Source organism: Semicossyphus pulcher, unplaced genomic scaffold (assembly GCF_022749685.1).
Source record: "Semicossyphus pulcher isolate SPU_LCO1_2020_fin unplaced genomic scaffold, fSemPul1.0.p SCAF_16, whole genome shotgun sequence".
Taxonomy (NCBI): Eukaryota; Metazoa; Chordata; class Actinopteri; order Labriformes; family Labridae; genus Semicossyphus; species Semicossyphus pulcher.
The window spans coordinates 13990536-14134714 of NW_027211670.1; the positions used below are offsets into that span (position 1 = coordinate 13990536).

At 41.3% G+C, this 144179-nt stretch overlaps 2 protein-coding genes across 2 annotated transcripts; both read right to left on the reverse strand.

Annotated features, from left to right (window-relative positions):
• Nucleotides 1–18096: 18096 nt before the first annotated feature.
• On the reverse strand, nucleotides 18097–67113 carry svild (supervillin d). The gene is made up of 29 exons (XM_069664190.1): nucleotides 66767–67113; nucleotides 52418–52887; nucleotides 45693–45727; nucleotides 41459–41502; nucleotides 37422–37519; nucleotides 35510–35597; nucleotides 34170–34699; nucleotides 33608–33740; nucleotides 27776–27923; nucleotides 26870–26953; nucleotides 26645–26731; nucleotides 26239–26422; nucleotides 25965–26137; nucleotides 24243–24404; nucleotides 23988–24124; nucleotides 23759–23906; nucleotides 23464–23609; nucleotides 23027–23202; nucleotides 22713–22848; nucleotides 22334–22634; nucleotides 22050–22204; nucleotides 21753–21855; nucleotides 21453–21660; nucleotides 21234–21367; nucleotides 20986–21141; nucleotides 20607–20750; nucleotides 20128–20240; nucleotides 19499–19654; nucleotides 18097–19387 (listed from the first exon to the last, which is right to left on the reverse strand). The coding sequence occupies exons 2-29, from the start codon at nucleotides 52771–52773 to the stop codon at nucleotides 19301–19303; spliced, it is 4422 nt and encodes a 1473-aa protein (XP_069520291.1). The 5' UTR covers nucleotides 52774–52887; nucleotides 66767–67113; the 3' UTR covers nucleotides 18097–19300.
• A 1607-nt stretch (nucleotides 67114–68720) lies between these two features.
• On the reverse strand, nucleotides 68721–73888 carry LOC138593818 (glycylpeptide N-tetradecanoyltransferase 1-like). The gene is made up of 12 exons (XM_069664901.1): nucleotides 73829–73888; nucleotides 73638–73746; nucleotides 73233–73377; nucleotides 72352–72470; nucleotides 72095–72186; nucleotides 71156–71272; nucleotides 70865–71035; nucleotides 69731–69839; nucleotides 69466–69636; nucleotides 69203–69370; nucleotides 68948–69085; nucleotides 68721–68744 (listed from the first exon to the last, which is right to left on the reverse strand). The coding sequence occupies exons 1-12, from the start codon at nucleotides 73846–73848 to the stop codon at nucleotides 68721–68723; spliced, it is 1383 nt and encodes a 460-aa protein (XP_069521002.1). The 5' UTR covers nucleotides 73849–73888.
• Nucleotides 73889–144179: the final 70291 nt, after the last annotated feature.

Below are 144179 nucleotides of genomic sequence, written 5' to 3' on the forward strand. Positions count from 1 at the left end.
GACTCTACCACATCGACATTTGATGCGTCTTGTAAGGCTTTAAGAATGAACGGTGTGTCCTAACAAGCCTTCACATTTCTTGACAGCAGTAGGAACATTGAGGCTCCTCTTTGAATGCCCTCCTCTAATCAAGGTTTTATAACAAAAAAAAATTGCATTTCAGTTGGACAATTTCAAGGTTCAGCTTGAGAGGCAGACCTTTGTGCGATCTACAGTGCCCGTTTGTGCAGGAACACCAACTGAATGGGAGTTCAAACGCACGTACGTGCACACACAAGTCCTGGTGATGGCGATACATTGCACACACTGTGGTTTTACCACTTTACAAAACTGACAGCTTCATTTTTAAAGCCCAGCATCCCATCCATCAAGCTCGCCTTAACAGATCCCAACAAACACACAGATAAGGCTTCTTTGGATGCAGGAAAACGCTGCTGCTGCATTACAGGATGACCTCAGGGGTCACGCCGAGGCAGAGAGGGGGCACACAACAAACCCGCCCTGCCAGCAGGAGCAGAAACCATCAGGGAGGCTGTAAAACAGCAGAGAAACGGTTTTGCTCATGACCCCTTGTCAGGCGGGTCAAAGCACAGATTATTTTAGAAACATGTCAAAGCGAGCGGGTGCCATTATAGAAAACACGGAGGGATCATGGCGACTTTTCTGCCTGTAATAAACTCCCTTGATAGCTAATGCTTGTAATGGACTGCACCGAGGTGAGACACGGGGAAATGCAGCTACAGTGAGCGCCACAGCGGATCCCTTCTGCTGCGGCTGAAATTGAGTTTCTCACAGAGAATCGCTGATATTGTTTCACACTTATTACATCACCGCAATATATAAAACAACAGAGGATTCTGTCAAAACAAATCTCCCTCAACATTTGTAGATATTAAAGAGAGAACAAATAATGAAGAGTCTAACTCATCTTCTGGACGTTTCACCTTCACATATTGGCATTACACACAACATTAGAGCAGACGTGAAAGGCGAGACATCCGAATATTACACACTCGAGGAAAATTGGAGTTCAGTGAAGATATAAACAGAAGGTTTGGGACTAAGAGGATGAGACGGCTCTTTGATGTCCTGAAATTAAAGTTTGTTGTCTGCGGCAGAGAAAACACTCGACTGTTTCTCTGAAAATGTGAAAGAGTGTATCGACGTCTGCGCACGTCAGGGGAGATTGTGTGAGTGCATACATACACGTTAATCCCTTGTGACACCACATGCTACGTCTGGCGCTGACACATGCTGGGGGAATTGAGTCAACTGCTGTAGTTCATTACTTCCTCAGGGCCCCGGTGAGTGGGTGGGAGGGGGTTAGCCAGTCGGTTAGCGCCGGCCGGGGCCGGCGTCTCCATCAGCGCTGCATACTGACACACAACATTCATCACAATTACACAGCCACCGTCTTTTTTAATGGCCCCCGCACACATCCTCTCATCTGCACAGCAACAGCAGCCTGCAATTGAATTGTGGTATTTTTTCCCGTTTATGGCCTTTGACACTGGAAATGCATTTTACAAAAGGGGAACGCTCGTAAAGGGGAAGCATCTGAGGCAATTAGAGAGCAGTTTTTAACTCTGAATCAGATTAATCAAGCTTGGCAACACTGAACAACACATGCACCGAGCGGGAAATCTCCACTTTCTCAAGGGATTGGGGTAGAGTGTGACAAAGATCCTATATTCTCCAGTTCTTCCCTTTATTACAACAAATAAACCAAATTTCTCTGGTGTAGAAACCAAGCTGCACAAGCTACATTTATTTTATCACGTTGGTGCTTCAAGAAGTACACACATTGTGGTTTACGTTTATAGTCTAAGTAGTATTGTCCATTAGTGTTCTAGTGTGCTTAATCTGTGAGGAAAACAGTCCATGTGGAAGGCAAAAGAGGCGAAACACAATGTGAATGTTGCAAAATAAATTGTAATAGTAACAAAAGGTAAAGCGAAATGAGCAACTGAAGGGGCCTGTGGGTGCCGAACAAACTGATAAATAATAATTACACCAAAAGGAGGACTCTAAACTAGAGTTGAAACACCATCTATGTTGCTAGGCACAGAACGGTCGGGTAGCGATCAATAAGCCGTCTCTCGTGATGAGCTGCGAAGGTCCTTTAAAGGAACGAGTCAGTGGATTCTCTCAATCATCTCCGTTGTTCACCAATCAGTTCTCCAGGCGGCAACACAGGTGGATGAGATCATGGCGACCTAGACAGCACTCCACGCACACACCCACCCACACACACTCTTACCCAGGACACTCAAAAAGGGATAAGACACACATATACAGGGAAGGGCGTGTGGCAGTGGCAGTAATACCATCCTGGCTCCAATTGGACGACGATTCAGCTATAATAGATCACAAATAACAGATATCTAAATGCAAGTGAAGCTAATAATCCCCTCTTTGATGTCATTTCTAAACTTGTTGTTTGTCGCACTGTAAACAATGCAGCGCATGGAAAAGGAAGTCTTGGCCGGAAGTCTTTCATCGCTAACCGCTGGCTACATGGGCAGCCACAAAAAGTTAGCCATCGCTCCCAGAGGCTACATCCTCATCAGGCGATAGTAGATGGGTTACAAAACTGACAAGTGCACCTTTGACCCCAAATTGCGGATGTTGGCTCCATGTGGAAAATAGCCTCTTTAATTCAGCTGACTGTTCAGAGTTCAAAATAGATGGAGAACTGGGTGCAGGATAGATGCAGAGGGAGGGTGTATCGAGTGAGAGAGAGAGAGAATGAATAATGTATACATGGAGGCAAAATCACAGAGAGAAAGAGGAAAACAATTTTGAAACGATACACATACAGAGCTGACAGTGACACCGAGCCCCAGCTGAGAATACACCGATTGATAAATATACTGAATATTCTGAGGTCATATAAGCGTCTTCTTGTGCAGCATGTATGTATGAGTTTGTGCATGTCGGTGTGTACGCGCTCAGTGAGCAATATAGGCAAAGGTAAACACACCTCGGAAAGCAATTTCACAGCTTCTGCGTAGGAGAATGAGTTTGTATGAAACCACAGGAGGCCCGTATATGGCAGAATAAATGATTCTGAAAACTTGCAATAGTGGTAAGAAATAGAACCTCATTGGATTCTCTCGGGGAAATATTTAATGTAGCTTTGGAGGTAAAAAAAACATGCTTCATACATGCACACGTCCAGCTTTATTACTTTCACAACTTGACATCCTCTTGTGTGTCACGAGAGATCTGACCTTACAGTGTCCCTGATGAAATCGTGGTTCAGAATTGCCCCACTTATAAACCCTCAGCTGCTGATTGTTTTTTGTTGAGAGGCTCAGACGAGTGTGTCTGAAAGGTTTCAAACTAAATGAGATGTGCACTATTTTTTTTAAGTGTGTGTGAAAATGTGTGGAAAAAGTGTCAGGTTTGGAGCCACACTGTTACAGAATGTTTTTATATTGTCCGTACAATAAACAGTGTTTATAACTCGGCTTTGTTTGATACTTGATTCTGATTGGTCAAATATGGCATTCTATGGTGTATTATTTCTGTATAACAGTTCCTACTTTTATAAGTGGATATAAACTAAATTTTTAAATAAATAAATTCATTTTCAATTGAGATTTGTGTCAAAATATGGTTTGGGATTTTTTAGTAAGAAGCCGTACAATAAGCAGGATAACGTACAGCAAGCAGGTTGTGTAAGTGGAATATACCCTCCAACAGCTCATTAATAAATATCATAGTCTGATATTAATCACTGATTTATTTTTACATGTTAATCTTTTTGCCTAGAGTTAAACGGGAAGATCATATCTATACGCAAAGTCTGTAATGACAGAAAGCAGCCATTTAGCTTAGCCTAGCATAGCATAACGACTGCACACAGAAGGAAAACAGCTACTCTGGCTCTGACTCTTTACATCGTATTGCATCACTACTCCCTCAAAATCAAATTGTCATAAGGCGGTCTAACTTCCAATTTTTTCCTCATGTTTCATGTCAGGTATATCCTATTTTATTTTGAAATCACTCACCCATCTCTGTTCCAGGTCTATGTCTTGCCCCTCCCCCGTCGTGTGCTCCTGATTGTGCTCTCCCCAGCTGTGTCTCATCAGCCCCATTACCTCGTGTATTTCACCCTCTGTCTTCCCCCGTCTCGTTGCCAGTTCGTTTGTACCTCTGTGTCGCGTTCCAGCATTCTGTTTCCTAGCTCTTGTTTTTGACCACTGATCCGACCGTGTTTTGCCTTCTGCTGCCTCACGTTTTTGGATACCTCTGCCTGATCTGACTGCTCATTTGTGCACCTGCCTGACATTAAACCGTTTCTGAATTTTGATCACCTGTCTGTGTGTTTGTATTTAAGTCCTTCCTCTTGGTCCCCGGTTCATGACAGTCTCATTCATTATTACCTAACATAATCAAAAAACACCACGCGTCTGATTACAACACGTATTTGTCTGTATGTGTGTCAATCAACGTGCCGTTGTCAGGGCCGTCCGTTGCTATGACGCTTGTGGTTGGATTTTTGATGCGTGCACAAACCTTTCACGCGACCTGGCTAGCTAGCAAGTGGGGACAAATTAGGCTAGCGGTTCAGTAGTATCCAAAAAGCGGATTTTTTCACTTCTTTTCTAAACCTCCCTCTGAGCCAGCTAAGCGTCTGAGTGAGAGAGAGAGAAACAGAAACCTCAGCTGACAAGTTGACACCGGCACCTGTACTGCCCAGATCAGTGCCGGCTGGCCGACTGCAACAGGGGCCAGCAGCAGTTATTCCGGCTCGGTAGGCTGATTTAGATGTTTACAGTTTGTTGCCTACATTTGTTTTTCATAAAATATACGCTTTTAATATGCCTTTCACGGGAGTGAAAGTACTTTAGCCAACACTTGAAGAGTGCAATGCTGCATTTGAGTTACAAAAACCGTGTGCACACGACAGCTTATTTTGTCAGATGATTTCATTTGTTTACAAGAGTACAAAGTTCTTCATACATCTAGGCTATTAATTTTGCTCTCAAAGTGCACCAGATTGGTGCATTTTACACAGCACCTCCTCCCAGAACATACTTCAAACGTCCCTGCACTACAGCAACAGTGAAGAAAGAGAAATTGAGAGGAGCTAGACTCGAAAGAGAAGCAGAACAAGGATGAAAATTGCTGCCATTTTGTCATCTTTAGACATTAAGTACTTCCTTTTTACACAGATTCCTTTTATCAGTCATTGAGGAGTTGGTCACACTGACAATGGAGGAGCAATTTTGGAGCAAATCTATCTTTAATAAAAGCAGGGGAGGAGGCATCGTATAAAGACTGGAGGTGAGAAAGAAAGCAGGAGAAAATGACAGCGGGACAGACGCCGTGCCCCTCGCAGGACTAATTCAGTTTCCTCTGCTACAGAGAAGGTCGCTCCATATCAAAAAGTGGAGAACTCCATTTAGCTTCGCCGAAGAACCTGAAGGGCTTAGTACGGATTAGACTGCAAGCACAAAAAGAAGCTCACTGGCTGTAATAAGTACAGACTGAACAAGGTTAGCTGAGTCCAATCATCATAGAGAAATTATGGGTCAATTACAAAGCCTCCTCCTCCTGTGAAAAACCCCCGGTCTCTAATGACGCACAGCAGACCCACAATACTGTGATTCAAGCTCTTTATTCTGATCTCAGTGATTTACTTAAGAAGTCTTAAGATTAAAAGACTGTGAGAAAATATGTGCAAAGAAAGTGAGATACCATGCAGCAAATGTGCTGGACACCGATGACATCACTCTATGGTGTTTTTATTAATGTATTAGTCAAGTAACAAGACTAAGGCGCCGTCTAACTACTGCAGAAAAACAGTACATGGCACATACTGCTTTTCATACAGTTAGAAATAATTTTTACATTGATTAATTTTGCAGTATGCTAAACCAGCATTAGCAGCTTTCCAGTTTTAGAAACAGCAGTACAAAACGGCACGGCTAACGGCCAACCACCACTCCTGTAGCATCAGCCTAGCTATAAAAGAGACTTGAAATAGTTATTAATGAATTATAAACTTACATTTACCTGAGAGATAAGTGACACCTATCTTACGACTACAAGATGCAGCAGTGACTTCACAGCAAATGTAACACGAGTTTAAGCTAACAGTAGCTCTTTGAGCACACATACATGCTAATATTAGCGTCCTAACATGTTAAAATAGCAATGCTACAATGTGGATGATAAGTACTTAGTATTTGCGCATGTTTACCATCTTAGTCAAGCATGCTAACATCTAGTTAGCGCTAAACACAAAGGACAGCTATGGTTTTCGTAATGGTAACAAAATGTTAGTTTTGCAAATATTAGGTTATAAAAGAAAGAATTAGACATGAAAATTTTAACCAATGACAGCACTAGACAGGGTGAATAAAAAACACCCTAGTGGCGCTGACGACAAGTCAGAGAACTACAAGAAACCAGATAATTTTGCATTTACTCACGTGACTTCACGGCAAATGTATCACAAGTTTAAGCTAACGGTCGTTCTTTGAGCACACTTAGCCTAAATGCTCATATTAGCATTCTAACATGTTAAAACACCAATGCTAGTATGTGGATGATAAGTAGTTAGTATTTTTTACAATGTTTGCCATCTTAGTTAAGCATGTTAGCATGCCAACATCTAGTTAGCGCTAAACACAAAGTACAACTATGGTTTTCATAATGGTACCAAAATGTTAGTTTTGTATTAGGTTATAAAGACGTATAAAAAATTAGAACCAAGGACAGAACTAGATGGAAAATCAGGGGATCAAAGATATTTTTACACACAAAAAAAAACATGATGGCGCTGAGAAAATTCCAAAGTCATGAGAATACATCAGAAACAATGACTGTCTTTACAAACTTTAAGCCTGAATCAATCTTGTGGAGTTTGCATGTTCTCCTTGGGTTTCCTCTTGGTACTCCGGCTTCCAAAGACATGCTCATTAGGTTCATGAGGTGAATCTAAAATTGGCAGCTGGGATTGGCTCAAACCCCCCTGCAACCCTGCACAGGATAAGTGGTATAGATAATGGATGAATATCTAAAAGGTTAAAATCTTCATCTCTGTAAAGTTTTCTACCCAGGTGACTTCCTGCCTCATCTGTTCTCTCTATTTAATCTGCTGTAAACAGAAATGTAGCTCCACAGAGACAGAAGGTAATTAAGTGCTGCCCACACAGGAGGGGATAACAATTCATGTCTTTCATTGGCTTGGTATAACAAAAGGTGCCTCCTCTTAACGTTTTTCTTTTCTAGCAAACAACAAAGAACCTAGAGCCAAGTTTTTATAAGTGAAACTCTAGGATGACAAAAGTGTAACAGGCAATAAGATGTGAGTCATCAGCAGTACAATGGGAAAGTGGGATCCTCCAAAGGCATGCTATTTTCTTTGTTACGGTAAATGTTTTCAAACCGGGGATTCAATGCTATAGTTGTAATATCAGAGTATTTACCTTCTGGCCATTCAGTGTAATCATTTCTCTAAAACTGTCCTTTTCCTATCTGCGATTAAATAATCCTTTGACATCTGTTAATCTTGTGTTTTTAGCTGGTTACCAACATTTTCAGTTCACAAATATTGGCTTGTTTGACTCCGTCTCTATAATCAATGGTTAGACAAGTTCTCTCCCTTTAAAATGAGTCATATTTCTTTATTTTCTGTTTTCTTTTTTCCTTCCAAAGCATAAAATATTTAGCTGCAGCCTCATATTTAACCCGTGATACCATTGTTAAAGAATAAATGCTGTATTATGCCACTTTCACCAGTGATGTAGATTTCTTACGAACAAGTGTAACATGAAGGTCAAACAGTCTGTCTACATCTGTTGGCGTCTTTCATCCTGGCATTCCTTTCTAATAGGTCCCTAGATGGGTGACCTAGAAGTTTTATTGTAATGTTGTGTTAAATGTCTCTTTGGAAAAGTGCCATCGACATCTGAAAATGTTCAGCCCACTATGCAGACGTTCAGGGACTCGTGGGCTGTCCTTACTTAAATGCATTAAAACCTGTCACAGTACCTCAAGGATAGAAGCAAGTCAGAGACTACAAAGGTGGCCATGATTGTACTTAACCCACAAAATGTGAATGCGACTGCACTTTTATCTCAGGCTTGTATTCAAAGACATATAAGCAAGATTGATGGATCCAAAATTCAAACTTCCTAAACAGTCTGCTGTTATCAAGAGCTGAAAAATGTAGCCAACATGGAAACGCCAAAAACTGCAGTTCCCGCAGTGGCCACTTGAGGCTGGCTCCAAAAGTGAGTCAATCCCCATTAGGGCCTACATTAAAATGCACAATATAACTAAACTTGTTTACATCCTGGTTGGTTTTTATAACAATTTTTTATATGTTTTTGTAGGTTTGTATTTTTAACTTACCCTTTAAGTTATGTTTGGTCTTAAAGTTATGCATAATTAGGGGCGTGGCCTTACCTCTGTTTGTGTTGTTGGTGCATTCTGTAGGTAAAAGTATGTTGGAGTAATCCCCAGGCTTTTCAGCTCAGTCTGCAGGCTGCTGTGAACGCCAGGTTTCACACTGTTTTTTTCTACAGCAGGCTTCAGGCTTGTAGGGGCGGGGTTTCTTAAAGGGACAGAGCTGACTGAGTCGTTTCAGGCGGAGGCTGTATGAGGGCCTGCACAGAGCACCAGTGTGAGAAAAATAATGAGTTTTTTTAAAGTGTAAATTATGCTAAGCTACTCCACCGTAAGTTACCTGTTGCGTGTTTCATGCGCCATTCACTCAATCAGCAAAGATTAGGGCGAGCAAGTGGTGAATCTGCTACTTTCCACATTCGTTTCTCACTGTTTGAAATACAATGGTTAACTAGTTGACTGACTAATGAATCGCCACTGGCTCAAACTGTTGAGCTTGGATCACTCTGCGTTTGCCAAACCCTCGCTCTCTTCAGCGCCTATCTCTGGTTCCAAATGTGGTCTCTTCTGGCTCCAAAAAACTAACATGGCAGTGACCAATAGTTTGGTTTTAGAAAGGCAGTCGACCAACCAAGGGTTGATGTCATGGTGTCTACTTCAATTATCTATACAGTCTATGGCTGCCATAGCCACAACACATACCTCAAGGTTTTAGATTAAATTAAGGTTTCTCCCAATATCACTTAGGTACAGAACTCATTGCATTAGATGTTGAAGCAGCTCGACTGCCACACAATGACAGAAGAGGAGGAAGAATCCTACCTGGACATTCAGACACGCAAGGTCGAGTAATAAGGGCACTTATGCCAGAGGCCCAGCTGTGTGCTGTCTGAAACCCCTGTGGGTGACTCGATGGTCAGGGCTGGCCTGAATGGTTTTCTCTTTCTCTAGTTCCAGCAGACGGACAGAACAGCAGAAAGATGATAAACAGGCTGAAATGATGGATGAGAGAGGGAGAAAGATCTTTCAATCAATCTGTCATCCGCAGTTCCCCGTCTCATCTGCAGGAAACAGGACTGATGTCGGGGTCGATGCAGGCAGGCTTTTATCACTGGGGGATGTGTGTTTGTGTAGGAGAGTTTATGCATACAAAACATGTACAGTACCTGCTTTTGAGTTTTTTGTAAGGATTGGAAGGTTGAGATTGTTTGTTTTTCTCTCTGTGTAATGGAAGTGTGTGTGGTGTGTGCAAGTGTGTATTCGCATGTGTTGTGCTGAAGTTAAGTAGGCAAACTGTCACCATCTGCTGCCTGGAATTACCCGCTGACAGAACACATCAGACAATATAAATGCTCACTTCAGCAGTTGGCTCAGTGGGAGCAGCTAATCCAAAACATGTGTGCCATATAAGTGTTTCATCTTATTATGTTTTTCATTTACATTCCCGGACAAGAAGATCAGCTCCTGCAAAGACTGTTCAGACTCTATTAAAGTAAAGTTGTTGTTTTTTAATTCCAGATATGTGGACATGACACAGTGTGGAAGCTCAGGTGTCCATCCATCCATCCATTATCTATACCGCTTATCCTGTTCAGGGTCGCGGGGGGCTGGAGCCTATCCCAGCTGTCATTGGGGTACACCCTGGACTGGTCGCCAGTCAATCACAGGGCTGACACATAGAGACAGACAACCTCCCGCGCTCACACCCACACCTATGGGCAATTTAGAGTAAGCTCAGGTGTAAGAATTAAAAGTAATGACGGCTGAATTCCATTTAGCTGCTTCAGTTTCAGAGCCCATGTTGAATATAACAACGTTAAAGTGGTAATCTCGAAGATCTCAGTTTCTTTCTCTTTGGCGGCACCTATGGTGATAAACGGTAAATGTGGGAGCACACTTCCCAGATATCCAGACAGTGTTGCATGTGTGACGTCCACGGTTGGCTCCGGTTGTAACTCTTGATTTTCCTCGCTGACGGTCGCTTTCCTTTTCAGACTGTTTGCCTTCATCTGAGCGTCGAATTTGTTTCTTTTTCTTTGGATTTTCACTTCTTTTTGAAGTTGTATCTGTAGTCATCCATCTTTTCTTTGTTTGTTCAGCCATAGTAGATTACTGTTTACTCGCAACACTTGCAGAGACTAGAAAAGCAGCCGCTTAGCTCCGCCTACCCTCTCTGGCAGACCAACCACTGCTGGGTGAAGGAAAACGCGTCACTAACTGGGGCCGCTTGTAAAGTCGCACCAGGCACCTGGTCCACAATACTGCAAATACAAAGGCTTTCATCAGTGGGCCATAGGCTCAATCACCATAGTGTTACCTCATCCGGTGATAGATAGTGACTTAACAGACATTTATTTAAATGAAAATCTTCGAGATTCGAGATCACTTTAATGTTAATAGCACATTAGCAAAAACCTCCTACTCACATCTTTGTATACGACAGTTTGAATAGATGAGACATGATGGGAAAGTGGAGTTTCTCTTGGCAAATCTAGGACGGAAAAAACGACATAACCTAAAAATAATGAGTGTGTCCGTCCTGTTGGGTCAGTTGTACTGCATTTAGTCAGACAATTTCAAACAGTAAACATTAAAGATTCTCTTTGGTGTGCAGCAATATTTTTTACCTGTTGCATTTGAGAGGCAATGAGATAATTTTACTAAAAAGCAGCGTCCAATAGCCTGCTATTGTAAGAGCAATTAGCACAAGCTAATTAGCCTGAAACTCCTCATTCATTTTCAGTTTCCAAGGGGTTTTATAAACCTGCGCAGACCGAAATCTTGTTAGTGGAATTTACAAACAATGGCAGCTACCAAACGTGTGGGGTAGTAGAAGGCTGCTTGGCTGTTATTAGGATGGTATTAGAGAGAGGGGACAGTGTATAGTGTCGGAAACAGGGGAAGAGAGAGTGGGGATGACACACGGCAAAAGGCCAAGGCTGGGCCCGCATCGAGGACTGTAGCCTCTGTAGATGGGACGCGTGAGCTGAACCGACGCCCCCGAAATTACATTTGCATAAAGTATCAAGACTCAATCAGCAGCTACAGCTCACAGCGCAACGTCTAACAAAAAGTTGAATTGACATTAAACTTGTAAAATAGAAAATCTGCAAATTAAGGATTATTATAAATACTCTGCACTCACCTCAGATTTTCACATTGATGAGTGCAGCCTGAAGGCAGCATTATTTTTTTGGGTAAATTTGCCTTCTCATCTGAACATGAGGTTCTTGTTTTCAGTCCTCTGAAGGATGCACACTGACAGGCTGTTGGATTGGACACAGTGCTAATGGAAAAATGCCCACTTCTTAGACTCAGTCAGGGAATGGATTTGTCAGTTATTATGTGACCACATTTAAAGTACCTTACACTCGGACACCAGAGCCAGCTTCAAACAGCAATGTGCCGTGGATCAGATCCGTACTACATGAGCAGATTTTTAGTTTCCTGTTATCAGACTGGAAAAGGGAAAAAAGATTTTTGAGTGTGCTTCCGATGCACGCTTTTCTCCAGCGATGCAATAAACAAATGGGGAAGAAAGTCAAATGTGGGTGGTAGCGAAACGGCTCCAAAAAGTCTTGGAAAGCAAAAACTTAAGTATTACATCTTGGAGAAAACATTTTGATGTCCTACAAATGTAACTGGCAGTGCCAAACAAAAGTTGCAGTTTGAGTGACATCCAACACACTTTTTGTTCTGTTAAAGTGGGTTGATATTGTGACTTACTGATGAAACAGTATACTACAGCAATTACAGGGTTTGGTTTTCCCTACCATATAAAGGTGTAGGCGCAGCGCCTCAGAGTTTTTGTGGAGCGCCGAAGCCGAATGATCGTTAAAAAGCAAACAATGGTGAGCGTCCTATGGACTGACGATGGGGGGAAAAAAAGCTTATTGTCTCCTACTTTCTGTTGGCACACACACAACCTCACACTGTGTATGCACTGCAGGTGTAGCCATTAAAAGTAAACAGTCTGCGCCACGTCCGCTCCGTTTATGTAGCCACAGCGTTAACATGCACCGGGACGAGGTGCCGCTGATAACGGGATTACACACACTTAGCCTCCTTGCGTAACTGCACGTCTGCCTCGATCATCCCGCAGGCGCATGTTTACAGTTCACAGGCAGGTGACACACAGACTCTGCATGCACAGCGGTTAGTTCAGTCTGTCCACGAATAAAAAGCTGCACTAATGTGATATCAGACAGACATTTCCTGTTGTTCTATGTGTGGGAGACACTGCTGTGGGTGTAACGTGCGTCACCAGTATTGGTGGAAGTAAATCTAGGAAAACGCTCTTGTTTATCCCGGTAATGACGGTATTGCAAAATCCATGTCAGGCGCAGAACGTGACACCGGTGACAGTATTGAAACAGGTATACCACCCACCCTTATCTTTTCCTCTTTTATTCATAGTCCAGAGCACTCTGCTTTTTTAACCAGCCCTTCTTCCTGGCATTTGACCAGGAGTCGGGGGTTTTAAAACATTTTACCAACGTCAATTAGCGTGTTCTAGAGTGACAGAGTGCAGCGACCAGCGTGTAACGTGTTGTTGACAGCAGTAGCCAAAGTGCCTGCAGTGATGCTGACATCAGATAGAGACTTTACCTCCCCCCCGGATCCTAGTTAACACCTGAGCCCTCTGAAAACCCTGCAATTATAACTGCAGTACATACAAACAATACATGAAAACACAGAAATAAAGCAAAACTTTCTGAGAGCAGACCTAGATGATAAAAGTTCTTCCTGATGAGACTCTTACCTAACGTCTGAGTAAATATTGCACAGCTCAGAGTTAATCCAGCTGCAGCTCTTCAGCAGAACTCTGCTCGTTCATTTCAGCAGCAGGAATCCAGAGCGAGAGGAGCGCTGCTGTGAGCGGAGCCGGAGAGAAACATTGATTAGCAGCATTATCACCTTTATTCCTGCCGATTCCCCTCCGTGCACACACGCAGACACAACACGCAGGAACCCGAGGTTATTGCAGGTTTTGTTTTGGTTCAGCATCGCCTGCTGCATTCACAGCGAACGATGAAATTTTTAAGGACTTGGGTTTCCCACATAAAAACAACAGGTTTTTTTTTTTCTTTCCAAGGCAATATTGCTTTTGTGAGTTATGAGAATTTTGAAGGACTCACTCGTCCTCCTCAAGGCGGGGTTCGTTCCTGCTGCTCCGGCTAATAAACATGTTCTCTTACAGTGAGAGAAAGCCTCTGTAAAAGCAGAATTGATTGGCTCTCTGAGGCAATCAATTCTCCTAACGTGTCTTATTTGGATGTTTATTAAATCTCTTCTTTTGTCTTCCTTCTGTTTTCTACTCTGCAATAAAGACCGCATCACATCTCTCCGCATAAACACAACTCTAAATATGTTTGAAATCAGCACAAAGAGCTCTCCTCTCTGTGTTTTCGGACATAATAAAGCAAGATGTTCCCCCTGTTTACAGTCTTTAAGCTGAGCTAAACTAACCAGCTGCTTGTAGGAGCTTCATATTTAGTGTACAGACATTTGTCAAGAAAAGGAATAAATGTATTTCTCAAAATGTCGCTTTGATCTGTTTTTTAACATAGAAAGTTTTAACTTCAGTGAAACTGACAACTGTGTCCAAAGGCTTCAATGTGCCAAGAACACACGACGACATCACACAACCACAACCAGCCTGAACAGTTAGGCAGGATTATTTTGTTTGCCAAATTCTGACCACACCATCTGAAATTGAGAGTCATCAGACCAGGCAAGTTTTTCCAATCTTCTGTTGCCCAACTTTGGTGTCCACTGTGCCGACACTAGTGTCCTCTTCTCATCTGACAAGAGTGGTATCTGTTGTGATCATCCTCGCCCATCTTAAATAGTTGTTCGGCCAGAGCATTGACTGTATAAAAAGATGGACGACATGACAGCTCCCTAAAGGTGATCCAAACCCTCTCTATCGCCCCCTGCTGACTGGCTGCTGTAAAGGTCATAAAGCCCGCCTCCTACATGTTAACAGATGGGACATGAGTCAAACTAAAATCAAAAATCTTAACATGGTTTCTGTCATTATAGTTCTTATCATGCTGATTTACACCCAAATGTTCATTTTTCTGGCAAGTTTAAATAGTTATTTGATGCTGTAAAAAGGATGATTGACAGCTCTGTTGACAAATACGGCTCCTGCAGCCGATTAGCAGAGAAGAGGAGGATCGGCGAGAGGAGACGTAACTAAAACAATCACTACAGTCATTGAAGTTTCCATATGTGTGAACGTTTGCTTCAGACCAACAAGAAGCTGTTCTGCTGTTAAACACGCCGACGTGCGGGATCATTGCTGGTTTTTTCCGGTAACTTAAAGGGCCAGTTACCTGTTTTCAACCTCAGTCCTATCATGCTATTAAGGGGAGCTAATGTCATTATGGGAGAAAAAAAACACAATTTGGCTCTGTGCCTTTGGAGGACGATATCAGCTTCTCCAATGGGCCCTGGAAAACCTCCGCTAGACTAGCTTGCTAAACTACACTTCCTCAATCGAGGACGCCGCCTCCGATGTCATGTCTCGTTCAAAATCATCAGGTTTGAAATGTAGACTGCAGACCTGAAGGTTTTTAGAAAATCCTCCGGTATATTTTCGTCGTATTTCAGACTCTCTACCGCTCTGAGCCATTGCCTGCAGCGAAACGTTAGTATTTCACTCCAGCGTCTCTCGCTGGGCCGTTCCTTTCAGAAAGAGGGGTGCAATGCACGCTGGGTGTTGCAGGAATGTAGAATTGGCGAAACCACGAGCTGTTTGTACAACTTTCACCACAGCTTTGGCGCCAATTTTAAATATTATTGCTTCTATTGATTACAGAGAACGCCAGCTTTGACTGACAGCGGCTTTTTCCAGGGGCGAATTGCTCCTTTAAGTGTGTCTTTTGGTTAGCGGAAGCGGCTACAGCAGCTCTACTGTGTTGCTCTGGCTCCAAATGACGTCACCAGCGCCCGTCACGGGGACTATTTTTGCTTTGATTTAGTACAATGAGAGCAGATGGAGACGGGTCGTCCATCTTTATATTGGTCTCAGTCACTGATCTAGAGAAGGTTTGCTGGGTACCTCGGTTGTGATGGGAGTCTTTTTGAGTCACTGTTGCCTTTCTTTCTTTTAGGTTGCCTCTGACCTCTTCCTTCATCAAGGCGTTTTCGCCCAGAAAAGGCCTCGATATATTCTCTTTGTCGGAGCCTGGATATGCTCGTGTGAAAATCCACATAGATGAACAGTTCCTTGAACCAGCCCATCTGGCCCCAACTTCCATGCCATGTGCAAAATCCCTAAAATCACCTTTTCCCCTTTTATGCTTGGTTTCAACTTCTGAGTTTTACCCACAGGATTGACTGATAAGATACAAATACTGATTCAAATGTAGTTAATCAGGTGCTGTAGCGTGTGCATTAGACACTGTTCCACCAAATGCTGACAGCAGTATAAGGTTGCACCACATGTAACATAAAGTATTAGGCCAGTTATGTAGAAAGGTGATTAAGTAAATGTTCACTTCATTAAATATTGCTTATGCACAGGTTCAGGCTGAGTTAAGGACGTCCTGAGGCTTACGCTCTGACATAAGTTATGGCCTGTTCAAACATTTAGTCTCGTTTCCTCTCCAAAGCTGCCCGTTCAGCTCCATCATCTCATATCCAGCGTGTTATTACTCAAGCTAATCTTGTATTAGCCGCTTCATTGTTTGCCTGCATGTCAGCCGCATTGTGGGATGCTGGAGCACCTGAGCCAGAAGGCAGAGCGATGCAGGTGATTAATGCTCGCAGGACAGAGATGATAATAAATAAACAAACCAGCCGCCCATTTGATGTTGGAGGAAGCAGCGGCTGCCTCCTGCCATCTGTTGTGGAAATAACGTTGCTGCTGCGCGTGTGACAGGAGGATCTATAGAAACGGGACATAGAGCTACGCCATGATTTAATAGGTTTATCCTTATAATTCTTATAAGCAATACACCTACCTCTGTGTGTTTACAGTATCTCAGTGACCCTGGGTGTGTGGTGAACAGATGTGACGCCTCCAAAACAAGCAGGTGTGCTTTAAAAACAGATATTACAATGCATGAGTCAGGCAGAGCATAATGGATATTCATAAATGTTTTTGACACAATGTTCCCAGAAATGTACAAGGCCTGAACACCCACAAACAAAAACAACATTAAGACAAGTTTGTTTTTGTTAGCTCTAAATGTCTTATTTTCCACTCATCACTTTTTGCTTATGTACGGCCCAAAAAGACAGGCTTAAGAGGAAAGCTTAATAGCATGTAAAGGATGGATAGACAGCACCCCCTGGTGGTTCAGTATGAACATGACTGCTCCTATTATTTTGGACCGACTACGTTAGTTTCCAAAGTTGCATTACCATTAGTAGGCTTCAGTAGGGCCTCGGACAAATAAGAAAAATACTTTTTTTTTCTCCATAGAGATAAATAGATGTAAATATTGTGCACGGGACACTGAAGTCATGAGATTTTCCTTTATTAAGCCCCCCAGGGATGTTTTATAAGCTTATTTAAATATGTTTTTATAGATTTAATTACATTCAATGTGACCGAGTTCAGTGCATCAAATTAATATTGGCTGTCCTAGAGGTTTTAAACAGCATTTAGACTCTAATGCTAGTTAATTATCATTTAACTGCTAGCCATGGAAACAAAAGGGAGCTGTAATTATAATTAAGGTAACTATTTGTGGGTGAAATTATTCAGTTTAGCAACAAACACACGGAAAGTATAACTGGACTCATTTAATCTCTACCAAACGTTTTTATTAACTTTAGCTCCACAGCTTCACGGTCTTGTTTACACGGCTAGCACGCTACTTGAACAACACCACAAGGAGGCGGTTAGCAGTTAGAGATATTTCCATCACGAGTTGTTTGAAACCGACAACCAGCTGAGAGGAGAATAAATTTGACTTACATTCAAGAAATGGACACAAAAGCGACTCCGAATGAAAGCTAGAGTTCATGTTCCTTGTGTTTTGTTTTGCTAACACTTAGCCAGTTATCAACGAAGAAGAAGCTAATTTTCTGTCAGTTCGCTTAGTTGTTCAGACGCCCCCTGGAGACCAAATGGATATAGCGGGTCTAATTCTCTATATTTAAAGGGTATTTTGAAATGTATTTATCAATTATTTATATATAAATGTTATCCGGACTGTATTATGCAAAATAACTACCAATGTGAAAGGCCAAACATCATCAGTCTTGTCAGATGTGGCTCCCCAAGCCATTTTAATGAAACATTTTAACATGTTGGTTTCAAAGCATCTAATTAATCCAATTATTCTTCCTCTTTTTTAGACTCTCCATACACAGATGTTACTAATAACACAAATACAGGCTGTATTCATTTAGAGGAACCAGTTCCAGGGCTCTCGTATTGTGCCCCAGGCTCTCTGGCAGAGCTTTCCAATTAACCCCTTAATGCAACAGAGCCATTGTTAGTGTTATTAGATCCACCTGTGTTTTTTCTGCTATAAGTCTAAAATCCTGCCATTAAAAAAAGGCCCATGAAGGTGTAATGATGTAATGTTACAATTTACTTTTCCACTGTAGGGGCTTAAGGACTGTATGTGGTAACATGAGACCAATTACCTTCTCCGAATCTACAACAGATGATATCATATGCAGGGTTTGTGTAACCATTTGGACTTTATAGCAACATATAGGAGGAATGAGAGATGAAAAAAAGAAGACAAGAACCAAACATTTTTAAAAATACTTTATTCAAAAGGGAATCTTGAGCATGAATATCTCATTTCCCTACCACCATTGTTAACTTTATGTATGTGCCATGAAATAAAGATGGTCTCCACATATAATACAGACTTAATGTATCACAAAAAGATGCATATGTCGCAAAAACAATACATGATAGTTGGCACATTTTTTTTGTGAACATCATGCAGAGAATTTCCTAATTCCGACATCGCAGGCAGTCATGTTAACAGTTTGTTTTACACGTAATATACTGTCACAAGTTTACATGTGTGGTGCCAGCTACAGAGGCAGTTTATACAGCACAGTTACTCTCTCGCTGTCTCGCTCACATACACACTTAATACTTTTAAAGATGCGCGGCCACACACACACACACACACACACACACACACACACACACACAAACAAAAAACATTTATAAGAAGACAAAACAATCACATTTGGTCCCAAACAAACAGTCAAGGCTGCCGTCATTCACACACAGCTTTTCATAAGAACCAGGAAGTATTCAGTACCACACTTGAAGCGTTCCAATGACAAATGTCTACACATTTCATGTTTCAATCTTTCTTTGGGTTTTACTTTTTCACACAAATCTGTTACAATACAGAAATAAAAAGATGAAAACTGAACTTATTTTGTTGCACGACGAATGGGATGTCTAGAATACAATCATGTTTTTGGGAACACTTTTGTTTCAATCAAAATACAGAGATTGTCTCTGAACTTTGAGTTGTTTTGCTTCTTTTCCATGTCGACCTCTAAGGGGAGACAATTTTGCCAAACAAATTAATCCTGTTACATAGAGCTTGTTTTATTCATGAAATATAAAAAACAATGAATAACTCCCTTAGTTTCCAAACAAACTTCATTCGGACACATTCTCACACAAAAAATGACACATTTTGGAACATAAACACACATTCATTAATAGTATATTACATATTTATAGTGTGATGCTAACATTTGTTTACGAAAAGATTAACAATTGCACATTATGGTTGGCTAAAATATTTAAGTGACACATTTAAAAAAAGGGCATTGCTTTTAAAAATAGATAAACATTTGAACAAAATTGTACATTTGCTTTCCTTTATCCTTTACAAAATGAGGACATGGTTTTTTTTCACGGGATAAAAAAAAAAGTACGAAAAGCTGCTGAGAAAATAAAAAAGATTTGTGTCCAGATTGTTTAAAACAGGCCTTTGCTTTTCTTCAGATTCTTTTGCTTCCAGTTTGGCAGGGCGTTGAACTCGACTCGACTCATCTCAAGAAGTGTCTGCAGAACAATGAAGTAGGAGGACAACACATGTTACACAAGGCCTTTCGCAAATCAAAGAAGTGTAAAATAAAATAAATAATAATAATAGAAAATTAAAAAGAGGCCTACCTTGAAGTCCTGGTCGGACAGGTAATCCTCCAGGCGCAGAGGGTCCACTCCCTCTGGCAGCAGTTTCCCGGTCAGCTCCTCGATGGAGTACTGCTGCTTACTGAGCTTAGACAGAGCCTCCTTCACTAAGATCACCTTGTTCTTCGTGCTCTCGGCCTACACATTAGAGACATATACATTTAAGTTACAACAGGTGAACAAATGGAAAAACAAAAACACTGTAGTTTCCATTCCTCGGCTTGTTTAAATTTATAGAATAGATATAAATAAGTTGAAATGACACTCGCTTCAATCCACGATGGCGATTTTATCCCTGCTTGCTTTAGGGGCGATATGTTGGGGATCTAAACTTGACATTCAAAATGTTTTATTTTCACTGGAAAACCCTTCATTGAAATTTATTTTCAACTCTTCATTTGCTTTTTACCTTCAGTAAAAGTGATTCAGCACTCCAGCTTTAATCAGAAATATCTGAGTGATGACACTTTTTCTGAACAGGTCTGGTTGACTGACATGATTTGGATTCTTTCTAGTGACAACAACATGAAGGACTGCATTCTCTACTAACCTCAACACACACTTGTATTGTAAAAAAATAAAGCAATAATAATAAAAAACAAGCAACCCACCTTTGAAGCAACACTGGAGTCTTTCTCCCAGTATGGGAAGATGTTGGTGAAGGTGAGGGGTTCACAGCCTGCAAGGACCAGATAGGCCAGAGGGGGGCGCCGAGGGTTCTTCTCTGTAAATGATAACATCAGTGTTAAGACATGAAAAATGCCCTTTGATGCCAGCATCAAAGTAAACACAACAATACAGCAATACAACACAAAAAATTACTTTAATAAAAGGAAAAGTCAATTCAAAACCTCACTTAAATATTTGTATGTTTAGTATCACAATGAAATGTCTGCTCAAAACACTGATGACATATTTATTGGGAGCTGCTTAGCTCAGTGTTTGGTAACTGCCAATGATCAAAGGTGTTGAAAATGACATATGCCTTGTTGATGATTATTTAAGTGTTATTTCATCCCCAGTCCCAATCAATTACTCTGAAACTCACACAGAGATTATTTAGCTACATTGGTTGTCTGTGACCTCTGACCTTTGCAGTACTGCAGCACTGTCTCCATGGCGCACTTCCTCTCGTTGTTCCAGCGGATCTTTGCGGAGCCGGTGCACTGTGTGTCGTCAGGCTGCCAGCCCTGCCACAGGTACACCTCCATACGGTTATCCAGCATGAACAGGGCTGGAGAAGAGAGAGCAAAAGAAGAGTCTCTTCAGGAGAGGTAATAATGTTTGTTTAAAGTAGTATTGTCTTTATATCGCTATTTAACCTTATTCTAGGTTTAAATATCACAAAGAGTTTTCCATTCATCTTTAATACAGGAAGGAGAGGGATGTTTAGGTTCACTGCAAGCGTCAGACAAATAATAAACATATAATCCACTATGATGTATCGTTGCTACAGGTGTGTGTGTTACCTGGCTGTTGTGCGGAGTAGAGGTTCTCCTGCAGGAAGGGCATCGCCATGACTCCCTCTGTCGCCCTGGCTGGACACAGCTTCTCCTCCCCTTCGAACACCCCCGAGCTGGCTCTCAGCCGGAACAGCCGAGGTGTGTAGTTGTACTTCCCTGGATCTGGAGACAAAACACACACACCAAAATCACCGGTGATATTTCTCTCTTACAAACAGAGTGAGAAGGTGCTATGTGTTTTTAAAGGGACTCACCTTGCAGCATACAGTCGTAGGCCTTCTTGTCCTGCGGGCCCAGCGCTTTGGAAAACTCTGCAGGTTCGGATCCTTCCTCCACCTCCTCCACTTTCAAGCTGCTGGAGCTGCTCAGACCTAACTCCGACGGGCACCTTAAAGACAAACACAGAAAGGATGTTGATCCATATATCTGCATCCTATTGGACATCTTTCCATCCGTCTTTCTTAAAGTCTTACCTCTGTGTAGCTTTGTCCGCAGCTCTTTTGGCCACCTGCCGCGCGCTGGTGTGTGCTTTGCAGCCGTGCCATAAGTAGAGTCGGTCTTTCTGGGCATTTAGTAGCACCAGGCTGGCACGAGAGCGCAGGCTGGCACGCTGGCACTCTACCTCCACCAACGAGGCCTCCTTCTCCGCCTCGCCTCGGACGCAGAACAACCTCCAGCCATCTGAAGGGGTTTAAAAGGTAAGAAATATTAAAGCCATGATAATGCAGTTTGCAAAGTATAAACAACTCTACGTCTAAATCTGAGTGTTTTACCTGTGTTGTTGGCACTGTCCTCTCTGCTGCCCTTGTGGATTACCAAACCTCCCTGGAAGAGCTGCAGGAAGCAGGGAGGCTCTTTCCCCTCAGTTACCAACACCTGGACAGACGATTACAGGCAAACAGATGGAGAAAGACACATCTTGATTGACCCTTGAACTCTGCTCTGGTTTCAAAGGGTTAAATCCACACAGATTCATGTATCTGTATAGTTAAATGCTTCATATCTTCATGTATTCATTATTTGTTCTGTTGAAAGAAAGCCTTGTGTGCCTGTGACGAATGCATACTCACTTGCGACCCCCTGTGGCTGCCCAGCTCCACCGTCATCAGAGCAGAGGTTCCTTTCTCGCTGACGCTGGAGTGACGACCCTGCCAGAAGAAACAAGCAGTCCTCTCTCTTCCAGGAGCCCCGGCACTCAGCTCGCCGGGTTTCTGCCGCTTCCCCACTGATAGAGAAACAGAACACAGCAGAAGAAATCAGCACCTAAAATGTTCTTAGTAGTTAAATGCTCTTCACGTTTAAACCTCCCCTTGTTTATTCTCCAGGCTTCCTCTGTGCCAAACGCTCGACTCACCCAGTGTGGTGATGGAGTACTTCCATCGTATGATGTAGGCGTCGCCCTGGTGCAGCTGTCCCAGGCTCTCCTCGGGCAGCTCCTCCTCTCCGTGCTCCTTGATGTGCCAGGCGTCTACAGCTACTGTCGCCAGCTCCGCCTGCCTGCCGTCGTCCGCCCTCACGATGCCGTGTCCCCGCTGGACGTTCACCCCCTCCAGGACCGTCTTTACCGGATCCGGCTCGTTGTCCAGCAGCGCCTTGGCGTCGCACGGCTGCAGGTCCAAGTCGAAGGAGGTGCGCTCGGTGGTGTGGACCGGGCTCTGAAAAAGAGCATGTTTATGAAAGGGACAAACAATAATACATTCAAAACCCAAACCCACTAAATCTGCTCCGTCTACCTTGACTTCCTCGACTTGGGCAGCTTCCTCCTTCCTCCTCTCGGCCCAGTCCAGGAACTTCTCTCTGAATAGGGCCGTCTCATTGTGCTCTGACAGGCGGCCAAACAGGGTCCAGCTTGGACGAGAATCCCCCTGCCTGGAAGTCACACAAAAGAAAGTCATTAAAAATCACCTCTTCTGTGCAGCTGCACTGGCATGATAACACCACTAGGGGCTACAATAACACAACCAATAAGCACACAAACCTGGCAGCCCTTATCAAGTATAAAATGCCTAAAACAGATACGAACTGCTATAAAAGATTAGAAACTCACTGAGGCACATCTTTATCCGTGCAGGAGGCGTCTAAAGGGTTCACCCTGCAGTTGCTGTAGTCGTAGCTGCCGCTGTACAGCTGTTTGCCCAGTTTAACAGCCACTTTTCTGTCACCCAAGGGCACGTCTTTCCCGTGCCAGACGTACACCTCGCTGCCAAAATCAAATACCAAAACCTGGTGTGGAGAATTGGCAGGTAGGAAGAGAAGGCGCAGAAAGTTTAGGGCATTGTTTTGGCTTTCATAAAAAGGAAGCGCAACAGAACCATCTTGAAATGTGAGTCTGCATTATGTACATCTCTAACGTTCACACCAGTCTTTCTGTACTGTTCCCAGACTTTCCCAGCCAGGTGTAAAATGGATCAAATTTGTTTTCCACACTTGTCAAAGCTTCCCAGAAAAACATGAGGTCATCGCTCTGGTGTGCGGCGGCGTTACCTCTTTAGAGTTGAGCAAGGAGACACTCGGGATGGAGGCCCAGGCGTCCTCGTGAGGCACCAGCTTGTCTCCCTGGAGCCTGTACACCCCGTTGGAGTCGCACACTCCGCTCTCGTACAGCTCGTCCTCCTCTGGCTCGCCGGCCCCTATCACACACACACACAGCACAAAGAGAAGGGTCAGACAGGGGGTTTTGCTTTAGTGAAATGAAAGCTGCTTTTGACGACGCTAAGCAGAGACAGAGATTGAAAGCAGGTGATGCTCGGTGTGTGAGGCGTTCAATGTGTGTATGAACCTCTGTATTTGGCTTTTCCTCCCAGCAGGCTCCAGAACTCTTTGGCCCATCTGCTGTCTGAGTTGATGCCCTCCTCCAGCACCGTCACCTGCGGGGCCTTACACCCCAGGTCCCTCTTGGCCTGAACAAACGCTGCCATCTCTGACGCCTGGGGACATATTACACGTTATAATGACTCCAAAACTGGTTCTCAAACTTTGCTGAAGCTTTTGCATGCGAGGTTAATTACCTTTGCTTTCTCTATTACGTTGGCAAACTCTCCGCTCCACATATAGCAATGCTTTGGCGTTATGAGCAGGAAGCAGTCTCCACTGTTTAGCGAGTGGGCTGTGGGCTCCATCAAGCGCACCTGGACGTGCCGCCGACCTACAGACAACGACAAAACAGGTGATACGTCTTTAAAATAAAACATCAGCAGCCTTAATCGGTTTGAAATCTCTCATTACAAACAGTTACGGTTCACAGCACTCTCCGTGTCTCTGACCTTTGATGCGGATCAGCATGAGCTTGTTGAAAGGCAGCGCGCTGTTGTTGGTCACAACATCGGTGGACTTCGTGCTGCGCAGGTTGACCTTGCGGAAGTTCTCCTTGCTGGCGAGGCCGGCCAGCGCCACGTCTGCAAGGTTTGATCTGGCGTGTTTTGCCACTGTGACGCAGAGGAAACAAGAAAAACCAGTTAGAAATGAACACACTGTATTTTCATTCATTATTTATCGTGATCTAATCTGATATCTCGCTTATAATAACCATGATCAGATTTATGAAGTCGATCATATGAGGCCAGACAGGTTTTCTAATATCTTCTTTCACATAGTAGAGCGCCTGTACGCAGCTGTTTTGTTTACTTCCTCTTTTCAAACCTGTGATAAGGCCACTGTGGTCTGACTAGTCCGTGAAAAGTATCTACAGAGAGGAATCAAACACAGGAAACAGGCGGGCAACAGACTGAAGTATACAGTATACAGACCATATATGAATATCAGGTAGGTAACACGCACAGGTGCTTGTACAGAACAGCTTTGGTCCTTTAAAACAGCTTAACATCATCCAACTTTGAGTTTTACTTTCGTGTGATGCTTTGTTGTGTATACAAGACTCACTGTAAACTCTGTACACAGATATCTAATTATGATTGAGTATGTAAGTGATGTTTGCTGCTTTCTGAGTTTGCTTTTCAATTGCATTTTAGCTGCTTTGGTTGTATTAAAGAGCAGCTCCAGTTATTCTGTAAGACATATAAAATGCTCAGCTTGAAATAATAAATTGTGTCTGATAGTCCCCGCCCACTATGCACATTTCCAAACCTCTCCTCCATTGCTAAAACAAAACACGTCTCTGCCATTGTTTAGTAGCAACTTGTTGAAACTTAGCTAGCTTGAAATGTGGTAGTTAGCAGTAGTAACGTTAACGTTTGTAGTCAGTAGTGAGTTTGCAGAAGTTATGATGATGGTTACAGCTGGCTTGCGCATCGCCAATGTGGTTGCCATGGGTTACACATAATGATATGCATAGCGCCGCCACGTCCATTAACGGGATTGGCTCCTTCGGTTTGTGACGTCTCAAACCTGCCAATCTGAAAACGTGTTGTTCAGCCTGTCCTTGGTACACTGCAGTTTAAAAGCAGACAGGCCCAGCCATGGAGATGACTGCTCATGTTGTCCCTGATGTGTCTTGTAGCACATGAGAAACACCACATGGAGATGTTTACAAGGTTAAACACTTGATTCTCACTGGAGGGTGGAAGTCTTTAAGAGTGTGAAGAGCAAAAGAGACAAAAGGATTGGCTAAAATGCTTCCTGCAATCATGGAACCCATCGGCTATCACCTGACATGACTTAGCTTTTGATTTATCTCTACCATTAGAATCTGGTCGTAGATGTTGTCTCTCAACTCCAACTCCGTTCTCCCATCCCAGGTTGCTAGTCACACTGTAAACGATGAGTAGGGCATGGAAAAGGAAGTGTCGGCCTGGGCCTATTAGCTGTCACCCCCTCAGGCTAAATGGTTTTGCTCTGACAGCAGAGCTGCAGGAGGAAAGGATGCATCGTTGCTGTCTTAAAAGGTCCATGCGGTCACTTGTATATGCATGATATAATGAATAAATAACATACGCAGCATTTCGCTCTTTGTGGTCTGAGACAGCTGTGGGGCCGAGCTAAGGAGAGAACTTTAACATGTGACAGAAAGTGAGTCATAGCAGTCTTACTCCTCTCCACTTGGATCCTCTTGGTCTCCACTGTGGCCACGTTTAGCCTCTGCTCGGTGTACACCTGCCGGATGTCGTTGCGTGCAGCCAGAGCCTTTAAAGGATTCCTGGAGCCCTGATTCCTCCTGGCTGGACGCACCGCTCGCTTGTGCTCTGCTACAGCTGTATCAAGCCTGAAGATATAATACACAAAACAGTGGTTATTTTTAAGTCCAGCGAGGCACAGAAGCCCTTTAAATAATCGTTCTAATTGTCCTGATTATTATGAACTAACTTCGGTGTGTTGGCCTGGATCTGGCTGAGGTCCTCCTCCGTCAGAACAACACTGGAGTCCAGGAGCGTCGAGGGTGAGACGGATTTGTAGAAGTTGCCGAATGTCTCATCGTCATCCAGGGTCATGACCTCCTTCTCGACCTGCGCCGTCACCTCGATGGTGGAGGTCTTGCTTTTGCTTACACCTGAATCAAACACCATGACAGGACAGAGGAGGGACAGAACAGGAAGTGTTACAGAGACCTTTCTCTTGCTAATGATGCTGTATTCTCAGGGATTATGCTTTTAGTTAACATGGTAAGAGGATTCAGATACATTATGTAGCTCTTCTGTGGCAGCAAAAGATACAAGCAGTTAAATAAATGTGTAATAAAGTGCAGAAAACAACAACAAAAGGGGGATTGTACCTTTATTGTGGAGCTTGTCGAGGAAAGACTCGAGCTTGTCGAGCCTTTTGTCTCCTTCCACCTTCATATCCGTCCTACTGGAGATTTCTGTTCAGCAAAAACAAACAGACGTCTGATTTAGTACACCCAATCAAACAGAACAATATTAATTTTATGAATGATTTTTGTTTTAAGATCAAATGTAACTGATTAACTTGCTATAACTTGAGGGAGAACGTCTCCTACCTTCGTGCGGTTTCACAGGCGTGGCGTTACACTTCTTGAGGGAGACGAGTGGTGATTCTTCTTTTCCAGTTTCAGACACAAGACCTGGTGGAAATCAAAAAGGGCCCTTAGCAATCACTTATGCACAGTTCTTCTATTTTCCTATAATTATCAGACAGTGAAAAATGCTTATTAAAATTTCCCGAGGGGGCGCTGCTTTAGCTCAGTCGGTGGAGCAGGCGCCCCGTGTACAGAGGCTGCAGTCTTTGACGCGCTAATCACAGGCTTGAATTCCGGTCTGCAGATCATTTGGTGCATGTCATCCCCCACTCTCTACTCCCCACACCTCCTGTCTCTCTTCAGCTGTCTCTTATAATAAAGGCAAAGAGCCAAAAGAAAATAGTGGAAATATATTATCGTATTTTTTCAAGTAAAAGAAAGAAAAGCATCAAATTCTCAACTTGGAGAAACATTTAAAAAAGATATATTTCCCAAGAAAAATAACCTGTGTTTAAATTCTGTTGCTTATAAATGGCACAATGCAGCTCTAAAAGGATCACCTTATAATAGGTCCTGTCCTATTGGCTCCATATACAGTATCAAACATCCCTGATGATCCCATCTAATGTTTTCATGTGTGAAGACCTGAAGGCCGAGTGCCTGAACAAGTGATGCAGAAAGTGTTTGCTGTTATAACGGCTGCGATGGCTGCCATTTTTACTCAACTAAATAGGTTATTTAGTTTTGGACGACTTAATTTCCCCTTAAATAAATGAATAGACGAATGTAAAGCGAGGGTAAAACCTGAACACAGGTCACTTAAAGGACTTAAAAAGTCACACAGTAGCACAGAGGGGTTTTCCATTTACTTTGCAGAACAATAACAACGCTCAGCTTCTGTCGCGCCAGGCTGCATAAACAGTGTACCTCTCTTGGCCATGCGTCCGGCCACAGTGAACTGCACCGAGTCGTTGGCCGCTCCTTTGCCTTTGTTCTTCCACTGCTCCTCTTTGTCTTTCAGGATCTTCATCCTCTCTGCCAGCGACGTCTTCGCCCCGACCTCGACGTTGGACTTCTGTTGGAACGAAAACGCGTCAATTTAACTTCAGATTGTGACTCGTTTAAGGAATGTAGGTCGCGCGACCCACCGTCCAATTACTTCACAAAGGAACAGACAGTAATGAGGACGCAGTGAAGAAACTAGGAGAGAGCCAGAAAGGCCGGAGAGGTTTCAGTTCTGCCAAGTTTTCGCTGCGTGATTCAAACTTTATTTTTACAACGAAAAAAACATGAAGAATGTCGAGGTCTGAAAATGAAACACCAAAATCCCCATTTATACACTGAGGCCATCCATCTGCACGCCTTCTTTACGTGATTTACTCCTGCTGCCACTTTTGCACCTGAACTCCACCATTAAAAATGAATTAGCAGAGGTTTACTGGCCCCTCTGGTGCCCTGGACCCTGGGAGCTGTTACAGTAATTAATGATATTCCACCTCTGAATATTTGAAGCGTTTTACAGCCCTGCCTGGGTCTTTACAGGCTGCCTCCCCTTATTTCTCAGCTAATAATGAGCAATTCACTGCATGTAATGCAGCATGAGCGCTGACTTCCTCTCTGTGTATCACAGCCTTACAAAAGCAGACCTTTCTCCTCGCTGTGACTGAACAGAAAAACAGGATGAGTCATGTTTTCATTTCACAACAAGAGAAAGAAAAATGATGGTTGTTTGTTTGCGTGTATTTTGTGTATATTACCGGGTAAGCTTGGCCTACTTTATTCAGATTAGAGCAACGAGCAAGTTTATTCTACAGAGGATGAAATTAAGGACAAAAACAAAGCTGGGATTCACCAAATCAGCATCTTAACGTCCACGAGGAATTCTCTTTGTGGGCGAAGATGATCTGCTGACTGTCACACTGTAACTCAGAGGATTGTCTCACTCTAAGCGCTGAAGAGTCCACTTAAACATTCGCAGATGTCAGCAGCCTTAAAGTAAAAACACGTGTTGGCTGAAGTGGTGAACTGCAGCCGGACTGACGTCGATGAGGCAGAAGAATGGTTTGATTTATTTGCTACATCAGCAGTTTATTCTCCAGTTTAAATTGATGTTTATACAATTTTGTAGACTTTTTCAAACCAATATTGCCTTAAATGTTAACATAGTATTAAACAAAATAAGCCTGTGACCAGTACTGATGTAGACAACAGGTCTGAGTCATGCCACTTTACAGAATTAGAGTTCATTAGCTCCAGCTGAGCACATTTTTCAGCCACAATTGTGTTTAAAGCTCCTGTGAGGAGTTTTTATCTGGTTATGAAACAGACTGAAATTCATTCTGATGACTCGATATGAGCTACAAGAGCAAACCAGACCATCAGCGACAAGATTGATTATTTCTATATAGTTATTTATTAATGCCTGAAACTGCTGGCGGAGGGTAGGTGAAGACGCTGCCTTTGTTTACATTTTCCAGAGCAAAAATTTAAAGTGAGTGATACATATGACTGTTAAAGAAAGCAGGTTTAAAACCACCACTTACGCATGCACAAGACTAAATTAGCAAAGCGATAAGAGGTGCGGCTTTGTCCACAGGGGGCGCCAAAATCAACACAAAGCGATAGTTCTTCACAGGAGCTTTAAATATGTTTAAGTCAATAATATCCATCCACCCATTAGCTATACCGCTTATCCTGTTCAGGGTTGCATGGGGCTGGAGCTGATCCCAGCTGTCATTGGGCGAGAGGCGCGGTTACACCCTAGACTGATCGCCAAGACAACCTTTCACGCTCACACCCACACCTTACGGGTAATTTAGATTCACCAATTAACCTGACCAGCATGTCTTTGGACTGCGGGAGGAAGGCAGAAGTCAATAATAATTTAGCAATATTATGAATAGAGCCCTGTGACATCCTCGTAACCTGTCTTAAGTGTGCTCCAAAGTGTACTCTCCCTCTGTGTGACAATAACTACAGGATGTTGTGTTCAAAGGCTAGTAGGTCATTTGAGTGCTTATTATTTCAATATATTTCACACAATCAATTAAAAGAGTCCTTACATTTTTCTTTTGCTTGGAAAAGAAAAAAAGAAACTTGTGCTCAAAGAGATCCTCAGAACAGACTTTCTATCTAACGACATATTAACAGCTGAATTGTCCTTAAGCAACACTCTCCATACCTGCTAAAACAATCAAGTTTGGTGCCCTTGCAAAGAAGCAGCTGGAATCTTCCCAGCATAAAAATGTAGCTAAAATGTAAATAACACGCCTGAAAAATCCACATTGTAAAATAAAATGGAAAAAAACCTTCCATTAAAACAAACCAAAACAAGCCCCCTCTCGCTCTCACTCACAAAAGAGTGTTTTTCCCTTCATTGTTCCACATGCTGCACGCTGAGGTCAAATATTAGCCGAACATGAGAGAAAGAAATGCATTAAATCATGCTGTCATTCACACAGAGACAACATATTAAGGCTGAACATCAAAGTGGAGCTCTTGCTGATTTCATAACATGAGAGAATATGATGAATCTTCAAACATATTAAGCTGTTTCTGCTCGTGCTTTGAAGGCAGGGTGAGTACGAGAGTGGGTTTTTAAAATCACTTACTACTTTTCTGTATACAAATAAGAAGAAACTGAACAACTGAAGACAATCTGGTTTCTTGTACCTTTAAACAACACGCTTCCTGAGGCTTCTCACACACTGACAGCCCCTCCAGCTATCGGCACATCTCTGGACTCAATCAGAAAAGGGAAATACCTCGGCCTGACAGGACCCCTGAGAGATGGGAGGGAAGGAAAAGGGCCTGGGCCTCAAACCCCCCACAGGAAACCATTTTTCTCAGCCCTGCCTTACTGTACAGTGTTTGCAGGACTTCGGCCAAAAACCACTGACACAGATATCGACCGACTGAGGGGCTCGCAGACCACATTCGTGTAGCAACAGCTAGTGTGTTGACAGCACTGATTTCTCAGCGGTGAGTGTGTGAAGCTGTCCAGAACGCAGGTAGAAAAATAAAGGGGTAAATATAATTGATTAAATCCATGCAAAGAGGCACATACAGAAGTTATGTACGTGCCAGAACTCACCTGAAGGGGCAAGGAAAGGTTGACAGGCAGGTGTCAGAGAAAGGGGAAGAGTCCGCAGGGGAGGACAGAGGAAGCTGGAAAGGAGGGAGGGAAAAGAAGGAGGAGAAGAAGATGGGAAAGGAAAATGATTAAGGGGAGTATGCAGGAAAAAAAGGGAAGCAGGGTAACATTAGACCGCAACAGCTGGAGTAAGAAGGCTTGAGCATGGACGACCAAAGCACAGAGACGGGTCATCTAAAGGCGGGGATAAAGTTTGGAAGGACGGGAGGAAAAGGGAAATAGACTGTTTACAACAGTGCGTGTAGAGGGGGAAACAAAAAGAAATACATGTATAAATAACGTGAGAAAGTTTAGTTCCTTTCAGTGTGTTTACTTTTTACAAATGCTGCTTTCTAAGTTGCCTATTTAACAAGCACACTGGGAAATTTATTAAAGATAATCAGCTCATCTTTAGTTGATTATCTCGAATACGTCTTCAGGGAACCAACGTTTCCACCAGATCATTAGTCGTAATGGACTGGAGGCTCAGACCAGTCTTCAATGACTCATCACTGGAAAACAAAACCCAGATATTAAGTAGATCCTGAGGGCTTTGAAAGTAAACTGTGGATTCAAAAATATCCTTAAATCTGTAATTTAATGTACTTTCAGAACTGAAATTAAAAGGGTTAGGATTAGGGGTATTACGCTAATTTCTAGCTTCATATTTCACTCTGTGATACCTGTGGAGTAGCTTAGCATAATTTACAGTTAGAAAAACTCATTTTTTCTCACACTGGTGCTCTGTGCAGGCCCTCATACAGCCTCTGCCTGAAACCACTCAGTCAGCTCTGTCCCTTTAAGAAACCACGCCCCTACAAGCCCACTTTCTTCTGATTGGCCAGCTCTCCAAAGCCTGTCGAGGGGCAGAACTCAGTGTTTGAGGCACGCCCGCTACCCTGTAGCCATGTTACAGAGTTGTCACCAAAGAGTAAACTTTTTTGATTTGAATGTGTCTCGGGCAGATGACCAAAGAGTTCCTCCACTTTGTGACATCACAAAGTGAAGCATCTGGAGAAGTCTGTCTGAAAGGAAGCCTCCACAGCAGCCTGCAGACACACTTTTTCAGCAGGGGATTACTTCAACATACTTTTACCTACGAATTTGAAACTTCACTCACGTTTAGTCTGGACATCCAACATTGTGACATTATTTAAGAAACAGCAGAATATCCCACCTTTAAATTAAATCTACGACACGGCCTCACTTTCCAACACAACTATGGTGTGCAGAACAGCTTAGCAGGTTAAACAGGAAACATCTGGAGCTGGTTGAAGGTGAGCGTGGTGTGTACCATGCATGTTACATTCCCCTGGTCTCTCACATATCAGCCAAAGAGTGACAACATCTGCTCCGGCTTGGCAGCCATGACATTAAAACTACGTGCCTAAACACCAGCATGCTTTCCTCAAGGGAGAGAAAATGTAGCAAGAATACTCACATCATGCACGTAAACGTAGCATAGCTAATAGCATCAGTGCCAATAATTTATCCAAACCATGTATTATCATGTCATGTGAGTTGGTTTAGCCACAGTGCACAGCAGCTTACAGACAAATTCGCAGGCGGTGACCACAGCCTGAATTAAGAGGAAGAAATCCGCAGACATGTTGGACACCCGTTTGGCTGCCTCTCATGCGTGCGAGTGTTGAGGATGCAGTTTCTGTGCCACAAATGGAATCAAACATAACTTTTATAGACGCTGTGTTGATCTATCGTAATGTACAACGACCACACTAGATGTAAAAATGACATCAGTTTTCAGTCGATCAGAGGTTTGTTCACATTTTTGGCAGTCTGTACTTATAAAGTGGCTTTTTCCAGACTAAGAGTGGATTTACTTTAAGGTTAGGTCATCTTTGGATGACGAATGAGGCCAAACCAGAAATCCCCCAAAGAGGATCATTGATCTGAGCCAGGAGATCTGAGTCTGCATGAATAAACATGACATCACTGCAATCGGCTGTTTTGGGGAGATCCTTGCGGGTTTGCACTTTCCATGCGATGGTTATGACAGAGTGCAGTGCTGTTTTCCACTTAAAGCGAGGGTGGTCTTGTTTGCGAGGAAGGAGAGCATGTCGAAACCTGCATGCAATTCAAAACATGTCGGTTATCTTCGTCGTTTAAACGCTGACCTGTTTTAAAAGGTTTGTATACATTTGTGAGGCAGAGAAGTCTGAAAAAAACCTGCTTATTATGTGCAAAAGTCCAACAAAGGAAGCAGAATGTTTGCAGGTGTTTGGTCATGGTGTAGGATTTTATTATAACAAGAGGAATGGGTGTGTCCCTCTTTCTCTCTGGGAGGCTATTTAAGCACTGGATCACCACTCCCAAATTTTCTACACTCCCCCAAAAGCCCCCGCACAAACCTCACACCCTCTTGGCAGCAACTCCAAAAAGAGAAAATAAGCTGATTCAGCAGAGGACGAAAAATGTGTCCGCAGCCGTTCTTTCCCTGCACACAGAGCCGAGGGGGAAGCCTCAACACATGGCAGGATCTGCTCATTACAGCCCACCAGACAAAAAACACAATGCACTCCTCACAAAAAAGAGCTCTTGGCCTGCCATTCAGACTCACCAACCCACTCTTAAACCCAACGACACAAAGAGAGGGGTTTGCTCAGTACCTTCTTCTTCCAGGCGTTTTCAGCGCCTTGCAGCTGACCGAAGCGATCAGCCAGGGACGTCTGGATCAGATTGGATGATTTGGGCTTCTTCCCTCTGTCCTTCTTGTCACCGTCACCACCAAACTCTGCCAGTCTGAGAAAAGCAAAAGACATGTCTAACTTAGTTTCTGTATCTATTTTAGAAAGCTGCAACTTGAGCCTCCAACTTAAAGAGATATAAACTTTAAACTACTGTTCATATTTAAGAATTTGGCTCATTCAGGCATGCTGCTTTTACCTGTTATGGTTATTTTAATGGAGATTGTGCGAACATCACTGGTCTTAGCAGGTGGTCTTTTATGTGTTTTCTCATGTCTGGGCTAGGAGAACTGAAATAGTGTACTTTTTTAGACTCTACTGCAACATATTTAAGAGACAAACTGACTTAAGTAGAAGGAGAAAAGTGCACCGCCCTTAAGGAGAGCTTAAAATCAGCAGCTCTCTCCTCGTTGTCTCTATTCTATTCATGTCTTATAATTAACCCTTCTTCATTAGTGTGTTTTCTCTGTGTGCATCCATTCACCTCTGTTTCATTGAGGAGCCCATACTTCCATCCAAACTGCTCTCCAGCTCTTCAACGTCCTCCGACACCGAGGACCTCTGCCCTAGACTCTCATCAGGCGACGGGCTCCGCATCTCCTCAAAGCTCCCCCCGCTGCTGCTGCCGCTCCCCTCCCTCTGCTGCCTCTCCATACTGAAGCTCCCTCCATCTGTGATGTCCTCAGCGAACGACTCATCCTCCCTGTCGCTTTCCCCATTCACCTCATCCTCTATCTCCTCCTCCTCTTCTTCCTCCATCTCCTCCATCTCCTCCATCATCTCCTCCTCCTCCTCCTCCTCCTCCTCCTCCTCCTCGCTCTCTTGGTGGCTGAGGGTGACGCTGCTCTGTCGGGCCGGCGGGCACTCCGGCGCCGAGCCCTCGCTGTGGTCCGACTCCAGGCTGGTGGAGCGGCTTTTCTTTAGGATTCCCTTGATGCCGCGAGGCCCGGAGTCCTGGCGCTGCAGGGAGGCGGGCTGGCTGGGGGGAGAGGGAGGGGGGGAGGCGTCTCTGTGCTAGAGAGGGAGAAAAAGAGAGAGGGTTTTTACTACCAGATATAATATGAATTATTTGTTGCGCCTTTCAGTCACAGACACCAGAAAAAATTACCCCTTTTGAGAGCATGCATTTTACGAGTAATACTACAGTAAGCATCCTTTTGTGTGTTTTCTACCCGCTAAGATGATAACAGAGCAGCTGGAACAACAGCAGACGTCCTGCTGACAGGTAAAAAGGTCACAAGGGAGTGCTGATCTAGGGGGAGATAAAGGGAGAAACAGACTGTGGAGCCACATGGGTGTAAGAGGGCAACGCTAACCAGGTGGTCGTCTTAAATAAAACCAGCAGAGTGTATAACGTGTGTGTGTGTGTATATATACAGTATGTGAACATGCTTTGATTACATGTGAGGATCAGTTTAAGATCAGGCTGACGTAATCACATTTTATCCCCATGAGCTTCACAATGTGTGTGTGTGTGTGTGTGTGTGTGTGTGTGTGTAACTGTACATGACTGACGTGAATTACAATCTACACGTCCACTTCAAAACAGCAAACTAAGTGAAAGCAGACGCAGAAGGTGAACGCAGCCAAAGTTAAGGTGAGTAAGAGTTTTGGAATTGGCTCGCATTTCTTACAGAGCGGCAACAGCGATGGTCAAAACTATCGCCTTTCCAAACACAATCCAGGGAGGGAGCTCTGATATCTGAGCCTCATGAGATATGAAAGCCATGTCACGTTTCATACTGTACTTTTGTAGTATAACTGTGGGGCATTAAATCTTTCAAACCTTGTGTTCTTATTATGGAATGGGTAAAACAAACAGACCTTATCTTCCTCTACAGCGGCGGCATATTCACGCTCCTCCTTCCATGAAGGTTCATCCGTGGTCTCTTTCTCATCCATGATCTTGCTTCTGAGGAATATTACATAAACAACAACATTAACAATTCGAATTAACTCGATCAGCCTTTACATCATGAAACTGCAGGAAGGAGCAGACTGAGAGGTGAATCAAAACAACAAACTAAGAAATGCTGTGCTGTGAAATTTGGTGGGCTTTTTGTTTTGTTTTTCTTGAAAATACGGCTTTAAATTAACGGAAACTGGGAGGCTAAAAGCTGAGGATGGCAGAGATCCAACATTCAAGGCATAAAAACCTTGAAGAAGAAGAAAATTAAGAAGCAGAAGAAGAAGAAGAAGACAAAGACAAAGACAAAGAAGAAGAAGAAGAAGAATACAAAGACAAAGAAGAAGAAGACAACAAAGAATAAGGAGACGGAAGGTAAGTCAGGTGCAAAAGTGGAGCAAGGGATTTCAAAGCCACAGTTTCGCTTTTAAGTCAAGTCCAGGCATGTCAGATGCAAGTGAGTATTGACTACTGGAGCTGCAATGCATTGGATGCATGAAGGAGGCAACACAGCGTCGGTACCAGCTACTCCGGTATTAGAGGACAGTGCTAAATGTGGTGACAAAGATTCAGCTTAAAAATAGATTTTCACCAAAAGGACTCTTTATTTTCCATTTCCATTTTTTATGGTGGTTAACAGTTAAAAATAAAGTTCATAAATCTTTGCTTACTTGTACTTTCACTTTCAATACTTATGTAGAATTGTATTTCAGAAAATACTTTTGATACTAGTTGACTTTCACTTCTACCAAAGTTATTTCCTGGTATATCTGGACTTTGACTTAGACATAGTCACTCACCATTTGTGTTATACTAAATGTACTCAGCCTACAGAAGCAGATAACCAACCTAAACAAAATCTTTCTGTGTAAAGTTAGCATCAAAGTTTTATTCCAAAGAGCTGCAGAGGACTTTGTAGAGGTTTTTTCTTTTCCTTGATATTTACTAAAACAAAGGGCGTTGCCAAAATCAATAATCAGTCACTGATTTGTAATCAAGCAAGGCACGGTGCCGGCATAATGATACAGACGTTAAATGCACTAATACACCGCAGCAAACCCTAACAAGATAAGTAGGTCCACACGCTCATTATAATCTCATCTGATTGTTTTTAACCTTTGGAAGGCAGCGACTCTCAGACGCATTCACTTTTGGTTTGAGAATCCACCCGAGCCATGTCATGTTGTTTTCACTAAGTTCTTCTAAAAGGACTTTTATTGTGTTAAAGAGTTGCATGCAGTGACATTCTGGAAAAGTTCGGCGACAAGCTTGAGTTGCTGAAGGGCAAATAAACAGATATCACTTCTGACTTGGGAGGAAATGAGAGCATTTGTGGGTGAGATCAAACACTTTGTGGGCAACAAGAATGGACTTATGCTTTTAACCTACACGCACACACACACACGGTCCAGTCCTGTTACTCCAGTGGTTACAGTGCTAAGTACAGTCTGGCTCATACTGCTGCAGCTCTTAACTCCAGTCTGGTTTGCATCACCACACCATGGCTACCACACTGCCCTGTGTGTTTGCATGTTCATGTGTGTGTGCAAGACAAAGAGAGAGAGAGAGTTTGGTATTATAGAAGCTCTGCAGGTTTATCTGGTTTATCTCTGCAGCTGTTTACATCATTACACAGCCTTTGAATTGGTCTGTAATTACCTTTGTGCTCTGTTCAGCCTGTGTGTGTGCGTGTCACTGTGGTTCTTGTGTGCTCTGTTAGCTTGTGTTGTAGCAAAAGATAATCTTTAATCAAACACTATAAAGTTTCACAGTAGAGGAGTCATAGCAGCGAACTCTGCTGTGATTTTAAATCCGTTTGAAGCCTCCTACCTGGCAGAGGACGTCTCTTCGTCCGCGCTCGTCAGCTGACTCTTCACCCTGTCGTCTGCACGTCGGCTGCTGCTTCCATCCTCTGTCCCCTCCAGCTCCTACAGGCGGAGAGAAAGCAACTGTTACCTTCAAGGTTAGGACTACGTCTGACAGAAATCCTGCTGAAGTCCGACGCCGGCTGTAAAAAACTTGATAAAGGAAGTGAATGAATGAACGAGGCTCCACCCAAACACTTGAGCAAAGCAGTTAACCCTTGCTTGAGCTCCTCAGAGTTAAGAGGAGTGATTGTGAAGTATTTGAGCAGGGCTGAGACCACCCTGAGTACATACTGTAAAAGCAACACAGCGAGAGGAGCACTGCTGGTACTGCAGTTTCCACATTAAAGTGAAGGGCCCTCAGGGGAGCCGTTATGGTTTGTTTTTAAAGAGTTTTCAAGGTTAAAGATACCCTCCAGACATAATATGACGTGAAAAATACTCTGCTTTTTATAACAATGTGCGTCTGATCCCACATCTCCACAGATAACTTCAAATAACTGGTAAAAAATTCCTATATTAGGGCGTCCTGGAATTTGAACATCACACCTGTTGGGGCTGGAGACTGTCAATCACAGCTGTGTCTCAGTTCGGGGGCTGCAAGGCGGTCTACGGAGGTCATTCGTAGCCTGCGTGGGCCGCTAAGGCCGAACTGCAACGAGACGGTCTGGTCTCCAGCATCACCAGCTGTTCCCGCCCTTAAACTTGCATCACCAAACAGGGCTAGCGGGCTAACTAGCTATCATAACTAACATCACGTAACTTAACCCACTATCCATCCATCCATTATCTATACCGCTGATCCTGTTCAGGGTCGTGGGGGTGCTGGAGCCGATCCCAGCTCTCACTGGGCAAGAGGCGGGGTACACCCTGGACTGATCGCCACCCAATCACAGGGCTGACACACAGAGACAACCTTTCACGCTCACGTCCACACATTTAGAGTCGCTACTGAACCTAACGAGCACGTCTTTGGACAGGAGGAAGCCAGAGAATATGGACGGGGAGAACATGCAACTCCACTTCGTCCGAACTGGGGTTTGATCTTAGGAACCTTCGAGCTGTGAGGCAACAGCAATAACCACTGCACCACTGTGCAGCCCTTCACCTATTATTTTAAACATCATTTGTTTCAAGGCCCTTTTGTTTATTTTAACACTTTTACGTTTAAAAGTGTATTCCTTGGCCACTTGAGAGTCTGCCATCTCGTTTGAATTGGCGCGCAATGAATCTTGGGCAACGAAGGTTGCACCCAAATGAAACCTTCATGGTCCGGGAAAAGTAGGACGCATTTGTCGGCCGCATCTGAAGGAGCCTTCGAGCCTTTGACTCGCCGCTGTGACACAATCGGGAGGATGCAGCCCCTGAATTGGGACACAGCTATTGAAAATAACAACCTTTTACACTCACACCTACGGGCACTTTTATAGTCGCTGATTAATCTAACGAGCACGTCTGTGGACTGTGGGAGGAAGCTTGAGTACCCGGAGGGAACCCATGCACGCACGGGGAGAACATGCAAATTCCGAAGCTGGATTCGAACCAGGAACCCTTCCCTCTTTCAGACATTCAAAAATGCTAAAATCTGCTTGTAGATTTGAGTTAAAACTTTGCAGATGTTTTAATGTGAGGTGGACTCCTTTTACTAGCCCTCAGGGTTTTTTTTTATCCCATCTGTGTTTTTTTGTTTTTTTTGTTGTATTTTTTTTTTTTTAATACATATATTTAGATTTTTTCACAAATATAAAATGAAAAGAATAATAAATGCAGTTGAATACAAACAGGAAAACAAGTCACAAATTCAAGTTGAACCCAATTGTCTCCTGTTATCTCTCTGTTAGACATTTTCAAACCCTGCACAGGGTGAGCCGTGCAGCTGTGTGAGAATTCTTGTCAGTAAACACTTCAGCAAGGCCCTGGGGTGACCCGGTGAAGATAAGTGGATCTCCAGCTGTGAGCCAAGCAACGGTAATCAAACACTCTTTTTTTCCCACTAAATTACATACCAACACTTACAGAATTAGAGGCCTCTTACAAGCTGCCTGATCATAAAGAAGGGACTTATTTTCTACCCAGCGTGAACGCATCAAAACAGCCTTTTATGCACTCAGGAAATTCAGTTAAGAAATTCAAAATACAAATGAGTTCTTATTCCAGAGGTCTGCACATTTTATTGCACAGCAGACATCGTGTAGCCTCGCTCCAGCTGGAGACACTGACTCACCGGCTCTCGGCAGCGACCGTGGAGGAGACGTGAGTGATAAGGGGAAAGTGATGACAGCAGAGGGGGGGGATCTGTCACTGCTGATGACTTTCAGAGTGAGACATCTTAAAATAACAGAGATCTAGGTCAGAACAAAGGACAGCGAGAGAAGAAAAAGAGCCGTGAATGTTTTCCCAGCAGGTTTCTGGTTGGAAAAACTTGCTGCCATCTGGGTTCACTTGGCCAACCTTGGCACGGCTCCTGCTCTGTTAAGGCCAAGTCAGAACAGCTATTCACATCCAATATCATGGAACCTACCCACTTTTGAAACCAAAGCAGCCTGGGAAAGCTCGATAATCTCTGCACATGTGTATATCTCCCATAAGATTGAAGATATGACCAAGTTTTTTGAGCCGGAAAAGGATCTTTTGGCTCTCCAGATTTCGTTTCCCACCGCTGCTTTAAGACCTCCAGGAACTGTTTTTGTGTGTGTGAAGTCATGGCTTTGGCCAAGTGTGCATCCAGGTGCAGGACAGCTCAATTTGTTATTAATGGAGCAAAGTTCCCAAGAGGGGTTGCAGTGTACACCAGCTGCACTGGAACGGGCTGCGAGTAAATAACAAGACAAATTTAAGTAACAGCATCTGTGACATCTTTCATCTGTTTAATGTATGTTTTGAAGCTTTGATTTAGTTTAGTGTGAGCTGAGGGCTGTGGAATTTAAAGTAAGAGCAAAGAGGGACGGGGAGCGGGCAAGGTAACCAACATGGCCGACCAAAGAAACACCTGTCAATCAGGAAAACACCTAAAAAAAAGCACCTTACATTAAGCCTTATTTTACTCTCGCTGCTTAACCTCAGTCCGTCTAAGCCACCTGTAAACAAATCCAAACTTTCCCTAACGTGGTTTTGTTTTTGTAATTTAGCACATGTAGGAAGTGAAAATGAGACATTGTGGTTTTACAAGCACGCAGCCTTACAATTAGGAAGGATTCACTGTCACCATGCAGCAGCTAGCTTAGCCTCTGTGATTGCACACAGCTCTGCAGAAGAGGCCAGTTCTAAAACCTTCCAAGTCTAAAGGAACTAGGTAAGGTAAGCGGCAAGATTAAGTCAAGGCTAACCAGCTCCTCCAGCAAGCAGCTCGGCGCCGAGCTAGCTTGCGTGGACATTAAACAAGCCTACCCAGAGTGTTATGTGTCATTCCTTGTAGGATTAGGCTGCGGGGCCTCTGCCATTGTTTCAACCTGATTTCAACGCCGCCCCCTAATCAAACAAAAACAAAAGAGCCCACCCTTAAAACAGAGACATCATCGTCGTATGCAGATATGGTGGACTTGCCCAACCTTAATCCCTCATGTAACTGTAATGTGGTGCTGAGTAATGCGTTACCGACACTGCTTGGATCTAGGGCTGCACAATAAATCGCAATTTCATTGTTATCACATGAGCATTTGCAGTAAACACATCGCAAGACGGGCCCCGGTTTAGCTCAGCGGTTAAATTGTGCATCCAATATACAGAGACCACAGACGTCGATGCATCGACTCCTGCCCTCTGCCCTGAGTGGCATGTTATCTCAACTCTCTCTTCCACTGTTTCGGCACAATCCACTGTCCTCTTTCTCTCCACAAAAGCATAAAAAGCCCTGGGTAGAATGGCCATGCTTTCACAACATTTTGATACAAGCCCATGCTAGCTTACAGCTACGCTCAGATCTTTAGGGGTCAATTTGTTGGTGGGAAAAAAACAGCTTTTTGTGTATATTTTCAGATAGGCATAGTGGAGAGGTAACCGTACCTTAAAGAGGGATGTCTTGGTTGGCTCAACCGGCTTCTCTTCAACTGGAAGGAACACACAAACACAAAGGTTGAGGTAATCACATTATCAGACAGGGTGGCATTGAGAGTTTAAGACGGACAGTGTGTGTTTGGTATCAACGTAATGCATTGTTGATGGTTGATGGCAGAAGGAAGCAATAAGGCACACATGAATCACAGTCTTCCCTGATCAAGTGGAGGTTTCCCATGCCGGGGATAACAGTTGCAATGCAGACATGAAACCTGAAAGGATTTCATCTCACTGGCGTCAGTCGCACTTATAATAAGGCTTTGGATCACAAAAGGAACTGAAATAGTGATATTTCCCCTCGCTTTCAGGTTGAGTTAGAAACGTCTCCAGCTCTGTTGGACTCAGACACACAGTGAACTGAGCTAAGAGTTTATGGTGATATAATGGACTGGAATATCATTAGTGTGTGTGAGTGCATTTGTAAGAGAGAGAGACATGTATCCCTGGGAGTTGTCTAATCAGAAACAGCCCTGAGAATATAATCTTCTAATCCGAAACAAAAGGAAGCCATTAAATTTAATGATACTCCACAACAACACACATTTCTTAAGTCAGCACAATCAGGATCATTCTCCCTCTCTCGATGCCTTTTTACAGCCTCCACTACGTCACATTTCAAGCCAACTTTCCCCCCGCCCAGGCGAACAAAGAAGCAAAGCATTACGAATAACGGCCTGTCTCTGACAAACTGCCCTTCTCGAGTGGAAACAAAAACACTGGAGGAGAGTGCTCCAGTTGTGATTTATGCTCCCAGGCTCCCCTGCTGTCCAGAACTCAGCTTGATTTAGATCCGATGATGAAACATTTCAGACGGGTGATTCCACTCAGACTGTACTCGCTCAGTTTTGACTCCGGCCCAACTTTTCTTACATCACCATCCGTCTAACGTCCCAGCGTGAGACGGAGAGGGGAAAAAATACTCAAGAGATGGAAAAACCTCCTCTTAAGTTTAGTGACTTCTCCAGAAGTGGTTTCATCCATCTCACAAAGCTGCTCAGTGCTCAAAGCTGCTGAGAGCTTATTGAATCGACCTTTGACCTCTTAAGGGCCAAACATGAGCCAATAGACTCCAAAGGGGAAAGGGTGGAGTTAATCAAATCTGCATAATTTGTTTAAGAGCAGAATTAACTGAATTATTGCTCGGCTGAAGGGGAAACCCCTGATGTGACGATTTGGCTCAGAGCTCTGAGTCATCTGCCAGCCCGGACAGGAAGTGCCATCGGCTACGAGAATGCACTGCTCATGCTCTTTCACACACACACACACACACATATCGTAGTAAAAAGCTGAACAGATACTGTCCTTTGTTCCTCTTTGTATCTTTGCTACCTTCTAGTGCAGTTTCTACTCTTGTCTTCCAACCAGAACGCTGGCCATGTTTAATAATGGATATGTGATATTTTCCAAGCTGAGCTGACACAGCATTTGAAGAGAATCTAGCTCCCATATTGTGACGTATTTCTGAGTGAAACCGGGTTAGTAGGCAGGAAAGAAAGTTAGGAGGAATTGGATTAGAATGTTGAAAAGACTCGTTAGCATAAAAAGCATGGATGGTGCTAGCTTTTGCAGTAGCTAGCTAGCTAAACACTGAATCTTAGGCTGTGTCCACACGTACACGGGTATTTTTCAAAACGTAGCTTTTTCTCTGCGTTTCGGCCTCTCGTCCACACACAAAGGCCGTTTTAAGTCACTGACAAGAGATCTTTTGTAAAACTCTGGCCAGGGTGAAGACTTTTAAAATGCGATTCTTCTTCTTCTATACATGATCGGGGTATATCGCGGCCTGTTGGTGTGGCATTCTCATGACAGCGTCTGTTATGATTTTTTATAACCGTGCTTGTGTGGACAGGGTTTCTTTTTTTTAAACGAAGGAGGCAAAAACTTTTTTTCAATACCTGTGTACGTGTAGACATGGCCTTAGCTTGGTGACGCCTAAAGTTGAGGATTGAATGTTGGGGCGATATCTTGATTTTATTGGTTGGTTCAAGTTTATTAAAGTGCCTTACTACAATCATTACACCCCCTTGGCTAGTGAAGTAGTAGTGAAACTTGTCCTCCTGCGCTCTTATTGTCTACTTCAGGTTGTATAATAAACTTTTTAAATATACAATAGGACCTTACATTATTGAATTGTACTTTATTTTTCTATTTTTCATATGTGAACTAGAGACATTTCTACCATACCAGCAGCTATTTTGCTTTAATGAGGGGGTATTATGCTGTTTCACATTTTAAGACATATATATAATGTTACAATGTTGGATGTCCAGACTAAACGTGGGTGAAGTTTGAAATCTGTAGGTAAAAGTATGTTGGAGTAAACCCAAGGTTTCCCAGCTCAGTCTGCAGGCTGCTTTGAACGCCAGCTTTCACACTGTTTTTTCTACACGCTGAACTTTGTGACATCACTAATTGCAGCCTCAGCGGGCTTCAGGGAGAGCTGGCCAACAGAAGAAAGTGGGCTTGTAGGGGCGGGGTTTCTTAAAGGGACAGAGCTGACTGAGTCGTGTCAGGCAGAGGCTGTATGAGGGCCTGCACAGAGCAGCAGTGTGAGTTTTTTTAACCGTAAATTATGCTAAGCTACTCCACAGGTATCACAGAGTGAAATATGAAGCTTGAAATTAGCACAATACCCCACCTTTAATAAAAACAATCTTTAGTTTATGTAAGTACATGTCTTATATTTACTTTTTTTAAAAGGTTAAAAGTGCACAATATGACTGGGGATGTGATCTATCATTAAACTCCATTTAGTTTAACATGGGTTCAACTTAATTTGCAGTGCTATTTTTAATGCTGCATTTAAAATTCTGTCAAATACCTTTGAAACTAAAATAATCAAATCAAACATTTGGGAAATATTTAGTCAGGGAACAAATACAGTAATTCAATATCCTGTTTGTGTTGTCAGACCAGAGAGGCCTTTGAGTGTAAGAATGAATGAGGCCACATGCAGCAGTGAACAGTTAACTAGTAGCAACTGTCTGTTTATTATTATCTTCATTCTGAATGTCATAAACAACCTCTCGTCCTAGATCAGTCCCATCTTACTGAACAGAAGTAGACCCGGCTGCTGCAGTGAAAAAGCTCTACCAAAGGCAGCAGGTGAGTTCGCCCACAGGTTAAATACACTAATATGTGTTTGGTTAAACCTGATTTATTTGCACATGGATTCACCAGCTCTGTCATACACTAGTTATACTTGCTGTGTACGCAGAGAAAGCCAAGGTAAAATCTAATGAATGTTTTGATTGTAAAACTAGCAGAAAACACGACAGATTATTACAAAAAGAAAATTATTATATGATATAAGCAACATTTAAAAATTGCTCTTTGCATGATTAAATCATACACGAAGAGTAAGATTAAACTTGAGACTATGTCTATCAGACTTCCTGCCTAACCTTGGAAGGTAAATACAGGTCTGTTTACATTGTTGCGCAAATAAGACATGTGACACAACACCTTCAAACCCCCTTAAATACTGAATATAATGTGTTGATTTGCACTTTGGGCCTTCCTTTCACCTCTGTGTGTCAGTATCTGTGCCGTCTAGCACATACACACACACAAACAAGGTCACATACACACACAGTAACAAAGCCATATCCCATACATAAGCAGAGAAACACAAACAGACAGGCAGGGCAGCCAATGTAGAAAGAGGAAGGAGGACACTGATGCAGACAGACAGGCTGTGGGCTCAGGTGGCTGAATGTGATTCGGAAAAAAGCAGCCAGCAGCCCGTCTGTTAACTTTCTTCTCTCTATAGCAGCAGGCTCCAAAATTAGCTCATAATGCTAGCTGGCTGAAACAAGCTTCCAGTGTAATTTTATATGATCAAACATTTGCACAAAAAAAAACACACACACACGAACGCTCTTTAAACAAAAACTCTGCAGACACGTGCCAAACATTATCTCCTTCAGCCTTTTCTCGCCTGAGGCGAAACATGCGGTTTTAATTATACAGCGAACAAAACGTTCCAAACACAACAGTAGATCTGTTTTCTTTCGCTCTGTCTCAGTGGCAGAGAATTAAACAGCCAATGTCTATAAAAAAAAAAGCAGGTGGGTGATCTAACATAAGCAATGAGCTCAGTAATCGGAGAACGTGTACAGGCTCAGGGATGAAGCAGTGTGTGAAACAAAAGAGGACAGTGAGAGTGCAGAGTTCGTCTTACCCTTTGGCTCCTCTGTGTCATCAGTTTCCAGCAGCCTGGGAGAGACAGAGACAAATGAGGTCAATCTCTAAGGTACTGAAGCAAAGACAGAAATGACACGTCTGTTACAGCTGGGGCTTGCAATGTAGACTGAAAAATCCATCCAAATATGTAAAGTCAAGCCACATAGAAAGCAAAACCGCCGACATGCCTGCAGAGAGCTACTTACTGCGCCTCCTTTGATATGCATGTAACAATATTTACTCATGCTGCTCCTCCAGTCCCATGTTGGCAATGATATAACAGCACTGTCTGTGCAGCCTCTGAAGATGTCCATTCATCTCTAAGTAATGGGCGTTAAATATGGATGGGGACAGCAGCTGCCTGTGGGGTAGCAGCGATGATGTAACAGGAGGAGGGGAGAGCTTTAAACACAAAGGAGAGCCGTGGTGGACATCTGGGAGGGGTCAGAGGTCGCTGAGGACGGGGAGACGGCCCCAGGCTGATCTGATCTGTGGGTTCGGGACTGGTTGGCAGTGGCTTAATACAATTAGATCCTTTTCTGATCTTTTGTACTGTACAGCACACTGTGATGCTCTTCATTTAAAGTGAAGTCAAGACGTACTTTGGGGACAGATAGAAAAATACATCTTGCGAATTATTCAGAGAGCGAAGACTGTAGCTTTCCGCATTTTTCAAATTAATAAAATTACATGAGTAAGAGGGTAGCAAGTTAAGAGCCGCCTTATAAATAAAGACATGCCAGTGATTTAGTCTACCAGTGGACAATGAAGGCCAGCCAACTCGAGCATACAGGGAGCAATGAGGAGTTAGGGCCTTCAGATTTGTAATGAACCTCAATGCTCCATGGTATACAGTATCCGAGAGCGAAGGCATTGACTGCATACATAAAACATCACCGTCAGTCAGGGGAATAAAAGTAGCAGCAACAAGTCTTCTTTTTCCACAAAATAAAAATATAATTTATTTCTGAAATAAAAGCCCAACCGCAGCTTCAACTTCTTTATGAGTTGCTGAATATGAAGCTTGAAAGGTAGCTAAACATCAATTAAGAATCCCAGGTATTGATAAGAAGATACAGACTCAATCATATCACCCTGAAATGTAACAATACATGGCAGGTTTAGTAACTTTGTCTTTGAGTTTGTACACATCATGAGTTATGTTTTATCGGCATTCAAGATCAATTTTAACTCATGAAAAGTCTTTTGTACAGTATGAAAGGCATCATACTGTGTTGGAACGGAGCAATAAATAACAGTATCATCCGCATATAATTGAAATTTGCATTGGGAACATTATGACCGATAATGTTAATATAAATTGTAAATAACAGTGGTCCTAAGACTAAGCCCTGGGGCACACCATTTCTTATTTCAAGAGATCTAGAGGAATAAAAAGTCAGACATAATAAACAGGGGGAATACAGGATATCATTTATATATTGGAACAATGGTGCACATTTTCAGACAGTCCCTCCTGGAAGGCATTTATATTCTCAACAGAGAACATCCTGCTTACTCGCTCTCCTCGACACAACTTCTTAATCACTGAGTTAAAAGGGTGTCCATGTCTGACAGTAGATACTGAAAAGTTAGGTAGGGGGGGGGAGTCTCTGCAGCTATTTAACAGCCAGACAAGCTCTGCTGATGGAGTATACTGCTTTCAGCGTAGAGAGGACTAATGCAGCCTTAATACGTAGGGGGAAAAAAACATTATTAAATACTGGATCAGACTCTCTATCGTCTGACTTTCCCTTGGACTGGTGTCACATTGAAGTCCCAAAACCTTTTAAAAAGTAATTTTTACAGCAGCATATGATTATGACTAATTGTGGGATTGGGTTTGGCCTCCACGGAAAGATTTGTCACTTTTGGTCTGGCACGCCTCAGTAAAGCTTCGTGAAATAGTGGGGAATCTAAAAATGCCAGGATGAATAAGCCTACTCATGGCGTGTGAATATGGGGTAGTCAGAGATGGGAAATGTGATTGAAGATGTAGGTATAACAGTAATTTAAGTAGTGTAATAAACACTAATCCTGGCTGTGTAATATGAACACATGGACTTTAAAATGATGATACAGTGTCACATGATTTACTCAATGAGGAAAGTTGAGGAAACACGCGTAAGATGAATGCCAACACTTACAGTAAACTTCCTCACTCTTTATAATTATGTCACACTGAGAGGATCCAGCTACAGAACAGAAAGTGTATAATCAGGGCCGTGGTGTAGTTAAAAGGTTTAATTACAATGTCTCTAATTTGAGCACTTAACTTTTGGAAAGCTCAGTTCCTCAAACTCTGTAGTTCCACCATGAAAACAATAATTAGCTCAAATCCTGTTCAGTCTTGTTCTACTTTCTTTTATAATCCAGCTGACTAACACTAATGAGACAGTAGCACAGTATCTAGTGTTTACTACACAAGGTTAATAACACACAGAACACCAAACCAAAAATAGTACTGTATACGAGCATTCACACTCATGTTAGGAAATATCTTAAATATCCAGTAGATTATTAAAATGTTCAAGGAATCTGCTCTGTGATAACTGTTATTGCAATGCATGTACGCTACCTTTAGATACATGATCACATTCTGTACAAACAGTGCTACCAAACCAAGAGATATGATGTAACAGCGTTCTCTTTGAAATGACATTATGTTTCTTTTGAGGGTTTCAAAAATGACTAACAATAAATTTTAAATGACAGTTAATTATAAGTGTCAAAGTGAAGCCTCTCCTGAATGTCACCCTTCAACTGTAACTTAAAGAGAGAACAATTCCTGTCTGTCACAGATAAACCTGTTGACAGTTTTCATTATCTCTGGAACAGCTGAGTTCCAGTTTCCTTGTTGCTATTCCTGTAACAGACGCACACAAACATGTCGCGTATGAAGGTTGAGTGAATATGTGTGGGACTCGTGCAAGTAAACCAGAAATCTTAGATATTTTCTATTAATTTCAAGTCACAAAAAAGGATGATTCAAAAGAAAGATGGGGACATGAAAGTCAATGCATTTACAGGGAAGTCCAACTAACACCGAGAATTAAAGGGGAGAATGAAATATGAAAATAAAACACCAATATGGGGAAATTAGCTGACAAGGTACTGGCTACTGACAATTAGGGATGGGTATTGTTAGGATTTTAGGTATCGAAGTCGATACTGTGTATCAATATCAATACTTATCGACACTCTTATCGATACTACTCTCCATTATTTGGTTATTTTGGTCTCCATTATTTATTAGAGTGTCTGATAATGTGCCTCTGTCAGGGGGATTGTAACTGGGCATCTTCCAACAGTAGTTCCACTTTTTTTTATCCCTCTAGATCTTGAAATAAGAAATGGTGTACCCCAGAGCTCAGTCTTAGGACCACCTATTTTCAATTTATATTAACATTATCGGTCATAATGTTCCCCATGCAAATTTCACTTATATGCGGATGATACTGTTATCTATTGCTCCGTTCCAACACAGTGAGTGAGTTAAAATTTATCTGACGTATAGTAAAACTTTTACAGTAAACTTGGCGACAGCTCTGTGACATTAATTTTTCATTCATTCATTCAGTCATTCTCCCTCGTTTAGCGATGGAGAATGGGTTTAACTTGGGTGTCTGACTTCTGCTAACGTTACCCACAGCAGATGAAGCTGGGGCTGCTGTATGACTGATACTGTCTATGGATTAAAATGGAACATAACCGAAGCTAGCTAACAACAGTGACTGAATAACTACTGGCTTACATATAAGAACCATGCATTTTAACTGTGTTATTAGTTTGGCTAATCTCATCTGCAGCATTGCCATCAGAACCACGGAGGCTGCACTGAGGACGTACTAGCAGTAACGCTACCAATGGCATTAGCATTAGCCGCTTTGCTAAAGGAGTCAAAGATGCTGCACTGCTTCTGATGTATTTGTTTTGTGAGGTTGCAGGTGTTACCCACTTACGACGCAACTACCTTTTTACATAAATTGCACGTAGATGCACCAGAGTTAAATTTGGTGAGCCCTAACTATCAAACACTTTGCTCTGTCTGCCATGTAGACCTACTAGACTTTCTCCAGCGGCTTCGTCATCGCTAGGGGACGGATGCCGGCTACGTTAGAATGAAACGATTGAATGAAAACGACATTAAATAAGACGGAGTGTTAACGTTAAATACCAATAGGAGCACCGTTTGTCCATGAGCTTATCTTTACTTTCGGTTCCGACCAATCACGTACAGATACAAAAAATACTGGTTCTAGATACCCATTTCTGACAATAGCTTCTATTGTTAAGAGCCTCCACTGTCTTACTATTTATGTTGCGTAAGCGTGCATGCAGACAAGACTAAACAGCTGCCCTGTGACATGCAGCGAACTTCATAACAAAAGCTGCTAAGATTAGTAGCTAAGATGAAAGACAGGCAGGTGGACAAACACACCAACACGTCAACCCTCATTTTTGCTTCCTGTAATTAAAAGTGAAGTCCAGAACTCTCTGTTCGACTTCCTGCTTGAGGTGAGCAGAGGCTGTGAGTAAACAGCTCCTTCTACATTGCAATCAAAAGGAGAGATTTTATCAAAAACGTTGATACATTTGTTGAAACACGACATCCTGCACATACCATCTTTCTTATTCACGTTAGTTACACCATAACACATGCACTTTCACAATCTTATTTGGCCATCATCACAGCTATCTAGATGTCTTGCTTCATTAAGCGCAGGGCATGAAAACCTGGCAGGGCTTGATAATCCAACCTCTCCTCCAGGCCAAAATCTCTGACTTTATCGCAACACTCTGTCCATCTCTGCTCCTCTCTCTCTCCAACGTCGTTCCCTCAGGTTGTTTTTTCAAGAACAGACAAGTCTGGTTATGAGCACACGGCAGGATCCTCTGCTTGATTACAGCTCAAACATCCCCAGACTCACGACTGGTCTTGTTTTACTCCATTTATGTGCAATTCTCTGAAAACATTCGACACTCTTCAATTGTCACGTTCTGTTAAACATGAAAGTCCCCCCATGTTGCTGTAAAACAACCCGAAAACAAGCTGGTTTCATGTCATCAGTGTAAAACATAACATGGCAGAATAAATGAGGCAGAGCTCTGCTTGCACACATGGCCAATTTTGGAAATGCTGGCAGCCGTGTTTACTTCTAACAGGAGATAGCACTCAGTGTTCTGCAAATGTGCCTCCTCCCCACTCATTAGGAGTCAGCGAGCCCTTTTACAGTAATCTAATAGCTTTCTTTACTAGCTGAACTGCAAATTTTCCCTAAAACTAGGGTAGCCTCAGACAGAAGCAACTGTACTGGATTTAATGTAATCAGTGGTGATGTGAACATTCAGCCCCACCTTTAAGCAGACTGACTTGTAGGTCAGGAGAACATAAACTGAATAAACTATTAAGCACTCTACTTTTACTTGAGTCAAAACTTAGATACACACAAGAATAAATAAATCATTAATTATGTTTTATCGCAATCTCTTCCTGAGATGTCTTCTGGGTCTCAGTGGCTGATGGGCAGCTTTATGATTTATGTGTCTGGCCAAGTGGGTGCCACATTGAGAATACCGACAATAAAAGATGTTCCAATAACATTTTTCCTTTGGAATACCAAGACTTGATCACTGACCAATACCAAGTATACTTACCAATGTGATAAAAAATATATATACATATTATTGGTGAAAAAACATTGATTGGTGACATTTTGCTAGCTTTGACTAACATTACACCCTCGGCTAACACAGCACTGTTGTTGTTTGTTATTTTGACATGCTAATTTACCTGAAACTAATTGGTTTTTGGAGCTATGAATTATGGCATCCGATCGATGCATTGATCGGCATACCTGCTGGTAGAATTGTTCGGATACCAATACCAGTATTGGTATTGACCGATATCAGTATCAGTATCGGCCTCCAGTACTACCTAAAATGTGACACTGGGTATAAGCGAGTCATCAGTCAATGCACCCATCCAATACCATAACCAATTAGCCTCCCAAGAATAATCAAGTGGTTTCAGGCTAATTCGTGTTTGACAACAATAACAGTGCGCTGCTAGCAAGGATTGCAACGCTAGTCAAAGCTAGCAAGATGTTAGCAATCGGTGTTTTTCCACCAATATTATGTATGTTTTTTTTTTAATTGATCTAATATTAGTACTCGGTATCGGCAAATCCTAAAGTCTAGGTATCAGAATTGGTATGAGGAATAAAAAGTGGTAATGGAACATCCCTACTTGTCAATACTCAATCCCGCGTTTTAGGCTGTTCTGGAGGCAGATGTTCTGATACTAATACTATTAATACCAATACTAATATCGATACTAATACTAGTATTACTAACACTATTAATACCAATACTAATACAGATAGTAGTGTTAGTAATGGAACTAAAACTATTTACAGATACTAATACCGATATATCGATATTAGCAGATTTATACTGATACTAATACCAATACTTATACTAGTATTACTAACACTATAAATACCAATACTAATACAGATAGTAGTATTACTATTGCAACTAATATTATTTACAGATACTAATACCGACACTAATTCTAGTATCAGTATTGGCAGATTTATACTGATACTAATACTGATACTAATACATTACAATATAACCAATACGAGTACATTGGTATTAGTATTGGTATTACTAGTATTAGTATCAGAACAACTCTAATGACCGTGTGGAAAAACTGACCTGAATTGAGAGGACGTCTTGGTGGAGGAGACAGCTTCTGAGTCTGCTTTGAGGTAAGTGGTACTCTCTTTTTCCTGGGTGGTCTCCACAGGTTCTGCTTCTTTATTCCTGAGCCCCCTCCTCGTATACGTTTTCTCTGATGCATTATCCTCATATTTTTCCTTCTCCTTGGTTTCCGTCGACACTGTTTCCGAAGAGTCGCCGATCTTCCTGTCCCTGCGGACATATTTGGAGGTGAACTCGTCGGTGTTGCCGTAGCGCTCGGCAAGCTCCCTCCTCCTTTCTGCTTTGTAGCGAGCGATTCGCTCAGCTTTGGTCTCTGGGGCCGAGCTCTGCAAGGTGTCTATTCCATCCATTTCGGAGTTTGAATGCAGATGAGAAGATTCAGAGTAGCTACTTCGATTGTCCTAACCCAGATTTGTAGACCTCCTTCGACGACAATGTCTCACTCCTTTAAAGTCATCCCAGTGCTGCAAACAAGAAAGTAAGACATCATTAGGGTACTACTTTACATGACAAGCACTCTTAAACTATAAATCTGGATGTACTTCTTTAGCCTTCATAGGAAAATGGCTCAGCTGTAGAGCCCCAAGCTAAGCCCTGCCCTGCCCCAGCTAACACCATCAGCCCCCCTGTGAGAATGATGTCAGCCAGCTCTGCTCAGAGACGGCCGACCACCGCAGAGAGACTCTCACATAACCTCCACTTCATCGACTCACTTGGAGCCGGTTGGAAAGAAGGAGGAGGGATGGGGGAATCACACATCGAATCACATCTTCATCCAATTTTAGTCCTTACATAACTGGGGCTTTGTGCCTGGAATAATCACCTCTTCAACTTTATCCCACCTCATAATGAGCCAGTATTTACTACAAACACAATAATTGCCCTTATGTGTGAACGTGTTAGCCCTGTGATGGACTTGCAACCTATCCAAGTGTACAAGGCCTCGAAACCAATGCATGCTGGGACAAACGTCAGCCTCGTGTGTCCCTAAAAAGAATAATCTGTTTCACATCTCCTTTCCACTTCGAGCACAATAAAAGAAGTGAAATATTTTATAACTTTTGGCTTTTCAAAACCCTGTGAGTTAAATTTAAGGAGGTTGAGTTGAGCTCATTTGGTTCCATTAAGTATTCACAGAGCAGAAAACCGCACATGGCTCTGATGCAGAGGTTTGAAAACTCCAGTTACTTAAATGCATCGCCAGCTGACAAATGCAATAAAAGTTATGTGTGCAAAGTTTCTGATTGCTTTGCTCGGAGAAAGGGGGCTTTTCCGCAGAGATTTCTCAAGTGTGCTTACGATGCTTTGGGGGCTTCTGTTCAAGGACATCCAAGGAGACAGATTAACAAGAGAGGTGTATTTACATTACAGGGGGTTTAAAGTAGCCCCCCTGGTATACCTCAAATTACAGCACATGGGATAATTTAGCACCCAGGCTCTCACATTTATGGCCAGGAAAAGGGTGCATGGGAAAATATAAGAGAGAGTGTTATGTCTGGACAATGTTAGCAATGAGAGAGGAAAGAGGTAAAGTGTAGGTCAAGAGAGAGAAAAAAAGGTGGTCGTGAATGACTCCGAGAGCTTTTTCCTGTAACGATGACAAGCTTGAACAAATCTCAAGTGCACGCCCTCTGACCCTTGAGCTATAAAACCAGCCCAGAGTGAGGACCTCCTTTCATAATACGGCTTTGAAATGGTACACAGGACATCAGGGGATGTGTGCGTGTCTTCACCTTGACCTCTCCCATCCCTCCTCCACCTGACATAACAGCGCTTGACTAAACAGTGCCTCCCTTGTGTACATTTAAAAGTAGTCCAGACCATAAACTGTAACTCTGCAGGATGATTACACGTTGTCTGCTCCTTATTATGAACCTGGGGATATCCAAGATACAGTCACTCTGGGAAATGTAACATCTAAAAAGAATAAAAATCACCATCTGTTTGTTAAATTAGCAAATCAGCACCAATCGCTTCCATTTCAGTCCAGCGACACGGATCCACTCAGCCAGAGCAGCAACTAGATCATATTCTAGGAATGTACTCAGGATCAGATGAGGTTAAGCTTTTTTAAATGGAATTTACTGCATAATATTAAAACCAAATGGTCTGTTACAGATGCAGGCAGAATCAATCGGTAGCAGTGAAATTCACTTCTACTCAAACTGAAGCCTTCCGGAGCTCCACAGCTCAATAAGAAAAGGATGTCGCAGGAGTTATATTAGATTTGAGGATAAGGTTTGCTTTAGTTGTGAGATCCCTGATATAAAACGGTACAAAAAGCCGAAAGATGTCTAAAAATAATGCAGCAGTAAATTGTCATGCACCCTGACCTGTCTTACCATCGAGAACTATTGCCGATATCTTAGAACGTCACTTTTTAAGGGTTTAAAGTGATTTATATTTGTTCTGATGCTGATACCAGTATCGAAAATGCCTCTGATCCCACCCAAAATATGATATAGGCTATTGTTGAGTTAATGCACCGTTCTGATACCATAAAATTGACGTGTTTCTTCTTCTACAAAACAAAAAAAAGTAGCCTACAAATCAATAATATACAACAAGGCTACAAGTGCTGTTCTAGTGCTGCAAAACAGAACAGATTTCAGCTAATTCATCATGTGAAGCTACCAAAACTAAGCCCTTTTTACACTGCGGTTCTGCCACAGCGCCGTCCTGCCGCCTTTCTTAGGGATGCACGATATTATCGGCACATTATCGGTATCGGCCGATATCAGCTTAAAAAATCGGATATCGGCCAACATGCCGATATCCGCCGATAAAATTAACCGATAAAATAATGGGCTGCTTCACACTTGATTAAATGCCCGACCTCGGCGCAATGTCCCGGGCGCGAAGAAGACCTGCGCGGCGCAGCCTGATGACGACACGTGTGTCTACCTGCAGCATGAGAGAGTTAGAAGCCAAAATGTCCGTGGTGTGGAAGTTTTTTCAAAGTGTCCGAAAAAGATAGCAAAACTGCTGTTTGCAATGACTGCTCAGCTTCGGTGATGCAAGGAGGAGCCAAGGCAAAGTCTTTCAACACTACAAACTTGATTAACCATCTCGAGACCCGTCACCCCGACCGTTGTAACACATGTGTTAAGAGTATCACCATTATACTGTACGCTAATTCCAATACAGAAGATAGTTGATGATCTCTGCTATTAGGTGTGCGGGAAAATAATATCGGTATCTGTAATCAGCTAAATGAGTTGTAAAATATCGGCATACCGGATATCGGCAAAAAATCTAATATCGTGCATCCCTAGCCTTTGCCATTGCACGTGCTTCATATACGCACACACGGCCCTGCCGGCTCTGCCGTTTCCACTGTCACTGTTTCGCCTCTGTTAGTACCTCCGAGGCAAAGCAACTTCGCCCCACCATTCTGCCACCAAACGTAAAAGAGGCGTAATAATCCCGCCTTGAACTGGCAGTGTAAAAGGGGCTAATAACAGTAGCATGCTAGCTGAGTAAAAGCTAGCAAAATGACAGAATTCCCATCACATATTCAAGGTTGCATTTTCTCTCTAATGCTTTTCACTGGATACATCGGGAGAGGCCTCTAAGCAAGTTGCAACTAGCATTAGCTTAGCTTGTTTAAGGTTACAATTCCTCAAGAGTATAGAGCCAGGCCTTTTTACAATGAGCATTCCTGAGACATCATTTGTAGTAAACAGCTGTTAAAAATGTAAGTGTATTGTTTTTATCACACTGGTAATGGAGAGGTTCTTGGTTTGGCCACACATCATGTCTAGGGTTTGTTATTGGTATCAAGGAGCAACAGGTATCTGAACATCTCTGAACTGGATGCCACACCAAAGCCTGTGAATTACCTTATGAAGGCAAAAACCAGTCTGAATGTTGATTTCAGGACTGTGCACGCGCTTACATAATTCACCCAGATCACTACCTATAAAAGGAGTGCTAAACAGTACACTAAAGCTCTGGTCCACGGAGACCCAGAACATCGAGGCTGCTTTGTTTGGAAGCTTTGTGTGTTATTTTAAGCAACGAGGGGACTGAAAACACACGTGTGAGTCATGTGTTAAAAATCATCAGCCCTATCAGCGAATGTGAGCCATTTGTTTTGGTTGGCATCTTGTTTCACTGCCAAATCACTACGAGGTGTCTTTACCTATTTATGGTTATTACAAACAAGTGTACAGGACCATAATACAATATGACGTCTCTGAAAAAGATCTAATGTTCTTATTCGGATTCTGTCCGAGGTAATGAAGGTGGTTTAGGAAGGGGAACATCAAATACATTTCCATTCGCATCATATTGAAGTGAATACGTGTCAGACAATCTTTGAGGTGTGTTTTAAAGGACATAAAGGAAGAAAATGATCCATGCACGCGTGTGGCTTTTGTTCCAGTGCATCTGACTTGCAAAGTAAGCAGTCCTACCAGCCCTACCTGCTCCTTGCTAATTCATACATGCAATATTATTTCTGCTCCTCAAGGGCATGTGAACAAACACTCCATTTCCAATCACTACAGGGTCCTCTGACCTTTCTCTGGCCATCGTTTGCGGTTCCCGGCAATGAGAGGAAGATCTGTCTCAACAAAGGCCAAGTGTGTCACTTCCTGCCCCTGCCCCATATCCTCCTTTATGAAAGCTCCATCAATAATCAGGAAACTTTACTCATAAGCCTGGCGAATGTCCAAAGCCTCTCTCTTGAGGGACAGGATGAGAAAACTTTAAATGGGTTCAACAGCCAGGCATCCCCTCTGCACTCCAAACAGCATCAGATTTAGTGTCTTCATGTCCTCGCGTATAAGTACCCCACGATGGTCCCATCTTTAAATATTTACTTCTCTGCAAAAACCTCCAGTGATTACAGGCAGTTACTTCAGATTACATAATAGCCGTTGTAAGCTTACTGACAAATGCAGTGTACCGCAAATGCAGAAGTTGCAACGGCCAAGACAGTTTAAAGCAATTTGAATTGTTTGAGGAGAATTTTCAACATCGTTAAGTCGAAATTATTCCAGTTGTTTCGTGGTTCCAAACTTTTTTTTGTCCAACATATCTCTACAGCACTTTCGGATAAGTACCCCATTATGGTCTCCACTATGATTGTGGATGTTATCATTTCACATTTATTTAACTGTGAAAGATAAAGTCAGTTTTTCTACTATGTACACTCAGAGTAGCAGATGATGGACATTTCAGCCATGTAGGCTGATTATTTCAGCCTTTAAGGTTTTGATTAAATCTAAAGAGGTGCTTAACTTATGTCCTGCACTCATTGTCACATGATAACCAAATACCAGCGTCTGGACCAACAATGGCAAAAAATCATTTTGTAGGCATTCTTAATGATATTTTAGAGTTTGTCATTTCCTGCAAAAACTTAACTTTTGCATTAAAGGAAAAGCATTGTAAAATGTTCTCGTCCCTCCCTCATGATAGACAAGGCTACTTTAATTTTCCATCACTGTCTGCCACAAATCCATCGCTAGCTCCCTGATTTTACAGGACACACATGAAGGTGCAGAATCGAATGGCACCAGGCTCGCAGTTTCATGGGAACTTTAAATACGCTTAAGCTAACAATAGCAACCATTTACCAGATACATTTAGCACTTATTATTTTGGTTGTGATATTTCACCATATTATGCATTATTTTTAACTATTTTAATCATATAATTAAGCAGTACTCCTAGCTAGCTATTGGAGGTTTTTATCAATTTAGTTTGAGTTTTTCCTGCATTTCTTTTGGGTTATGACTTTTGTCTGCTAGTTTTCATTCTCTCTTGTTACAGTAGAAACAACATGTAGATACATGTATATTTCTCTAAAGTGTTTTGTTTAAAGATACAATCTCAAGTATTTCAGTGTTGTGCTCTTGAGCACTACCCATTGGTGATAATTGGTAATTACAGGAGCACACTTCCCAATTTAACCAGACGTCTGCGGCTGGCTCCCTTTGTCATGGTTCTTACTCTTGATTTTCCTCGCTTTCCTTTTTAGACTGTTTGCCTTCATCTGAGCGTCAAATTTGTTTCTTCTTCTTTGGTTTTTCACTTATTTTTGAAGTTGCATCTGTAGTCATCAATCTTTTCTTTATTTGTTCAGCCATAGTAGATTACTGTTTCCTCACAATGCTTATAGAAACCAGAAGTGCAGCCACTTAGCTCCGCCTACCCTCTCTGACAGACCAACCACCGCTGGGTGATGCGTCACTAACTGGGCGCCGCTTGTGATTTTTTCCACGAATGTCGCCACAGACACCCAGTCCAGAAAAATATGATATACTGCAAATGCAAAGGCTTTCGTCAGTTGGCAATAGGCTCAGTCATCATTGTGTTACCTCATTCGGGGATAGATAGTGACTTAAAATAATGAAAAAGTTCAAGATCATACCTTTAAGTTAAGCAACAGCAAAAAAAAAAATTATAATAATAATATGAATTCCCATTGTGATACTGCTGGCTGGTGTTTTGCTTTCGTATTAGATTTTCATACAAGTGAGTCAACCACAGTACCTGAAGGAAATGCAGTCAAATCTCATGATGTCATTGTTACTCACAGCACACTCATTACCTACATGTGGTGAAGTAATAGGAAGCAGACGTCTTTTAGGAAATGAATACCTGTCACACAGATCCATAGAGTACACATACACATTAACTCACTGACTCACTCCAAGACAAGCAGCGGACAGAAAGCAGCCTCAGAGGCTAAATGTGACCTGCAGCCCACCACTCTGTCTTTATTGTGATACACATGTCCACACAGGAGGACAGAGCAGGAATGCGGGCCACGCCCTGCTCATAGCAGGAGATTTGCAAGGGAAATGTAGGGGGTTTTGACTGTATAAAATTTAGGGACTTGTTCTTAACCTGGTCACTTGATTGGCCGAAGTCCAATGTACGCGTAAGCTCTGTTTAGTAAACATAAGGTCATGAGGTCAGACAGTCTGCCTTTTTAGTTTTACCTCAGAACCAACAGCTCCCTGTCAATATAAAGAAGATGTCACGGCTCTAATGGAGCATATAAGCAAAATAAACAAAAGGCAGACACAAAGTGTGCTGCTAAAGTATCAGATTTTTCAACTAGGTTTGGTTGGGCTGTGCTTTGAACTCTCTTACAAGCACAGAAATTTACACCTGAAGCTTTGAGCATTTCGACAGTTATTAGGTTTGAGATTTACACCTCTGCAAAGTTGAAATAGACAGCACACAGAGCGCATCTGTTCAGCACCCACACTTTGTGTTATGACAACATTTTGCTACTGTGAATCTTCAGGAATCCACATAAAAGCAACCGCAAGCGTCACAGACACTTTAACGACATCGACTATCTCAGCTGTACAAAAAGAGAGGACAAGGAGCGCGCCTGACACACATTCTCTCTGAGGGATGAGGGAGGAGAGTGGAAACTTTGGTCTGCTGAGAAAAAACACAGGTGCCAGGGACAGTGGGCAAAGGACAGACTGGTGGCCCAGTTATTTAAAAAGTTCCTCAGATGGTGAAGCTCTGGGGAATTTTAGTCAAAGTTCAGGGACTCTTAAAGAAGCCGGAAGAATCTCGGGCGCAGAGGCGAATCGAAATCACTACACGGGATACACGAGTGACTTCAAAACGTGATGTTTCTTTTGCTTTAAGGTTTGGTTCCATTATGTGGATAAAGAAAGCCACATTAAAACTCTCATGCAGGGCTGAATGAACATAAAATCTTACCTCTCATTCTGTTGAATGCACTGAAAAAAAGTGACACACCAGACAGCTGTTCACTTGTTACAGCCGGATTGGGAGGTTGCATGTTTGTGTGTGCATTACTGCAACCTGGTCATGTGACCAACCATTGAAAGCAGATCGGCCTAAGTACGGGTCACCAGTCCCTAATCCAATAACTCCATCTTTACACACACTGTACATGAGGCTTCCAGCCGATCCATCCAACCAAACACATGCATCAGCCGGGGAGGGGGGCGGGTCCAGGGAGTGCCACGCTAATACAGCAATCAACCACACACTGAGCGGCAAATGTGTTCCTCATTAAAAAGCAATCTCTCAGCATTAAAGGCGGCTTAAGTACCAACCACTGGCACAAGTTTTAATTGCAATCGTAGAGGCGCACAACACTTTGTCGTGCTGAAACGGGGCCTCCGCTGATAGAGAGCTTCAAGGGCTGATCCTGACAGGAGGGGTGTGTTTGTCTAAAAAAAAACTTCAATCACATGACTCAACTCTTCCCTGGCTGTGAGCTGCAAGGAAAATAGGAAAATAAAAAGGGGGGGGAGAGAAGGATGAAGCGACCGAGGGAGGAAAAGCAGAGGAAGGACTGGAGGAAGAAGAGGGCTGCGCAGGATCAAAAGAGCAGAAGAGGGGTGGGAGCAGCGAGAGAATGAGTGGAGCTGCAGAGGTCAAGAGAGCAGGAGGGGGAAAGAGGAAAAAAGATGGAAAGGGCTGAGGAGAAAAATGGGCTTTTGTGGGGGTGGATGTGATGGCTTTGTGGGGCATGTGTCTCCAGGGTGCCAAGGGGCCCCGGTCTGGTGGTACGGGGGGTGGAGGGAAGACAAGATCAGCAGAAGAGGAGGAGGATGGGGGAAAAAACAGGGCCTAATCCATCCCTCCCTCTCTTTCTCACAGACACAAACCCCCTTAAATCCCTTTTACCAGAAGTCCCGCTGACTGCAGCCAGTCACCCGAGAGGCAGTTGACATAACACCCCCCTGGGTACTCATGCCTGCACTCTGCTCGGCCTGAGTAACCGACACTGTATAAACTGTACGGGTCTGCTCAAGGCGGAGCGAGCATTGTTACCGGGCAGAGAAAGTGTGCTGCTTCCCTTCCTCTCAATCTTTTTTTAAAGGGGGGGAAACAGCATGTGTCATTCAAAACACAGAGGAGCATCTGTGTGCTTTTTTTTTTTTTTTGGGACTTTACAGGCTGGCTCTTTGTCCAGGGCCTTCCTGCTTTCTGCTTTCAAAGGAGCCATTAAATGTGACGTATGGGAAAGCAAACAATCAAATTCAGACAGAGACACGCACACTGACACGCAACTGAAGTATCACGACAGAAGCGCACGCTTTGCAGCTTCCAAGCCCGGTTGGAGACAGAGTGGCGCAGGAAAGGGTGGGGTTTATGGGGCTTTATCTAGCTAGAGGATCATACGCATGCACACAAACACAACGTGCTGCACTGGATTCCTTTCAGTGATGGCCAGAAAGAAACACCCACACAGTGTTTTTATGGGACAGATGTACTGTACAGTTAAAGTTCCTACCTTCACACCAACTGCTACCCTTTGCTGGCATATGGAGATCATTGCTTCACTCCAGGAACACTTCAAGTGTATTTAATTTGCCAATTTTTGAAGGAAAAATGTGCAAACTGACCAAAGCATTTATTGTAGACTCGATTCAAGCAGTTTCAACTATTTTGAAACAGCCATTTTTAGCATAAAATCTGTTCTTTTAAAGCTTATTTTCCCCTTTTTCCAAGTGTACTTCCAGCGTTTACTTCACCAGTTCCTGTGGCCACTTTCTCCAAACATGCACGCACTTGCACAGCATGTAAAATAAACACCTTAAAAATTCAAAGTTCCAAAAAATACTTTGGTTCACCTTATATTTCCTTTCAAAGTAAGTTTGTCACAGGTGAATAATTATTCAATGCATGCATACATTTTTTATCATCTATGTCTTAAAAACAGAAATGAGTTAATTCTGCTGTTTTTCTTGCTCACACTTCACAGCAGAGTAACTACAGTCGGAGCCGTCTCTCCCTAGCAGCCCTTTAATGCGATTTCTCCGTTTGTCAACAACTTATCAACATGGACTTCATCCCCAGAATGGTTCGCCTGTTAGATACACACAAGACTGAACAGAGAGGGAGAGGGCGACATGAGTGGGAGGAGGGGGGAGGAATGTCTCACCCAGAGAATCCTGCTCGTGGGGTTTCTCTCTCTCTCTCTCTCTCTCTCTGGTGTCCGCTGTGCAGAGCAGACACCATCTGGCCAGCTGGAATGCTGCTGAGCAGGGGGCGGAGGGGTTGAGGGGGTGTCCTGTCTTGCAGGGGGGATGGGTTATGGAGCATTAACAGTAGTGGTGGTATTAACCATTTAATGATGACTAAAACTGAAATGGAAGAACTGTATGATGAGTTGAAGTGAGGCCCTTTACCTTTCTGTGTCCTGCAAAGATCAATATGAGATCAATATAAAATGCCTTAAATGCTGCATAAAATATATACGGTATTTAACCTGTTGCTTATAACACTGCAGTGGGTTTGTGACAGCCAACATTTACTCTCTTACCAAGAGTAAGAACAGACAATTGATACCACTCTAATGTCTCTACGGCAAAGAGGAGGTTACAGCCAGCAGCCGGTTAGCTTAGCTTAGCATAAAGGCTGAAAATCATATTGGCAATTCAAGGGATTCTGAATGTTTTGGGGCGTGGTTACATGTGATTGACCAGGATGTAGAACAACCAGGTCAGAGACGTAGCAATGTGTATCCACCCTCTCATCATATTATGGTTAATTGTGGTTCAAACCCCCCCCCCAAAGATGAGATGGCGCAGGCAGCTAATGTGCCGAGCTCAAGAATTCAAACACAAGTCCACAATCCAATGGATGAGGTCATAGCTGCTGCATCCACTTCTTAAATACAAACTATGCTAAAGCAGCTTTGGGGCTCTGTCCAAAGGTAAACTAGATCTGCCTATAAGCACCTATAAAGCTAACTGATGTGTTATTTACTTGTTTGTTTAATCCTAGCAGTGACTGTTGATGTCGATTGCTGTTGAGGTGGCTACTTACCAAGCCCTGAAAGTTGACAGATATTCACACTGATTGAACCAAAAAATTCAACTGGTTCCTCAGTTCCAGGGAAGGTTACAATTATACATTTACAAACAGACTGTGACTTACAATAAAACTCCACGAGTACGCACAACGAGGGCCGCATCATTTGAATACTTCTTTGCAAACTTGTCCCTTCAGGATAAACTCAAGGCCACCTTTACTCCCTCCTTTTAGTTTGCATTAAAATTCTGCTTTGTTAAAACACAATGCTTTCACAATGTCCCTACATATGGCTTACAAAGATACATCTGTTTCTGCATGTTTTATTAATGAATGTTTAATGGCAACATCTGTCACTCACATGGGTACAAAGGCACTAAAACCCTGGTGGACATGCACAGAAAAGGCGGCCCGTAAACTCACTCTTTTTGAACCCACATTCAAAACACTCTTTGATATTTCATTCCAAGACTTTATTTCCATACACAATGGTGTCGGATCAACTTCAGCTCTGACACTGAGCTGAATGCAGTTTGGAGAGAGGTCTCGTGCTTCCCCTGTGCATGGAAACCATCATGTGTGCACAAATCAAATAAAAGTCTCAAAGCATAACCATATGTCTTTGTGCAATGCAAATATTACAGCAGTATAAGACGTCAGTGAAGTGAGCCTTCATGCTGACCAAATTACAGACTGGGAGCTATCCACTCTTACTGCTAGCTAAGTTTATAAATGTCTTAGCAAAGATTAGCATGTGGGTTAACTGTAGCACAGTTCCCTGTGGAGTTCCTATTAAGTGTTACATCACTTTTGCTTTGTATAAATATTTGTAGGGCAGAACTTCTTGGCTGTGCAGCTGACATCAGAGCTTTCTAAGAGGGGACAGAGTGGGTAAAGTGGGTGTACCTTCTTTTTGCAGACCAATTTTGCAGCTGCATCAAGATAGTTAAATGTTAAACAATATCTACTACAATAGAAAAATGCTTTCCTTAGTTTGTAAGACAATTCAAAGATTATATAGAGCCATGTTTTACTCCCAGGTGCAGAAAGGCGTCATACTTTAAATGACAAAGAGGAAATTCTTCTGCAAAGCAGTGGAGGACAGCAATCCAACAATCTCTGCATCCATTGGCCGATCCAAAACTGGATATGACTGTAGATCTTTGCAACTTTAACTGAGACATTTCGTAGTGCACAATTGCCCTTATTTTAGTACTCTGCCTTTAAAACCTTGTTAAAACCTTAATTACCCGTTTAAATCTAAATTACAATCCTAATTTAACGACAGGGTTTATTTAACACCCCTTCAATTACTTTTCTGTTAAGCTTTACTCTGTGGGAGGTACATTCGCCCAGTGCACGAAACCAGCACTCAAACTTCCATCCATCCATCATCTATACCGCTTAGCCTGTTCAGGGTCGCGGGGAGCTGTCATTGGGCGAGAGGCGGGGTGCACCCTGGACTGATCGGCAGTCAATCACAGGGCTGACACATAGAGACAGACAACCTTTCATGCTCACACCTACGGGCGACTTTTAGAGTCTCCAATTAACCTAACGAGCATGTCTTAGGACTGGGAGGAACCCACGCATGCACAGGGAGAACATGCAAACTCCACAAAGAAAGGCCGACTTCGTCCGAACCGAGATTCGAACCAGGAACCAGGATGAAAAGCCAGATAGTGGCCTTTAACTGATCCAAAGCTCTAGGAGTGGTTGTCACAGAAGCTAAAAACAACTAGGTACTGAAGCATCTTCTCCCTCATCATTGCTCTGATGCAAAATATTAATAGCAAGTTGCTGCAGCGTCAAACAAGCCAGTCGCCCTCATCTAAGGCACGCCTCTCTCCTCTCCTGTGTTGGGTAACAAGATCCCTGCAGGGGCAACATGACGACAAGAGGCGTTCAGGTGAATGATAACACTTACCGCTCACTTCTGTTCAACAACAATGGAGCGCCTGTCTCTTTGTTTGGGGTCTTAACATGGTCCACAGAAGAGGCAGGTAAAGAGCAGCAGAATTATATGGGCAGAAGAGAGAAAAAAAAACAGCCACTCCCTCTGCTCTGCTCCAGCTGCTCTGCACACGCTCAGTGGCGCCTGTGCTTCACCCTTAAACTTTATGTTATTTCCCAACACAACAGCAACACAAAGCAGCATGCTTTCTTATTAATGAGTTAAAGAGAAACACAAACATGTGCTGTCCTGCTCAGTGCCTCACTGAATGTCTTATCAAGGCGTCCCATCAGTTTTTTTTCCTGACTTGCACAACAGCAGCAGTTTTCTGAGGAAGGTTTGTGGAAAACCTGTTGTGACACAGGCCCTGAAGTCAGGGGGAAAATTACAGTCTGGCAAACCTCAAATACCGTAGCCCGAAGCTTCAATGAGTTTTAATATATTCACCTTATTAGAAAAAAGTGGCAGCTAAAAGGAAATGATTGCGCTTTAAGGAAGATAGGAAGTAAGTGAACTCTTTCAGGGGTATATTTTTTTACACTTTTAGACAGTGTTTTAAACTGTAAGCTGTAACTATTTTTCTTCCTTAAATCCATTTTTTTGACATACGCCTGAATTCACACACCATAAGAGCCAGGCCGAGTTAGACTCATAGGAAAATGACTGCTGAAAGAAATGCACAATGAGTAAACACACCTCACAGTGAGTACAGTCACCATATTTCAAAGGAAATCAGACAAGCCTCCCTCTCGTATGTACACATAACCCAGGAAGTTTGCATGTATTTGCATAGCTGTGGCAGTCTGACAGAGATAAACATGACTTTGATTCATAAGTACTTACATTATCCAGTCTCAGTGGCATTATTGTCACTTTTTTTCAGACGGAAAATAAGATACATAGTGACTGCAAAGCCCTTATCAGTTTGTTTTCACAGGTGGTTTTGCAGAACACAGCCGCAAACGCTCTCCCCTCCCTGTCACTGTTTGCAAAGGGGCTGGATAGCCGTCTAGGGATCAGCCTTACTTGTGGAAATAGGGCAGACAAGCTCGACTCAGCAAGTCTCTGTTGACCAATTTACGGGTCAAAAGTGGGACAGTGGGTGAAAGGATAACATCAGCTGGCTTGGACGTACTGTCACTTGATACGACACACAGAGGCTGCCTTGACAAAGGAAGTGCATAAATAAATGAATAAAATAAATGCAGTGCAATATCAAGTGTTCCTGCAGGATGCTGTTGTGCAAAGACTTAACCGAACAGTGTAAATAGGAAGTCGGTTTTTCAGATGCAAGAACAAACAGCAGGAGGGTCGCCTGGTTTCCTCCGCTTTCTACTGTCATCGTGAGAATTAGGTTAATAAATGAGGAAGGAAGCTAAACTGACTAATGCAATGACAGCTGATGAGTGTGTGTGTCACAGCGTTTCGACACAACACTAGGCATCATACCGAGAAAGAAAAAAAAGTGTCACAAATGAGTATTTCCTTATACACCCATAAAAGCTAACACTTTCTGCTAATGCATCCAATCAACCTGAGTACCTGCACAGAAAGTTACACTGTAACAAGACACGTATTACAAAGTTATACTATAATTTATACTGTAAATATCTTACCTGTAATTCTTTATGAAGGTCTACACAAGCGTCAGCAAACGCAACATCCCAGGAAGTACGTGTAAGACAGCTGTTTAAACAAAATATAGCGTAACAACTGTGAGGTTTTAACACCACGTTAGCTTACGTGATGTTTTGTAAAGTTCCTGACACTGCTAACGTTAACCGCAGCACGTCACAGACTAACGTTCTGCCAGCACGAGCGCGTTCGACACGAATGAAAGATAAAAAATAGACAATCATTTACACTTCACTTCTACGGAAAACAGTATTCAGCTTTCCTTTATCATCTTCCACTGAAAATGAAACCGCAGAGAGACACGGTTCTGTCCTGCCTGTGCTGCAGGGTGCAGAGGCGGCAGCAGACTGTGTGAGCTTCTGTTGGCAGATCCAGGTCCACTAACTTCAAACTTAAAATGCTCTCTCGCTTCTGATTGGTCCAAACTCAGAGCGGTGCTGCGTTCATGTTCCACAGGTTAACGCCCCTTTCGTCCCAGTTATGACATGTTGATGAGGGGTTTTCTGAAGCAGGCTACACTAAAAATTTAAGTAGGTAGGTGCCACTGAAACATGATCAGTTACACCCACATGAGAACGTTTTAGATACTTGTCTTTACCAATGCATTTCTTGTGGGTGCTATTTCATATTTCTACCTACATCTCAGAGGGATAACACGTATATAGTAGTAAAGAAGGCCTACATTTACCTGATGATCCGTAATACGTAACAAATAAGACAAGAGCTCAATTGATATTTATCGGTCATCCAATATTATTGGATGATATTGACCCATCACAGATCTATTGGCATTGGCAAGGATGTTTTCTGATATGTATAACCATCTTGGCGCCATCTACAGACAGTAAATGTTTCTTGTAAGTGGGGCACTGTAATAATGTTTACTTTTTTTTGTGAACTTTGTCATTGCTTTTTTTGACAGACATGAAGGCACCATTCTCTGTTCATACACAACAATGACTGTGTATATATAGATATAGATATATATCTTTTTATACAGTCTATGGTACACCATAAAAAGGCTCAATTTACTGTAAGGTTACACTGCCCCCTGCTGCAATTGTGTAGACAATGTATGTACCTCATGCTTTTATTGCATGCTGTATACCTTGAAGTAGTTATTCATGGGTGTTGTGCTGTATGTACATGCTGTAACTTGACCTACTCCTCAAATATAACCAGTCAATTATAAGCAGATAACTATGTTTATTAAGGCCAGATGATGTGTCCTTTTGAACTTTAAGATATTAAATTTAGATATAATAGAGCATAAGTTATTGTATATAAATTTCTTTGGTCTAAACGTAGCCATCAATAAAGAGTTGACATGTAGACACACTGCCTGTGGTCATAAACATGCATTCTATATCCATATCATGTGTACATGACATTTAAACTGATTGCATTTAAGCCTGACATTGTGCATCGGCGGCATGCACAATGAAATGGTTGTACGGGAATATGTAATAGGTTGTGTGTGTGTGTGTGTGTGTGTGTGTGTGTGTGTGTGTGTGTGTGCGAGAATGATTGATGATCTTGTCCTTTAATCTGATTTGTGAAATGGTCACTCTAATATTAGGTGTCATGTTACAAGAGGTTATGTGAATAGCCTGTTGAAGTAACCAGAGACTGACACACACACACACACACACACACACTTTCTAAACTGCTTAAATTAGTTTTCTCGATTCTCCATCATGTCAGAAACAATCTGTTCCTGGCCCAGTGAATCACTGACATCCCTATGATGAATGTATTTACAAATAGAATTTTGTCTTTATTTGTTTTATTGATTCATGACTGTGTTTTTTTTTTTTTTTTTACAGTTTGCCAGTTTTCATTTTAAACCCAAATTCGTGTTGGTGATGCAGTTTGATGTCCTGCCAATCACTCCGGTCCTTTCCTCTCCATAGTCCCTCTTCTTTCAGTGGAAAGTTAGTTGGGTAACACCAAACCCACCTGTAAAATATGAGTCAAATACTATTAACCTGCAGCAATTAAAGGAAGTGTACATTATAATTAATCAAGACAATACAGTAAAATAAAGCTTATTTGTATATCCTCATCCCTCCTAAACTGTAGCTAAAAGATATATCTGTCATATTGGAACAACAAATTTAAATCTATCCTATTTACTTTTAGAGCATCACAGTATTCAGTACCTTGTCTGGGCTCATATTAGGACACATCCAGTTGTACAGGTAGTAATGAAGGCTTGAGTCATGGACGCTGAACTTGAGCTTCTCCAGGAAGCTCTTGTTGTCCATCACGTCAAGAGCAGAGAAGATGTCGAAACCTTTCTGTCAGTGAGGAAGAAGAGCATTCATTTAGTCATAACAGACAACAAACCTAACCTATCTTGTAAAACACATCGTCAACTCTTTAAATTAGCAGGATTTCCATTCTGACACACTCACAGATTTAGCCAGCACCAGTGTGTCCTCCATGAGGTCGACGGGATCAGTGGCAGTAGAGGCAGCGTAGAGTAGGACAGCCACTCTCAGGTCGGTGTGGACCGGGTGATTCAGGACCTTGTAGGAGACCGTATGGAAACTCACCACGCCTGTCAGTGTGCCATTGTCACCCTGTGTGCGGATGGAAGGTAAGTTTAAAAGCTCTTCCCTCTCCTTAGAAAAATTAAACATAGATACACTTAGGTTGACCGATTGTAAAATCAGACCTCCACCACATAGGTGTCGATCACATTCTTCCTCGGCAGCAGCCAGTGCTCTACATCCTGCAAAGACCAGACGGGGCTGAGGTGAAACTTGCGGAGGTTTTCCGTGAGTAGAGAGTGTATCCCTTCAATGTCTTCTTCAGTCATAGGGCGCAGGCTGGATGTCTTTGGCACCTTGGAGAAGCAGGAGGAAAGTCCAACATTTCTGTCAAGTCAGACTGTAAGGGCACTCATGTGTTTTCACCTCTAGGTGGCAGCACAAACTAACCTGCGGCAGACGGTTGAATTTGAGAGCTCTCTGCAGGTTCGTGCTCTGTCTCACACCGGGGTAGGCCACCTCCGTCAGCTTTCGGGGATTCAGTTGGCGATGCCAGTATCTACAAGTTTGTTTATTGGTAGAGAAAGTGAAGGTAGAAAAATGTAGCTTATTTGCAGCCCCAATTGTAATACTTGTTTAGAGGAAATAAAAATCATACTATAAAAGACAGGAGAGTTACACCTGTAATCAGAAAAAGAAACATAATGTTTTATTCAATTCTTCATAGTATTAAAGACTCTAAACCCTTTGTTTCAAAACTGAAGGAACGTTAAATATTTATGACTGAAAAAGCAACAATTCAAGCTATGAGAGAAAAATCTTATTAATTATTTACTTAAAGATGTGTTCTCCAAGATTTTCATTCAAATACATATAATTGAGTTAACACAATTGTCAATAATACAATGGCTAGTTTGGATTCACAGAAATCTTTGGTCTTAGGAATTGAGTATCTAGTCGACATTCCCGGGAAAAATCCCAAGCAGGGGCCAAACCAGACTGGGGTTAAAAAAGAGAAGGCAGAAGCGGTGTTTTCTCGAGTCAAAGCTTAGTTACGACTGGTTATTTAGGCCGAACAAACAAATAAAGATTGGTAACTACAGACAAATTAAGTGCAAATCCAAAGAGAATAAACAAACATGTCAGTATGTCAAATGAGTACAAACCCCTCAGCAAAGATGCAATTAGATCTCTGCAACTACAGCCAGAGACTACAAAACGGAGGTTGCTACTTTAACCCTAAAAACGACAGTAGTTTGATCAGCTTTTATTGAAAGCAGCCTGGCAGCATGAGCAAGCTACACTACTGTAGTCATACTGTACTGATTCAAGTGTTCCTAAAGATGGACTGAGTCTTATAATATGTGACATTTCTCCAATTGCACTCTGCTGCTTAAACAAGAAGATAAAGCAAAAACAAGAACCGCCGCGAGAAATACCAAAATCCATCGGACGCACTTGAGACCTATAAAACTTTCTTTTCAAGTCAGAACTTACTTTTCATCTGAAAATACAAATTGAAAAAAAGTTTCAAAGTGGCTTCACTTTCAGCAAAGGATGAATCAACACTGTCGCAGCTCCTACCTGCAGGAGCTGAGCGGTGTGGGCAGCACTATCCTAGCTGTGTAGACTGCCTGGTGGATTCCCTGCTGGTTGACCCGTCTGGTGAGCTCCCGGATCAGAACGGGAGTCATCCGCTTGAGGCGCAGCTTCTTATGAACACACAGGAATTTGACCTGCACCATCCGCTTCTCCCTGCAGAGGATGTTTTGAACATTTACTTTGAGAAATTTACAGGAAAATTGCTACAGTTTTGTTGGAATGTGCTCTGAATGCTAATACACACATCTTTGCGTAAATACATGAGATACTCACGTCTCATAGATTCGGACATCTGCAGGAACAGCAGCAATGAAGCCGACTAACTTCTTATTGGAGTCTACTCGCACACCACAGTGCCAGTGAGCCAGCCAGTTAGGCGGTTGCAAAGTCCTTAAGAGGAAAAGAAGGACATTGGTTTCAATGTGACTCTGTGAATAAAATGTAAAGGGGCAGCTCAATAAACTCTGATTAAGGTCAATTTCCAAGAATAGCACTGAGCATGAGAGGACCAGAGTGAATGAATAGCTAAAGCAGTTTTATTTTTTTTTAGGCAATCTTGTTATGTTTTTATATAAATGTTCCCTTAGGGCGGAGACAGAGGCCATTTGTGTAGACCACGGATAAAAGTCAGGGTTGAAAGCTCAGTTGGAAAAATTTAGCAGATGCTAAAAGAAATATGTTGCAGCTGCACTTTGCAGTTTGAAGGTGTAGATGCGAAAAACTGTATTAACATCATATCGGTGCATTAGAAGTAATGCTACAGCTAGCAGCCTGCTAGCTTAGCTACGGACACAATGGCAGTACCTCTGAAGTTTTTATATTAACACTTCATAACTCTTTGTTTATTCCTGAAAAAGCTAAAGTCTTAAAACTTATTTCTTGGCCAGGCAAAGTATAGAGTCTACAATGGAAGCGTACTCATCACCAAAAATACTCAAGATAAAACAGCTCTAGGATACCTGTTTCCCACTGTTTTTTCAGTCTTTGGGCTACTTAAGCTAACTGCCTGCTAGCTGCCTATAGCCTGACTGTCTGCCCAAAAGTTAACAAGTATATTTCCAAAGATGCTAAACTAATGCCCTAAGCAGGGCAAGTGCACTCAGTCTACATTGACTTAAGATAGAGGTTAAAAGGTTACAAACGAAAGTTTTGCTAATGTGCACTAAACATTTTGAGACCAAGAGAGACCACACGTGCCAGCTTGTTGCTTACCACTGCAGATAGTCTGGAGAGAAGTCAAATCTGATAGTGTTGTCGTCCTCTTCAACATAGTTCTCATTTAGTAGAGTGCAGAGCTCTCTCAACTGAAATAATAGATTAAAGAGCACTGAATTAGCAAAGTGTCATTTCTTTCTGAACCTCACACAAATAATTGCCAACTGCAACTTCTACCCTAGAGTACGGCACAAGTCTTTACCTCTGAAAAAATAAAATGTGGCAGGTTGGTGTGAACTTAATAAATAACTTACCACCGCAGGGCTGCTCAGGTCCAGGGTGTCCCAGGAGAAACCCTGAGGAAGAGAGAAGGGCTCCTTACGGACACTGATTTCAACCTCTACTATGGGGCCAGGAGTCACATTACTGTCACCTGAGGACACAAATGAAGAAAACTTTTCTTGAGAAATAAACTTTTATATTTTGTCAAAGAGCATTGGTTGAGAAAATTGAAACCATTCTCGTGTCTGTCTGTGTAATATGAAGCTACATATAGCAGCTGGCTAGCTAAGCCTAGTGTGGCCTAGCCTTAAGGCTGGGAACGTGAAAACAGCTGGGCTAGCTCCAAAATGACAAAATCCATTTAAAAATTCTTTAGCTTATTACTTTACATGTTAGATCTTGTTAGTTTAACCTGAAGTGTAAAAATTATGATTTTACAGTGAGTTTTGAGTCACATTTTTTTTAGCTAGAAGCAGAAACTAGCTAACTTCCTGGAGACTCTGTTGGTTGCTTGGCAAATGCCCAGAGAAAAGTGAAGGTCTTCTAGTATGTTTGTACCAAGCACAGACGTGCATGTTCATGTTTTATTCATTGTTATGTTTATGAACGTTTAAAGCAAGATACACTGTGTTAATAAGAGAGCTTTAGAAGCGTGTATATTTTTTTAGCATTGCACTGAGGCAAGCTAGCTGTTTCTTTTTAGCTTTTTGCTAAGCTTAGCTAGCCGGCTGCTGCTGTAGATGTTAAGCTTACAGTATATTAAAAGGACAGATATAAACCTGGTGTAAATCTTCTCATCTAATTCTCCTGCACATATAGAATGAGTATTTTATTTCAAACTTTTGCTCCAGCCGCTGCTTTGGTTATTAGAGCTTTCTGGCAGATCATTTCTGAAAGAGGAATTATTTCTCACCCAGTCTGGGGACAGGCTGTGTGTCCCAGAAGCGGTATGTGTGTTTTTTGGCCTGCTCCAGGGTTTTTGGCAGACTTGGGCCCAGTGAGAAAAGGTGGAGGGCTCTCTGGATCTCCTGCTGCTTCTTCTCTGGAAGAGAGTCCAGCTTCAGGACAGGAAGAGACAGGCAAGGACACGTGAGTAAAAAATACTTCCCAGTATCATTAATATTCGACTGTCACAGTTAGTTAGCTTGATCTTCACAGTGAAAGGTGGTCATTTGTACAGACATTACAGACACATTTTCTCATACAAGTGAATGGGAAAGTGTGTCCAAACCTTTGACTGGTAGTGTAGCTGTTTCATGTGTGATTCGAACACTAAAGACAAGTTAATGAGCGTCCACATTGTATCAAGTACACTAACCATAGCAAAAGGGTCCCTGTTTCCCTCCGGCTGCCATGAATCCTCCTTCTTTTGCTTCTTTTTGCTTCTTTTAGGACCACCATCCTCGTCTTCTGTTAGCTTCTTATCACTGAAATACATTTTCTATGGGTCACTTTTACTGAATTAATTTTTTTGAGTGAAAATATCAGTGAAAATTCTGCCATACTTACAGCGAGTTTGAGTCAGTCATTGTGACCAGTGTGCGTCCTTATAACTGAGGGTGAGTTGGGGTGTTTTTCTGACACATTTGTGGTTTTTTCAGCTCTTATCTTCTTCAGCAGCGAGGGGAGGAGAGTGACCGCCTCAGTAACCCAACCCAACACCCACCCAGCCGATAGATAACTTAGAGCAACTCTAACAATTAAATATAACTTCTCACGGCCTCCATATGTCAGACAGCTGCTGAACAGAGAGCACTGCGGCAGATTAAACCTTATAGCAGCCTGATCCAGTTTAATTGGCTGAACTTGTCTAATTGCAGAGTTCGAATGTAGGCCTCCATCCAAAATTTAGAACTTTTACCAGAACTTTTTATCTCTTGTGGACTCTTCTGGACTTGATGATCATTGTCTTGTCATTGCCTCAAAGCATACTGGCATGGCATAATCTTCATAATAATCATAATCAATGACTAAGCAAAGCAACATGGTTTTAATAAGGGTTTAAATTGGGCGCCGGTTTGGCTCAGCGGTTAAATCGGCACCCATATACAGAGGCCATAGTCCTCGATGCACTCTCTCTTCCCCCATCTCCACCACCATCCACTGTCTTCTCTCTAAAATAAAGGCATAAAAAGCCAAAAAAGCAATCTTTAAAAAAAAAAGGAAGGGGTTACATTTTAGTGATTAAAGGGAATTTTTTTTGGTTTTTCCTTCCTTCCTTCCTTCCAGCTACAATACGGCGGAATTTCCGTCTTTCAGCTTCTGAGAATAAAACAGTCGCTGTCTCTGAAATGGCATCTCACCAGAAAAATAATTAAGTCTAAGCAGCCTTTAATGAACAGGCAACATTCACATTCCTTTGGTAAACATTATAAAATTATACTTACACACAACATAATTAAAAACCAATTCAGCGTTTAAACGTTAATCACAATATTGAGCCGTATTGAAACTGAGGAAAGATAAGATGAATTGTATAAAAGCAGGAGCACATATGGTGACGCCAGACGAGCAAAGTGGATAAATTAGAAAGAAAGAGGAGTTGGTTTCTATCAAAATAAAAGTTATTTGCAAATACTTAAGTGGTAAAAAGTGTCTTTAAACACAAGCACCAAGTAGTAAACACATGCTCAGATCCATTCTCTGATTTCATCCATCAACTGATTAACCGTTCTTCATCTCAGGACAGAAACAGGCCCACGATCAAGACTATGTCTAAGTAGAAAGCTGCTGAGTCACTGTTATCTTCGGGTCTTCTTCTGCAACTCAGTTAGGGACTGTGGAGAAAGGTGAAAAGGTTAAAGAGGGGGTATGATGCTATTTCATACTTTAAGACATATATACAATGTTACAATGTTGGATGTCCGTACTAAACGTGGGTGAAGTTTCAAATCTCTTGGTCAAAGTATGTTGGAGTAATCCCCCTGGCTTCTCAGCTCAGTCTGCTGTGAACGCCAGGTTTCACACTGTTTTTTTTCTCCACACTGTACTTTGTGACGTCACAAAGTGCAGCCTCAGCAGGCTTCAGAGAGCTGGCCATTCAGAAGAAAGCGGGCTTGTAGGGGCGGGGTTTCTTAAAGGGACAGAGCTGACTGAGTTGTTTCAGGCAGAGGCTGTATGAGGGCCTGCACAGAGCACCAGTGTGAGAATTTTTTTTTTTTTTTACTGTGAAATACGCTAAGCTACTTCACAGGTATCACAGAGTAAAATATAAAGCTTTAAATTAGCATAATACGCCCCGGCCACCACCACCTTTAAATAAAAAGGTGGCTCATGTGTGCATCAGCGTGCTAAAGTTGCCTGGCTGTGGAAGCCTTTATTAAGCTCTTATTCAAACATAGGGAGAGTCTGGAGGAAGCACAGTCTGATGTTGCAACTAATATATTATTCTGAATTATTCAGGGTAACTTATTGCTTTTGCATGTCTTTCTGAGTCAATAATTATATTTTTGGTGCAGTCCCTTAAGGGGAGTAACAGTGGGAAAACTTGAAATAATGTGTTATAACACGAATGTATTTGCATATTTTGATACCGTTTTTACAATTCTGGCTTTAGTTCTGGCAGAGCAGCCATGAGGTCATCATTGATTTCCAACTCAAACCAATAATTGCATGTATAGATGGACGACTCATCTCCATCTGCTCTCAATGTACAGAGTTGAAGCCAAAATACCCCCCGCGACGGGCGTTGCCATCTTGCGATAGTGACGTCATTTGGAGCCAGAGTTGTGCAGTGGAGACCGCATGTTGGTGAATTTAACAGCAGAACAGCTTCTTGTGTTGGTCTGAAGCAGACCGTCACAGATATGTAAACTTCAATGACTGTAGTGATTGCTTTAGATTCTCCACTACTCTGCTAATCAAGAACAGATCAGCTGCAGGAGCCGTATTTATCAACAGAGCTGTCAATCATCATTTTTACAGCATCAAATAACTAATTAAAACTAAACTTGTCTGAAAAATGAACACTTGGGTGTAAATCAGCATGATAAGAACTAACTATAATGACAGAAACCATGTTTGTGTTTGTGCATGTGTATTTTGATTTTATAGTTTGACTCATGTCCCATCTGTTAACATGGAGGAGGCGGGCTTTATGACCTATACTGCAGCCAGTCAGCAGGGGGCGATAGAGATACTTTGGCTTCACTTTAAGGGAGCTGTCATGTCATCTTCTTATACAGTCTGTGGGTTAAACATAACATAAAGAAATAATAATTGTGACATCTCCTTTATAGTGCATTGTGTGCAGTCTCCTCTGTATATCCTGAGGGAGCTTGACGGCTGTGAAGCATGTCAATTTTTGTTTACATAACCAAATATAATAAATCACAAATTCACCGCAGGGTTTTTTTAATCTTTAAAGCATCCTCATGAGCCCTCATAACCATTTGTGCTATAAATGCTCTGATTACCTTTGATCTCCGGGTTTTGAGCTGAATATGTAGAATAGATGCGTCGTCCATGTTTTTTCATTTATCAATGCAGCCTGCAGGTATTTTTCTTTCTACTTTATGGTTATAATTATCCTGCCACAGAAAGCTAAATGCCTATAGGAGGTGTATGATGCTAACACCTGTCACCATTCAGGGTGAAGCGGTAAAAATGTAAAGTGTTCTGAGTCGTCTGCAAAGCTCAAAAACAGCTGATTTGACAATAATACGGCAGAGTGCAAGACTCGGCAGAAGAGCGTGTTCCTCCTGAGGCTCAGGGACTCCAACATAGTACAAAATATTTCAAGTTGTACCAATTACTACTAGTCAGTGTGCTTTTTATTTCCAGTATTGTTGGAGAAAGGAAGCACCGAGTTTTGGAATGCAGGCGGGAAGACCAGACTTGGCTACAGAGGCAGCTTGAAGGCAGAGGATGGCAGCGAAAGGACATTTCCAACTGAACACACAAAAGGCCTCTGGGGAGATGATTCAGCTTCTAACACACTGCATATCTATGTCTGACTCTGTATCGAGCATTCATATTTGTTTTGTTCGCTTGTAACTGGGCACCATTTGTATTTTTTACATTGTAAAAATGACTCGATGTACCCTGGAGGCCATTAAAATTTCATCTCATAACTGTGCTGGAACGCTCCTCAGTTACTGAAGGAGTCTCCAGTTCATCAGGATGTGGGAATAATATCTGCCCATTCCGTTGAGAAGTTTGGTAATTACATTTGAATGTATGAATGTAGGATTTCATTCTGGTCTTTTACCACAAAACTGGAGTATGCAACCATAAAGTTACGCAAATCATTGTGAACAGTCCAACCTGGTCTCAGCGAAATCGGCATAAATGAGCATGTAATGTGTTCAACATCGTAATGTCCACAGTTTGTAATCCCGAAGTCACCTCAGCCTTCTGTCCCCGACCACGAGTTCTGTCTCGGCGCTCCTGGTTCCTATCTGCCTCTCCCCTTGGCTGTTTGGTGCCCCCCTTTACGACGCTGCTGTTTCCTGTCTGCGCTTCCTGTCTATGGCTTTGAGACACCCTTGTCACTGTGTGTGTGTTCCTGCTGGCTCCTCAAATCTCCACCAGCCCTGACTCACCTCCCACCTGCTCCCTGCTGGTTTGTCGGCTTATACTGGTTCTGGACCCACTCCTTCCTCAACCACGCCTCCTGCCTGCTCTTCCACGGTACTGTTGCTCCCTATAAACTGTTGTGCGTGTGATGTCACGACCTCACTGCGCACGCCTGTCTCCTGGTTCAGCCCATCCAGCCCGAGCCCCTGGCCCGGTCCAAGGCTCTTAGCCAGAAGTTATTCTGAAACGTGTATTCACCTGCCTGTTTTTCCTGTAACTGCTGAATCTAATTAAAGACTATTAGCAAGGACCCCTGCTCTCAAGTGTGCTGCATTTGAGTCAAAACACACTCTGTTACAATTATGTTATAGAGTCATTTGCTGCACCTTGTTAAAAACAACTACATGTGCAATTTAGACCTAATGCATCCAGATCCTGCTTCTGTAATTGCAATTAATGCAATTAACGTAATCGCTAATACGCTTACAATCAATGTCTCATATTCAGACTGTAGATGGAGCAAACATACCTGCACTAATAAAACACATTACAGCCAATCAGCAACAAACTGCAGAGTGGCAATTTGTTTTTTCATTTGTGCCGAGGGGATGTGAGGATAAACAGGAAAATGGTATATTTGCTGTGTGAGCGTGACTGCTCAGCCAGCACGCGCGCACACACACACACACACTCGCGCAGCCAGAACCATTACTAATCTGTAAATAGATCTGTATTGCTGTGATCTATCTGCCGAACAAGATCCTCCTCGCTTTGCCTTGCTTTCTCTTCTTCTTCTTCTCCTCCTTCTTCTTCTTCTTCCCCCGTCGTCTCTGTCTGCCTCGGTGTCAGCGTTACTCTGTTGTTTGTGAGATTAGATGAATGAGAAGCAATCTCTGCATCTCCTTTTCTCTCCTGCTACATCTTTTCTTTCAGTTTCTCTGACTCACTGTTCCTCAGATTTCTCTTTCAGCTTGTTGTTCTGTCCTCGTCTCTCCTCCCTCAATATACACTTAATAAGTCATCTCCCAATATAGAGTCAATTTAAAGTGTATAGCCTTGTTTGCATTTAGCCTAAATTAGCAGTAGCTGGGTTAATAACTGGCAAAGAAAATAAGCTCCTCTCTCTGCTTTTTAAGTATTCTTTGTTTTTCTCTTCTTGTAATTTTTCTTTCATCGTGAGCTTAACAGGACAAAGATTAAATGAAAAGCAGAAGCTGGAGTATAAGTAGAACAAATAGACGAGCCAAAAGGCAATGGAAAAAACAAAGTCAACCTTGATTTATTATTTTAGCCCAAGCCATGAGTTTTCCATCAGAAATTCGTGCGGAAAAGACTAACTTATATCTGTCTACACAAGACTGGGTTGGGCCAGCAAACTGACTGACTCATTATTGTTCATTACGCAGCAATATTTATCGAAAGCTTGCTAACTTAAGATGAAATTAGCAACCATGTGCTAACAGTCATACCAGGCAACTAAGCCTGAAGCAACTAAACGATAGAGTGTAATAAATTAAGCCAGCCAGCGCAAAATTAACCCATTAGCTTAAACCAGACAACAGCTAACATTAGCGTCAACCACTAACTAGCTAATACAGCATAGCTGGGAATTGGCTGAGAGGTAACATCACTGTTTTTTAGTATAACACAACATAAGGAGGACGTAAATTCCTAGTGAACCAAATGCTAAGTAGGAATTTCCTTTAAGCTAATGTAGAAAGTGGTTAAATGCTAGCATTAGCTGTTGTCTGACAGTAGCTAATATTATGAAATGTCTCTCTGGTTTTTACTATCAATTGTCATTTCAGGTGCTCATTAATTAGGAAGCAGTAAAATTGCTTGTCAAATACCTTACATTTAAAATAGGGATGCATGATATTGGATTTTTTGCCAATATCCAACGTGCCGATATTTTCCAACCCTTATGCCGATTGCCGATTTCAATACCGATATATTACGCATGTTTTTTTCCACCTAATTGCAGAGAACATCAAGTCTCCCCTGTAGTGGAATTGATATCATGCCTACTGTTATTGTAGTGGCCAAAAACTGCTATAACGCAGACATTTTGCACCCTTCTTCACGCTTGACGGAAGAGGCGAACAAAACGTCACTTGTATGATCACTCACGTTTCTGAGCGCACCTGAATGCAGCATCCCCTCCAAAACTCGGCAGTGAGGGAGACATGCCCGGACTTGTTTACTGCACCTACTACGGAGACATCAGTGATCGTGGACGGACTCTTTTTATCGTGTGTGCGTCCATGAATATGTAAGTTACCTTTGCAGTGATGTTGTGCATGTTACACACTGTTAGCGTCTGCTTAGGCTATGTTGTTAAATGACGAGAATGACAGCTAACTAGCTAGTTTAGAGTTGTGAAAGTTTAACTTCTATTCATTGGCTGTAGTTTCACGATATCTGCCGATGCCGATATGTCATTTTCAAGCCATAATCTGTATACTGATAACGTGCCGATAATATCGTGCATCCCTAATTTCTGCGACTTGACAATCACGTCATATAATAGAGAATAAACGATAATCTGGAATACAGTAGTACAACATTATTTGATACCACTGAATCTACACACTGCTCCTTTAATGTAACTTAGGATCTCCCTTTATCACCTATCTTGTTTAGTGAGTAGGTTTTGGAAAGAGTAAAATAGTCTTCTCCTGGTGTAGGAAGTAGGCTGCACTATCAATGCTGCACTTCCTCCCACACACTTGTCACTCATCTTGATGAGCCGTCACTCTTGAATAACGCTGCCTTGTGTGAGGCTGAGCCAAAACATCAGATTTAAACTGATAAAACATACATGTATCTTAGTCATATTGACCTGAAAAAAAACCACTGGATAATTACAATAGACTGTGAGATCAACTCCTGCAAATTTGGAATAAATGCTCACAATTAGTCATCATACCAAAACTCCAAATCTCTGGTTAAATTGAAGTCGGGACCCATCTCTTTCCTGTCTTTGTGGGTCCTAAGAAACATCTTTTCATCGTAGAGGTTTGATGTTTCCAATGACTCAGAAAATGAAAATGGTTTTGTTCTGATTAGAAAATCCTCCCTCTTAAATCATGCAATCGCCAGACCTTGTTTGTTGATTTTATTTGGCCGTGTTGTCGGCCTTGATGAGTTCACCTTGAGCTGAACGCTGCTGGCTTTCAATCCGTGCCAGATTTTGAGGTAGAAAAGGTCTCGCTTTCAATATCGAAGCTGGCCGGCTGTGTTATTGGCTACTTGTCATTTTCTGTCCGCCTTTGTCCATCTTACATTTAGGGCATGTAGCTGGCATTATGGGTAAAAGTGACAGTTATAGTCAGCGAGCAGGATTCAGTGTCTCGTTCAAGGACGTAGGGGATCGCGCTCAGAGGAAACGGCTGCTTTGGGAGATGGAAGCATTGACTTTACAATGATGACCATTACATCTACAACCATGGACACCCTCCAACTCACCTTTCCTTCCTGTCTACCCTCCAATCTCTCTCTCTGACTCATTTTGTTGCTTTATATATTCCTGCAAAAGAACAGACACACTTCACCTTCCCCTGCCGGCGTACCTTTCAGTCTTTAACTGGGCCAAGACCGAAAAGACAGAATCCTGATCACTCTTAACGGCAAACAAGACAATCACTTAAATGTAAGAGACAATTACTTTATCGCTCTAAACTGCTCTTAAAAAGTTGGCAAGACTTGAGTCTTGTTCGGCCCCACACCCTGTCCAGCCCCTACAGTTTGTTTGTAGGGTGGATTTCACTCAAACTAGTCAGTTTACATACATCTTGGATTTTCTGCACCTTCATTTCTAAAAACAGGTGTTTTATGCGCACAGAAGTTTGCGTATGTGTGTTGTGTAATAGTTTTTAGGGAAACTGGTGGGCAAAAATATATTCATTCACTTTCATTATGGGGGACTCACCTCCCATTTGGGGACAAAACCCCAAACCTCATGAAGTAAACGATTAAAGTTTAGGTTTAAGACGTGGCTTTGGGGTAAGGTCGGGTTTAGGGTTTTGCTAAGATTGGGTTAGGTTTGGGTTAAGCAACATTAGGATGGTTGAAGTCAATGCACTGTCTTCCTAATCATATGTGGGTGGTATTCAAGGAAACAATTTTATTATTTTAAGCCTGGCATTGCATTCAGCTCATAGGCCAACCACTTGTACATAAAGCCAGCATTTGACAGGAAAGACAATTAAATAAAGATGAAGATTTTCCATTTCCATTTCCACGGTGACCGCATGAGCCAAGTAAGTCAAATATATCTGGATATAAGGGTAGAGTTAATGCAATATTGTGATTTGAATAAATCCAGATAAATTGAACTTAAACGGCGGATGCGGTCACCATGGAAATGGTCCATTCCTTGTTCTCTGAAGAAAAGCACAAATCCATGCCCACAGTTTATGAAACCGTGCCCACAGACTGCAAATCCGTGCGCACAGATTCATAGATTTGTAAACCAAGAGTAGAGGCTTTTTTTTCTCAGCTGGGCTCTGTAGAATAGCACCTTTCATGCAAAGATGCTGCCCAAAGAGCTTGACGAAATTATTTGAATTTTTTGTCAAATATTGTTACTTGGTGGTCAGTGCAGTGGCCCCTAACTGGAACTCCTGCCAAATGTTGGACTTGTTTTCATGTGGATAGTCCGTGTGGTAGTTGTATCTCTAACAAGTGTTTGTATGATTCAGCTTGTAGATTTTAATGAAAGTCATAAGTTTAAAACTATCTGTCTAAATATATATAATTGAGACAGACCAAAAACAGCCGTTGTGTGATTTCATTTCACCATACTGGAAACTTCTGTGTTCCAGCAAAGACTCAAGAGTCCTGTTGTGTGTTGATATTCTCGTACAGCACGCACGGCCCGTCACTTCAGCCCCTCCAGCCCGCCTCTCTGACAGCTACAAAACAACCAGCGTGTATCTTTGTCAAAAAAATCGGTGCCAGGAATCGTGCCACCATAAATCAAAGTGCAACAGGAATGCACGGCTGTTTGTACACTAAATTAATGTTACTTTTTCTCGAACTAAAGTCGTGTCAAGTAGAAAACAAGACACGCTGAATGAGCTGAGTTTGTATGCAAACTGATTCCTTTGAGCTCAGATGCAGATTATAAAGAAAGAATCACTGACAAGTACAGGACAGAGATGACACTTTTCTGATGCAAAACACATATTTCACTTGAATCACATTTATAATTCACTGCTTAAAATATATTCTTAGCAGTTCAGTAAACAAAAGCAAGCAGTGAACCAATGCATTACATTGATTTGATTACAACACAGGGATAACATTGGATTAACACACTTAATCACATTGAACCATTTACATATGATGATCTGAATTAAATTAGATTATACTACTTAGTGGATTATATTCGATTAGTCAGGGTTATATTGAATCTAAATCTGATTATATTTAATCCACTGAATAAGATCATGTTACACTGTATTTTATATCATCATATTGATTGAAGTTCACCTTACATCAAGTAAGATTACTGTACTTTATCAAGACTGTATTACGTGAGCAGGTTGTTATAGCGGAATGGAACCATGTACCTAGCAACAGTCTGTTCTTCATAGCAACGGTCTGCTATAGAGCAAAAGCAGACTGATAATTAACCACTCAGAATCAAGTATGTAACACAGCGTGTAATGACATAAAATAGATTCAGTGTTGCCAACTTAGCGATTAGCGATAGATTTAGCGACTTATTAGACCCTTGTGGCGACTTATTTTCTTAAAAGGCGACTAGCGCCAAATTTACTGACATTTTCAGAGCTGTGAAATACATTATATTGTTATTCATTCCCATGTATGCTGCTCAGAGTAATTGCTATTCCACGGCTCCGAGTTGCTCTCTCCTCTCTCCTTTTGTTCAGTGCGTAGCAACACTGCGCAGGCAGTCAGGGTAGCGGGCTGCTGTGCTCACGACCACTAAGCGTTATGCAAATGAGTACACGATGACATCACCAATATGCAAATTAGCACATGACGTCATCTGGCGACTTCTAGCGACCTTTAGAGCTAGTGCTTGCTACAGTTATTGAAAAAAAGTTGTCAACACTGAGTAGATTATATTTCATGACATTACTGCCACTATTCCCTCCTCCCTCTTGTTATTGGCTGGTGCAACTTGAGACCTACAGCCAATCACATACACTCTGGGGGTGGATAAATACTGGAGAGCTGCGCCTCACCCTTAAAACACTTAGTTGCATACATGAATTCAAATTGGATTACATTACATTAAACCATTACATAATGTTCACGTTGATTGAATTTAATGATATTGCTTTACATTTAATTGGATGACATCACATTACACACAGCTGCATTTAAATAGAGCAGGAAACTAGAATATACATGTTACTTTTATTCTGTTTTCAGGGTGACAAACACTCTTTAAACTTTTCCATGTGTGATACAAACATTGTGAAATATTTGTCATCTGTAATTACAGGAAGTAATCTAACAGCACGTATCTTCTGCGTCCGTTCATGCACACATATAAAGTCCCCATCCTGCTCGATTATACTCCGAGCAGAAAACAAATCTTCTTTTTGGATGTTGTCCATGATGGATTCCAACATTCATCAGTCACTTCCATTATTCCTGCAGCCAAACTAATTCCGAGCTTTAAGTGAGCCTCCATATGCTGCTCTGGAAACCTGCCAACAAGGCCGCTGGAAGTAGACGACTCTACAGACGCACAGTCAAAATGTACCCGCATCTATTGTCTGTCGGCTCGCGTTACGTCCCCGCTCTGATTGCGTGCGATGTAGCTCATGTGGGCGCTGGAGAGAAAACAGACACTTCATAAAAACATCACTATGCAAACTGGCAACAATATCCTGCCGTCGCTTTTTATGTGTGTTTTGTTCTATTTCTTGTCCCTGTCTCCTCGTGTTACCTGCGTTTACAAGTCTTTGTTCTCTGCAAATAACTTTATAAGGACTTTATAAATAAATCTGACACCAATATCTCCAGAATGATTTAGTCACCCAGTTAAATCAGCTGGTGGCCTCACTTTGGATGTTGCACTAGTTTAAGAGGAAATTTCAGGCTTGGAGGGAAACAATTGTGGCTCTGACGGCAGAAGGTCAGACAGGTAGCAATCGTCTATCAATAGCCGTATTCTGATCAGATTGTTTTTGATCAACAGGGGAAACTTTGGGTCAGACGTTCAAGTCTGTTCAAGATGCCGATCAGGTTTTGATTTAGTCTTAGATTGCTCCATTCTTCCCGGTGACTTTCATCACAAATCAACACGACAGAAGGCACAATAAAGGGATGACTTGTGTAAATAAAGGGGGAGAGCGGGGGGAATAAATAAAAGCTGTTTTATTGGGACTCATGCCGGAGAGCCTCCCAAATCACTTTGCTTGTAAAATGATGAGGCGGTTCACCTGGTCGCGCTGGTTTCGTTTGTGCGCGTGTGTGTTTATGCTTGGATAATTGTGTGTACATGCTTGTTTTTCCATTCATTTTTTTGTATGTCTGTATAGATGTACTTTAGGAACAGAAAAATGCTCTATGAAACTTCATAGGAGTCAGGCATTCCACCCATCATTAAAGCAAACAAGACAACAATGTGAAAAAAGTTTAGTTCATTCAAACAAGCATATTTTCACGCAAACTAGGGTACTTTTATCTTCACAATCACCTGACAAACACTTCCTCCCAATTCAGTGCTCTATTTACGCTGCAAGTTTTCCGCTCTTTCCCTCTGCTCTGTCATTGCCACCGCTGCCCTGTACCACCACGTCAGCATCCACCTGCAGGCTCCGGCTACTGGGGTTTAAGATATTATCTCATCTGCATGTAAAATAAATCTGTCCTAGACACCAAACACAAGCTACGTTCTGCTGCTGCAGTATACATTTGACACTATTAGGGGGCTAGACGGTAGCTCAGTCTGTAAAGACTTTGCTTGGTAACCGGAGGGTAGCTGGTTCAAGGCCCGGTACAGACCAAGCGTAGCTTTCCTAGGCTCCAACGAGGTGTCCTTGAACAAGGCACCGTATCCCCTCCTGGCCCTTCACTCTCATCTCTCCATTAATGCATGTGGGATCCTGTTTGTGCATGTGTGTATATCAGGTATTTGTGTGTGTAAGCATGTTTGTAAAAAACCATAGACTGTATAAAAAGATGGACGACATGACAGCTCCCTTAAAGTAAGGCCAAAACATCTCTATCGCCCCCTGCTGACTGGCTGAATTATAAGTCATAAAGCCCGCCTCTTCCATGTTAACAGATGGGACATGAGTCAAACTATAAAATCTAGATGCACACTAAATAAACATGGTTTCTGTCATTATAGTTAGTTCTTATCATGCTGATTTACATCCAAGATTTACGGCGCAGACTCTGGCAAATGACTGGCTCCGAATGACGTCACCATCGCGGGGGCTATTTTGGCTTCAATTCTGTCCGATGAGAACAGATGGAGATGCATCGTCCATCTTTATATAAAGTCATTGTAAAAAACAGAGTGGAAAGATTGAATTTCCCCTTGGGGATTAATAAAGTATCTCTTCTTCTTCAATACAAATGTGAGTTATTGACTGAAATAACTTAAAATTTATACAGGGTTTAAATCTTGAAATGAGACCAAAAAACTAGTCCCAAAAAATCTAGATAAGCCATGTTAATTCAAAAGGAGCATATTATTACTCATAACAAACAACTAAAAATGAGTCTTAAAGTCTCTAAAAATAAGGAAACACAAGAAATCTTTATAAAAAAACATGTTTTTATAATCAAGAACCCATGGGAAAGATACAGCAGTTATAAATTTATTAATTTTGTATGTGTGTGGAAAAAATATGTGAAACAGATATACAGATACTTCTCAGGACAAATCACTGTCTGTTTCACACTGTCTTTTCTCTCAGTTTCTTCAGATCAGTTCCCACCACTGTTGTGACCTGATATGAACCACGCTGTTGTGTGAATGTGGATGTATTCTCCTTTCAATAAAAGACTAATGCTTCTCTATGAAAGCAGTTTTCTATTGTATTTTTGTGCGTAAAAACACATTTACTGTATTGCTGGGAAAACATTTGACACTGAGCATGTGTTTTCGTGTGTGTGCATTTCTGTGTGTGCGCGTCATACAGATTAGCCTCTGATCCCTTCGTAAACCACAAATCAATAGGTCTCAGTCCGCATGCAGACGGCAAGACAGACAGTTCTGCTTCAAAACATCCAAACATCTCTTCTACTCCACATTCAGAGCACACAAATGTCTCTCTGACACCGAAGAAAAGCAGGTGGAGAGGGAGGGAAAGAGAGACGAGAGGGGGCAAAAAAAAAAAAAAAAAGGAAAAAAACAGGAGGGAACAGGTCTATTTTTGACACAGGTAAAGATTGCAAAGTGCTGCACAAAGACAGACAGGCGGATGTAGAGTAATGGAGAATGGGAGACATTTACTTGGTTTCCCTTGATGGTTTTTAGCAGAGGAGGCCTTGAGCACCTTAGGGCCCATCTTGAGGAGAAAGCAGCTAGGCTTTTAGGTCTCAAGGAGAGGTATACCTGTGTGTCGTCTGCATAGCAATGAAAAGAGAGAAGGATTATTTGAGTGGTAGCATGTATTTAGAGAACTAAAATGGGCCTAAAATGGAACCTTGCGGTACACCACAGGTAATGTTAGTATTGAAAGAAGAGTAAGTATTAGCTACTGTGTTTGTTCTAAAAGATAACCAACTAAGTGCAGTGTCCTCAAAGAAGTTTGAAGTTGGTCTGAAAGTATAAAGATCCCACACTCCCCTTGTCGGTGGCTAAAAGGATGTAATTGGTTACCTTGAGGACGGCTGTTCTGTGCAAGTAGAGCTCTAAAACAAGACTGGAACTTCTCAGAGAGGTTTAATGTGACACATAAAAGCACACAGGTGGGTTGAAACCACTTTTCCTGAAAGTTTTTATAAAAATTTACATTTAGAAATTGACCTACATTGTAAAAAAACCCCCCAAAAAACCCAGAAGAATCAAGGTCAGGTGTTTTTAATATCCCGTAGAGTTGTGATGCCTTTATCCTGAACAGGTTTCCCCTCAGAAAGAAGGGGGCCACCGTTCTTATCAGAGAGGATTTTGCATCATTCATTTTAAAATCGAGTGTTTCTGCTGTTCTAAACAGTTGCCTCATATGAGTTGAAATTGGATAACCACATTTTTTGGAAGACAACCCAGTTGTGGAGATGTTTCACTCTGCATCAAAGCATTGGAATAATTGGACAAACAGAACACTAATGGTTGTGAAAGCTCAGGATAACAGGATGAGATGGTATGCACTCAGACACAAAGACATGCCTGTGTGTCCATATGGATGATGTATACAGACACACACACACACAGACTGTACATGCAGGGGTCTTGTATGCTGAGCCAGTACTGTTGCAGAGGGACTGGCGCTGCTTGGCTGGCTGTCTGGCAGAAGCAGCGAGTTGGCATAAAGTGATTGGATGAATCTGCTGGAGTAACAATGAGAGTGTGGGTTTCAGGCATTATTTTACATGGAAAAGGGAAAATCAGATTATACTGTAAATCAGGTTTGACTGTTTCAACTCGCACTGAACTGAACTCACCCTGCAGATCCTCCCTGCTGAGTTTACAGTAAGCGAAGCCCCCTGTTGCTCAATGAAGAGAGCAAAAGAGTGACCACCTGCTGTGAAATGACTTTACTTGACATAAATGCCGGGCTTCTGGCCTTCTTCATATTCATTTCATTTTGTAAGATTAATGTCCTTCCTTCCCGACAGCTCATGGCCTCCTTTTACTTCCAAAAGTGCTTAAGATAATCATCAATCATTGAACCTTGCGTCACCTTTATACTCAGTTTACTGAAGCTATGGTGTGAGTGTAGTTTCTCGCTGAAAAGTCTTCTTTTGATGAGTTCAAGGACGCTACGACATCTGAGATCTGACCAAACTGCTGGGCAGAATATGTATTAAAAACACCACAAGCTATAATCCTTATCTAGGTTTGCTTATTGAACTATATTAAGATCACAAAACAAAATAATGGCATGTTGGCTATCGTTGAAAAGTACATTGAAGATCAAAACCTCTGGTTCAGCAATTGCTCGTTGGATGTCTAACTCACGAAGCATGTGGAGTCATAAACTCCTGGTGAAATGGATTTTTCTATTTGATCAAATAATCCATTGTCAAAAAATGAGCACTTCCTCTTCCTGGATTTAAAAAAGCGAGGTGCTCTTTGGATCGGGACATATCCTGATAAATAAACTCCAAGGAACTTGCAATGTGTTTCTCAGGTGTATATGAAGATACAGTGACAATAAGGTACTTCAATTGTTTTATTGTTCTTGCGAATGATGCAGCAATTGCACACATAATGTGCCGTGCTGTGTTAAAACAAAATGAAACCAAATCATACATCGTGATACGTAGTCTGGAGAGCTATTTGAGGACTATCGATTACGGCCAAAATGATAATCATGATTATTCTAATGATGATTTATTTAATTCTAGGCACAACAATGGTTTTTCTTTTAAGTTGATTTTTTTGGCTTTTGCTTTCATTATATAGGATAGCTGAAGATAGACGGGAAGTATGGGGAGCAGGGAGGGGGGGGTGGGGGGGTGACATGTACCAAATGATCGGCAGACCGGGAGTCGAACCTGCGATCAGTGCATCAACATGTACAGCAGAAGAAAGAACCCCCCCACACACACACCAGATCCACACGCACTTTATATCCCTAATACATCGCCAGACATTCAGAAAATGAAAGTAAACAACACAAATAAATTAGCAATTATACAGAAATTGGTTCTATTGTCATGCTGTCAGCATCAACAAAAGCTAAGAAAGGCAGATAGTGTGACATTTGAAGGCTGACCCTCTGATGGCATACCTAATCTTCTCCAATTTAAGATGGTTCATGCCTTCCCTGATCTAATGACTATATATTGGTGGAACAGGGTCCTTCCACTTCAACAGTATTAGTCTCCTGGCAAGGAGAGAACAGAGGGCCAACACACTGGTGTCTAACCTACTGGATGTGCGCTCACCGGGGCCACACTAAACAGTGCAGTGAGCGGAGAGCTGTGCATGTCCAAAACATGTGCAAAAGAGTGGCTGGCGCCTACCTGCATCGATCGCATGGGATCTATGCCACTGTATTTTCACATTATATAAACAGAGCAACACTTTCATTTCTATTTTGTGCTGCATTTCAACTCATGCACACATTTTGCACCAAAAATGTTCTTTACCTGAAGTTGCTGCATCTTATAAAAGGCAAAATATAGATAAAATTGTGAGTGTTGGAAGGAAATGTCTGGATGTCTGTCTTGACGCTGGCCTTCATACACTCATCATGCTGCATTTTGTAGTGCTGTGTTGTGTTGCTTTGCGGCGCAGACGCAGGTTTCATGCACTCTTTGCGCATTATTTTGCCTTCCTTAACATCACTTGTGAAGCCAAGACCTCTCGATCGCCCCTGTTAGTTTAGGGAGCGCTTGATTTGATATGCAGCAGAGTTTTCTTCGGGCGGAGCACGCATGTTAAATGTCAATATTGCTGTCAATCATGTTTATTTAATCAGGGGAAGCCGAAAACGTGATTAGAATTAATATTTGATTGATTGTGCAGCCCTATAACAGAGCAATTAAAAGTTGTTTCAACTGGTGCATTCATGTTTTTTTCTCAGCATATTGCATGCATCAGTTACTGAAAGAAAACACATAAGTGAACATCACAGATATGAACATCTCTTATAATCTGTTAGTAATAAAATATCTATTATTTCCTGTCTGAAATTGTATTTCTTTTTTTGTTTCTATGGGAACATAAAGCCTCTGAAGGAGCAGCTTTGTGAAAGTGTACAACAGGATTTGACAGTTTTATAGTTCTTAGGGACAGGGATAACACAGATCTTGTAAAGTTTGAACTAAAGCATAAACTGGAGCTTCAGGAGGTTTTCGTGGCGACAGCTCTGATCTTCTGCTGCAGTAAGAGCTGCTTCTGACGGAGAGACGACGGTCTTTGACTTTCTACAAGATTTGCTCCTTCTCCCTCTCTGCTGATTTATTCACCACAGACATAAGGAGGAGGAGGACAGCAGCATGGGACGGCATGCAAATGGGTGAGCCGCGCACACACACACACACAAACACACACACACACAAACAAAAACAGAAACATTTGGACTGGCAAACGCCGCACCAAAAATGTACAAGATTAACCATGCACGCAAGCTCAGACAGTCTTCTGAAAACAGAGTCAGCGAGGGAAGTGGTTGATAATGCAATTTGCCAGTGACTTAGAAATCAGCTCATGTCAGTCCAACTACTCAGACACTAGGCCGGGGACAGCCAACACACACACATTTGTCTACTTGCACTCAATACCCAGCAGCATCCATGCTTGTTATCTCTGGTGGTGTTCGATTTTGCATGTCTGGTACTTTTGCCAAAGCACAATAAGCTCAAATCTGCCTTATAAGGTAAAACACATGCTGCAGCTATGCCCTTGACCTCTTTCTGCAGAAGCGATTGTGTTCGCTTCTACCAAACTTTACCAAACTATTGTTACAAAAATGATGGCTCTGGTTGGTCCAAAATGCCTTTAACCATTGTTAAATGTAAACAGGGACAAATACACAACATATAGGAGCGAGTGGAGCAGTGGTTGGTCTGCCAGAGAGGGTAGGCGGAGCTAAGCGGCTGCTTTTCGAGTTTTGCGAGTAAACAGTAATCTACTATGGCTGAACAAACAAAGGAAAGATCGATGACTACAGATACAACTTCAAAAATAAGTGAAAATCCAAACAGAGAAGAGAAACAAATTCGACGCTCAGATGAAGGCAAACAGTCTTAAAAGGAAAGCGACCGTCAGCGAGGAGAATCAGGAGTTACAACCGGAGCCAACCGTGGACGTCAGACATGCAACACTGTCTGGATATCTGGGAAGTGTTCTCCCGCAATTACTGTTTATCGCCATAGGTGCCGGCAAAAAGAACAAAACCGAGATCTTCGACATTTTAACTTTAAACAGGTATATTTTACAACATTGTTTGTTACTGTTTTGGAAAGCATAGAGAAAAATGACGTTGATACAGGAGGCTCTCTTTTTAAATGTTGCAGTGTCAGTGTGAGGAGAGGTGAAGATTCTAACCAGAAAAAGGGTCTGACCAATTGGACAAACCTCTTTACTGAAGCATCAGAATGATGTAAGCCCTTCATGATGAATTGACTTTATACTAAAACCCCCTCAAAAAGGGGGTCTGTGTGATTTTTAAGGAGTCACACAGGCGATGCTGGTGTGTCGAGGTGACTCTGGGACCTCCAACTGATGGCTGAACTATGAGAAGAGCAGGGTGACGTTTGACGTTATTCTGGCAAAGGGTGAGTTTGAATAGTCGTCAGACATGATTGCTTTTCCCACCGCGGGGTAAAATAGGTTTGGGGAGCTGCGAGTTAAAGCGTTCACTGCTGCAGGGAAAGTATCAGGTGAATATTTGAATCACTCTTCCCAAACTTTTGGCCATGAATTCTGAATGTGTCACACCCTCAATCTGTGTGTGCAGTTGTTGATGCAGAAAAGGGGTCAGGAAGTGCTCAATCGTACTAAATTTTTCCTTCTTGGCTCTCTTTCCTCGTCTCCTCTGTCCTCTTTCTCTTGAGATCTCTCTCACGGAGCCCTTTAAACACATTCATTGCATTACTCTTGTATTTTGTACAAAGGATTCTTGTTATATCGACTTAACCGACTATTCCCTTAATTTTGTGACCGAAAACTAACTGACACTTTACCAGGAAGGAAACTATATGCAGATTTCTTATGCAATACCATGATATCTCCATAAGCACTGTGTCAGATTTAGATGTATCGAGGGGATGCTGACTATAAAATGTCTAATTATATGCCAACAAAAAGGCCCACAGAAAAGCCAGTCCTGGCTGCAAAACATGTAGGGAGATGTAGTTGTCTTTTCAGAGGACTGGCAGAGAGAGAAGTGGCAAAGATGCGGAAAAACAAGTATTTAAATCGATTCATGTAGAAAGAAAAGCCTGTTTACCAAAACACATTTAGGACAAGGTTCATAAATGGTTTCTCAGTATCAAGTCTGATTTACAGCTACATTATTCAATTTAAACAAGAAAATTACTATCTGGGGTAACTGTGCGTTGATGGAACAAACTCCATTTTAATTTAATCTAACAAACACAAATATTAGAGATGAAAATGTCAGTCTGATATTGTGAAAAAATAAACTTTTTTGCCTCATTAAAGTTAAATTAGACTAAATAAAATATTTGTAGGCTTTTTCTGTAGGCGATCTTTCTGTATTTCTTAACATTTTTCGACCAAATAATCAATTCATATTGAGATAAATTAATCAAATAATACTTCCTCATAACTTTGCTGGGATAATATACCAGCTTAACAAAACATTTGTTGTGGTTTGAGCTTGTTTATCACTTGATTAGTGTCGACAGCCAAAGTTTTTATAAATCGCCACAATTGCCCATAATCCCTTTCTGTCACTCAGGTATCAACACAACCTGGATGGAAGAGTTAGCTAGTTAGCTAGCTGCTTCTAACGGAGTTTAAGCGTAGTTTATATGCAGTGAAAGTCGGAGTTTATACAAAGCAGCTCTTGGGAGAAAAACTCGACTAGTGAGAGAAAAACAAAACAAGTGCAGTTCAGTCGGAATATAGCGGTGTTACGCGCTATTTTCGCCGTCAGCTAGCACTGTCTTTTGGCTAGTCGCCAATTTAGCCGTAAACAACCTGTTGGCACGAACGGTAACTTTGAACGGTCGTCTGGACGCCGAACATGCAGCGGTTTAACTGCCTGTTCAAAGAAGAGGGACTTTCCATTGCTCGATACTGAACTGGATATTCACCCCAGTGATATGTTTCCGAAGATGAACCGTCCTACATGGTGGAATATTATCGGAAGACGCCAAAGGTAAGCAGTTAAGCTAGTTTATTGGGCTGTTACAGTAGAAACGGATGTTGCTGCTACTGCCAGGTTATTGTTGTAATGTGCCTTCTTTGCCACACTGATACACTGCTGTTTAACTGATTGTTTTTTGGTCCCTGTGAATCCATAAGTATTGCTCACTGCTGTTGTGTCTGCCAGCTGTGCAGTGTTATTAGAAAGTGCCAGATCAGATGATATGCTCATTTAATGCTTCTTACTCACACAGTATCACAGTATTGTTCAAAATGAACAGAATATCTGTGGGCTTTAAATAGGCCCATTTTAAGTGCACAAGTTATCATATAGGTGCATATTTGTCAAAATGCATGTGGATGTTGATATATTTAGCAATGTAGCTATGACAGGTTAATATTGGCCTAATATTGCTTATATTATGCAGTCCTATATATTTTTTCTTCAGCTTGTTTGTGTTGTTGTAATGTCACCTGATTTGACTCTTAATTGGAGAGCATAGCTATCATAGGCTTGGTCACAGAGAGTTTGTCTCAACTTATTTTCTCTAATGTCAGCCACAATGTTTCGTGGCACCAGCCAGCAGAACATTGGCGACAACAGCAGCCGTATTCCTTACTAACTTTGATGCATATAGATGAGGCCTGTAAGACCTATTTTTCTGATATTCCCTGACACAGTAGTCCAAATCCCAAAAACCTTCAGCTGGAACCAAACATAATCTATTATTTCAGCACAATTTAAGTAGCTTGGTGGCTGAATTATATTGAGATTGATGTTGAGTCAAACACAAAGTTAGGAGGGAAGTTTGAGGTAAGAAATTTGACTAGATCTTTTAGAGCAGAGAAGTGGCTTCTAAATTTCAAGTCTAGCATTGGTCAAACATTGGCTTGAGCTCAGACGAGATGGGACCCGTCAGTCATTTTTAATGCTGATGGACAAGCAGCAGGCACAGAACTGGACATCTAGTCTAAAGTCAGTGGAGCTAAGCTGAAACAGAGTTAAAAAGTGTAGTTTGAGAACAGTTGATGCAACACTGCAATAAAAGAAGCGTTCATTAAAAGTATTTTAGGATCAGAAGCAGAGGAGTTGTGGCGTAACTAATAAATCTGTCCTGGTCTCGCATTGCACGTATCACCTCCCATGCCTTTTCCAACACCGTGGACATCAAGTGTGATTCGCTGCCAGAATTATTCATGCTGTCACGTAAGCCTCAAAACAGAGAATGCCCCATTATTGGAGCACACAGTCTCTCCCAGGGGAAATTATGGTGTTCATAGCCACGCTGGAGTTCAGTGACACACTGAATTCAGCCAGCAGGAAATTTCAGGAGAATACAAGAGTGTAGCAGTGATCAGAGGTGCCAAAATTAAATACCACAAACTGCTTAAGCATTTAGCAAAAGGGGATCATATATTTAAAGGCTAGAAGCCAATGTAAAGGCAATAAGGCAGTGTGGGTTTATCTTAAATGAATCAGATTTACACCTTAATCCATGTTTCTCTGTGCAGTTCTACCATATCATCACAAATCTTTCTGAAATCCCCAAATTGACCACTTGTTTAATCCTGTCTCCAGGTGATGATACACCTTAAAAGGCACTTTTGCTCAAACAACACCATTCAGAACAGAAGCGGGTAAGGGGGTGGTACGCACTCTGATGGAAAAGCACTTCTAATGTCTGTTTTTATTTGAACAACTTCACAGACGTTCACACATATGGAAACGTCATGATTGTAGTGATTGTTTTAGTTACGGCTCCTCTCGCCACTCCTCCTCTACTCTGCTAATCAGGAACAGATCGGCTGCAGGAGCCACATTTGTCAACAGAGCTGTCAATCATCCTTTTTACATCATCAAATAACTAATTAAAACTAAGCTTGTCAGAAAAAAACACTTGAACATAAATCAGCATGATAAGAACTATAATGAGAAAAATGTATTTGACGTGTATTTTGATTTTATAGTTTGACTCATGTCCCATCTGTTAACATGGAGGAGGCGGGCTTTATGACCTATACTGCAGCCAGTCAGCAGGGGGCGATAGAGATGTTTTGGCTTCACTTTTAGGGAGCTGTCATGTCGTCCATCTTTAATACAGTCTGAGATTTCAAGTCATGTTACCATTGTCAGTACCCGACAATGCCCGATCCATTCTGCGCATGCGCATACTTATTCCTGCCCGATTTGTACCAGACGTGAACATTTCTTTTTTTTAAATAACTTTATTAACAACACAATATTAGACAAATACACTACACTGCACTACTACACACAAGTAACAGTACGTGGCCGTTATTAGCAAACATAAAAGCACGGAAAGGTTGCATAACTGCTTGTTTTATTAACATTTATTGTGAAAAGATGTTTTACTAAAATCACCTGGTGGTCAATACAGACACGCATGCGTGGAACAAATCGGGCAGTGTCGTAAAAACAGGTTAAATTCTGCGCATACGATCGGGTATCGGGTACTGACAACCATCGTGGAAACAGAAACAAGCTGAACTTAAGTGGCAGCTCATCTTGCAGTCCAAGGACCCCTGATGAGAATGATCAAAAAGACATCCTGTGTTTGCCAAAGAGCATTTGAAAAACTGTTTTTTTTAACATGATTAGCTTGATTCAGTGTTTTTACTGTTTTTTCTACCTCAGTCCGTTTGTTTTGGAGAGAAGGAGACCGCTGTGGATAATTCGGCTCATGGTTAAAAACTTGAATCATAAACACTGAGACCATCTTTGTGATGTTTACATGCATTGCTTTGTGCTCAGTGATTCACCCAACAAACAAAAGTGCAGAGATTTGACGAAATGCAAGTTGCCCTTGGACTTAGATAAATTAATAACTCTTGTATATATGGTATTGCCCTATATAATCAGCCCACAGTAGGTAATTGGGGAAGACACTTAAATATATTTTTAATTTAATGTGTTTCTTTTCTGCTGCAATTTCTCCTGAAGATCAATAAAGTTTTTCTTCTACATCAACACATTTTGGGGACATTTCAGGAAACAAAGTGAAATGAATGAAAACTAAATGGAATTGCGGAGGCAGAACAAAATTTCCCCTGTTGTTGCCTGAATAAAATACACACACACACCACCCCCCCCCCCACACACACACACACACTAAAATGGCAGCTTTGAGAATGGGTTATTGATTTGTGATCATGCCTGCAGTGGCATTTCAATCCTTTTTAACCAGCAGCGGAAATTCCATTAAGCCATTTATTACAAATGTCACAACAACTGCTGTGTGCGTGTATTGTGTGTGTATGCATGTAGGTGCACACCTGCTGCTTCCTGAAATTGTGTATGTGCCAACAGGAGTGTCTGTTTTCGTGTATAGTAGTTGTGTTTGAAACATAGGTGGAAATGTGAATGCCAACAGTGTGCGTGTGTGTGCGCGCGCGCCCACCTCCCATCCTGCAGGGAGTTTCAGCGAAGGTTCAGACAAGCGTAGAACAATCACCAGGAAGAACAGAGAGGACAGGAAGGAGGAGAGCAGTCTCAATGGGGAAAGGGAGAGAGAAAGAGGAGGAAGAAAAAAAAGAAGAGATAGTCAAAGGGAAACAAAGAGACTGAGAGATTGGGAGAAATATCAAGGAAGTCAGACAAGAGAGAAACAGTGGGAGAGAGCAACAGACATAAAGAGAGACACGATGCAGCTGTGAGCTGAGACATAATACACAGTTTTTATATTCACAATGCAATTTATTAGGTTTCCTGCACCTTGTTGAATCTATCACACCAAGAATTAAGGCAGTTACAAAAGTACTACCAAGATGAAGCAAAGAAGTCGCTTCTGAGTCTATAAAGATCAACACCTTTATTCTTTATTCTTTATTATAAATAGATAAGTTGCCAATTTCGGAAAAGTACATGTTGGATTTGTGACATGAATGACGGCTGCATCCATCCACACCAAAATCGAAAAGAGCCATTGTTAATGCCTAAATAAGATTGATACAAATGTGGGCTGCTGGGAAATGAAACGAGCTGTTAGCGTGATTGTTGCTCATCCAGTGTTGTGTGTCACAGTGGAAGGCAAACTATTCAGCATCTTACATGCCTGACAGAAAGACTAGAATGTCAGATTCTTTTCTCCCCCCTCCCAAATTTTAATTCAATTATTTTTCGAAGCCTCTCCTTCCTCCTGAAACAAACAAGCCGTGTTGCCATTCAAAGGTTGGACCTCAGCCACGATTGTCTGACAGTATTTGGAATGACCGCGTAGCCCCTCCCCCACGTGTGCGATCCCATGGCTGCGCTAGGATCGGTTATTCGCCAGGAGGATGGTAAACTGAAATCTTGATGACGACTTGACTACAAGCGAGTGCAAGAAGGCAGCCTGAGGTGAATGGCTGTGAATGACAAGTGGTGCAACCCATGAAAATATGAGAACATCCATTTAAAAGATATGTCCCCTTTAGAACCCAGCTAAATCATGGTTGCACAGTGATGTTACAGAGTGATACTTCGTATGCTTCATAAACAACCTTTGGTTGAGTACAGACAGCAGCTATAGTGAGTATGCAAACCTCATACAGCAGGTTTGTTTTTGCACTTAATCAAGTTACTAACTAGTTAACGTTAATTTAAGACAGCTGGTATGACCTGCAGTTACTTTTAGTCACTTTAACTGTTGAAAGTGAAGGTCAGCACAAACTTTAAACTTTGAACTTTAAAAAAGAAGAAATAATAGATTAGTTTCTGTCAGAGCTTTGCAAATCTGGGTATTTGACTGGTGTGCCCAAATAGTTTTTTAGGTTCACATACTCCTATTTCACTTACACACGCATGCTTGCAGTGCAGAGCCCGGGCTGGCCCTGAACTTCTGGTGTCGCAATCAAAGTCTTTCACTTCCTGGAGCTATGAGAAGACATCTAAGAAAAAAAGCCCTGATGTTTGGTATGTTGCAACAGACACAAAATCTGAGGAATACCGAAAAAAATGTTGTTCTCTAGTGAACTGTGGTGAAACCTGGACATGGACGGACGGCAAGACATGCAGAGAGAGACAGAGAGAGAAGGAGAAAAGAGAAAGAGGAACAGACAAAGTCATATTATGTATATTTAATTAACTGTTTACATGACTGAACACATTTAGTTTGTGTGATTTCATCTTGGTTGATGTGATATGTTAATTTGCCTTTTCGTGATTTACATAAGTTTACAATTGGACTACTGAAAATGTACATTGTCCAGCATAAGAGTAGCTTTGTGGCTCATCATGCTAGTGCTCAAATATATCAACATCTGTCTCTGCTGAGTATCAACAGTTTATGTTTCCTGCTCCTCCATCCCCTTCCCTCAGTTCCTCCCTCTCTGTCTTTGCTAACATAAATCTTTGCTGACAGTCAATAAGCTCCCTGTCTAAAAGTTTTAAGTGGCCACCGAAAGGTCAGAACATCTCAAATACCTCAGAGAGGTACGGGAGCTCAGATACAGACTGTCTGCTGTGTCAGTAGCCAGAGAAATGACGATGCTTCAGCACTGCACGGACTGCAGCTGGGTCCTTCCCTTCAAGATACAAAACATATCTGGATCAGAAGCTCTGATGATAAATGACAGAGTCAAAAATATCTTCAATCCCTGAATGTTAACACTGAAAAACCCTCCTTATGGATTGGTTTGATTTCTTCTGTTTTGACCCCAATTATATGGAAATGAAAAATCATTTGGTCACCCCACCAGCTTCAGACGCATAACTACCAATCTGTTTGGAATTTATTTCTATTACAAGAATGCTTATCTTAAATAAAAAATGGTTTTAATTTCTTTATTTTAATAAACTTTTGTAATACTTTCCCGAAAGAACAACCCACCTCTCTCTCGCTCTCTGCCAATCACAGGCATGATATCTTGCACAGATCACTGTCATAGGTACCAGAGGTGACTGACAGGCTTACGGCCTCTAAGCACAACACTGCTGTCATCTATCACATTCACTGACATTCAGGCAAACTTAGCTAACACAACAGACCGGGCTTACCCTGTAATCTCGCTTCGTAGCACACCCCTCTGGTCTCCAGCACACAGCTGATCGCAGTGACGGTCACTGGGTCCACCCTGCAATTGGCGTCACATAACCGCAGTATTGCGGTCATACGGTAACCGCCACAGCCCGAGTTTTGTACTAAATGCTAATGCTAGCATTGGAAACATGTTGACACTGACAATGCAATTAGGAGCAGCCTTGTGTCCTAGAAATGACATTCATATAGAAGTTATTTACAGCAGCTACCTTTTTGGGGAAATGTAACGCAGATTGATTTTTATTAATTTAATAAAAAATGTTGTTTAAGCTCCTGTGAGGAACTTTCGGTTTGTGTCATTTTTGCACCCCCTGTGGACAAAGCTGTACCTCTTATCTCGTTGGCGATTTTGTCCTGTTTTTTTAACAATAAAATCTCATTCTTCATATGTATCACTCACTTCAAATTTTTGCCCTAGAAAATGTAAACAAAGGCAGCGTGCAGTTAATCGCTTTGTCTGTCATCTACTGCCCGCCAGCAGTTTCAGGCATTCATAATGACTACATAGAAATAATCAACCTTGTCGTTGATGGTGTTGTTTCCTTTTGTAGGTAATTTAGAGTCATCAGAATTAATTTCAGTTTGTTTCATAACCAGAGAAAAACTCCACACAGGAGCTTTATCATACCTGGCAAGTCACAAAAATGTTGCTATTGAACATGTCAGTATAATGTTTACTTTGCTGGGTAAATCTGAAAGATTAAGATTCTCACTTCCAAGAATAATGATGTGCATTTCTCCGTTTGACATCTGGGCCATAGAATTTATAGCTTTCCTGATGTTAGAAATGCAAGGTAGTCAAGATATACAGAGTGCTTCACAGAAGCGGTGACATTTAATTCGACATTAAATCAAACTGAAAACCACAATCTCTCCCTGAACTTTGCCAATCACAATCTTTAACTTCCTTATCCAAAAGTGTTATATAAATAGTTTCATTCACTCGGTGAAAATAATCCAGGCAGCAGTAACGTTTTCTCGAAAGTGACATACGAATTTTATTTTTATAGCGGGTAGTTAGGAGGTATATTGTTTAATTTTCACCGCATGGGTTTCACCTTCTTTTAGCGTGTTAGCATGTTAGCATTTGCAAACCAGCACCAAAGACGAGGTAGAGGCTGATACAAATGTCTTTGTTGTCTTAAAACAAACAATTGGACATATTGAATTCGGACCTGATAAAACAGTCAGGTGGTTGTACAATTAATCTGAAGAAAATATTTGTACTATATATTTTTTTTCACTTTTATTTGAACCGCAGGACAAACAAAAGCACTGTCTACAAAAATGTGTTGTAGTGTGTATGTGTGTGTGTTTGTGCAGACATGCATGCTTGCTCGTGTACTCCTTTATTTCTTTTTTTTAGACAGATGGCACAGTCAGAAAAAATCCATAAACTCATCTTCCTTTCACTTCAAGGCAAACACACTGGTTTCATATGTTCTGTTTTGATTTTATTGCCACTAGACACACACAAGCCCACATGTGCACAGCCGCGCTACACTCTCACAGTCTCGCCACAGGTCTGTCTTCCTCTATTTTTGTCTTTCATACCATCACAGCCTGTCTGTCTGTCTGTGTGCCTTCACTGCCCGAATGTCTGTCAGGTTAAATATCAGGATTCTCTTTATTCCAGTTGACCTCTATTCTGTCATATTTATATTTTTATATCTGGGTGGTACTGACTGATGGCTTCTTATACTCGAGTGATGACTGACAAAGAGAAGGTCTTAGAATTGTCTGAGTGATTTTGTGCGTGTGAGTGACAAAGATGGCTGTTAATGGTTGAAATATTGAAGCTGTCAGTGATCGTGAGAGATGTCATATCCAGAGAGCTGCAGCCTTGTGATCTCTATATTGTAGTGAGTCAGTGCACCAAAATGTTTTAATGAAGTCATCAATGAAAAAGGTATGAGGTGATCTAATGTTGGTGGTGATGAAAATAATGGATGAATTTTTTTTTTTTTTTTTTGGATTAGTTTTCAGCTGAATGGAGAAGTTTAAATTTAAGAGAAAAGCATAACCAGCTTTGGGTCGACTCTACAAAGCAGCAAGTGAATGGAAAGGAAGGGAGGGAAGGACAATGACCTAAAAGTTTTCAGAAGATATAATATTATAATGTTGATTGATGTGTGTCTGCTATGTTGGATAGACTACTTCTAAATAGTGGTGGGTATCGTAGGGTAACTCAAGATATGATACCCGATACGTGGCCCAGGATTACGATAATATCACAACACAGGGATTCTGCGATGATACAAAATGTGCAAGATTAATGTATTTATTCGCTGCTATTTGGTGTCCGGCTGTCTTCTTCTTTTATCCTGGTCTTTACTTCTTTTTCGGCCAAATAATTTCTGTTTCCTCATGAGCGCAATGAGTCATGAAGTTGCAACATGTCGAGTCAAAATCGCAGGGAAATCACATATTTGGAAATTAAAATATCGATAAGGATTTCTCAATTTGATTCGATTCCGATTCACAAGGTCCCGATTCGTTTTGTTTAGGGGTATTTCAGTTACAATATCAATGCACCTCTAACCTGGTGCATTATCAAAATGTTTACAATAAGAATTGCCCTTAAAGAAGTTAAATCATGTACTTTTTATTTAACATGACCAACACACAGCAGTCAACACAATATTAACAATGTTATGAATAAGACAGCTCATGAACTTTTTGTCCAGTTTCAGATTTTTAGTCTGAACATCTGGCTCATGGTTTTGATTGAACGAACTGGGCTTCAACTTGTGCGAGATTTGGCCACAAGATGTCATAGCGCAAAGTACAAAGCCACATGAGACAAAGAGTTATGGGGAAAGGCATACTGTGTAACATGCAGAAACACACTCGCGGCCAAAGCAGATGCTAACAGAGTGAAGCATAAACATCAGTGCAAAACTAAGTTACATTCATGTCCGTCGGCGATCACTGGTGTCTCTGTAGTAGGTGCAGTGAACAAGTCCGGGCATGTCTCCCTCACTACCGAGTTTCGGGGGAATGCGCTCAGAAACGTGAGTGATCAGACACATTTTTACACATATTTTTAAAGATCGATCTCGGGATGTACAATCGATATTGGGTCATTAAAATGAGAACTGATTCGAATCGGAAAAATCGATGTTTTAACCTAGCCCTAATGGTCATATGTCATGACAAGATTTTGGTTGCGAAACATATTACTTTACATATTTTTGTTTTACCTAACGCGAGTGACCATGGTTTAAGCAGGATAATGCCTTTGGAGGTGTCCATTATCAGGAATAAATGGCTTCCGGGGAGTCCATTTATTCCTGATAATAGACATCTCATCCGGCATTATTGCTTCAATAGCAGATGGAAGCTTCATAACTCCAGTGAAATTACTGCCAAGGTGCACTTAAATGAGGCACTCATCAGATGAAGCAATAAAATCAGTTTGTAGATTTGCGTCACATGGACATATTTCTCACTTTGAGATTATTAATGTATGAGCCAGTTTTCAAATATGCCAAAATGAGAGTAAGTGAAGGGAATGAAGCCAGGTGGGCTTAAAGCTACAACATACAGTATATCACATAAGAGATCATGATTAAATCTTTTTATCAGTGCACAGTACCTCATCTTTTTTTGTGTAAATGTGACATCAATTTTATCTTCGAACATTTTACAACTGCTGGGGATTAGGTCTAATTTTAAGTTGAACTTCTCTTATATTGTTCGCCAAAACCTTTTTACCTCTGGCTCCGAGCCCTCGATGCACTCTCAGTCAACCAACCGACGTTAAATGAAGGTGATGATGATAAATGATGTACAGTTACCGAGGGAATCTTTTTTTATTTAGCCTTTCTTGGAGAGCGGTGTCAGAGTACGAGCTGGCTGTCAGCTTCGGAGAAACCACATTTAAGGGGTGATGCCGTGTTTTCATTTGGGAACCGACTACGCAAGCACACACACACTCTGTTTCTGCAGCTGTTAACGTCACGCACATGCAAACACACACCTCGCATTAAAGCCATTTGAACAAGAGTGCTGCATATGATGATTTCTTGCATGTAACATCTAGACTCAGACATTCTTAATTTGTGCTTTGGTTTAGATCTAATATGTCTACTTTATTACTGTAACAGCAAGGATGGCTTACTTCTACTTTCTTAAGACTGCAGATTTCAAAACTTCTTAAGTCAAACAACAGCTGTCATTTTACATTTCATAAATTTAATTATTCATTAAACTTCCTTGCATAAAAATCACCATGCTTTTGCACCACTGTAAGGCTTAAGTGTCATGCTTACTTATTAATCATATAGCGTACTGGGATAGGACTTGAACTCTCTAACGCATGAGCATTTTATAAATACCCCCATTAGGAGTATTAATGTGCTCTCTCTTGCTATAGAATTTAGTTATGTATGTAGACCCTTTATAAAATCTTTTACAAGGAATGCATTATTTAAAAAATTTGCATATGAAAGTGATGACCACATGTTTAATGAAGCTGACATATTCCAGTGTTTCCAATTAATTACCTAGACTGAAGCAGCCAGCCATAGTCTAATTTGTCCCGCCGCAGTTTCATAATGAACCGAAAATATTTTTACTCTTCAGTTCTGAAGTGCGCATGTGCAATAGTCCCATTGCAGGACGAGCGATAGTGAGGCAATTTAACTGAAACAAGTAGAGCTGCTACTTTATTGTTGCTTGGTGCAAAAGGAGAACCCGCCACCTTCTCATTCTCCATCGCTCATCTACAACAAAAGTCTGTCTGATATCACATTAATGCAATCTTTAGAGCTGATCTGCAGCGTCTGTGTGTCACCTGCCTGTAAACTGTAAACAAGCACACGACGCTGCTGCTGTCCCTAATAATGTCGGCGGGATGATCAGGCTTGCTTTTGAGGCGGTCTTTTAGTTACGCACCTCGTCCCGCTGTGGCCACAGATACGGGCTGGTAACGGAGCGGACGTGCCGCGGAGTGTTTACTTTAGCGGAGCTGCAGCACCACACAAGGCGTAAGGTTGTGTGTGCCAACAGGAAGTGGGATACAGCCAGATTTCGTTTCCAAAAGTCAACGGGCTGATCACGCTGATTAAACTTACATTTGAACATCGTTAGAAATGGTAGATGACAAAACGTATAGGTAACGCAACTGCAGCCCACACATCTATTTGTAGCCTATGTATTTTTATAAAGAAACGTGTCCCTCCACCTGTGCTCTCTCTACTTTCTCATGGGGGTGTCAGAGTCGCTGAACCAAGTGTGAAAAAAGTAGCCTCTACTTTTCTAGCCTCTTAATTTTGCTCTCAAAGTGCACCAGATTGTTCCATTTAGCTTTTAAATGTACAAATAGCAGGAGCATGTCCCCTAGAGCGTTCGCCGTCCACCCCCAATAGTCTCACAACATCCTGTGGGAAACACTGTATTCTCATATCTATCTTAAACTTAACATGTTCCACGTGTTATACTGAATCATTATACGTCTAAGATCATGTTCTTTAAGTCGCACTTCGTTGAGACGCATTAGTTTGACAGCTTTTCCCTCCACTTTACACCCTTGTGTAGATGCCTCTTGTAATTCATATCAGACATGCTCAGACGTATCATTTTGCGATTGGCAGTCTAGACTCCTAGATACTTATGTGAAGCACTCTGTATATCTTGACTACCTTGCATTTCTAACATCAGGAAAGCCACAAATTACATGGCACAGATGTCAGATGGAGAGATTCACGTCATTATTCTTGGAAGTGAGATTTTTTTAATCTTTCAGACTTAGTGCCATGTTTCCCTTTTTAGTATCTGTGCAACATTTGAATGCTGCATGAAACTGCCTGACATTTATTCAATTGGTAATGGAATGATTCCTATAGACCTGCGGCTCCTCCTCCAGCTCGGTGGTCTTAGTTTGACTTTCAACTACAGCCGCGGTGTAAGGTATGGGAGGCAGGTATACCTGGAGACCGTGGAGAGATTCACAGAATCAAATATCAGTCAGTGTTTTCCATGAGTTACCATGTGGTCGATCCTACAGTGTGTGCATCCTTAAGACTTCTTTTAGCCCCGCCCAGATAACTATGAATTTTAGCTAATTTCCTCTATTTCCCCCCACAAAATATGTGTTTGCCTCCATACTGCTTTTTCTCTCTTCATTAAACACCAATTACATCAGCTATAATGCGCTAACAACATAAATTCAAGCCTGTTTTTGTAACAGCTAATGCAGTTATGGTTAATGTAAGCTAATGTACATCCCAGTAGATACTACTTCATTCTATATTTGTTAATGTTATATTGTACTGGCTTCATTATGTGTTGCAGGCAAATAGATGCAATGTAGGCTGTCGGTCTGGGCAATATGACACAATATATCGTTAAAACAATATGAAAATTGTATGTGTTTTTCTATAATCGTCTCTATCGTGATGTCGCAAAACCAGCAGCTGAACTGCTTTATTAGAACCTTAGGCCCTGTGAATATACAAGGTGCCTCATTCACCTTCATAAGACCTTAAAAAGCCTCAAAAAACTGATGCAGACTCGCAGCGCTGAGAGGGGGAGAGCACGAGCACAGAGGGAGGTAGGGAGTAGGTGATCGCGAACTAAAGTGATGACGTGATATACAACTTAGTTTGATTATGAAGCCTGATGCTACTCTGAAGTTCTGTGTGAAATATGAGAACTACACAGCAGACTGGAGTCTCTGTTATCAGTGACAGACAGAAAGAATTTAAAGTCAACTGAGGGGTCACAGACAGAGATTCGACTCGTCCACTTACATGGGGCAGCCCTAGTTATATGTACGTGTGATGCAGGGGTCGCGTTAACCGAATATTTTCCGTCGTTGACTGGTTTTTTAAACGGTGACAGAAAAATCTGAAGGCCATCTGTCATTTTGACAGATTGCAATTCACACCCCTGACCACTTGGTGGCGAGTGAGCGTATTAATAAGCTATGGACAGGAAGCTTTGGAACGCCACTACGGGTCACAGACCGGTGCAGCTGAACCACTGGTGCAGAAGGAGCGAATGCTGCGGGATTTCCTCCCGCTGAAGCGAGTGCTTGCGGGATCAGGAAACCCCTCGTTCAGAGAGTCTTGTCGACTTCTAATCACTTCACTTGGAAAAATGTTCCCTGATTTCAAAACTTTGGCTGAAGTGGCGCTTGTAATTCCAGTCTCCAGTGTGGCAGCAGAGCGCGGATTCAGCCTCCAGAACAACATCAAAACAGCCGTGAGAAGTCGTCTGTCCGAGGCAAAAGCACAGGTGAACTGTTCATGCAATCGCTTAATTTCACAGCAGGTGAACTGTTCATGCAATCACTTAATTTCATTGTTCATATGTAGCTACTGGGGCCACAGTCGGTGGTTTTTGTTACTGCGGAGAAAAATTTGTATTGTTTGTATTGTTGTTTGATGTATTCATCTGCTTGATGTGTGATGGCACGGTGTATATTCTCTGTTCGGCTTGTTCGGACTGAATATTAATAAAAAATGAATGACAATTAAATGCTATTGAATATTTCATTATTATCATTTAAAAAAAATTAAAGTGACGGGTAAAAATAGATTATGACTGGATTTTTATGACCCTGTCAGTCAAAATGACAGAAAACGAAAAAGTGTAGCGCAACCTCTGTCGTGATGATTTCTTATTTTCTTTATTTTGTGTGGATGTGAACCAGCTTTTGCAACAATAACATTCATAAACTGAACTAAGAAAAATACACATTATACATCTAACATGCAAGTAAAATTTAACATGACCGTTGATCTGTGGTTTATTGAAACCAATTTAAAAACGTCACAAACAACAAGACGAGGTTTAATGCTGGTACTTAAACACGGGTTACAATTGGATGTAATAGAGTAATCACAGTGTTTCTGGCACCATTGGTCTATATTTTAATGTCTTAGTTGCAGCGGTATTGCATTTGATTGGTCAAATAAAACAACCTGACAACAAAAACTTTGTTGGTAAAACTAGGTTCAAATTCACAGATTTTATTTGTGTATTTTAAATCCACTTTAAACCCTCTATTATTCTATTTTCTCTCCCTGTCCTTTCCCTTTTTTAAGTAGTTTGATTTAAGTTTTAATCAAAACTTATTTCAATCCCTCTGACTTTAAGGCTGTCTTTTAAATCCTCGCCAGCATCATCGTGTTCCTCCCCTCCCCCATTCACTCGATCTTTTTTACCCAGTGAATTAAAGGGGGTTTTATAGGAGGGAATCTGCAGCATTATTATCATCAGCAGCACTGACTAATGTCCCTCAACACAAGCATTGTAATTCCAAAATCAATATGAGGCTTTAATTATTAAGTAGGTATTGTGTGCAGTTTGCATTAGCAGTGCTGGAGACTCATAAATGATTAAACACATTCAGTCTGACCCAGCAGTGTGTGTGTGTGTGTGTGTGTGTGTGTGTGTATAAAAGAGAGGGTGGGAGATACCACTATGTAGATATATTGCTTTGTCGACTCACAGCCTTTGAGTTGGCTTAAAGGGCCGCTGTATAAAGTAATTGAAGCTGGTGTTTGGTGGTACAACATTTTACTGCATCAAATCCATCAATAGCAATAGTTAATGTGCAGTAAAAACATGTTTTTAAAAGAACGCAGAGTGCGCACAAGCTGTATGCTCATGTTTTTTAAGATCTATATTGATTGTGGCCATAAACTAGAGAAGTGCAATACACTCGGTCCCCAACTTCTTGACAAGTAATTTATGTTTCCTTATACAAAACAATCCCAACTCAAGGTCTTCTCTCTATCTTTTTTACAAAGTAGTCCTCTCACAGAGTTGCTTAACAGTTATTTTCACTATCTAGTGATTACATGCTCTCGTAATCTTTAATCTACTGCTAAATGAAATAAGAAAATACAGAAAAAATACAGAAAGTTCTCGAGCCTGACAGATATGATATTTCTGAGACCGATACAGATTACCGATATAGTGGCTGATACCGTAATTTTTTTTTAGCTGGGATGAAAATACTTGCAGGCTGCTTACTTAACCAAATACCTTCATTTAGAAATATTCAACATTATTATACATTTGTATAACCAATTGCAGTGTCGACATCCACCTACTCATCTGTGTTGATCGGCTACTCGTGCTGCAGACACTGCTAAGAGATTGTAAACTATGAGTACACAATGACACCATTTCTAAATCACAACAAGCATTGTTTTCTGCATTATATGTTCTCTGAAGACTTTTATATATCCGGCCGTATCAGAAAACCCTAATACCACCATATCTGTAGGCGGATATCGGCCTGATAATATTGGCTAAACAAAATTATGGGTCAGTCTATTGGTCATTGTCACTGCTGAGCAGAATTATACAAGACTAAGAAAAGAAAGAAAACTTCACATTTAATAATGATGGCACTCTAGGTAGCAGCCTCTGCCATCAGTGTATGAACGGGTGAATGTGACAGGTAGTGTAAAAGCAGCATTGAGTGGTCGCAGGACTAGAAACCATTTACTATTTAACAATAGCAAGCTGAATAGTAAACCTTTGTTTGGCCTGAGATGGAGCTGTCCAGCACACTGTGGTGCTGAATACTATTGACTTGCCCCCCATGTCAGATAAAGCTAATATTACCAGTGGAGGATTTAGCTTGTCCGGTCCCAGCAAACACCTGGTTCAGTGTGTGACAAGAGAAAGGATGCAGAGATGAACTGATTCTGACAGCATACATTTTTAATTACATCACATTTTATACTTCCACATGGATATTCAGATCTTCCTGCTGCTGCTTGTTTCTCTCTCTGTGTGTGACTGACATGCACATGTAAGAGTGTGTGGGCGGGTGTGTGGTTGTGTGCATACATGTGTACAGTATCCCTTCTGACATCTGCCTGCATGCCTGTGTGTACGTCAACGTTTGAGTTAATTGCCACTGTGTGCAGGGGTGTTTTTTTTTCTTTTTGGAGCCTTTGAAATCCTGTAATATGAACCTTGTCACTCCATGCCTAAGGTCTTAGAAAATCAAGCTGAGAAGTGTGAACAGCATGGCTTGTTCAGGTGTAAGGCTTTGTAGTCATAAGGTCTTTGATATTCTGAACTTTTTTTTTTAAAGCCAAGTCAGTCAGGCTGCGCGGGTACGAGGGAGAGCAATTAACTGACTCACAGCTGAAGTAGCGCATAAGAATATAAAGAATGTATCTGTCGTCTTTGACATTTTTCATTCAGCTTTATGTTTGCATTGCTCTTTTGTTTTTCTCTCTTTTGTTCCAAAATAGCTTGTCAGAATCACAGTTAAAAGTACATTGTAAACGCATATATCCAATGTATTCAATTGAGGTTAAAGGCAAAGGATTAAAATAGCTATTTAAAAGGTTCCCTGTGGAGTTTTTAGTTTTCCTGTAAACTTACTAAAGATATTTTCACATTCAGTATACTCACCAAATGTGTAGAGTATCTGTAAGCTCTTAAATGCATTTCCATTCTCATAAAACATTTTTTAGCGTTCTTAGTCTTAGTCTGGTGCATTGCAGCATATCTTGGCAATTACTCCACTGATGTACAGATGGCAGTTAGTGTGTTACCATTTGCCTGCCTGTGCATTGCACCATCAGTGTGCGTCCTGACAAACAGGCTCTGTAGCACTTTCAGAGATTAAACTTACCTTTAACTTTGATTGAGTGTTAAGCATAAAATATGGCTGCCCATTTGAGATAATTATTTAATCCTTAAATACATGTTTGTAGATAAATGAAGGGCATTTTTGTCTATATGTAGACATCTTGTCAAAGTGCAAACCGACAGTTATTCAGATGAATTATTGATGAATACTCTGTGCCTGCTGCGTCTGTGTGTGTCGGACAGGATGCCCCTATCCTCATTATATTGTGTGACACTTAAAAACTTAAAATAAACTAGTAATAAAGCAGAATAAAGTTATGAAAACACAAGATTGAAACATGCTTTCAGCAAGTAACGAGTGGCTGGTGGCTCAGTGATTTGTGAGCACATGAATGGTTGCAGGCGTGAGTGGATGGAGCCACTCTTAAACGTGTGTGAATGTTGAGTTGAGTGTATGCACACGCATGCAAGTGTTTAACTGCCCGTTATAATCCAGTGCGAGTGCAGTCAGCGTTTTCAAAGATCTTTATCGTAACAATCAATAGGTACATTAACCATTTATTTTATGGAGCAGCAATACGTGAACAGATATTGAACGGACCCTGTAGAAACTGAAGTTCTTGTCAGAGTTTGATGTAGATGGACATGAATCAGGAGGCTGACAACATACACGTCAAAGAAACACTTACTCATAAAGCAGTGAGAGGCATGTCAAGAGCCCAACAGGTTTCTAAGAGTCTAAGTGCTATGATATTTAAAAGTTATTCAAACGTAAAGCAAATTAGTGTTTCTGTTTTTTGTTACATTGAGACAGCATTAGCAGAGTCGATCATTCATGTTACCCCAATGTTCATTGGCTGCTTCCGTCACGCTTTCTCCCTCCGATCGGAAACCAACCAAGTCCACGCTGTACCTGCTTCTCTGCTTTTGTCGTTAATCGACCGAACATTTCCCAGAAGGCAAGTTCGGCTGTCAACTGCTAAAGAGACAAAAGAAGCCGTAAAGAGAAACTGTTGGTTATTATTAGGCCATTTACTGCTCCATTTGGGGTTTTATGGCAGCATAATGCTCTCAGGAAATGAGTTTGAAAATGCTTTGTTGGCAGAAGGGGGATTATGAGATTGGGGTCACAAAAATAGTTTTTCTGCACAACATGACACTGGAACTTAGTAATTACTAAATCTTTCCTGTTTCCCCTGTCGTTACTTTTTATTTCCTTATGACCGGCAGCCTTTGCATAGTTTCCAAAGTTATCATTTGCTCCTTTTACTTTCCTGCATTTTAACAAGGAACTGGTGAAGACAGGGGCCAATAAACCTCAGAGTAAGAGGAGAGGATTATATCTGTGTTAAAGCCATTATTTTACAGCACTCTACATTTACTGTGAATCACTATTGACTTTTTAAAAATCTAATTATTTGCACCAAAGATAAGTGGGCGAGAAAGGAAAACCTACAGCATTTTTAAAATAATCAGTTAAAGCTTCCGTGCAAATCTCCATGCTAGAGTGCAGTGTGTGAAAAAATACAGAAAATCAATTATTAACCAATATGCTGGGGGGGATCTTTAACCTCTTAACTCCTTTGTTGACCCCAATTTCTAAAAAAAATCTAATTTTGCTCTATGCAACCAGTGTTTCCGCCCCCCTCTTTCTGTCTGTCTCTCTGTCTGCTTTGTTGACTGTCTGCGTCAGCTGTCTGTTTAATTAAGTCACAAAAGTTAAATATTCCATCTTGCAATTCATTTCTCACAGCATGTGAGCCGCAAGTGGGGGCGGTTATTAATGATGTTGAAATGATCAACTGATTGTTACCAAATGACATCGGCACCTTTTTAAAAGCTTTATAAACAGCGACAATCAATGCATTTACAATAGGGACATGCGGAGATACACAATAGGATTGTTTACATTGCTTAACAGAACTGCATATGATTGTGTGTGGACAGAGAGCGTCCGAGGTCGGACCCTCTTTTGCTGTAAGAACACTGTGTGAGGAGTAAACTGGTCCCGCTGTTGTGTATTTGGTTGCCACGACTTCATGTGTGATTGACGTCCTGTGACTCCGGTCACTGTTTCAGTGCTCTTCCACAACGAGGAGAGCGGGTGAACAACCGTTCATTTGGAGCGGAAATCTCCATGGAGTTGTTTAATTGCAACTTCAGGACACGTTATAGAAATCTGAAGCAGTTGCGGAAACACTGGCAACCCTGCAAAACCAACAAGATTTATATGCTGTTCAGAAAAAACAAAAGAATCATAAAACACAAAGGCACTATTACTTGATCACCCATTCACATGGATCAATATAGTTCATGACTTACTGTACTTTTAAACAAAGAGAGGAAAAACTGCCCCATTGTTGTCTGTGCGTCTGTTAGACCTTTAGATAGCGTTACTGACCAAGCCTCCCCCTTTTAAAGAAACTGTTCTTGTGGCAAAAATTACATTTGATAAAGTATGGAGTGCCGTGGTTATTGGAAGTGAGTTGAGTGTCAGAAAATCACAGGGATGTCTCGCAGACACAGTGAAGCGCATGCTTTTACTGGGTTGAGAGTGTCAAAAAAGCTCAAGTTCAACGAAAGCGGTTGTGAAAAGGATTGTGTATTATGTTCGAGTGAATAAAGCACCTGCTTTATGCGACCGTACAATGACGTCGCAAACAATTTATTTCGAAAGACACCAGCTGTCTCACGACTACCATTACAGTTTTGGAGGACTGAAGCTGGAAAGGCAACAGTAGGCTAAGTGAAGGTTCAGTTTATCTCAGTTTATGTATCAGCCCTGTGATTGACTTGCAATCTGTTCAGGGTCTACCTTTCCTCTTGCCCAATGTGCTCTGGGTTTGGCTCCAGCCCCAGGACCCTCAGCAAAGACCATAGACTGTATAAAAAGATGGACGACATGACAGCTCCCTAAAAGTGAAGCCCACCTCCTCCATGTTATCAGATGGGACCTGAGTCAAACTATAAAATTAAAATACGTGCCATAAATTTTTCCTCAAACATGGTTTCTGTCATTATAGTTAGTTTATATCATGCTGAAACGTAACTAAAACAATCACTACAGTCATTTAAGGTCCTATATCTGTGAACGTCTGCTTCAGACCAACACAAAGAAGTTGTTCTGCTGTTAAATACGCTGTTTTTTTCCGGTAATTTATGAGAATGTTGTGGTTAGCAGAAGTGGCTACAATGGCTCCACCTGCCAATCTCTACTGCACAACTCTGGCTCCAAATGACGTCACTATCGCAAGATGGCAGCACCTATCACGGAGGGCTATTTTGGCTTCAATTTCGTTCAACTAGAGCAGATGGAGATGCGTCGTCCATGTAGTCACTGGCAAAGACAAGCGGTACAGCAAATGGATGTAATGGGTCTGTTTTTGGTGCTGACCAGGATAAAGTGGACACAAAGGGAGGAAAAATATTATACTGTGTTGGAAAATATAAACAAATTGCCTTGTTGCTGGTTGTTGGACACATTCAAATCAATACAGTTTTTGCCATTTGCACTAACAGGCAGGTCATTTCATGCGTGCATTTGTGAAAAACATTTTAATGGCTCAATACATAAAAAGCACCATTTGTCCAAGAGCCTATAAATATTTCAGTACTGACCAGTCCACAACAATTCAACATTTAGAAGTGGATACATCCCTAATTATAAAACAAACAATTTGCCTTTTCATTTTAATTCATGTAAATATGCTAATAGTTTGACACTCTAACCAAAAGTTTATATGCTTACACTTTAGGTCTCCAGAATTCAGATTAGAAATCTCATTTGCATTCAGATCACAGTGAAAGTGGCGTCCGTGTATAATGTGACAGTTAAGCCAAGGCGTGAGTTTAAAAAGAACATTACAGCAACATTTTATGCTGATTTCCACCTGCATGAAGCATTTCCATCTACATAATATCCTTATCACGAAGTGCCACAGGGGCAACTTGTCTCTGTTTCTCTTTCACTCGTTTTCTATGCTACTGCCTCTTTCCATTCTGCACAGTCTGTGTTTCTTTTTGAACTTGTTCTCTTTTTGTGTCCCTCTGTCTGCCTTAATGAAACATGGATTTAACTAACAGCTGAATAGAAAAGTTTATTTAATGAGAATTGACGTCATCAAAATCCGAAAACAGCAGTGCATCGTTGGATAAGAAAAGCATTATAATTATATTGTATAACAAGGTGCAACTCGCACATAAGTGTCTTTAGCACTGGATGGAAAATGTGTGTTTATATAATTACTCTACAGATGTAATGTCCTTTCCTCCATGCAAACAACTCAACAAATGCAAAAAAAAGCAGCTTTATTCGACAATATATCTCATAGTTATACACACATACACACACTCCCCTTCTTCTGTGTAGCGTTTTTGACAACAGCCACAGGATTTAATTGAGTTTCTGTCAGAAGTATCAATTGTTCAATTTCTCATCTGTCACAGGGTTGGAAAGGGAGACGTGAAAGGTAGGAGGATTTTCACTCATATTGTATTACAAACTGTCAGTCAGAACGTCGGAAAAGAAACCAATCGAAACAGGTAGACACAGAGAATAGAATTGAGTAGAGATTAGTACATTTTGCAAAACACTGAAGATATATCCGTCTCCTTTCAGAACTTCTGACTTTAATCAATGTTAACTTATATAAATACAGCAACACTGAAATCGCAATCCTGCGTCTTTAACTGGATCCATAATCCTCTCTGAAATAATTAAACGAACACAAACCATTATCCACGCTGAAAAGAAACTTTTTGGTGTGAAGAGAAGATGTAAAAAATGTGAAATATAATCGGAGGGCTGATCTTGATAAAGCACTTGTAAAACCTTGGAAACTTGTTAGCTTCTCTTCCAATCAAAGTATTGGCACCTATACAGAAGATTGCGGAGTATTTTAGTATTCTTACCAACCGAAATCTTAGGACTTAAGATCTTACCCTCTGACAGGTTTATGTCTCTTCTGATAATTCTACTGTGAGAAGCTTTTTTTGAAGCAATTTCAACCCATTTCAATTTCTAGAGGTCACAGCGTCTCACTAGAAGTCTTCCACCTGTCACATGGATTTTTGTAAAAGCAATAGCAGTTTTAGAAAATGTTCCAGTGTAATTCTTCCAACTTCTCTAATCTCCGGCTTGTTTAAAAATGCAGGAGCCGGATCATACCGCTGAACAAGGTTTCAGCATCCTTTTCTGTCACTTTTAGAATAATGTTCTTTTTGACTTTCTTCTGCTAACTTTTGAGGCATTCAGAAGGCCTTGACTAGAAAACAAGCTTTGAGTTTAGAACTGCATACTTCTAACTATGTCTTTGTAAAGCCAACTGCTTACAGAATATTAAATTACCCATTTTCATGTATTACTTCCATTCGAGCGCCTCACATGGGGCACCAAAAACACCTAGCAGTGGGCCAGGAGATGAATAATCATCATTATATTATTATTAATGCTTCCCTGGCAATGTCTGCAACGACAGGAGATGCTAGTAGACGTGTATTCATGGTTACAACAATCATTAACTTTCAGAAACTTTTGTAGTTTCGATTAAGGCACTAAAACTTCTTAGGTTTAGCAAAAGAAGATTGTGGATTCAGTTAAAATGAGGTTAAATAATTATAACTTAACTATAAAGGAAGTAATTGGAGTCAAGTCTGTGATGTGATTCATGATTAAATTACTTAAAACAAACCCATGTCTCGTGGGTGAAAGCCCTATAATGTATGACCAATCCATCCATGCCAGCGCACTCCTGACATGGACTTCCAGCCTCCTATGCTTTTCTCCCGTTATAGATACTGTTGCCACTAGGCGTCAATGTCTTCATGTAAATGGGTCATTTCACCTTACAAAGTTATGTTAGCTGTCTATGACCTGACTTTGAGGTAAGGTCAGGTCAAGGTGAACGATATTGATTTGTAGGGCATGGTATCCTGGATGGAGAAATATTAGCTGTGTCCCAATCCAGAAGGCTGTCCCAGTTTGAAGGCTCCTTCAGATGCGGACAACAAATGCGTCCTCTGTTTCCCGCACCGGGAAGGATGTGCCCGACGGATCCTTCGTATCCAGAGATGCATTGCGCGCCAATTCAAACGAGATGGCGGCCGAAAGAATAAATGTAAAAGTTTTTGATTTCAACTCAATCAAATAGCTGGCGTTACTCATGTTTATAAAAAACACATTATCTTTAAAATAATAGGTTAAGTTACAGCATGTTAGTTATGCTAGCTAGTTAGCCCGCTAGCTACCTGTTACTAGGCGTCAGGAGCACCGCTTGGTGACGCAAGGGTAAGGGCGGAAACAGCTGCTGACGCAAACAGGAAATGCTCCGTAGACCAGACCATCTCACTTCAGTTCGGCTTTAACGGTCTACGCAGGCTATGAATGGAGCATCCTCCACACAGTGCCTCCTTCAAAGGCTGCAGCCCCCCTGGATTGAGACACAGCTAATAATAACTACTTTAAAATAGAACTTTTCCAATTGAAGTTCTACAAAGGTTATCACGCTCACAGATGAGTCATACAGCACTGTTTCTGGACTTTAAAGACACCTTGGTTTTATGATTAATGAAAAGGTCAATGTGTGGCTTTTTAGTTTTTTCAGAATGATTAATTTGGATGTTTATCTCCAACAAAAAACAAGTTACTTCTAAGTCCATTCTGCAAAAGCCAACCTCTTAATAATTCCCTGGTGTCTCTTCTGCTATTGTTTTCCAGTTGTTTATATTCTCCTTTCTTGTGCCTCCTCCTAAAGTCACCAGTTGTTTCTGTCAGTGAGCTATAACTAGGCTCTTTGACTCATGATCTATGATGCCTTAAGTGCATGCAGGACAGAAGGGGCTTTTTGGCAGAAAAGCTCCTTTTCTTGTCTTTCTCCACGGTGAGTAAGCTGTCAGATTTCTGCAGTGGCATCGCTGGCACCCTTCATGTTAGGGGGCAACCCAAGTTGTGTTGAATAAAAAAGCTAATCCTCCATCTTTGTACCTTATTTAGAACATCTTTGATGTATAAAAGCTGTGCTGTTTGTCCGCCTGAGAGTGCCATAAATAATTAGCATCAATAAAACCGGACAGACTCTTTATCTACGATTCTGTACATGTACAGCCATGCGTTTCTTTTTCAGTAAAAGGCCCTTGATACTTCAGATGATTCATATTTGCCATTCACTGACCTGCTCCTTTAGTCGCTTCACTAACCCGCTTCCATGTTCCGCTAGATTTTATTGGCTATAAGAGATGCACTGTAGTTATCCCGGCCAAAGGGAGATCCTTTGATGTTTCAGCCACAATGTGAGCCTCATAATGATAAGCTCGAGATCAATTTCTTCTTCTAAAGCTTCCCTTTGATTCTAATGGTGTACAGTAGGACAGGAGTGAGTGTGTCTTATTGACCGTGAGATATATGAATGGAAACGTGCACACGCACAAACACGTATGTATACCTGCTCATGCTTAAAGACACACGCAACAGTTAAGACACATGTGCAGGCTTTCGGATTAAACCTTAGTAGATGTGGCTTCTTCTTTCCTCCAACATACACACACGGGCACACACACACACACACACACACACCATATTGCAAATTAGTCCCCTCATAAATATTCTTTATGGGCAGTTTGGGTTTGCTTAGGATGAAATATAGTGAATTATTCAAGCTGAAAAGTTTCGCAGGGTTCAACAGTGACTTAAATCTAAATGAAAAGTGAGGAGAGAATATATTAAGTAGCCGCACACACATGCATGCGCACACACAAGCATGCCCCAACCTATTGTACTTGTGTACAGAGAGGAGCAATTGTAACAAATGCATATAAGGTAATTTTCTGACATTTACAGGCACTGTTTTTTCTTTTATCACTCATTTAATTGTACACACACTTGCAGATGAAGATGTGTATTTTAATTACTTGTGTGCACACATTTCTCAGATCCGTTCCCTTTTAAAATGTGGTAGATGTTGCCTTATGAGGTCGGCAGACGGAGAATAAACAAAGATTTTCAATGTTGACAGGATTAAAAACAAATCATTGGGATTCCTCTGGTATGCTCTTTGCAGGCCTGCTCAGTAAAATGTCCTGCGGTGAAGGTTGTGTTGCAGCTCAAGTTTTTTAAAACAGCATGAATGACCTATAACGGCCATTCAGATTCATGCTTTTCCATTACATTTAGCTAAAACCCACATTACAAAGTGGGGGAGCTAACATAACGTTGATTGTCTTTGCATACTCATGTTCCACACTGTACTCTGATCAGCTCATATGTCCTCTCACTTTTTCCTTTTCGTTTCTGTCCATTTATCTCATCTGCTACTTACTGTTACTTACCTTCTAATTCCTTCCCTAAAATTCTCCTTTATCCTCTTACCTTCTCACTCTCTGCACTAAATTTGTTCTTTAGTTGACAGGACCTGTCTTATATAGTGTGTCTGAAGGGCCTCTTGATGTAGCTGTTTATGCGCTTAAGCGCTATAAGATAATCAGGCCCGTTTCCTCCCTTCCGACAATCGTAAGCAAAGTCCCGATTTTTTGATGCTTCTAAAGATTATCTTGCCAGATGTTCCTGTGGTGTGAGGTATGTTAGGAGTGATTTTACTGATCTCCTCGGAAGGCCATCGTCGCCGCACCAATTTCAAATCGTAATATTAAACATATTCAATATTTATGATCCATTATCCTGTTGCGTGGGGGTAACCCCGATGACAGCCGAGTACGCACTCTGTGGATTGTCACGTGGAACGAAGCAATAGCCAATGGGGAAGCAAGCTGACTGAAGAAGGAAGCGCAACACGCAGCCATGGCGGCAAAAGCAAACGGGGAGCATAAAGTGTACAGCCCATGTTCACACCGTCTCCACCACTTCATCCACAGTTTGTTCTTTTGTCTTCCTGAATTTTCCAAGTCCAAAAACTAACATCAGCAATTCTTCCTGCCCCTCGTCCACGATGTTTGTTAAGTTGAAAGTCTCGTTCGACCGCGGGAGTTTTGCAAGATTTCCACTGGTTGTTGGTGAATGGAATCTGCTAATGTGTTGTGTGATGTTTTGGTGTAATCGTTGCTCTTCACACACTATAGGAGCAAAACTGTTACATATATGATTTTAGTGTGTGCCAGGCTTACAGAGTCACTTAGAGAGTTCTTCCATCTGAACCCACAGGTAACTCCTTTATGAGTTTCTCCAGTGATTTAAAGTTCCTCCACGCTGCCAATGACAGTCGTAACAAGTTACTAGGGTAATTACTTTTAACGTTCACCGTTCGTTTACGACAATGCTTTTAATTGTTTGATTAAAACCCACCTGGGGCTTGTATTTCAGTGCTGATAACATTTTACTCACTAGCGTTGCGGTAGAGAATATGTTTCCAAAACTAGGAGACGACTAAGGTTGTAGTAATCAATTTGAATTTGTAATTTCTTATGAATATCAACACTCCTGAGTTTACTCATTGGTTCTCTTTTCCAGTGAATCTTTTCTGGAGTATATTGTGAAAATTGTAGGATTCATTTAGAGTTGGATAATCTTTCAAACTGTCCATGCATTTATCCTGGAAGTTTTGGTAGAAGGTTGGGTTTAACAATGTCATAACAGAAGTTTTAAGACGCTCTTTTTTGCCAGGATGTACTGTGGTGCCACTGGGACTTCGTAGTGTGGCTTGGTGTGTGGTTTCTTCTCCACAGCTCCCAGCAGGCCTCGGGGAAGACCGACAGGGAATATTTTCAGAGTAATGGCTCTCTTGCAAGGTGCAGTGTTTCTCAAGCAGTTGAAGCGAAGGCTGTTGAAGTGTAAGCACCTGCTATCACATCTCTCATACCGAGTCAGGAAGCTGATAATAAACAACTTGCCAGCTGTCTTCCTGTGACATCATGCTTAATGCCCCTTGCAGCTTCCTGGCAGACATTCAGAAGATGTTGACTGACTTTTTCTGGTCCGGGCGTCTTTGGCTGAGAGCTGCTGTTCCTGGCTGGGAGGGTGGTCACAGCTTGATCGACTTGGAGAGCCGGGTGGCATCTTTCCAGCTTCATGCCGCACAGACCGAGGAGCAGAAATCTGCTAAAGGGACAGTAGAGGAGGCGGCTGAGGTTCATTTATTACCTCGCTACCAGCCTTTCCTAATGAAGCAGAAAGAGCTTGACAACATTGGTCCCTAAGCATTGTTTACATCTGGCGTGGCATGGCAGATGGATTATTAGGAATGGGACTTCAGCCTCTGTAGCTCAGTTGTAGGGTTGTAAAAGATGTATGGACCCAATGATCAGTGAGACCATATCATAGATGTAAAGTGAAATTTATTGTTGAGAATATTAGCACATTTTAGCACTTTAATCAGACACACTTGTGCATGTGAAAGAACTCTCCAGAGGCTTGATATCTGTTCAAATAATTCTAGGCTTACGTGTGATTATTTCATGCCATCCGCGTAGCTCTACGGATTCACCTCTGCCAGTTAGTCGTCCTTTTAATTTGGTTCAGATTGAAAACATTTTGTAAAACTTTCCTTGCTGCCCAGAGCATACATGTTAATTTTTTATGACTTTGGTGATCCCTTCACTTTTACCTTAACGCCAGCAGGAGGTTGACATTTTTGAAGGAGAGTGAAACAGCGGAATTTTTCGATGGACAACAATGAAATTTGGTACAAAAGTTAATTTTTTCCCCAGGATAAATTTAATAACTGAAATGATTCAAAAACTCTTCCCCGAGCCACATCGTCAGCCCAAAATTTAAACACACAATAACATTCCCATCATCCTCGGCTGTACTTTTGTTAATTGCCAGTTCATGTTCCCATTCTTACACGCTGACCACGGTAAACATTACACCTGCTTAACATCAGCTCGTTAACATCGTCTTTGTCGCCATGTTTCCATGCTGACATTTGTAATTCTGTCTACTCACTGTTGTGAGCCGTAGTGCAGCCTCACAGAGGTGCTGGCCTGGCTGCAGACTCTCAGTCTTGTTGTGAGGCACACTGCTGAGGGGAATTATTCTATGTTATGCTTCGCAGAGCAGAAAGAGCTGTGCATACACATAAAAGTCTTTCAGACTGTGCTCACCGGGCAGTATGGATGGAGTCAAATAAACACTAATCATCTGCAGAAACTTAATGCATATTTGTACTAGAAAGTAGCTGATTTTATTGACTTAAGTTTGAAACTACATAGAAACTTACTAAAAACAACTCTATTACTTATATAACTATACTATGAAGCTAAACAACAGCTTAGTTAACTTACTAGGCACTTAAAGTAATAATCTCAAAGATTTTCATTTAAATAAATGTCTGTTACGTGACTATCGCCGAATGATGTAACACAATGGTGATTGAGCCGATAGCCCACTGATGGTGTTGCGATGGTGGTGTGAGTAAACAGTAATCTACTATGGCTGAACAAACTAAGAAAAGATCGATCGACTACAGATACAACTTCAAAAATAAGTGATAATCCAAAGAAAAAGAAACAAACTCGACGCTCACATGAAGGCAAACAGTCTAAAAGGTAAAGCGACCGTCAGCGAGGAAAATCAAGAGGTACAACCGTAGCCAACCGTGGACGTCACACATGCAACACTGTTTAGATATCTGTCTTAGATATCAAACTTTATATTAAGGTCATAGTGTTATTACTCTACTTGGCAGAATTTCCTTATATACATAGTAGTTTGGCATTCTGGGTAATTTGTTTTTTTTCTCTCTCTTAGGAGTAAGATTTAGGAGTTAGAATAAGATTGATACCACTCTCATATGTGTACATAAATATGAAGCTGGAGCTAACAGCAAGTTAGCTTAGCATACATAAAAATACAGATTTTTAATTGTTACCTTTTGATAGATCCAAACTATCTGTTTCCGGGTTTTGTGCTAAGCTAAGCTAAGCTAATCGCAGTGACTTCATTTTGACCGTAGATGGTATCGACCTAACTTTTCACAAAAAGCAATTAAGCGAAAATATCAAAATGTAACTATTCCGTAATTTGTTTTACTTTCCTCAAACTTAAGTCTTGACCACTAGACTAACTTTTAGTGTTACAAATCAGTGGAAATCAAATTGGCTAGAATCATTTATAATGTAGTTTAAGAGTGTAGGCTCATTTCACACTGACTAATGACATACTGTTGTTGAAGTCCATTAAATATTTTATGAAGTTATATTGACACATTTTTGGATGATAGGTGTCTGTAACACAATACTTACAGTGAGGAGTGAGGGGACAGTGCTTTGAATTTCAATATGACTTCCATCTGTCCCAGCTGACAACATTGTAGACAGGCCTATTGATGCATTCAGTCCTGTGGTTGGGTCGAGTGTGGGTGGATGCTGGTGATTTTCACCCCATCTCCTCCGAGTACCCTGCTTTGAAAGATGTTCAAAAGTGGGGTGAAGAGAGAGCATGAAAGTTTGTCTGATGATGGAGCACGTATCTCCTCCTGAGAACAGTAACAAATTTCAGGTAGCAAAATGTTTCATGGTGCCAAAAGGCAAATACCTGCCTTGACAGGACTGATTGATGTGTGTTGAGAAATGCGACATTAGTTGGTTAAGATTTAGCCCTAAGAGAGCAGTGTGATGTTATTTCATTCTAAAAGTGAACAAACAAAACAGTAATCGTACTGAAAAAGAATGCATCGTTTTCTTTTTCAGATGTTCACTAGTTCTTGTCAAAACTAAAATATTCAAATATACAAACCAATGTAAAAGCTGAAGAGATTAAAGATTCCACTGAGCTTTGTTGTCATTGATTTTGAGACTAAAATCACAGTTGGAACTCATTATACCAAATGTTAGTTGCAAGGAGATCTAAAGAAACAAGCAAAGCGCTATCAGTTAAGTTAAATATAGTGAGACAATAAGTAATTTACAGTTGTAAATAAGTATATAAATGAATTACAGAAATGTCACTAAACTGATGCGAAACAGAGGAGGGCCCAAACTAATAAACAGTAATGGCATATAGATTAAAACAAAAACATTTAAAATGTTGTTAAAGGTATAATCACAAAGATTTTCATTTAAATAAATGTCTGTTAAGTCACTATCTATGGCCGAATGAGGTAACACAATGGTGATTGAGCCTATGGCCCACTGATGAAAGCCTTTGCACTTGCAGTATTACAGACTGGGTGTCTGGTGCGACCTTCACTGAAAAAATCACAAGCGGCGCCCAGTTAGTGACGCGTTTTCCATCACCCAGCAGTGGTTGGTTTGCCAGAGAGGGTAGGCGGAGCTAAGTGGCTGCTTTTCTGGTCTCTGCAAGTGTTGCGAGTAAACAGTAATCTACTATGGCTGAACAAACAAAGAAAAGATCGATGACTTCAGATACAACTTCAACAATAAGTGACAATCCAAAGAAAAAGAAACAAACCCGACGCTCAGATGAAGCAAACAGTCTGAAAAGGAAAGCGACCGTCAGCAAGGAAAATCAAGAGTTACAACCGGAGCCAACCGAGGACGTCACTCATGCAACACTGTCTGGATATCTGGGAAGTGTGCTCCCACAATTACTTTTTATCGCCATAGGTGCCGCCAAAGAGAACAAAACTGAGATTGTCGAGATTATAACTTTAAAGCTGCACTAACCAACAGTTATTTTGCTATAGCAAATAATGATCAAAAGTGTGGCTTACATTGACAAAATAATGACAAATTTAGCTGCTTATATTTGCAGTATGCAGCTGTTTTTGAATAAAACGTACAATGTTACATGCCTATGGCATATAAATATCTGGTTGTGTTGTGGAATATTTAGCAGCATAACAGACAAATATTTTTGAGGGGTTGGTTGAGACCAAAACGGAGCTTAAAGTAGATTCAATTGGAAGTGGATTTAAATATTAGATTTATGAACACCTCACCAAATGAATGCTAATGTTGCTTCATAACAGGATTTGTAAGTGGGCACGCTTCCAGGTGATCTTATATGTTTTTACCTTGTTCTGCAGACTCAGGTGGGAAAATATTATTGAATCAAATAAATGTAGAGAGAATCAAAACTTATGTTAGAGAGGAAGTTGGTTATAGAAGTTCGCTTTCGTGAAGTTTATTCAAAGACCAACTTTCAGCCCAAAGTACCAGAGGAATGGAGAAAAAAAAGTTTCCAGCTTCAGCAGGTTATAAGTGATGAGATTTGATGTCAACTGTAGTCCCAGGGGATACTGAGTGGTTCAAGAGGATGTGGTCATGTCTCGGTTCAAAGACTTCTGAAAACAGTATGTCATCATCATGGCATCACGACTCCTGACATCTTCCAGGCTTCCTCTTGTTGAGGACAAAACCTCACCCTTCATTATCATTCAATGCACACACTCGTACACATGGATATACTTTATACTTTGGGGGGAAAAAAACCCCGCTCTGTTTCGCTTTCACCAATACAGACGCACACACACACACCACACAGTAAAACAGGAAATGGAGACAATGATGAAACCCCAGTGTAATGTTCTGTTCTCAAACATCTAAAAGGACTGACAAACGTCAATCTCCATCGCTTCAGTCCAGATTTATGTGCGAGTGTGTGTGCGTGAGAGAAAGGTTAAAAGAGAGACACAAAGGGGTCCCCCTGATATCTAAAATTGGATCACAATATCAAAAGATTCCCAATCAAATGGACTCTTCCAGTTTTGTGTCTCAGACCGGCAACAAAACATTCTGAGAATATGTGTAAGCAAACTTAAACGACATGTCAACAATCATTTGTTTACATTATACATTGAACCCATTGGGAGTCAAAAACAATGATCTAGTCGTCGATACACATGGATTGGTTGCGATTGATAGCATCGCTAGCTGTAGCTGAAGACTGGAGTCCAATTTGGTGACCTCAGAACCGCATCAAAGCTTTCTGCTGATGGGGTAGTTTTACTTGCTCCGCTGGACCGTGTCCTGAAGCGCACAGTGAGGGGGGTTTGCAGCTGAGTGTGAAGCTGCTGGGATGAGGGTCAGCACCTCCACGCAGGAGACTAAAAACCTCTACTGGAAAACAGTGGGTTCCATCTTTTAGGTAGGGAGCAAGTCACTGACCTAAGTTAAGGAATAATGAAGGGTTTGTACAAGACTAATGGTGAGGAAGGAGCCGAGACTGAACTTTATCTAAGACGATAACGAGCCTCTTCTTTGGTCTTGATTACTCTTGCGTAGTTTACTGTCTGTGCAGGATGTCTGGGCTCAACACCTGGCAAGTCGAAGTGAAGCCTCTATTATTGAAAGGAGCCATTTCAGCTGCATTAAAAATCCAGTCAATACGTCTTCTGAACGCTCCCCTATAGTTTTGTGGGCTTATTCAAATGTGACAAGACCCAGATCCAGACCCTGTTCGCGCTGGAGTGTTTTTATAATCCCACATGGTCTGGGAACAACTCAGAATCCCCAGGGAACATCTGAAGCGACGGGTGTGAAAAGGACGTCTGGACAACTTTTCTGTTGCTCACTGCCTCCTCTTGTATCATAACTTCTTTCCAGGTTTTTGAATCTACAAAAAGGATAAATTACATTGCAAGCTAAGGATACTTTACAACATGTGTTTGCTACAGTTTAAAGAGTAAATCATGTCAAAGAATAGACAAGAAGCCCAATTAGAACACTGTCATGTCTTCATGTAAAAAATACTGTCATGCCTTTAATGTATTAGAGGCCAGCTTTTTTTATACAACGCTACACATAGATGTAACAACATTATTGCAAACCATGCATGAAATTGAGTTTGGCCTGTAAGGACATTAAATGAACCAAAGTGGAATATAAATAGTGCTATTATGAGTACAAAGGGGTATTAGAATTGTTATGTTTCTGTTTTTAAGACTTTATTACATTCGTTTAGTAACACACAATATAGTTGGTTATTATTTATTATTGCTGCTCGAATTCCTGGATGTATATATTCATTTCTTTCTTCTAGTGTTAGGATTTTTTTTCACTGTCTGTTTATTTTCTCCTGTGCTGTATTCGCTTTGATTACCTGCTTCTGTAATGTCACAATTTCCTATCAATGAAGTAGGGATAGACCGATTATCAGCGCCGATATTCGGCATTTTGACGCATATCGGCATCTGCCTTTTTTTTTTATCCGACGTCCGATTAGAGATCAATTTAAAACTGGGTTATTTTGGCTCTGATGCAGCCGCGCCTCTCTGTCTGCACTCACTACTCTGTCTCCAGCATTGTCCCACCCACAGCACTGATTGGTTACACGCAGAGCCATGGCACGGGTAACAGCCAATCAGCAGTGAAAGCTGTGCATGCAGAGTGCTCACACACACGGCGGAGAGGAGAAAAACTTCATTTCTTTGCCAATTTTATTTAACTTTGTTTTATTTACTTTATAAAACTTCAGGAAGTTGTTTATTTATTTATTGAAATTTTCAGTTAACTTTATAAGAGATGCTGCTGACCCTGGGAACTCCCTGCGCGTTTTGTTTGTTTGTTTAATAAACTTATGCTTAAAGGCATTTAAACAAAGTGTTGGAGTTTGTATTATTCAAAATTTTGACGCCAATATTTTCACTTTTACTGCAAATGAATATCGGCTCCAAATATCGGTTATCGGCCTCCTTGACTACTAATAATTGGTGTTGGTATCGGCCCTGAAAAAAACATATCGGTCTATCTCTACAATAAAGTACATGTATACCGACCAATCGACCGTTTCAAGATTTTTAAAGAAAGAAAAAGTCCTAATTTTGTCCATGCTTGTATTATTTTTTTAACACAGTCAAATGATGAGTTATTTCTTTCACCAAATATGTTGTTGTTCGGGCTGCCCCCTGAAAGTCGATGGGTCGAATCTCTGTCTGTGACTCCTCAGTCGACTTGTAATTCTTCAAGTCGAGCCTCCATTTTTTCTCCGTAACTGTTGGTTAACTGAAGAGAGAGCACAGATCTTGACCCCTTGAAAGCTTTATCCTTGTTTTTGAGGGAAGTACACCAGTAAATTATACAAAATAGACGGAAACAATAAAAGAAGTGGTTCAACATTACTGCAGTTAAATCTTGTAAACTTTGAATGCAGAATGTTTTGTAAAACTGACACTACGTACATGGAAAATCCCACCCAGCTTTCCTGAATTATTCTTCAAACCTTTGTTAGGAAAGCAACACGATTAGTTGAGGATGAGCTCATTGAGTCCTGCGCTCCGCTCAATTAACCACACAGACAGGTGGAAAACATCCTTTTAAATGGTTCAAATGAGCTCTGGCAGTGGAAGGTTGATATCCAAACAATAGCTGTTACACGTGCGTGTGGATATAATATCATCTGACGTACAGTATATGTCTCACTCTTTCCAAAAACACTTCAGCAATGACCGAAAAAACCCTCAAATGTGTATGCATAAACCCCCAAAATATACACGAGCTCCTTCCTGCATCTTTTACAGAGAAACCGTGTCAATCATTCTCGTAGCTTTCGTATTGTCTGCCCCTCATTTTACCCTCGTCATTTTTCTCTCATCTCATCTTCTGAATGTCTTTCACCTTACCTGCACTCCATCCACCTCCCTCGTCCCTTTTGTCACTCTATTCTGTCCCTCTCTCCTGTATCTTATTGATTTGATCCTGTAGTCTCCCTCCTCATATTGCTGCCTGATTGGGCTGCAGCACAGGCTCATGATGCAGTGAAATGTCAGATACCTTTGGGAAGACAAGATTAGAGAGTCTGTCTTCATGTCCTCCCTCTTCTAATCATTTGCCTCTCTCCCTGTTTCTCCCCTCCTTCCTCCTCTCCATCTGTCTCTCTGCTGTTTTCCCTCCCTCTCCTCCTCTTGTTACTACGCTTTCCCTCTGCTCTCTGTCTCCATAATCCTCTCAAGTGCTGGTTCTCCTAAACCATATTAACACAGGGATCATCTTTGTCTCGTTGAATTAAAATGGAACCGAGAAGACCTGAGTAGCCGTCAAGTTAAAACCTTGTATCAGCACAGGACTTAAGATCAACAGCTTTATTTCTTTACTCACACGACCCTTATCGCTGTTTTTAAGTGGCTGAGGGGTCGTGACCTTGTCAAGATTTGGTTTATATCAAAACATGACCAACCGTCAGCAAAGCTATGAGACACGGGGGGTAAAAGTTGGACAGAGCTTGATCCTCTGTATTCTCTTGTTCTCTAATTAAACAATGAGGGATGTGGGAGCTTTTCAGTGTGGGGTATACGGAGGATAAAGGAGATCTACTGTCTGGCCTGAGGGATATTAGCTCTGCCTTTATTGAGAATGAACTCACTGTTGTATTAGCAGGCGGATACATGTATATTTTTGCACATTATTTAAATGTCATGATAAAATACTTCAGCAATAACATACGAGAGGGAGTGCTGTGTGCACAACCTCGAGTATGCAAGATTAATTTTTACGACTGATTTACTGTTTTTTTATCAATACATTATTAGCGAAAGGCTTACTATGCGACTTTTATGTCACCAGCATGAAACCAAAACAGACAGCAAACAGCAGCCACTGCTACTTTTTCGGCCTGGCCTATTCTGCTGTACCGTTTTGGACACATTTCTAAGTGTTATGCTCCACTATGTAGCACCAATTGAACATAAATTTAACAGAGCAAACGATCGTTATTGGTTGGTAGGCCTGTAGAGGCTCATCCCGGCAGAATGCATGTTACAGCTCGAGCTGCGGTAGCCCGCAGCCAGCGTTGAACTGCTACGGGCTAACGTTAGCACACTTTAGTTTACTATGCATGTTGCTACAGCCCCCCCGCTAGCATGGTTAATTACACAGAATGACCGCGATATGGTAACGCTACAGAACACTAAGCAAGCAAGCGTAACATAAACAGTGAGTTAGCTATCATCCATAAATACTCTTGTACACGTGCATGAACTCGCATGAAACGGGAACGCGGAGCCGTCCCGTCCACGTAAACAAAGAGCTGAGCACAACAAACACAGAAGGAGTTTGACTTCACTCTCTTTTTAGGAAGTTATTTACATAGGACGTACTTGATTTCGGATATATTAATGTGTAAAATGTCTTTAAGCCTCAAAGTTAAAGTATTCTGCTGCGTACCCCCACAGATGGATGTTGTTGCCTCCTTTGAATTCGATTCTTGTTGTTTGTTGATAATAACTTTATTTTTTCTTGCTGCTACTGTTAGTTTTGTTTCATACACTGCCTGGCCACTGTATTAGGTGCTAAATGCTCTAATGCAATCCAGAGCTATAACAGCTGTTTTACTGGACATTTTCTTTCTCCTTTGTCTTTATAAATGTGGTGGACAAAATATTCAGCACCTTCAAATGAAACCTCAACAATGAACATAATGTAGATTTATCACCTTTTTTACTATATCACCCTAAATACTAAAAATTCAGAAGCTTCTTATGAGATGCATTTTAGTTTCATGCCCAAGGATTTTATTTGGAGTATATATGCTGATGGTTGTTTTTTTTCTATGTGCCTGAACGATGTTGGGCTGCGGCACAAATGTTTTTCTGGAAAGCCTTTGACAATCAAATATTTGATTGAGATGGACCCTTCAGCAAATAAGTATTATTGATTGCTTTTGTCATCATTGGCATCCAAAAAACTTAATTTCTTATTCATAATAAGAAAATAAATGGACTGGCTGAGGCAGCTGCCCTATCAACGTTAATAAAATGATTGTGATGAGTGTGTATGTGTGTCAGCCCGTCTCTGTCATAAACCAAATTGCCTCTTTCTGAACAACTTAAACAAAATACATAAAATAAAACGGCTCCCTGCTGAAAAATAGCTTTAAAAGACTCGTGATGCAAAAGACAGAAATTATTTTCTTCAAATCGGAATACAAAACCACTGAACTAAAGAATTAAAATAAAATAAAAAAAATAATAAATGTGTCAGATCATCATAGTTGTGCGCCGAACAGAGGAAAGAACGCCGCTTTAAACGCCGTGAACAAGAAAGCAGGTAAAGTTCACCCAGGTCACAGGTTTGTTTATAAATGAGGGAACAGGCAGAACAAAGACGGTTTGATTCACATCAGCTTTGGTTTGTTCAAAAGGACAACGTCGCATAAAAAGAAATGAAGAGAAAATAGAACTGACATTCACAGGGGAGCAAGCTTCTCCAGGTAAATAACATTACGTTCCCTTTTCTAAATTTCTCCCTTTAGGATGATTGAACGGTGCGTGTCATCGGCAAACAGGAGAAACACACAGAGCACAATATGTACTGCCGGAACAATTCCAGTTTAAGATGTTCCAATTGTCTGCCTTTCGACCATCGATGCTTATTCTGATTCAACACTTGAGCGTTGGCTGACACTGAGTACCCCTCTGCGATTTAAAAAGCATCACACTTTTTATGTTTGTTATTGTCACCGCATAATTTACCTCAAACCAGTTATTTTTTTGAAAGGCTCATTGGTCATAGTATCTGATTGGGGCATACCCCATTATAGGCTGTATCAAACCCTGATACCCATGCTGGTACGGACACCAGTATTGATATCGTTCGATATACAGGTCTAAACATGATTATAGTATAACTGTCAAAACTCATTTTTTAAAAGTTATTATAAAATAGACCCAAGCAATTTGATTGGACAGGATGCATTCCATGAGTGCTGATATAGAGTATAACAGCACTCAGAATTTTAAGTTCTGTATCACTCCGCTGCTGGTATTCTAATTACGGTTTATTTCCATTAATTACACACGGTACAGTAAACTGTTTTTGTCAGGATTGTAACAAACTAAAATAACATTTGAATTAAATTAGGACCTGTCAATCAGAAGAGGCTGAGGAGAAGGAAAGAAGCCCGGATACTTCAGCGCAAACCTCCAGGTGTGCTACTTTCAACCGACTTAGACAAACTAGAAAAGAGCAAAAATGAAGCCAACACTGTGAGGCACAAAACATGGGCTTTGAATTGCTTCCAGACCTGGTTAAGCCTAAAAAATATCAGCATTGACTTTCCGTCTGTTAAAAAGACTGAGCTGAATTCAATCTTGAGGCAGTTTTATGGATCCATCTGGACAACAAAAGGTGTGCTCTACAGCATCAGCAGCTTCCTCGGGCTTCGGGCAGGTTTAAATCGTTACATCAACGAGCCCCCAGCTAGCCGCTCATGGAATTTAATACAGGACCCTGAATTAATTTTAGCTAACAACGTGTTCAGAGGTGTAATTAAAGAGATAAGGGCAGGGAGAGACAAAACAACAAGCCCCCGATTTCCCCTGAAGACCAGCACGTCTTAAAATATTCTGCTACACTTAATCCAGATCATCCAAAAGGTTTACTGTACAAGGTCTGGTATTATATTCAGTTGCACTTTGGAGACGAGAACTGAGTAAAATAGTTCGCGATGACCTTCAACAAAGAAACCGAATATTCATACAGACCCATTGGAGAGAAACAGAGAATATCAGAGGGGCGCTATGTTTGTAGAGTGAGGAAATCCCCTTTGCGCGGTAGAATCTCTGGAAAAATACCTCGACAAAATCCCGCCTGGAGCAAAGCCTTCTATCTGCAGCCCAAGAGAATAGCAGCTACTGAAGACAGCTGGTTAACTCCAAGGGGAGCACTGGTATACCAGAAGCTGTCGCAGATGTTATCGAGACTGTGCAAAGACGCAGGGACAAGCGCGTCTTACACCAATCATAGCTTAAGAGCCAAAAAGACAAATTTTAATAGACTCTCATTTCACTGGTTGCACCATAAATGGAAACATACAGATGAATGTGAATACTGCAAAGTAGCTAGTCTGCAAAATGTTGTTAGGCAACCTTTCAGTTCAAGTTAAGTTACGGAACTGGTTCTGTTGGCGAAGCAAAATGAAAGATTAAATAACTGTGCTTTTTACTGTTTACTACTATATGCTGCTTGTATAACTGTTGTATAAAAGCAATATCGCACTTGTGGTCGTGCTGTTGTACTGAAGATCAGCACAGCTGTGATTATCTACGACTGAATCACAGCTGTGATGATAATCAGGACAACGTCACTCACTCTAATGTGATATTGCTTAAATATAACATTCCACACATACTCAGTCTTACACACTCATTCACACTCATCCCCATGCTGATAATAATAATAGTATAACTACATAAAAAAATTGTAAGTTGTTTTCAGAAGGTTCATCTTATAACGATTGACAATTGCCTGTAATCAAGATATTACTGCACAGTAAATAATACTGCACATTGTTGCACATGTAGTTTGATGATATTTAAGTTTTATATGTAAAATAGAAAAAAAAGACTACATTTCCCACAAAAATTGCTTCTTTCAGTTTAAAACATTCTTCATTCATACACACTTGTTGACTTCAGCTTCTTTCTACAACCGTGATCTGTCATTGTGAGAAACTATGTGAAGCTTTCGGTTCATTTGTACTCCCAAGAACAGCAGCCTCTCACAATATGGTGATGCATATCAGTCTCCTGATGTGCTACTGTGGTCACAAAATGGCCCAAAATTGATCAGTCCAAAAAGCCCCTATTGGCAATCAGCCTTTGTGATGAATGGACGAATGGCCACTCATGTTTTGATGCTTTATTCACACAGAGATGTTATTACCCTGCAAAAAAAAAAGAATACATATCAGAGTATCTTGAAAGTCTTGATTTGTTTCTGTACTTGATGCTTTATTGATTTTCAGCTTCTAATCAGTGGCGGCATATAAACTTGTTGGGATGCGCAACTTTTTGAGTTAGACACCTTAACTTGTGTGCATATATGTATGTACTTCACCTTACCTGGATTCACTAAAATGTAACAGTTATTCAGCATTTTACAGAATATGCTAACTCATTGTTTTCTTTGTGAAAAAACAAACCCACTTTCATACCTTTAGAGTAAATATGAAGCTAGAGCCAGCAGCCGGCTAGCTTACCTAAGCATCATCTTCGCAACAGTTGTCTTCAGTTCCACAGGGGATTATGTGCTGCACTATTTCTTTGGACGAAACAGGGATTTGTCCTGAAAGTTTTTACACTTCTGTTTTCGCGTGGATGAATCAGCCTAGATTTAAATTATCGTGAGCTACACATGTATCGTTAAACAGACACCAGAATGGTATCCATCTGATTGAATATGACATTATTATTATTATGACAGAAAATAAGCATATAGTTCAAACAATGCTGAAGGGACGACACCAATGGCGTTATGTCATCACGAACTATATAGTGTGGATTTTCCACCCATTTTCAAAAGCACATTACTGTGAGTTTCTTCCCGAACTACAAATCATTTCTTTAAGAGACTAAAACCTCCCTTGTGAATGCCAAAGCTTCAAAAATAAAGTGTTTACAAAAACACCTGAAAGGTGGCTTCCAAAAATCAAGCAGAAGGTACATTATTCTGTCAAAAATATCAAGCCAGATGTCGTCTTAAAATTTGTTTGATATCGCACACTTTATAACTGAGAATTTTAAACACATTTTGTAACACTCCTCCAAGACACTCTCACCTTTGTGGGAGAATTTAAATTGTAGAGAAAAAAAAAACAATCCACCTTTAACATAAAAAAGCTGAATATAACTCTTCCAATGTCGAGTGTATAAACAAGCCTGTTAAAGCTGCCAAAAGCCCTGGAGCTGGTCTTACCATTTACAGTCATTACACTAATGGCTTACAATCAATGTGCAATGATTTATAAATGTCAAAATGACCTACAGGGAAACTTAAATACCACTTATGTTAAACATGTGCCACCCCCTCCTGGATTTAAACCCCACTGTGGTGTACTTTAGCAATAGAATGAAACGACACCTCTCTGCAGCTAAATGTGACCTCTGACCCGTCCTGGAGGGAACAAGAAACTTCCCCAAGGCCATGGAGAAAATTTTATGTTGTGTTTGCTGCACCACCCCCACACACGCGCTCTTAAAACCCTGAAGCTTTCAGAACTTGAAAGTAGCCACACCAGACATGAAATAAAGCTTTAATGGATTAATTATACGTAAACAGCTGGAGTGACAGACAACCACTGTGCTTTATTTTGTTCTTGTTCCTCATGCAAAGCAAATTGCTTAAGTTTTCTAATATAATCAGCTTACAAATTCTAACAAACAACTGCAGACACTATACAAATTATATTTCTGTTTCCTTGCATTGCATTTACTTTAAACAAAAATGGCAGCATGTGCATTTTTAGTAAGCTCTCAGTAGTGGGTCATATGTTTCTATTTATGTGTGTGGTTGCATCTATGTATGTGTGGTTGCCATTGGTTTTTTGTGCTTGGTGTTTGGCGATAGTGTGTATTCAAAGCATGAGGCAGTACTGCAGGCGAAACACCAACAGCCTGAGGAGACGCATTAGGATTAACACACACACACACACACACACACACACACACACACACACACACACACACACACACACACAGTCTTATAAAGAAACATACACAGACATACAAAAGCAAAATGCAGGAACACAAAATAGCAAACAGCGAAAACAAAAAGCGACAAATAGTCCCCAGCTCCTTTGTTGTGTCTGGTGTGCTGCCAAAGTTTTTCTTGCTTTAGGCAAAAGGCAGCATAGAGAATAACTGAATTTAATCACCTCCAGTAAAACAAACACTTAATGTTTAGAATATATATTTGTTTATTATACTGTGTTTCACTTCAAGCATGATTGTCAAACACCAAGTGCAAAGTGTAAGCTTCTGCTTGGAATCCTCTAGCTTAGCATTTAGCTAGATTTATCAGATGGTTATCTAGTGTATGGCCACTTTAACCATCAAATATTAATATATTGCTTGTGTGTGGTACATGTGTGGATTAGGGCTAATAAATAGGCAAATACTAACTTATAAAAGATAAATCAATCAATCATTTTTTGTTTATATAATGCCAAATCACAACAATAGTTATATCATGACACTTTACATATTGAGAGTTCTGGACCCCTGGTTCTCAACTGGTGGGTCTGCACTAGAGATGGACCGATATGTTTTTTTCAGGGCCGATACAGACACCAATTATTAGTAGTCAAGGAGGCCGATACCGATATTTGAAGCCGATATTCATTTGCAGTAAAAGTGAAAATATTGGCGTCAAAATTTTGAATAATACAAACTCCAACACTTAACTTTGTTTAAATGCCTTTAAGCATATGTTTATTAAACAAACAAACAAAAAGCGCAGGGAGTTCCCAGGGTCAGCAGCATCTCTTATAAAGTTAACTGAAAATTTCAATAAATAAATAAATAACTTCCTGAAGTTTTATAAAGTAAATAAAACAAAGTTAAATAAAATTTGCAAAGAAATGAACTATCAGCCCTCAGATTAAAAAAAAAAAATAATAATAATAATAAAAATAATAATAAAAAAGGCTGCTAATTGAATGAATTGTAGAGAGAATATGTTCTTCTTGTGTGAACTGCACAGATTTGAATTAAATACATTTGATTTGTTAAAAAAATTGTGGGTCGTGATTCGTCATTAAGGAGGTGGTAGTGGGTCCTGAGGCTGGACCAGTTGAGAACCCCTGTTCTAGACTATACTCTTAGTAATATATCATAAAAACAACTTGTCTTTAGAAACAGTGCCACCATTGCAATACATTTACCCCCCAAAAAAGTAAACTTTTGTAACCAAGGTTACATCTTAGTTCGCATTCTTGGAAAAACAAATGTTCACAGTACAAATCAGGATTTTTTTTTTTTGTGCATTACCAAATGACAAAAGAATCCGCTAATATGGTCATTTTTATCCAAATATTAACATCAAATATAGCCTCAAATATCCAGTATGGTTATATGGCTGTGTGTGTGTGTTTTTAATTCAATTTGTAACTCACGAGTAATAACTAATATATGTTAAAATCGTATTCCTCTTCGAGAGAAGCAGCCAGTCAGAAAAATGTCACAGGTTACCCGAGGACAAAAGGCATCTTGCATTAATAAGTGTTTGTTTGTTTGTCTGTCAAATGTTTAATTCATCTCACATGGCAGCCAAGGACGAGAAGGAGATCTGGATTTTGAGTGTGTGTGTGTGTGTGTGTGTGTGTGTGTGTTTGGGAGGCTGGGGGTTAGACTGCGTTTGTGTGTGTGTGTCAGTGTTTTTGTTTGTGGTCTCTCAGTACCATCTGTTAAATAATGAGTCACCTGTGCGGTCTGTAACACCGGCGCATGTGCGTCTCTGCGGGACTATCGTAATGGCTGTCAGAGAGAATTAAGGTTCGCCTAATCATCAACACACAACATTCGTATCCAGACAAACACCTGTTGGTTGTGATTTTACAAATCCCAAAGAAAATAACTAGAAATAAATTCAAAGATGGTGTTCTTTATGTTTGCCCCGAAACAGTGCGTTTTCCTATCGTACATGTTTACTATAACAAATTGAAGAATAAATTAAAGTCATAAAAGTCCACAAACAAGTAAAAAAAAAACTATCCTTCCATATTGGAGGTAGCCCCGCAGACTCCAGTGATCCTCTACCTGCTGTTCAAGAGATATCACAGAAAATGGTACCTGTGAATTTCGTCCCACACGCACTAAAAGCGAGTATTGATGTGCTTCATTTGATGTGTGTCAGTTGATGTCCCTGAGACACACTGCAGGTTTCTGATTTGAAATGCAAACACCACAGAAGCAGCAGTGGATAAGGAAACTGCAGCTGTAGTTGTGGACGAATTTAAGTTTTTGGGACCAAACAGATGCTGTGTCGGCGCATATCTTTATTTTCAGCCAAGGGTATTTAGCGTCTGCTACCAATAATCTCAAGTCAACTGGGAGTATGGAGCATCTGGTGTGGATGTTTACGGTAGGCCGACGGATGCTTGTTCCAAGTTTCTGTTATATGATTACCTTAAAATATACCTTAAAGTTTGATTACTTGCAGTTTCGATCATGCAGGTTATTCTTTATGATTAATCGCCGCATTGATGGCTCCACTGTTCCTGTTTCCACACACATCCGTAACCTTGGTGTCATCCATTGAGCCCCAACATAACCACACATCAAAAACCTTCTTCCATCTTAAAAACATTGCTTGTGACTGGACTGCTGCAACATCAATCGTATAAGGCACATCCACCAAAATACTCAACAATATATATTGTAAACTCAATTGCCCGTCTGCTCACCGACTCTTGCACTTGAGACCACATCACCCCAGTCCTTCAAAACCTCCACTGGCTCCCCATTCATCAAAGAATCCAGTTCAAAATCCTTCACAACCTTGCCCCCTCCTACCTCGCTGACCTCCTTCACCAGCACACTCCCACCTGCAATCTCAGATCTGCCGACGCCAACACCCTCACCCCTCTCACCCAATCCGAGCACCGGACTTGGAGGAGGGGACAGAGCCTCCTCCATTACTGCCCCCACCCTCTGGAGCTCTCTCCCCCAACACCTCAGAAACTCTCCCTTACTCCCCTCTTTTAAAACTGCACTCAAACCCATCTTTTTATCTCTCATTGTGTCACTTTTTTTCTCTTTTATATATTAAACTGTAAGTTCTGTACTTTGATTCTTTCACTGTCTTTGTAATTCTTTTGTATCATGCTGTTAAAGCCTCTCTAACTAAAGACACAATAAACTAAAGGCTCAAAGTGAGGATCGCACATACTGAAGATGGACGCCACACAAAAGAGAAACTTTGAAACCCACAGGGGTTTTTTTTTATTCACAAAAGTGTTCAAATGATCATGATTGAACTGCAGTGAACCGTCGTTCCCAGCACATCCCCCTGAACTAAATTTAAACAGGAAAAAACTATCATAAAACAAAAGAGGAATAACTGGACTACCGGAGATCTCCAGTCCAAACTAAAACAACAAAACCCAGCAATCTAAAACATGCTGAGGAAAAGACCTGTGTGGGGAAAGACAAGAAAGTTAGGAGGAACAAAAGACAACCCTTCTCACCACAAGGTTGCTGCCTGCCTGCGTGTGCCTGCCTTCCCCCTACTCTGCTCTCCCTGCACCTCTATATCTCCTCCCCCTCCCGGAGCGCTCATTGCACTCAGGTGCGCAGCTGGCTGAAGGAGGAGAGAGACCAGAGACACAGGGAGAGAGAGAGCCACACGTAACACATGCCCTTTTAAAGCACTAAACAAACAAAATGTTTTATCAATCAAGTAATCCTTTGATCTATAAAAAATAAAATAAGAAAAGTGGAAAAACTTTTACCAAGAGCACAAAGTGACCTCTTTTAAATTGCTTCTTTTTTCCAACCTACAGGCCAAAACCCAAAGACTCTAAATTCATTTGCTGTTATAAATGAGACAGAAAAGAAGCTAATGCTCACATTTAGGAAGCTGGAACCAGCAAATGTTTGACATTGTGACTGAAAAATTAATGAATCAAATATAAGCATTGTAGGTGATTGACTTTCTTTTAATCCACTAATCGATGAAACATTGCACATCTAATGGGGTCAGTCACAGGTGGTTGTTGTGGGCTGTGGGTTATTAAACATTCTACAAACAGCTTTGATTGCTTTGTAGGGATGCACCATATTGGATATTCTGCTGATATATCGATATTTTTTCCTTTTTGCCGATTTTTGATACCGATATATTAGGCACATGTTTTTTTCAACCAAATTGCAGAGAACATCAAGTCTCCCCTGTAGTGGAACTGATATCATGCAGAAATAACATAATACGGTGCTTTTTAAAATGAACACATTCACTGGGCAATATAAGAAAACTAAATGAACTTACATTTATGTACAAAATGCCATATTTATTTTTATGTAACATTTCCTTTTATTCGTTACTCATCGAGCATTTAGGCGTAATTAAAGCGCCGTTTATCGGTGGAAAAGATCGGCAGAAAAAAGACATATCTGCCGATGACGATATGTCGTTTTCAAGCCATAATCTGTAGATACCGATTACCGATACCGATAACGTGCCGATAATATCCTTATTTGTTGCTCCAAAATCGAAACGACAAAACGCAGTTCAGGATCATTAATGCACCGCAAACCCTTACGGTGCATTTTGGCCTCACATAGCTGTGCATTAGCAACGTGCACGAGCAATCGGTTATCAGATTGAGAGCACTTAATACTCAAATTGTTGCAGTTGGATCTACAATCTAATCGTGCTGGAATTTAGTCTTTTTGGAAGTTGTGTTATATTACTTTCTCCACAATTCTGCTTCCGCTTACTTACTCCACACATCTCTTTAGAAACCCTATAAATGTAATTACCACAAGTTATTGAGAATTCCTCTCTCTCTCTCTCTCTCTCTCTCTCTCTCTCTCTCTCTCTCATTCTCTCTCTCTCTCTCTCTCTCTCTCTCATTCTCTCTCTCTCTCTCTCTCTCTCTCTCTCTCTCTCTCTCTCTCTCTCTCTCTCTCTCTCTCTCGAGTGTTTGTCCTTCTCGAACTAATGATGCATTCTCGTGAAACATCTCTTCTGCAAATCGTCGCTTTGCTGGAATAATGCTCTATTTCACTTTCAGGGACACGAATAATGGGGACATAATCATGCTGCAATGTATTCCAAATTAAGACTCTTTTACTTGAAGGAACACAATTATAGAAACTAATGTGTAACGATCAGCGTTGCATTTAGCTGTTTTTAATATTACAGAAAAATAGTGCACTTCTGGACTGCTTGGCGCCGAGCTTTAGAGCTTAAAAGAGGACGCAAAACAACCCACTTAGCTTTTATGGAAGGAAACAATAACATTACATAAACGGCATAGAAGTAGTCGAGGCTGCAGGAGTGTTTTGAAAAGTTAGGTTTCACTTTTTTGTGTGTGTATTTTTTGCCCCGAGTCGGTGCGCCTTTGCCTCCGAGTTGCTCAGGGGTTATTGACCACGGTGCACCTGCTTTCATGTATGGTTATCTATTATTTCTAACATGAAAAACATGAACTTTTCTATCTGTGAGGGAGCGATTGATTTTTTTTTTAACACCCCCTTTTCGTTCTTCAGGTTGTTTTATACTCAAAGACAGATTTGGAGTGGAGTTTCACTTTAAATCTTACACTTTCTTACATGAAATACTTTGAAGAAGGGGAAGAAATAGGTTCCTTTTTTTTTTTTTAAAGATAATTTTATTTTTTTTTATTTTTTGGCTTTTGCTTTATTTATAAGACAGCTGAAGATAGACAGGAAATGGGAGTAGAGAGTGGGGGAGGACATGCACCAAATGATCGGCAGACCGGGAGTCGAGCCTGCGATCAGTGCGATGACGACTGCAGCCTCTGTGTATGTGGCGCCTGCTCTACCAACTGAGCTAAACCAGCGCCTCAATAGGTTGCTTTTTACATCCTCAAAAATGAGGAACAGGTTGATAAAAATGTCTAATTAGTTTCTCTTATGACAAAAAAAGATTTCTAACATTGTATCTGTTGTTTTCTCAAAAGGTCACAGCAGAAGTCGGGAGAAACTTTGTAGGGATAGACCGATTATCGGCCGGGCCAATTATCGGCGCTGATATTCGGCATTTTGACGCATATCGGCATCAGCCTTTTTTTGACAGCCGATAAGAGTTCATTTCTTTGCAAATTTTATTTAACTTTGTTTTATTTACTTTATAAAACTTCAGGAAGTTATTTATGTATTTATTGAAATTTTCAGTTAACTTTATAAGAGATGCTGCTGACGCTGGGAACTCCCTGCGCTTTTTGTTTGTTTGTTTAATAAACATATGCTTAAAGGCATTTAAACAAAGTTAAGTGTTGGAGTTTGTATTATTCAAAATTTTGACGCTAATATTTTCACTTTTACTGCAAATGAATATCGGCTCCAAATATCGGCCTCCTTGACTACTAATAATCGGTATCGGTATCGGCCCTGAAAAAAACATATCAGTCTATCTCTAAAACTTTGCATCTACTTCCACTTCTTTAGCTCCCACTTAAGTGTGTTTCTGCTGCTGTCTCCAGATATAACGCACACAAACACATCCACACACAGCAGTGCCACGTGTTGTCAGATCCATTAACGCAGAAATTATACCTATTAATCAAAATAACTGTGTTTCTGTGTGTGTAGGCATGAAAGTGCGTTATTTGTATGCAGGAGTCAACATGTGCAATTTAACGTGTGTGTGTTTGTGTGTCTCGGGTTCGTGGCAGGGTCAGCCGCTCTCTCCGACACCAGACTTTTCAATACCCATTTAAATCCAACTTTAATTATCACACTGATAATTACACACACTCTCAAACACAGACACACACGTGGATGCGTGCCTGTGCACGTGTGCGCACACATACACGTCTGTCTTAAGGTGATTCAACACATAATGAGATGGAGAGAAAGGAAGAGAGAGAGAGAGAGAGATGCATTAATGCACCACAGGACGACTTGATGGATGTTTAATGAGCAGCTTTATGTGTACTAAGACACATTCACAGAACGGATGCGTCACAGCAGCAGACTAGCAGGCGTTTAAAACTACTGCAGCTATCACATCAGGTATATTTAGTGCACTTTCTCAGTTATATATGTATTAACACTATATATTCAACTCTCTTGACTGTAAGATTATAGGCCATTCACATGTATTACGTAGGGGTGGAAGGAAAAAAGTACAGCACAGTATCACAATATTTTGTGTAGCAGAATTGTATCCATACACAGATGCTTATTATCAATATTTGATTATATAGATTTTAAGCTATTACTAAAAACATATATTAGGCTTTTTAAAAAATCGTGCAGTAATTTACTTTCAAAAAGAGCCTGCGGCCTGGTGCAGCAGATAATCACAGCAGTGTTGATATTTAGTACAACATCACGACCTGGAGTGTGATATTGCTTTAATACAACAGTTGTACAAGTAGGAGAAAGTAAAAAATAACAGTCAACAGTGGAGTTAGATCGATATGGTTTTTTTCAGGGCCGATACCGATTATTAGTAGTCAAGGAGGCCGATAACCGATATTTGGAGCCGATATTCATTTGCAGCAAAAGTGAAAATATTGGCGTCAAAATTTTGAATCATACAAACTCCAACACTTAACTTTGTTTAAATGCCTTTAAGCATATGTTTATTAAACAAACAAACAAAAAGCGCATATGCGCCAAAATGCCGAATATCGGCGCCGATAATCGGCCCGGCCGATAATTGGTCTATCCCTAGTCAACAGCAGATTATTTCTTGCTCCACCATCCCGACTCGTTCCACAACTTAACTGAAACTGGATTTTTGTTGCCAAGCAACCCAAACATTCTCCTGCACTCTGTGTCTACAGGTTACCACAGATTAGCTGTTTTTTTTTATCATGTACATTCATTTGTTGTAATTTAATATCAACCAGTGAAATAAGAGTCTGCTGTGAGATTCAGAGGTACCAGCTTGATTAACGTAGACCTACACGGTCTGCTGTAATGTTAACTAACAGTATTCAGAACACCTGGCTGAGTCGGAGTGATACACAGAGTCCCAGTGATGTTGTACTCTAAGGGCCTGTGTCCACTAACACTACTTTTTGCGCTGGCAGCACCCACGGCCTCAATTACAGAGCGCTTCTCGCCAGAGCTTACTGTTGCAAGGTTACGGAAGTTGTCTAGCTGAACTTCCGCTTCCCTTGGTAGAGAAGTCTGTTTTAAATCGCTCTGTATGTTTAATATTTCCTGTAATTCAATTACATTTTACAAAGAAAACATAAAACGATGGAAAGGAATCGCGTCCTGACATTAACAGCAGCTCTAGACCTGGAAATGTTATCCTTCGAAAAAACGAAACGATTCGCTTCTCCTCCGCCATTGTTGTTGACAAAGTTGATATCTGAAGTCCCGCCCCTTCTTGATTTTGATTAGTCGAAGAAGGAGAAGTGACATTGACGAGGGCGGCGGTGTTCCGAAAGTTTGTTTGTTACAACGGTCGGGGTGACGGGTCTTGAGATGGTTAATCAAGTTTGTAGTGTTGAAAGACTTTGCCTTGGCTCCTCCTCGCATCACCGAAGCTGAGCAGTCATTGCAAACAGCAGTTTTGCTATCTATTTCGGACGCTTTGAAAAACTTTCACACCACGGACATTTTGGCTTCTAACTCTCTCATGCTGCAGGTAGACACACGTGACATCATCACGCTGCGCCGCGCAGGTCTTCTTCGCGCCAGGGACATTGCGCCGAGGTCGGGCATTTAATCAAGTATGCAGCAGCCCATTATTTTATCGGTTAATTATATCGGCGGATATCGGCTTGTTGGCCGATATCCGTTCATATGTCCGCTTTGTTGTTTTGCCAAAAGTTTGATCGAGGACAAAATCCAAGTTAAGCTGATGCTAATAAAACCCAAGTGTAGAGAGGAAGAATGATACCTGAATAAAATGATTGGCATGCAAATATTTATTTGGATACACTTAAAAATATCCGTATCTATCCTTTAAATCATAAGAACTAAAATCCTACTTTATATGACGCATGTTTTTTGTCTTTTTTTGTGCTTTCTTGTTCTCTTTCATTTTTTTCCTAGGTAGGTTTTCTGTGAGCATGTCTCTTATAATGTGACTGTCACCTCCCCTCTCTCCCTCTCTGTATTTTTCGTCTCCTTTTTCCGAAGTCGCTCGACTCCAACAAGTTGGCTTTGCTCCCAGCGATATTTAATTGGCTTCTCGTCTTGGAAAGTCAATCAAAGGGGCCTGGGAACATGAAATCGTCCCGTTTCACCTGGTTACTGAGTGAGACGGCTCCTGTGGTGTCAGGATGAGCGTGTTCCCATGTGTGTGCCATGTGATTTTTTGTTCCTGTGGTGATAGGAAAGTTATTCTAGTTCTTTGATTTCCCAACAGACCAGGAGGCGAGGGAGGAAGAGGGGAAGAAAACAGGAAGATTCTGGAGAGGAGGATGAGGGGGGGGGATGGAGTGAGAGAATGGAGTGGTAAAAGACAGATGGATCAAGAAAAAAAGATTTTGAGAGGAAGGGGGGAAAGA

Excerpts from the sequence above, each read along its gene's own strand:
- svild (XM_069664190.1), bottom strand. The coding sequence starts at position 52,773 with ATGGATGGAATAGACACCTTGCAGAGCTCGGCCCCAGAGACCAAAGCT. Across the intron at positions 26,954-27,775 it reads CGGACGCATGGCCAAGAGAG|GTCTTGTGTCTGAAACTGGA; the intron begins GTACACTGTTTA and ends GATTTCCACCAG. Across the intron at positions 23,610-23,758 it reads AGGAAAAGCCAAATACAGAG|GGGCCGGCGAGCCAGAGGAG; the intron begins GTTCATACACAC and ends TGTGTGTGATAG.
- LOC138593818 (XM_069664901.1), bottom strand. The coding sequence starts at position 73,848 with ATGACTGACTCAAACTCGCT. Across the intron at positions 73,747-73,828 it reads ATGACTGACTCAAACTCGCT|TGATAAGAAGCTAACAGAAG; the intron begins GTAAGTATGGCA and ends AATGTATTTCAG. Across the intron at positions 69,371-69,465 it reads TCGACACCTATGTGGTGGAG|GGTGACAATGGCACACTGAC; the intron begins GTCTGATTTTAC and ends ATCCGCACACAG.